The following is a 144179-nucleotide window of genomic DNA, read 5'->3' on the forward strand; positions in this document are numbered from 1 at the left end:
TTGCATTGTAGAACGAGTGTCTTAATGCAAAGTAGGATTTCACTGACTTGTAGTAGTTATTTAACAAACCTAATGGTGTGTCGTAGGAGTCGTAGGACTGAGTGTCTGGTTTGACTGGAACGCATTAACTGAATAATATTTTGTGAACTTCCGCACTCATTGGAGATAGTAGTATAGATTTCTTCTGGATTTCGTTAATTAATCCGTTTGCAACAAAAAAATTTGCAAGTCTAGATTCGAATATTGTGTACATTTCCTTTTAGATCGTTTTATGGTTTTGTTATCTTGATTTTACGTGCTAACTCATTACTCATTGGACTAAACTGCTGGAATTAATTTGTAACGCCATCGGCCATTTTTTTGGCATTTCCTCGCCCCAATCACGTGTTTTTTATTCGATCGATTTTTGAATTTTTTACTTATGCTAAAGAAATGGGTTGTTTCGATTTTTCCAAAAATGTGTGTTTTGCTTTTTTATTATTAATATTTTAATTTTGTGCGATATAATTAGGTTAGTAGGTATTCAAGTCTATTATTTTTATTGAGAGGTATATTATATATATTGTCAATATCGAATAGTTATAATTTTTACTTGAGTATGGGCGCCCGCAGGAAGTTATTTGGAAGAAGCAAAATGAAATCAAATGACAAACACCAAAAAGTACATTAAAAAAAGTCTATTGCTTGCATACTACAAAATGTGTCAGAGTTTGTTATTTAGTCGTTATTAAATAAATGCTGAATTCTCCTATAAATAAAAATAAGGCAGTCTATGATAATAGAAAAGTATGTAAATTTCTGTTGTCAAGATAACGGAGGTAGTCTTGGGTGGGAGTCGCGTTAATAGCCGTAGTCTCGTATAACAGGGAAGAACCATTTTGGTAGTCTTAGATAGAAGGATTGTGATTTTGCTAAAAAACAAGGTAGTCCCGTATTACAGGAAAGTACCTTGAAATGTATAAATTATGTTTACTAAAGTCAAAATATTAATGAAATGCCCCGTCTGCCCCCTCCAGGCACCCATGCTAGCAGCTAATTATCACTCTCAAATGCCAACTCCAGTGTTTTTTTAAACAATTATAAAACATATTTTCTATGTTTTTAGAGCAATACCCATTTTAAAGAATTACTAGTAGCCACTAGGACTAGGTTTTCAGTATTTTCAGTAAGTGCACTTCTATAATTTTTTTTCTTAAAAATAAGTCATTATAAATTTTAGCAATAATATTTTATATGTAATTTGTATATTTCAGATATGTCTAGAGGTATTCATAAAAACGGAGTAACAAAAATTTTTAAAATAACTTATATTTAATAACATTTTTATATAAGTTATTCCACTACCAGAATGGACCCCTAGAAAAGAGAGCTATTATAGCGATGATATAATGAGTATGGTTATCCCTGCACCAATCTGTCAAGTAATTAATTTAAATACTTAACATGTTTTTAACTTTAAATTTTGAGTTACTTTTCTGTTAACTAGCTTGATCTTAACAATTCCATTATTTCAACTACCAGCCAATTGCCATTAATGTATGGTGTAAAAGAAATTTCTCATTAGTTTCCCAACAAATGTCTATAAATATTTCCCGTTATGATAATACTTTTCCCCCATTATATTTTCTTTTTAATGTATTCCCTTATATTACAATTTTTTTTTCATATAGTACCTCTAACTTAATCATGCTAATTTACTAATGTATCATATTTGATTCATAGACAATTGTTTTTCAAAAAATATAATTAACATCATTTCTGAGTCCAATCATTCATAAACCTTAACACGTTGAATGCCGGTGGTTATACAACTGTGTTAACGTATGAGCCACCCATCATTTTTATTATCATTCCGAAAATATGTTGTATGATATTTTTAGAAATATATATGGGAATTTAATAGTTTGTTTTACATATGAACAAATGTCATAATATAAAGGTAATAAATATGGTCTATTTATGTTATTTTAGGATGTCCAATGTAAAACTGGCGTATTCAAACAACTTAATATTAAAAAAAGCCATAACAGAAGCACAATATAAAAAATTGGCCGAGTCACAAGAATATAGGGCACCGTACTGTTTTGACTATACCGATCTTGAAAGGAAATATTGGAAAAATATTCTATATAAATGTCCAATATATGGTACAGATGTGTCAGGAAGCATTACAGATAAAAATGTAGAAAGAAGTGTTCAATACATAGGAATATTTCTAAATTTATATTTAATTAAAAATATTACATGTATTCTTAAATTAAGATATGGAATATTAATAGACTGGGTACAGTTTTGGATTACGTGAATCAGGATTATGGAATGTGGAAAACATCATTTTCTTTACACATAAGAAATGGATTTATACAGTATAAACTACATTCATGAAGGAAGCCCAAATTCATGGTAACTTTTGTATACTTTATCCTATATAATTTTATTGTATGCATTATATTTGTTAAGGTATGCAATACCACCGGAATATGGACGGCGCTTTAAAAGAGTAGCTAATGGATTATTTTCTGCGGATTTTTCAATATGTCTAGCATATCTTAGACAAAAAAATGTCTATTATATCTCCACAATTATTAGCTACTCATAATGTTCCATTTGACAAGGTAAATGATTGTAAGTACAAAATGTTGTTAAAATATTCTAATTGTTTCTATACAATTCAACAATTGTTTTAGATAACACAAAAGAAAGGAGAATTCATATTAACTTTTCCGTATGGATACCATGCTAGTCTTAACCATGGTTTCAATATGGCTGAATCAACCAATTTTGCATCGCCCTGTTGGGTAGAATACGGAAAAAAGGCTACACTATGTCATTGCTATAAAGACAGTATAAAAATGGATATGGAAACCTTTGTGAGATGTTTACAGCCTAAAAAGTACGAAAACTGGCTGAAGGGAAAAGATATTGATTGCCATCCAGAAGACCCTTCTCGTAGGTTCGCAGCACATGTGCGTTATTAACTGTTATTTATTTTATATGGTAGCTTAAGTTTCTCTAGAAAAATTAGTTTTGGACTTCAGTATTGAGATGTAAACAACTAAATAATTATTATTGAGAGCATTATGCTCAAAAAGCCTTATATATTTATGATAGTATAAATTATCAATATTAATAATATCGGTTTTTTTATTGTTACTAAATTCTATTTTTCATTAAATAAATTAGTATCATGTATATGTACATTTATTTAATTTATGGAGAATAATAATGTATAGGATTCATTGTTTCTTAATATGTCATTAATGTTTAAATTCAAAACAAAGCAACTAATTTTATTTTTTGCACTTGTAAAAAAATTTAAATATGTAAAATGGGCAAAAATGGTACATCGAAGATAATGATGTTTATTTTTAATTTATCAGTTATAAGTAAAAAACTATTTATAATCAAATTCATACAGTGGATTTCCGCTTAATGTGGACCTAACCTAACGTAGCCCACATTAAGCGGTGCCCATGTTAACCGGTACCCACATTAGGTGGAATCCACTGTACCATGATTATCCCTTTCTGCATGAATTTTTATTTTTTCCCGATAAAAATGTACTTGTAAAAACACCACGATGGGCACGATGATGGAAAACTTATTTAAAAAAATATTCAAGTTAAACTACCCCTAAAAATAGATTAAGGGTTAATTTGGGAACAAAATTAGTTTATGATATATTTCAATAAGTATTATTCTTAAAAATCTATACTTATTTTTAAAAAACTCCGGACAAAAAGTACTGCAAGATGGTATTTCTCCCCAGAGACAGTATCAATTCGCGTCGCTCGTAGTTCCATAATATACAGACGAAAAGTGTATGCTCTACATCATTCACCTCCGCCGGGCAGTGGAAACGGGCTGGGCTTTGCGCTCTCTCCTTCGACCACAGGTAATTTGGGAAACAACCGTGGCCAGTGAGAGATTGTGCCAAGTGAAAACTAACCTGCCTCGGGCCATTGTACCACCACCTGGACAAATCCGGGATTAGTCGTTTCGTAAATTCTGCCTTGGGAATTGTCTCGCACAGAGCTTGACATTGTTAAACAATCTCCGCCGTAATATCCCGCTTCGTTGGCGCAGCACCCGTTCTCTTTGCTACCGCAGTCGTCTTTCTGCAGACTGCCTGCAGAAAGACCGGAGGCATCCTTTATCTCAAGGTACGTCGTTATCACTAATATCTTTTCGAAATTAAGCATGATAAGCATTTTCAAGCAACTGTTTTTTGAGACTTTAACGGTAGTCTACAATATCTTTGTTGGTAATCCACAGCGCTGTTCTGGTCGGTGACTTTAACGTTGGTTTCTCTTTTTCGTTTTGTCCATCACTTACTGTGAAGAAATACGAAACACACTTAAACCTACTGTTCTTTCAAAAGCTACGTCTTCTCGTGGTTTGGATGAGAATCCTCCTCTTGTTTCTAATGTTATTTTAATGTTATTTTATTGACATTTTAATGATGTTTTAGTATTGTAAATACTAAATTCTTACCTGATAGTGAGATATTGGTTTCAAAACTCTTGAAACCATGAAAATGATATTTCTACCAAAAATCCCATACTTGGTAACTATAAAATTAACTTAGTTTTTTCTCGTTGAAATTATATTTATAACAATTTATTTTTTCAATAATTTCTTAGAGAAGATAAACAAAAAGCCTTAAAATTTTTCATATTACTGTTAACATCAAGGCTGAAAACTGAATATAGTGAAAAAACGACATTTTATAAATAAATAAATTATATAGATATCATATCGAATAGTATACAACACGACAAAAAACGTTAAATGCAGTTAACTTTAAAATTTCAATTAGGTATTAATTAAGTATAAATAGATTATAAAAAGTAAATTATTTTTAGTTAATTATTAAATTTCCGTAAAGTACCGCGTATTCACGTCGAACAATCAAGACGTGACTAACGCTTAATGTTTTACAAAATATAGTGGAACCTATAGTTTATATCCATAATCTTAACATAACATCCAAAGTCGTAATTTAAACTTTTATTATACTCAATAAGTAATAGGTGTCTGTTCTCTGTATTATTATTATTATCGTTGCGACTTCGCTCATCAAATCTATGTAGGTACATAGCCACCTAGGTATAAAATACGATTACATTTTTAACGATAAGATTTGGTTTATCGCAACCATGTGTATCATTATTCTTTGTATAGGTATACAAATATAACTTTAGGCTAATGACCTGTGATGTTGAATAAATGTAAAGTTTATTTTAACAAGCGTGCTTTTGAATTTCTATGTAATTTAAAAATAATTTTATTTATGACAACAATTATTTTAATAACTTATAACTAAAATTAACGTTTTTTCCGTGTCGCTTTTTTCCTTGTCGTTTTTTTACCGATTACCCTGAAACTCATTTTATATTCCTAGTGTGAGGTAATTAGCAAGTGTAGATACAGATAATTTAACTATAAAAGAATATTGGAAAGAATGCTTATTACTATTCAATAGACAATATTATATTTTATTATATTTTGAGTACCAGATTTACAGAAAAGTGACTACAAATTGCAACTACAGTTAATGAATGTTTTACTTAAATTTTGAACAGTTTTTTTTTCGGAACGAATATTATAAAATACTTACGTATTATTTATAAATGCAAATTTTCGAATTTTATTTGATATTTACTATTTTTGACTACCTATTTTGTGTTTATAAATAGGATATTATTGACATTAATTGTTCTAACTTAAAATACAAAATTAATATCATGATTAACATCTTTAAAGTAGTCAACTTTAATATATTAAAGTAGATTTACATATAGTACTTCCTAATTCATTTAAAATTATGCAAGTGGGAGTCACATATTTATGTGTGAGCTCAGCCAAACCTACGGTTATGCGAAAGGTCTTTTTCATCTATTAAAATTAACACATAATAAATCCGAGCCAACATGGCTTAGAAACAATTTAATTATTTTAACAATACTAAATATTGGAAAATATATTGCAGTAGACAATGCAATAATATTAGATACATTTGCTAGAAGTAACAGGAAATACAGCTTTAAAATTGGCCAATAACTTTTTCTATATATAATGTTCTGTATTAAGTTGAAAATAAATAAAATTTTTTTGTATTATTATTTTGTTGTTACATTTACTTAGATCTAATGACATACATGATGTAATTGTATAATGTATATTATAAAAACAATTTTGACATTACAATTAATAGTAGATGAAATAGTAAATAAAAAAAAAATGTGTATTAATCTTTATTGTAATTAGGGTATTTGTATGTATTCTATTCGAAATTGAGGAACCTAACCTGGAGGAAAAATTTTTAGGTGTCTATAGGTAATAAATAATAATAGACATAAGGACATCGTGATTTATGATTTACTATATAAATAGTTATGGAAGACAATGACCATAACTTTTCTCTTTTAAATCAAATGTCTCAATCAAATAATAAAAACAATATAATATCTATGTTTTCTTCTTTAGAAAAAGTCTTATTTTAAACCGATGAGTTATTTAATGAAAGTAAGTATAACAAGCAGTAAATTATTAGTATAGTTATTGTAGTAAGCAGAAATTTTAATAATTTTATTGTGTATACCCCTATTTTTGATTTAATAATGTAAAATATTCATGTTTTTAGAAAATATAGTGTCTTCTATTGGACACTCCACAAATAAAAGACCATCTGTATTGAATTCTCCTATTGGAAAAATAACTGTTGGAAATAATGACCAGAACATTTCTAATCTTCATTTAATGTTCCAATCAAATAATAAAAACAATTCACCCAATCATATGTTATTTTCTGTGAAAAATAATACAAATAAATTGTGATATTTTTATTTATACATTTTTTTATAGGTATTATTATTTTCATTAAAGTTAATTTATTCTCGTTAATTGTTGTAGATTTTCCAAACATTTGTAATAAATTCACTAACAAAAATGAAATATGACATCTGGCATTAATTCAAAAACAAATGATACAAAATATATTCTTTTAAATTCTTTTTTAACCGATTCTGGTAAGAATATGATCATACAATATTTTAGTATTCTTAAATGATCCTTAAGATGAACTGTTTCAATAAAAGAGAATTAACTGCGGTACCAGAACTTTGGTTTAGAAATGGCTCTTATGCTTTGGCATGAAATGGAGTGGCTGGAGGGGCAAAGGGGGCTATATCCACTATAGTCAATGATATTGAAATGTGATAATTATGTTATAATTTTTAAAATGTGATAAAATTTCTATCAGGTATGGGCCAAATGATTAAGATTTTCATGATAACATGACACCTAATGATATTGAAATGTGATAATATTATGTAATAACTTTTTTTTATATAATTTTTAAAATGTACATATTAAAAATATGTATTTTATTATTTTACTATTATAAATCAACTGTACTGATTATTTTATTAATGTACAAAATATTAGTTTCAAAGCATTGTATATATATTTTTTATGTACTTTTAAAATATGAAAGGGATATACATATGTATATGTATATGTTGTACACACTGTTATTTTGTTAGTATGCAGTTACTTTTGAGGTTATACACATACACATACAAGATAATGTGCTCATTCTTGTTATTAAAATGTATATGAATTGTGATGTCAAGTAAAAATTATTATTATTTTATTTAAGTATTAAACTATTGACTAATTGAACAAAATAAATAAATAAAATAATATTATTATAATCTAGTAGTGAATAATAAAAAAACTCTTGTAGTTATATTTAATCTGAGATCTAAACAACTAATTATTAGGTAAGTAGAAATAATTTACAATTACTAAATAGTTGTTATAAAAATTGTAAAGTGTATAAAACAAAAGTAACAAACTAATTAATAATTATGTTATTTAATGTAAAATATGATAAAGTAATCAAAATGATACATTTATTAATACATGAAAACCACACTATAAATATGAATACTTATTAAGTAAAATATATCATTTTCTCAGCATTTACTACCTATCTGTGACACTTAATATTTACAACCTTCAATAAAATCAATTACTTTGTTTTAGAAATCATCAATATGGCAGAAAATTGGGATAATATACCAGGAATAAATCAAGAATATGGACAATTAGACTTAAATGCAACTGATGGTCAAACAGATGAAAATAATTGGATTAATTTAGACCAAAATATCAGATATATACCATGTACAAATTATACAGATTGGGATCCTTTAAATAACAATGGTCAAACCGATGATGATAAACTAATTGAAGAATATTTTAAAAATAAAACTACAATTATTGAATCTGCTGATGATACAAATGAGGATCGGGACGACTCGAATCAAACAACATCTGGTATTGAACGTCAAGCTGATACAACTACATCTGATGTTGTTGAACAATCGGTACATGATTTATTTATTTTAAATATAACTTTAATACATTGTCCATGTTATTATTAATTCAATGTTTTCGTAATGATTTGTTTCATATTTAAATTTAATTTTAAGTATTAAATAAAATGTAATAAATTTCATTATAATGTTTAGCTTGCCCTTCATGAGGGAATACAGTGGTATACATTCCAAAATACATATATCATTAAACCACCTATGTTTAAGCAATAATTATCTCAGCTAAAAATGGATGTATAGAAGTCTAGATATATGATTTATTTCATTAGACATTCAAAATATAATGCAGTGTAATTCAAAACAGTTTATAGTTAGAGTGAATTCAATTGTTAACCAAATATTTTAGATTACATTTACTCAGTTTTTTTTATATAAACTCGTTTACACTGTCTTATGGTAAATTTAATATCAAATACCGATACAAAAAAAAGATTATTGATCAAACATTATATTTTTAAATATATTTTTCTACGCATAAGATTGCCAAAATGACAAATAATTGAAGTTCTAAAGTGAAAACATTTTGTACTGCAACAAGTATTATAATTATTATTTCCATATAAAAATGTCAATGTTTTAGTTTTTAAGTATTTGACTAACATAATGGTGATTAAACTCAATACCCTATATAATAATCTGAAATGAAATATAATTTTTATTTCATAATAGCATGTTTTATTTATTTTTAAGCTATACTTTATTGAATAAAACTAAATATATTATATTAAAAAAATGTTTATAAAATGATATGAAAATTAAATTAATGCATGTTTTGTATTCTAGAATGTTCCAGTAACGTCCGAGTATGTCCAAGAAGAGGAAGAATGGTAATCATAGATTTTTACAACAATACCGAATTCAAGCCAAATTAAACATCACTGAAAAAAATTGAATTGTTGCCTCTATTTATAATTTATTATTGTATAACATATATTTTTTTAGTTATACTTTATGAGTAAAGCCTGAAACTAACGACATAAAAAAATAATAGGTTTTGTTTTTATTTATTATTTATATATCATTGTACAAAATTGAATTTTTACATTTAATTATTATTGTATATATCATATTAAAAATATATTTTAAGTTAAAATTTATAAATAAAAAGCCTGAAACTTAACTTTTAAAAATAAGTAGATTTTATACAACTTTAACCTCAATCTGCAAGTTTGTTAATATATATAATTAATAATTATAGTTTGTATATCATAATCGGAATGAGTAGTGAGTACAAAAACAAAGTGGTATCTAAATAATAATCCCTTCAATATTATTCTATTCAACTATAATTTATTGATCAGTGACCTGTGGAGAATTATATTATTTATTTTAATTTATTAATTTCTCGCATAAAAGTTAACCTTTATTGTTTTTACTGACACAAAACTATATTGTCATATTAATTGTTAACAGTTTATTTATTGTAAACAATTTAAATATATTGTTACTTTTACAGTATATTATAAAAATTAAAAATATGGTAGTGTATCAGATGTCCAAGAAGAAAAAGAATGGTTATCATAGATTCTTAGAACAATACCGAATTCAAGCCAAAAAAAAAAAAAAAAAAATGAAGCAATCTTAGTTATTAATTTACTCAATTGTGAATTATTACTCTTATAATTATAAGCTCAAATCAATACAATTAAGTTGAAAACTATCCACACAGCATTTTTCAATCCATACAATTGTATAAATATTTGAAGTTCATTAAATTTCAAATAAAAGATTTATACAATATTGTGATATTTTGATATATGTACATTCCCACACAGCATTTGTCAATCATAACAATTGTATCATTGTTTATCTTAGATTGGAATTTAAATATTTAAAATTAAAACTTTATCCTACTAAAACTATATTTATTTGATGTCCGAATATTCGATACCCACCCTATAGCTTGGTGGTTTTACATATCAAACCTAAGGATTGGGTTTTTCGATTTTAACGAATGTCCGGGTGACTAATTATATTAAAATACTACAATTTTTTACTATAACTATAACTTTAAAACTAAGTCCAACGGCTAAAGTCTGACTTCACTATAGTTTTCAGCATGCTTTATAACAACATTACGTGTTAAAACAAAAGAAATGCAAAAAAAAGGGTGTCGTTATTATATATATATACAACTTGTACTATAATTTATGATTTAACAGTTTTATTAATTTTTAATAAAAACAAAAAAAAAATACAAAATATTAATTAATATAATATCCATTTTACAATTTTAGAACCTGCAATGGATACAAATTTTTTAGTTACTCATTTATTGATGACAATACAGTCAAAGCTGTGCCTTCATTTTGGTTTACAAAAAAAAAATTATGTGCTCGGCCAAAAAATAATGTGCTTGCTAGAAAATGTATTGTTTTAAAATATAAACCAAATGAAAAAGAGTTCAAATTTCTATGTGCTAGGATTCTTCATAAAAACATAAGTAAACTAAAATAGTGTTTACTATCTAATATTTCATTCAAAATTATGCTAATATAATAAGAATAACTTGTATTCCTGATACTTATTTTTCAGAAACATTAGAAAAAGCTAGAAAAATAGCAAATATAGCAAAGTCTAAATCTGATTTTTCATTAACTGAAGATGAAACTATTAAAGCAGTAGATACACCTAGTGATGCTATAAGAGAATATTCTCAAGAACGAGAATATTATTTTGCAAATTATTACCGGGTAATTATTGCTATAGTGGAACCTACTGTACTAGATAATATTTAGAATTTTACCGACAGTTGTACACCATAGTGATTATTGATGTCTGACCTTGATGTCTATCTTAGAGAATATTCTCTCAAAAGATAATTACCGTAATTTTACATCACTAGATACACCTAGTTCTCCTTCATCATCAACTGATTTTATGCCACTATTTTCTGATCCCGGTGGCCGGTATAAAAACATAAATACTATTTCTATTTGTAAATTAATTTAAACATTTAATATTGAAAATGATTAAGAACTCAACAACTTTAAAAAATAACAAAAGGTTTGGTTGTAAAAAAATAAATCCTGGATGGTCTCCTTCACCAAAAAAAATTAAAAGTAACTAGTTTTTATTAACATGGGTTTAATCTGTATTTTGTTTTTACACATTTTAATATAATTTTATTATTTTCCTTAATGTTAGATAAAAGTTAGCAACATGTCAATCTAATTTATAATAAAAGTTCAAGTGCCAATAAGCAGTTAGTATTTGATATACAACTAAATGATCAACTGTTGGATACTCCATTACAACAAACAACTTATTGTAAGATTTACATTTATTATGCTTATAATTTATAACTTATATAACAATTATATTATTATTGCATATCACCAAAATATATTTAGTTTTAGTAAGTCAAATGGAGAAAAGTATTAAAGAACACAATACGACGCCAAATTAAAACATTTGATAATATGTTTAAATACTATTTAATGCCTAAATCAAATCTTAAGAAATTTAACTTTTTTGAAGTATGAACTAAAACAAGTCTTAAGCAATCAAATAATAATGATGGGCAGATTAGAAACAACTGAAAATATTTTGGAGCAAAGTCCAGGTAGATTTGAAAGAAGAGTACAAGATGATGGTATGGATTTAACAGATTGTCCGCTTCCCATCAATAACAATATTGATCTTACTACATTGGAAGATAAATTATCTGGCGACCAAGATTTTAAAAATCAATTAGTAAGTTATTAATAATTAATTAATTTTCTATTATATTTTATAGTTTTTATTAATAAATATTTCAGTAAGAAAATCTCTAAAATGTTCTGTTATGTTGTAAATTATAATGTGATTGTCTTACTTCTTATACAAATATAATTTGCAATTTTCTATGAAAATAGCACTAATATATTTTTCACTTATACCTCGTATTAGCATCTAGATTAAAGGATCTTAATACTTGGTACTACAATATATTCAAATATATTTTGTTATTTTAAGGCTTTAATATTTTTCAGCACCCTAACATGTCTTATATTGTTTAAACTTATTTTATTTCTATTAAAACAATATTTTTTATAACTTAAATTGTATACTCTTGAGTATGCTACCTACTCAAAAACTGTACTTATGTAGAGTACTTGAAAAAATGGCATACCTATCTGTCATATTAACTATTATCTTCTTCTCTTCTCTACTAAAAGCCTTGCCTTGTTGTTGCAAATCTGGTTCACCATTCTTCTCTGATTAACTGTTATATATGTCATAATTGTATTATAATTGTATATATGTTATAATTGTGTTATAATTGTATTATTGTATTAGGAAAGTACCTGTGACTTGAGTTATTAATAATTAAGATAAACAACATATATTATGATGGTGATACTGATGCAATAGTATAATAGCCTATTAAAATTGTATGAAACATTGATGTTTAATGATATCCTAATTAGGATTTCAAAATGTTTAATATATATTATTAATTATAAATACACCTTTTTTAGGTTACTGTGTTTTCATATATTGTCGGAAAAAATGTTTAATTGGTTGTTAAAAGAATCATGTCCAAATTATTTTATGACGGTTTGCCATCTAATTACTCATACACCGGGAAAAAAGGAAAAGATAAATTTGCAAGTCTATCAGTTATATTTGGTAAGAATAATGTATTATAAATATCCTATTACATATTATATATATATAATATATGCAATTAGTAATATATAATATACTACTAATTTCTTTCTCCAACTATAGATTTATATTTTTTGTCAGACTATAATAATGATGGCTACCAAATTATTATATGCTAATAACTATATATTGTATGATAATATGTATAATTATACAATTATAATTATTATTTGATAACTGGTAATTATAATATAAATATAATTACCTTTTTAGGTGCTGTTAAAAAACAAACAAAATTTAAGAATACTCCATTAAATGAAATCGAAGAAGTTGTCAAATACATTTTGGCACAAGTGCCTTTTAATTTAAAAAAATTAGAAGCTAAACAAAATAAAAGCATTTAGCATATTATTATATATTTAAACATTAAAATTACTTTAAAAAAAATAATATATACATATATAATTTTTTAAGAATTTTAAACATGCAATAGTTTAATTTGTTGATGTTTATAATAATATGCGTCCATAACACCTGTATCATATCTAATAATTAATTAACATTATATATTCTCCATCATCATATAATTGATTATTGGTGTATGATAACAAATACCGAAGTGTTTATATTTTAAAATATATTTATACCTAATTAATTAATTAGGTATAAGACATTCAAATAGTGGTTTAATTCATTTTTTTATAGATAGAGTTTTAAGTATTGAACATAATTTATTTTTTTACAAGTCAATCCCATGCAATTTAAACTTGGATTTATAATAATAAATAATTTGTATTTAACAAAATACATAATAATAATATTGTATTATATTTTTTTTTTATGTTTATTTAATGCATATTAACTGTTAAATCAATATTGAATTAAATTATTAATATACATTAAATATCAATGATAAGTTAACGTTACAAATAATGAAATTTAAAATTATTACAACGTTGGGTCGATGTTGAAAAATATTTAATAAACTTTTGATAAATGTTAATTCTTAATATTAATAATTACTATTACTAAAATGATAAATTCTTGTCCACAACACATTTAAAAATGCACCATCAATGGATCTCAAATATTAATTAATGATTAAATATTAAACTTCAATGTTTGGTCAATATTTAATAAATATTGCAATGTTGTGTGGGTTTAAAATGCAATAATTATTCAATATATTTAGATATTTAGATAATTATTTATTTCACATGATTTACTCAATACTTTCATTCAATATTTTGTTTTCTGTTAATTTATAAAAGAAAAATATAATTTTCAACTCACAATAATAATAAATAGGTAATTTGCGATTCAAATTGTACAACACCAGCAACATTTTCCAACAAATCCAAGAATTCCCAATAATAATATTATTAATTCTTTTGAACTTTTTTTACTCAAATTTATATAAAAATATTATAGGCTATAACTAAGAATTCGAAAAACATTTTAATACAAAATTAAATTTAAGTAAAAAAAATATATTTTCTGAGTTAGACACAAACAACAAAGGCAAGTTATTTATATTAGATACCTACTTACATATTATATAATAGTTAAATATCTATTAGCAACTATTTAAAATAGTTTTAACTATGAAAAGTAGAATATTATGGTACATAAATATATTTCAAAAACTCATTATATTTAACTTGAATTAAAGGGAAAGAAAACATTTTCTAGAAAAAAACAATTTATATTTGATTCCTAGTTAACCTGATATTTTATTTTACAATAAATAAAATCATATAAGGTAAAACAATTAAAATGTAATTATTAAATCAAACTTATAGGTACGTATGTGTTATTCTGCAAAATTATTGAGTACTCAAGCACACTTTTCGATTCTATTGTATCTGATAAATTTCTTTGAATATGAAGTGTTGACATATTTGCAAACCTATCATTTGCCATGGTATTTCTAGTTCAATTCTTTATTCACCTCATTACAAAAAATGAGCATTCACGCGAGGCATATGTTGAATTATCATATAAATCACATAAATAATCAATGTAGTTTGTAAAAGTTTATAAACATTTGGAAAAATATTGTTTACAGTGAGTATAATGTCATATTGTCATGTATTAAAAGTAAGTGACCATTTATCATATTTTTTAGGACCATCATTTCAGCCTTTAAGTTTTTTTGACTAATGTTTAATATTATGTCTTACCAAGTATTTACATTTAAACCATTTAGTATAAGTTGACTATGTCCTGTTTCCAAGTAAATAATTATTGCATGTGTACTGTGTGTTCTATTTGTTGTTCGTTATCACTTTATCAGTGTTGTCATAATAATTCCAGGTTACATCAATCCGGCAATTCAGTGTATTATATTATTTTTATTAGTGATTAATAATATTATAGGTACTTATTCGAAAATTCTATATTGTCTCGTTATTTTTCTGTAAGTTGTATAATATAATTAGTGCTGTGTATCTACTTGATTGACCATCGATAGTTACAACTCGTATAGTTGAGGTTCTGCCGTTCCTAAACTATAAGTTTAGTAACTGCATTTTTCATTGTATTTTGGTAAGTAATTATTTAAATTTAAAATATTTGAATTTGAAACAATTCACTATACAATTTTTTTTCATACTATAGTTTTGAGCTTACTATTGTGTATACAGTAAATAGTGAACCTAACTATATTAGTTATTTTGGTGAGTAGGTTTATTATAATTATTTAAATTTTAAGTATTTGTATTTAATTATGTCATAACCTACTCTCAGTGAATATACTAAACGTAGAAGATTTTTAGAAGAAATAGAGACTGTAGATTTCCTGATGGATAATCAACTCGAGTTAAATCCTTACTTCAAACAATTTATTTTCATTTGAAACCCATCTTAATTATATTTCTTAAACTGTTAACTCTGGCTTATATTATCATTTTGGAATATCAAATGGTTTAATGTCAGTCTATGATCTAAGTATTTTTGAGAAAGTTATTAGACTAGTTGTGAGGATTGACGGCTTACCGCTTACAAAAAGTTCTTCTAGTACTTTCTGGCCAGTTTTAGCCTATGCTCATTATCCTCTAAAGTCTAAATAAACCCAATATATTTATTATTGGGGGAAAGAGAAATCTCAATGCAGTAATTTATTCTTAAGAAGTATGGTTGATTAAGTTTATCCCAAAATGGTTTTAAAACAGAATATGGAGTAAAATTTGTAATATTAGATACAATTTGTTGTTTTTTAAATCGTATTGATGATGATCATCACGTCACAAACGAAATTTCTGTACTAACAGAAATACCATATATTAATATGGTTAATAGTTTCAGTTTGGACTACATGCATATGGGATGCTTAGGCGTTATGAAAAAACTAATTTTATTATGTTTAGGTATGATTAAAAATGCTCCATTATCTGTTCATATACAAAGTCGAAATGTATCATTTATTTCTAAACATATTTTATCTATTGAACCATTTGTAACAAATGATTTTCTTATAAAACTCTGAGGATTAAATGAAGTGGCTCGATACAAGGCTACAGCATTTAAATTTATTTTAGTGTATGTAGGAGCAATTATTTTTAAAGGAGCTATAACTGAAGAATGTTACAATCATTTGATATGTTTACATGTATCTTTAGAATTCTATTATCACCTAATAGTAATAAAAAACTTGTCGATTTTGCTGAAAAACTTTTAGTATATTTTGTTGAAACGTTTGAAGGTATATATGGGGCTCAGTTTGTATCTCATAATATTTATATCTTAATACATTTAGCAGATGATTATAGAAATTACTGTTCCCTTGATAATTGCTTATGTTTTCCATTCGAAAACTTCATGAAATTTTTTAAGGTAATGGTCAGGATTCCTGACTCAGAAAACATAAGAAACCTTTAGAACAGGTCATTAATCGTTACAGGGAGTTTTTAACATTGAATGATCCAGCTGTTGACACAGATCAAAGTAAAATTATTTATAAAAAAAGAACACTGTAAAGGTCCTTTAGTTGAATATTATACTAGTCCTCAATACCAAATAATTTTTAAAAACAATATTAAAATTAATATTAATTAAATCTCTTTTAGATATTTATAAAGGTTTTAAAAAATAAAATAAACTTTGTATTTTTAAAGTATTTAACATTTGTTGTCATCCCAGCATAAATAACACTGTGTTTCTATGTAAAATATTTGATCAGGTTAGATCATTTTTTTGTTAACCTATTGATAGCTTAAAATTAGGTAATGCTATAGTTGATAATTTATCAAAAAAATTTTACTGCTATAAATATTGAACATACAAATTTTTGTAAATACATGATAATATTTGATAATCTTAATAACAGTATTGGATATCCAATTATACATTCATATGAATTTTAGAATTAGATGAACAAATTTAATATGTATTTAAATTGTTTGAATTTTAAATGTAAACTTTGTTAAATCGCATTATAGGTATTAAGTATTAAGTTTTTAATCAATACATACAATGGTACATCAATTTTTTAAATTAAATCTGGTAATATTGTATTATAAAAACATTTAAACCTATAATTTTTGAAAAAATGTGTTGTTTGATTTGTGTTAATAATTATCGTACTGTATAATATGTATATAATTTATTGCTTTATAAAATGTCTTAATTAATAACAGCTATTGTATTTACTTAGAATAGTTTCATATATTTTGATTGAAAAGAATAAAAGTCATAATAAATACATATTCAGTTGTAGAATTTATTGATGACTATACAATTGAGGCTGTACCAACCAGTTGGATTAAAAATGGTATGTGTGTGCATGACCTACTACAAAAAAAGATTCTACTCTTAGAAAGCTGATAGAAAGAAAAAGTCTTCCAAATGACATAGAGTATAATCAATACAAGATTAAAGTATTAAAAACAACTAGTAAGGTAAAAGTGGTATTTCTCAATTTATTCATTTAAAATAAAATTAATACTTTGACTTTTTATATTAAATTTATTTGCTACTCAATGTATTGACATACCTAATTATATTACACATTTATTGACATATTTTTATATGATTAGATTCATTAATAAAAGCAAGAGAAATTACTAAAGAAGGACTTACAAAAACCGATATATCATCTACTGAAGATTATGATTTAAAACATAAACGTAAATGCAAACAAAAGACAATACTTCCAATCACTATGGAATCATTATTATGTCCTACTTATTCAGGTATTGCATAGCTGAATAGTAAATACTAAATATATATTTTTATTTAAGTTAAATAATAGGTAGGTAGTAAATGTTTAATGTGATCTGTAATGCTTAGCATCTGAAGATAAATCCAATGGCAATTGTAATATTGATATTGTTGCTACATTTCAAGTCACTGAGCCACGAGTAAATGGTTGGTTACCTTCTCCGAACAAATTAAAAAGTAAGTTTAATAAAAACAAATTTAATGATCTTAAATTAAATATGAAACATTATATTTTTACAATAACAATTACTTTTTAGGTTCTCAAACTACAAACTCTAGTAAAAATAAATATTTATGTTCAAAACCCTCAGTTTCCAGACAACTTTCATATACTAGTTTGACAAGAAAAAAAGTATGCATTACATATTATTATTGTAAAATACTTGGTTAATTTAAATTGTATATTGTTTCATACTTTAGAAATTATGTCAAAACCTTTAACAAATGATAAAATAGATATTGATGATAATATATTTGGAAGTGATGATTCAATAACAGCTCTACCATCTGAATCACAGTCATCCAGTCATGTAAATCTAGTCAATTTGTTTTTATATACTAGAAGAAATTCAGAAAAATGTAACCAGCAAGATGAATATAATATCATCAATAGAAAAACAAAAACTGCCGCAAGCTTCACACGTGATCGATACACCAACCGCATTAACTACTGGCTAAACAAATTGTCTTAATAATAGGCATATATCAAATAAATTACTAACTAAAATAAGAATAACTTGGGAATAAATAATTACAATTAGTTTTAATGGTTGAATTAGTTTATATTAAGTTGAATTCATTTTTTCTATTGGTGTCATTCAATCAAATAGTGTTATTACAAAATAAAGTCCCTATATTAACTTCTTTAATATCATATCAATGATAACAAGCTGGGTTGTTCCGTAGCTCCTTGAATTTGTATGTTTTATTATTGTGGTTTTAGATTATTTTAAGAAAGACATAATTGTGTTTTGTAAGATGGAAATAATTAAATACACAAAATTTGACTTAGAAGAAAAATAAAAGATATTTTAAGAAAATACCATATATTTGCACACTTCTTAGCATTTTTGTTGCGTATTAGTATGTTTATAATTGTAATATTATTGGTCTATGTTTTGTTTAGATAACTTTTTGGGTATTTATTAATATTCTCATACTATTATGATTAACAAAATAAAACTACAAAACTATATCTATTAACTATTGAGTGTTAATTTCTTCATAAACATATTTCAAATATCTTTATAATAAAGTCTAGTTTCTTACTATACTGATTGGATTGTGATTTTCAATAAGAGGTGCTGTATAGATTGGCTTATGTAAAACATGAACTTAAAAGACTTGTCAATAATCAAATGGACATTGTACAAAGAATTGAATCAATTGAAACACGTCTTGAAGTTAAAACCATTTCAAGTACAAGTAGCAACTGTAATAATACATCATCATTAAATGAAATAAGTGATTGCATTTTACCATTGGATAACACAACAGACCTTGATACATTTAATGACAAAATATCTGTAGATAGATCCTTTCAAATTAATTTGGTAAGAAAACAATACCTACACCATATTTTCAATTATCAATATTGTTGATTAGCCTATAGATACATATTATACTTAGATAATAGAGTAAAAAGTAGATATTGTTATTTTTTGTTTTGTGTAGGACTAATCAACAGTTATATTCGTGGAAAACATTTCAAATTGATTATCAAAAGAATTATGAACAAGCTATTTCCGGATGAGTTATTACAACACTTTTCATATTCTTGAAAATCTGGAAAGAAGTTAAAATTTTCAAATTTAGCTGTTTGTTCTGTAATTTTAAGTAAGATAATTTAAAAAATGTCCTTACATTTAATGACTAGATATATTTATAATTTCAATAAGTATTTCTTTTGTAATAAATAGGTATAATAATTTAGAAAATATTATGTTTTAGATGCTGTTAAACAACAATCCAAGTATAAAAATCAAGCTTCTGAAAGTGAAATGAAAGAAGTGATTAAAAATGTCCTAGTTCAAGCATCTTTTAACATAAAAAGGAAAATACTACAATAAATATAACCTACCATTTGTAACAATTGCAGTATTAAAATTATTATGTTTAATATTTGATATTTTTAATATTTTATTATGTAATCTGCAAATATCATATTAAGTTTATTATATATCAACAACAGCAACAGTGTAAAAATGTTAAATATTACATTTTGTAATAATTATAATAACAATAACTTTTCAAATTTTATATATTTCAATATTTGTTATTTATTGTTAGTCAAATTTATAAATTTTAAATCTAAAAATAAAAACATATTGGTATTATAGTTATAATACCTATAATAATTATATTATAAGTAATAATCGATTTTATACGATTGTCAGTGTATCATAAAGATATTTTATTAAATTAAAGTCTAGATAGATTAGTGCATAGACAAGTTTTTTTATAGAGAAAAATGAGACAAATTCTAAAGACAAATGAGTGTAATTCAATTTAAAGCATAAATAAATCAACAGTATACGAATATGATATATAATACCATTCTTGTTGTTTGAAATAAATTATTACAGTTGTCTTAACTAGCCTAATACAATTTTATTAGGTTAGTTCAGCCAAAACATTAATGCTCTTGAGAACTTATAAAAAATATCTAAAGCCTAAATTATAGAGTATAATATAACCTAAAGTATTATATCTTTATCACTGTAAATAATTTTAGTATTTAAAAAATTTTCATTATTCAAATCTTAAAAAGTGCATTAAAGGACAATAAATATAATAACGGTGGGGATTCATGTATATCAAATTGAATATTTGAGCACAAATTTTATAAAAGATTTAATTTAAATAAACCTAAAAAAAAACTTGCTTTCCAATATTTATTAAAATCAGTGAAAATTATTATTAAATGTTTAATAAATAAACATTGGTGGTTATAGAACATTCATTCAACGTTAGAAAATATAAATACAACATTTGTTTACTAATATTTATGTAATCTTGAATGTTTATCTCAAAATGCAAAAGGGTTCAAAAAATGATTAATAATTGTTAACTAATCATTTTACAATTAACCATTGATCAAAATAAAATATTTAATAAAAATGTTTATTTTTTTTTTCAAATGTTTAATACATTTTAAATAATTATTTTCTTTCCATATGGGTAAATAAAATTTATTCTGTAATATTATTTTATTGTTAAATTTACTTAACTCTAATACCATACATGATGTATTTGTATAATGTATATTATAAATATAATTTTGACATTACAATTAAAAGTAGATGAAATAGAAAATGAGAAAAAATGTGTAGTAAGCTTTATTGTAATTAGGGTATTCATATGTATTCTATTAGAAATTGAGGAACCTAATCTGGAGGAAAATTTTTTAGGTGTTTTGTTTTTACTTTTATAGTTGCTTCATTGAGTAATAATTAGGGCTTCAGCTCCCCCAACCACCACCACCAAATCTCAAACCTTATTTTGTGCTTATGGGTATGTAATATTTTTAAAATGTTTTGATAATATTTTGGTATAAATATTTGGTGATCAAACACTTTTAAACACCGAATAGAACACTAATTTATAATATTTAATTTGTAATACTTTCAAAATGCTTTGATTTTATTTGGGTATAAATATTTGTACAATATTTTAAAATATTAGTAGTAAAACCTTTTTCAAAGATTGATAAAATGTATATATTTTCAAATTGCTATGTGGGAATAATATATAAGCTACAGAAAAACTGTAAAGATATAATCAAATCAGATAATTTGTGAAAAAGAAAACAATAGTTAATAATGTGAGTAATTTTTTTTTAAATTAAGGAAAAATTTTGTTATTATTATTTTTTTATATATATTAAGTTTACAATAATATAATCAAATATTAACACATAAAATAATAAAACTCAATAACAATAATAGTCATTATTATTTATGTTATAACAATACTATTATTTAACACAAAAGACAAAATAGTGGTTCTTTGATCTAATTGTAACGTAAAGTTACCATTGCCAATATAATTGAAATTGAAATGACCATAGCATATGTTATTTAATTTTTGAATATAATCTAAAGTAAATACACGGTTAAAAAATAATACAACATAATATATGTATTGCAAAAAAAATCACATTTATAGTTGTACAAAGAAATGTTATAACAACTGAATCTAATAATTATGTCCAAAACACAATAAAAATCAATAAATCATATAAGTAAATTTATAAATGTATAATGTATGGCACTATTTCATTATAACTTACAATCAAAACAAAATAATTAACAATGATTTAATTTTAAGTTAAGTAATTTAACTTTTGCTAAAAATTATACATTTCTATTAGTATTTGACCTTAAATATGTATCTAATAAGTAATAAGTAAGGCCTAAAGTGTTAGCAGTAAAATTAGTTATTAAAATATACAATACCATATTTTTAATTTTTATAATATGCTGTAAAAGTACCAATATATTTAAATTGTTTACAATAAATAATTTGTTAACAATTAAAACCACGATATAGTCTTATGTTAGTAAAAACAATAAAGATTAACTATTAGGTAGGAAATTAATAAATTAAAATAAATAATATAATTCTCCACAGATCACTGATCAATAAATTATAGCTGAATGGAATAATTTAAAAGAGATTATTATTTAGATACCATTTTGTTTTGGTACTCACTTCTCGATTCCGATTATGATACACAAACTATAATTGTATATGTTAACAAACTTGCAGATTGAGATTAAAGTTGCATAAAATCTACTTATTTTTAAAGTTAAGTTTCAGGCTTTTTGTTTATAAATTTAAACTTAAAATTTATTTTTAATATGATATATACAATAATAATTAAATGTAAAAATTCAATTTTGTACAATAATATATAAATAATAAATAAAAACAAAACCTATTATTTTTTTAAGTCTTTAGTTTCAGGCCTTACTCATAAAGTATAACTAAAAAAATATATGTTATACAATAATAAATTATAGTTATAGGTAAAAATTCAATTTTTTTCAGTGATGTTTAAAAAAAACAATTGAAAAAAAAACTTAGTTTGATTAAATGGTAGCAAAAGTTAAATTGTATCGATTTGAGCTTATAGAGTAATAATTCACAATTAAGTAAATTCATAACTGAAATTGCTTCACTTTTTTTTTTTGGCTTGAATTCGGTGTAGTTGTAGGAATCTATGATTACCATTCTTCCTCTTCTTGGACATACTCGGACGTTACTGGAACATTCTAGAATACAAAACATGCATTAATTTAATTTTCATATCATTTTATAAACATTTTTTTAATATAATATATTTAGTTTTATTCAATAAAGTATAGCTTAAAAATAAATAAAACATGCTATTATGAAATAAAAATTATATTTCATTTCAGATTATTATATAGGGTATTGAGTTTAATCACCATTATGTTAGCCAAATACTTAAAAACTAAAACATTGACATTTTTATATGGAAATAATAATTATAATACTTGTTGCAGTACAAAATGTTGTCACTTTAGAACTTCAATTATTTGTCATTTTGGCAATCTTATGCGTAGAAAAATATATTTAAAAATATAATGTTTGATCAATAATCTTTTTTTTGTATCGGTATTTGATGTTAAATTTACCATAAAACAGTGTAAACGAGTTTATATAAAAAAAACTGAGTAAATGTAATCTAAAATATTTGGTTAACAATTGAATTCACTCTAACTATAAACTGTTTTGAATTACATTGCATTATATTTTGAATGTCTAATGAAATAAATCATATATCTAGACTTCTATACATCCATTTTTAGCTGAGATAATTATTGCTTAAACATAGGTGGTTTAATGATATATGTATTTTGGAATGTATACCTCTGTATTCCCTCATGAAGGGCAAGCTAAACATTATAATGAAATTTATTACATTTTATTTAATACTTAAAATTAAATTTAAATATGAAACAAATCGTTACGAAAACATTGAATTAATAATAACATGGATAATGTATTAAAGTTATATTTAAAATAAATAAATCATGTACCGATCTTATGTCATTGAACTGACTTAAAGGTTTCTGAACTTCGCCACCATGCTGAGATAAAAATTCTGGAACTTTTTGATCGGCCTGCAATAAGAAATATTATTATTGCAAGTTGTTAAATAAAATTAAAACAAAACGTTTAAAAAAATGTAATTTACGAGTTTAAGAGTATTGATTAAATACGGAGCCATGGCATGATCGTTTGCTGGATCGAAAAATGAAACAGCACGGCCTGAATTTCCCAATCTACCAGTACGTCCAATTCTATGCACATACTCTTCAATCGTTTTTGGTAAATCAAAATTCACTACCGTTGTAACACCCATTATATCTGTCAAAGTTAAAACATAATTTTATATTAATCAAAATTGTACATCCATCGTTATTATAGACATGATAGAGTTCTGATAATTGGAGAATTATAAATTACAAATATTTAAATCCTAACTCTTTTTTTTTAATTTGTAACAATAATGATTATTAACTGTACAGAATACACACAAATATTAAAATAAATATTTAAAAATGTCAAGGTATTAAGTATAAATTAGATGATAAATGTAGTTTGAGTTTGAGTATTTCAACATAATATTTTAACAATGTGTAAGTGTATTCTACTCTCAGGAAGTTGTTTCTAAATATTGTAAATCAATTATATAAAATTATATACAATAATAAAATATGAGGTAATATTTAAAATGCATTATATTACAAAAGATTTAATAATACATCGTAAAAAAAATTAATATATTGATATAATTTATTTATTAATGATAATATATGATGATATTATTAATTTATTTTCTGATTCTAATTTGTAGCAAACCTAATAATGTCTTAAAATATTACATAGAAAATATAAATATTTACATTTTCATTAACTTATTGTTATTTATGTATATGGTTATAGATAATTTCATAATTTTATATGAGCACGGTTTAATGAGATGTCTAGAAAAGCTAGTTTTTGTTAACAATAATAATTATTCTAGTTGTAAATGTAAATATTTTTATGTATGAAAGCAACATAAACATACAAAATTAAAATAAATATTTAGTTATTATGTCAACGATAATGATGTATACAATAGATAGAATAGAAACAAAATTGTAGATTATTGAAAACCTATAGTGTGTAAAATAATATAAATTGAATATACCTAGTCCTCTAGCAGCCACAGCAGTGGCTACTAAGACCTTCATTTTTTTGGTTTTAAAATCTCTCAAAGCTTTTTCTCTTTCTGGCTGTTCACGATCTCCATGTATACTTGTAGTCGGATAATTTAGTTCACTTAGAAAGGCTGCTATGAAATCGGCTTGTCTTTTTTGCTCAACAAATACAATTGTTCCCTGACAATCATCTATATCAAACATTTAAATAAAGTATTATATTGACAAATTATTAATCGAAAATTAAATATATAATATAGTATGGCCTGATTAAAAAAGTGTATTTACTTGTTTCATTTAGCATAGCAACTAATGCATTTTTTTTGCTAAACTTATTCACTTCTATAAATGTTTGTGTAACATCTTTACAGGCACCTCCAACCACTCCAACAGCTACTGATATATAATCTGGTTTTAAATAAGACTTTGCTATATGTTGAACGTCCATGGGCAAGGTTGCTGAAAACATAACTGTTGATCTCTCTGCCTAAAATGTAATAATTTTTTTTTTTTAATATATATTTAACATACAAATATGAATACATAAATAATAGTTATATTATTGTTAGACATACTTAAAATAAAAATTTAACTATTTACCGATGACACCATAGTTTTATCATTTAATATATGTTCAATATCAAGTGAAAAACCCATGTCTAACATCCGGTCGGCTTCATCAAGTACAAAGAATCGCAAAGATGAAAAAGTAATTAAACCTCGATTCACAAAATCAATTAAACGCCCTGGAGTAGCTACAATGATATGAACACCACCTCTCTGAAACAACAAATTATATTAATTATATATTATCAATTGATAAAATTACTATTCATTTTACCAAAATTCTTTCTTTTTGGTGATAAGTGGCTGTTCCGCCATAAAGTAGTTCACATTTTATTGAAGTGTTTCTGCTCAATCTCTTTGTAACTTCACATATTTGTATAGCAAGTTCTCTAGTGGGTGACAGGATTAAAGCTTGTGGCTCGCAATGATTGTAATCAACAATTAATTCAGCTGGTTCACTGATTAAATTGTTTAAAATTGGTAAAACAAAAGCTGCCTGAAAATCAAAAATAAATTACGATTTCACATAAAATAATAAAATCATTAAAATAACTCTTTTTACTAACAGTTTTTCCAGAACCAGTTTGAGCACTAGCTATCATATCTTTTCCATTCATAATTATTGGTAGAGCATACTTCTGTATTGGAGTTGGAATAGTATAATGACATTTGGTTAAATTGTTTATTAATACTTGACGCAGACCAGAATCTTGAAATGATGTTATGTTTTTGGGTACTTCCATTCCACTCACTGTAACTTCAATTTTATCGTATTTTTCAAAATTTAATCCTGCTTCTAGTGTTAGGTCATCATTTTCTTCAAATTCTGGAGGAATATAAGTTGATTTTTGTTTGATGGGCTTTTCAAATTTACCATTGCTTTTATCATTATTAGATTTTTTGGGAAACCGTGTGCTTTGCTGGTGGCTGCGAACATTTTCATGGTAACCGTTTTTTTCATATTTTTGATAGTTATTTGTTTCAATATCATTACTCCAAGAATTCCCAGGACGGTATTCATTACAATTGTTTTTCTTGGTACTACCATTGAATTTTGAAAAATTTCCAGTGTCATTATTATATTGATCACTAGAAATTGGATTTCCCCAAGAATCATTTAAGGAATTTGAATCAATACATTTAGTATTGATTTGTTCATTAGTTTCATAATAATTAGCAGTATCAACTTGATGTTCAACAACATCAGATGTTGTTTGATTCGAGTCGTCACGACCAGCATTTGTATCATCAGAAGATTCAATAATTGTAGTTTTATTTTCAACAAATTCTTCAATTAGTTTATCATCATCAGTATGACCATTGTTATTTATAGGATCCCAATCTGTATAATTTGTGCATGCTTTATACTTACGATTGAAATTTTGGGCTAAATTATTCCAATCATTTTCATCTGTTAGACCATCAGTTGCATTTTGGTCTAACTGTCCATATTCTTGATTTATTCCTGGTATAGTATCCCAATTTTCTGCCATATTGACGATTTCTAAATCAAATTATATCATATTATTTTTAAATAACATAATTATTAATTAGTTTGTTATTTTGTTTTTATAAACTTAACAATTAAGGTAATTTTTATAACAATGATTTAGTAATTGTAAATTATTACTTCTTACCTACTAATTAGTTTTTTAGGCCTCAGATTAAATATAACTACAAGTTCATTTGTTATTTGCTACTATATTATAATATTATTTTTATTAATTTATTTTTATATTGAATTATTGAATACAACCAATAAAACTATAGGTATACTTACATAATATATGTACATGAATTTTATTTGCCGACTATTTAGTCTGCCAATTATGATGTATGGTTTTATATTATCTAAGTAATAAACTAAGTTGTATAAACAATTTTATACATAAAATGTACCCATTTTTTTCATAGTAGCAATTTATTTATTTCATGGTTAGTTGCTTTATTTTTCTTGTACTTTGTACTTTATAGAATTATTTAGAATTCAAAAATAATAAATTCTTGGCAAAATATTGAAATATTGAAGAAAAAATAAAAAAATAAAAAAGGAAACAGTTGACAGAAGTTTATAAATTAAAATTTGATTTCATAAGTTTCAATTTATTAGATCAATTTGTATGATGGACAATAAGTAGGTATATAATATTTTTTCAGAAAAAATGACATTCTTACATAGCATAGGATAGTGGCATGTGAGTGTTTAAATTCCATTTTATATGATTGATATTCAATGTTCAGTCAGTTCATTGTTCTCTCATGCACAGTGGCGTACTATGCCGTTTTTTTTAAATTTAATATTATGAATATTTTATTTTTGATTGTGCAAAAGATGAGTTTTTTTATTTAGTATTTAATAATTTGGAAGCCAAATGTTCTATAAAACTTAAAATTTAAATGTATTCGTTTATATCTTAAAATCGTTAAATATATCTAGTAAGAAATAAACTTGGAGTCCGGTAAAATAATTTTTCGGGCCAATTTTTTTACATAGGCTGCCACTGGTTAACACCGATTATAATTTATTTACTGCGCATACTACCGAACAACTAGTACACAAGTACACTTTATATTGCCTATATCGAACTCCTTAAAACGGGCATATACAATCTCACGTGAAATAAAATTTAAAATTAAAATACATTAGTATACGTAACTATCTAGCATCAAGGCAAGCGCAGCAAGACGTGACCACTAGCCGGTTCGTATACCGTTTTATTATAAATACATCAAACATATAAAAAATATTTCTATTCAGATACAGTACAACAAAAAATGGTTATAGTTTGATTAGGTGTACCTACTTGTAAGCTATAGGATAAAAAAGTATTATAATCATAATTATCAATGGTACTAGTGCCGGCGGCGCCACGTAAAAACGTGGTCAGAGATTGCAAGTGCTGGCGATACAAAAAAAAAAAAAAAAGCGTTACAATATAATATAATAATAATTAAAAATTAAATCAAAATAGCCGAAAATGATTATTATTTTTTTGTATAATTATGTAGGCAGTGGGTACCGACCACGGGTGTAGAGTGAAAAATCGAAAAAAAAACTTCGCAAAATAATAATCACGACGTGAGATTAGTATTTATACAGACGCACAACGTTATTGTTGCTATAATAGTCGCTTACCTAAATCGTGTAGTGGTCTTCTGCGACGATAATGATGTAGCTTACTACCGTTTTTTCGTTGTCGTCAATAATAACAACAATTTACTATTTTATTATTATTGTTATGTGCCGCCGACGCAGAATAGATTGCTGCAACACGCTCTCCGGGACGAAATCGATACAGAACTGGCGGAACGGCAGCGTCTCGTCTGACCGGGAAATCGTGAAACACTAAACGACTCCAACGCCGGTCGTCGTCGTGGTTAGGACGCGCTACGGCACGCATACACCGGTTGGTGTGTGTAACTAAAGAGAGAGAGAGAGAGTGAGTGAGAGAGAGCGAATGGGTGTACACGGTGAGCGAGCGAGACGATAAACGACGAGGGAGAACGAACGTGAGAGAGACAGAACGAGTGAGACCGATCGTTCTGGACAGGAGGAGGGAGCGGGACGTGACGGCGCTAGAGAGGGACGACGACGACGACGGTACTCTACCGGTGGTATATACGACTGCAGCGGCGGCGGCGGCGCGCGACGCGAACATACCGAAGCAATAACGTGGTGCAATCGCCGCGTGGTGGTTGGTCGAGGAGGGGGTGTGATGGTCGGCGGGCGAGAGAGAAGAGATTTTCGGGAAGACGAAATCCACGGGATATCGTGCAAGAATAATACACTGTAGTTGTCGTCGAGGGTCGTGTAAAATAAAACGGTTTTCACAATGTGATGTCCACTCGGCACCGCGAAGGGTGAAGAGACGGGGGAGGAAAGGTTCTCGGCTTCTCGCCGCACGTTAACAACAGCCGTAAAAACGGACGGAGAGAAAACGACAATAATACACTAAAGAATAATACCTACGATAAAACACGTGTGCTTCACACGCACAAACTCGCACGCACACACACACGATAACCGGTTGAAAAAAACCTGGGACGGTGCAATAAAAATGTCGTATAGCTTTTCGTGTGTAATATTATTTACTCGGTTTCAGCTGCTACGGATTCTTTATTTTTTTTTTTCGGCAGTACGCAGTCTCGCGCTGTAGAAATAATAATAATAATAATAATAATATAGTGCACTACGCACGCACACGGCGTATTAATGATGATAATAATATAATATAATATGTATTCTCGACACACACGTGCCGCGGTGCGTGTATGACACAATATTATGTTGTGTTCGCCTCTCCGCCCGTCGCCCACTCACTAATCTGACCGACGACACTCGGCCGCCAGAATTTCGGAAAATTCTGAACACTACGACAAGACAATAATATTATTATTAGATATTCGGTAATACTATTATTTACAACGTCGTATTAATCGTCGTGAACAGAATGCCTATACCGTGTTTATTGCCGTAGGCCTACCGCGGTCCGTTCGGTGGTAATAACAACAACAATAATATTATTATCGAGTTAATTAAAATATCGTCGGTTCGTGATTTTTATCGTCGCTCTTATTGCCGGTCAGTAGTTATCGATCGTTATTACTCATCATCATCATTACGACTTTTTGCTAATCAGTAGCTCGCGAGATTGCGGGCTCGCTCGTCGTTATTATGTAATAACAATTGATAAATAAAAAATAAGCGATTAAGTCGTCACTCGTCGAGGCGTCGCGCGTCGAAACTGTTATTACAAAAAGACGAACAACAGTAATTATTGTAATGAACGAGTGGAAAACCTAATATACGCACAACCGCTCAGCTATAGGATTTAGTTACGAGGGGGCTATAGTCGTAGAAAATCAAAGTTCGAAACAAACCACAGAGTCAAAAAGTCCCCCTTCGACATTAAACGTTTTAATTTAAAAAAATTAAAATCGATTAACGATAATATACAAATAAGACGTAACGTTAATCCTGAACTACTGTATGCGTGTGCACCGTGTTTGTATATTATCCAACAACACTTACGTCCTTGCATCGGGTAACGGTGCTAAGCGGTTTTAATTCGTAAACAAAATTATTGAAAACGTGGATTTGTATAGTTTAAAATTAAAAAAAAACTAACGATTTGAATATTATAATAGTGCGAGTATGTAACAGATAATAATAATAGTACATTATACGCTAAGCATAGACTTGTACAATAAACTAGTTAAAGTACGTTGATTATTATGTTACGAGCTCGATTGATCAACAATAGATCGTAAAATTATGACCATTGAGAGGAAGTGAGGTTTAAGTAATAGTAAACTATAAAATACAAGACTTCTATTGTAAAGTTAAAAATAACACATAGTATAACGTACCTACCTATAAGTTTTTGAGTAAAATTGTAATGTTTTAATTAGTATGGTATGCAAGTGATCAGACTCGGTGAATTTATAGTGATTGTGGTATATTGGTACATATTTTGAACTCGATGATTCGATGAATCACTGAAAAATATTTTGGAAATGATCTGCAGTCTGCACACGCTTATTGTAATGCGTATATTAACTACTAGATACTTTTTATTCTTGCCGTGTCATTGCAATCTGTCTATATTTTTTTAGTGACAGAATCAAACTATAGAACTTAACGACGAATCAACAACTAATGAAAAACTATTGCTTTAGTTTTGTCAACAGTATCACAACGGGAAAATTAATATAAACAAATTGTTTTTAAAGGAATAAATTATTATTGTTTAAAAAAGATCCATATTAAAAATATTTGTATTTATTTGAATTTGTAATTATTAAAAGAAATACATAATTATTAAAAAAAAAAATAGTTTTAATAATATTTTAATAATAACTATTAGATTTTGCGCTAAGTGATAATGTTTTGATTTTAGGACAGTATAATATGTACAATGTACATGTTTTTGTTTGTATTTTATATTTTTTGTTGTGTTTGACGTCAACTTTTTAAAGGTATTTAGTCGATTAAATATGTACACTATAAACTATTTTCTTATAATATAATAGGTAATAGTGTATATTTCAAAAATGTCTAAAAAACAAAAAAAAAACATCGAAATATGCACTAAAAGATGAAATATGCAATACAAATTGTAAAATAAGTCTTCAAAATAGAAAAATGTCAAAATATGCAAAAATAGAAGCACTAAAGAAGTTTCATTTTTTAAATCGTTTAACATGAAATAAATGTTATGCTTATTTAGCATATCATACGATCAACCAGAATAAATATTCAAATACATACACGCTCCAATTATTATAATACTTTACTGTCTTAAATATATTTAGTTTTTTGTCCGTCAAATAAATAATTAATAAATATCAAGAACAGGGCTTGAAATCGATATTGGATACCGATTTGAATTAAAACCGTTTAAAACTGCAATCGTTATCAAAACCGAAAAAAATCAATAATGGTAATCAAAACCGAAACCGAAATTTGAAAAAAATGAAAACCGATATTCGAAATTGAAAAACATTAATATCGATATCCGAAACTGAAATCAAAATCGGAAAAAATAAATACCGAAATCCTAAATCGATGTCAAAAAAATGAAAAATGAAATACATTTTTATCTAACATTAAAATTTTAAATAGCTGAGCTGTTATAAATAAAACTATTTCAAATATTTCAAAATCTCTTATCAAATAATGGTCAACTGTAAATGTTGGGTCGTTCGACTTTTCAGAAGTCCGATGGAAATACGGTATAATAATGGTACTATAATGTAAAAATATAAGAGATATGAATAATTCGATTGAAACATTATTCTATACTTCATAACGACTAATAAGTAATAAGTTATTACTAATAACTAATAAGTAATAACTAGTAAAATCTAATAGGAAACTAATAAAACGTAATTACGTAATTGACAATGGTAGGTATATAAATTGTATTAGGCTCGGGCCACACGATGCGTTTTTTCCGCACGAAAAATATATGATGCGAAAATTCCGCAATAGACGTGTTCGACCAAACGATGCGGAATTACCGGATGCGACATTTATTTATAAAAAAATGTTTTTCTCGATATACCTACTAACGACACTTTAAATACTTACATTATACATTTATACCTAATCATTGTCTAGTACATAACATTGCACAGTTAAAGTTCTGTTTGCAACCAGTACAGTCGATTTTTTTTCTATCATGAGTGATATTTTAAGTATTATTTGTGCCGCCGAAGCAGCCGGTGAACTAGACGGTTCTACTCCACAAACTCCTACAACATCAAGGAAATATTGGGTACATCCACTTAACCAAAAAAGAGATGAAGAGGATTTGTTTGGAAACTTTTATAATTCAATTCGGAAATATCCCAAGAAATTTTTTGAATATTACCGAATGTCGATAGCTTCTTTTGATGAGTTATTGGAAACTATGCGTCCTCACTTAACAAAACAGCATACTAACATGAGGAATCCTATATGCGTTGAGCAAAGACTTACAATTACTATAAGGTAAGAAATATTTAAAAAAGATTATCATATTGAGTATAATATTATGCGCGTATATAAATTGTATTAGGGTATAACATTGATGTACTTTGGTATTTCATTTTAAATAAGCGAAATGTATATAAACTATAAATATTATACGCCGTATGTGGTATGTATAATATTGTTGTAGGCATATCAAATATCAATCAAATATATAAATCAATAATAACTTGTAATTTTTGGCGAATATTGTAGTCCTTTTACGTTTTGTAATAAATTCTAGTAATTCTTATAACTAAGGTATTACGTAGAAAAAAACACGTTACGCTGCGCAGAAATACTTATAATAAGTAATTTCCTTACAGTAATAATAATTATCGTATAATTAATATTATCGTCATTGGGATTAAAATATAATAATTAGCTGGCGATCGTATCATTTGAGTTATTATTTCGTAGTTCGTTTGCATTCAGTCCATTCAGATCTCCGTAGTTTGTTTTTAAAATTTAAACATTCTGTATTAATGAACTATAAATATAAAATATTATATAATATAATATGTATAATAGGTAATAGGTAATACAATAACATATAATATAATATCTAAGATTTAGTACTGTTAGTTACATAGAATAGAAACTTATAATTATGTATACCTATACTTATTTTAAAAGTAAAAATGATTTTCTGAATTAATATTTCAGCTTTATCTAAGATAAAATAGGTTATCTCTCTTTTTATTATTTAACATCACCATTTAAAATTGTTGGTTAGAAATTATTATTATTTTTTTTAATTTTATTTTTATGTATACTATATATACTCAGGGCCGTAGCCATGGTGAGGCGACTGAGGCATTTGCCTCGGACGCCAATGAAATGGGGGCGCTAAACTTTGATACATTTTTTAAATTAAAATATTATTCTACCAATATATAGTATTTAAGGAGCATTTAAAAATGTTTTACGTAAAAAAAAATATTTAACTATTCAATTACATTACTTGTAACTGTCACCGGGAGCGTTAAGCCGCTAACTACCCGATGAGTGCTCAAATAACATACTAAAGTTTGTATGGCACATAATGCATTTTAGCATTTATTCTTACTTTAAGCACACGTCTTCTGCAGCTTTATTCCCTGCTCTTTATTTATTTTATTTTGTTTGGATAACCCAGAGTTACATCCAGGCACAAAACACTTAAGAGCAGTCTTATAAAGTATTCAAATACAGGTATTTGGATACTAGTATTTAAATACATTTTGAAGTATTTTTATGGTATTCCAAATACAATTTTTTAAAGATTTTTCAAGTATTCTAAATACATTTTAGAAATATTTTTATACTTAATACTTGTATTTAAATATTATAAAGAAATCAGTTTATCAATTTCTTATAAAAATAAATAGTAAAATGTTAAATATTAAAAAAAAAGTTCAGATTAAAAATTTCGAAAAAAATTGACTTTATAAAAGAACATGTTTTAACTATTTTGGGCCAACATGCTATTATATTTAAAAGTCTTCAGAGTATTAATTGTAAAATGTTTAAAATGTATAGTATTAGGTATGAACGGTTTAGATATGTAGATTTGTAAAAATTAAAAAAAATACTTTGTGAGTATTCGTAAAATACATTATTTTATAAGTATTTTAAAAGTATTTTTAATACTTTTTCATGCGAATACACTAGTATTACAGCAGTATTTTAATACTTTTTTACAAGACTGCTGAAGAGGCATACTAGATAAGTAAAAAAATAAATTTCAAACGACGTTTGCACACAAAGAGTATAAATTATTTTGAGATTTATTTTTTATGTGTCAACTAATATTAATTTTAAAATAAATACTTCCATATTAAACAAATATATAATAGTTTAACACTTTCAAAATTAGATTTTTTGACGGAAGGGGGGCGCATATACTCAAACTTGCCTCAGGCATCAAATGAGTTTGTTACGGCTCTGTATATACTGATATAAATCTTAGACTTATAAAAGTATAAACAGAGTTTAAATTTTAATCTAGACTACTAGTGCGATAGTTTAGGATAGTAGATACTAGATAGTTTACAGCATCACACTATAATGTCTAATACACTATAATATATTATATACCTACTAAGTACTATTATATGCTGATAATGTATTGAAGTTTGGGAAAATTATTTTATAATTCATGGTCCATAGATAACATTGTGCTGTTGGGTTTTGATTTTTTTACACGTTCAACATAAAATATGTTATTGAAATATTTCGCATTAAAATTTTAAAGCAGTGCTTCTAAGTTCTAGATTTATTCACTGTAATCTTAGAATAATACCAAATTTAAATGTATTAACTATTAATATAATTTAGTGTTGAAGTTTTAGTGGCCCATTTATAAAATTAAGAAGTCTCTTTGAGTATGCAAAAGTGCGATGCACTCCCGGTACTGCCACTTAACCGTACGGTAAAATAGTTGAATATTTTCGATCAATACTGAGAATCGAAAGTGAACCTGAAATTGAAAAAATAAATACCGATTTCCGAAACCGAAATCGGAAAAAATAAATACCGATATCCGAAACGAAATTAAAATAGGAAAAAATATTTTGTTTCAAGCCCTGATCAAGAATAAATGATTTATTTTTGAAAAATTGTTTTAAAAATGTACATTTGAGGCTGATAAAATTCAACTATAATTTGACAATTTGGAACATCGCATCATCGATGTTTTTTACAAATTTAAAAATAGTCATCCATTTTTATAAAGATATTAATGAAATATGAATTTATTTAGATGTATACATGTATAAATAAAAAAAGAAGAAGGTATAAGAGCTACTCCATAATGTAACTTAAGTTATTACAAGCACTATGACTTTATTGTAAATTAATATAAGCTTTTAAAGATTCCTTTATTGGTGGCTATCATACCGCATACGTCAATTTCAGACATTGATTGCCATGTCGATATAATTTAACTTTTAAGTTATTAAGCAATTTATACTATGTACGAATAGTAAATTAATATAAGTTTTAAAAATGTCTATATTCGTGACTACCATGGGTCATTTCCAAACAATTGATTGACATTTGCTACCTGAACTTTGTTCTATATGTGTCGATAACGTTGATTTATTTAATAATATTATCATGATTTATCGCAATACGAAGATAAGATATAGATTATGTCGATTTATTTACACATCCATAAAACGGAATACGAGTATAATTTAAGTTATTAAACATTTAATACTTATTAAATAGTTAATAATTAAAATAAGTTCTAAATTAATATTCTTCTTCTAACGGTCTTAAGTAATTGCTTATAATCTAAAAAACTAATATTATAAGTAATAATTATACTTATTGCTTATGACCTAAACAACAATATAACAATACTATACAATAAAATAATTAATAAACACGATACCTAGGTCCTAGATTATATTACGTTGATAATTATTGTCACATGTTTTAAATATAAATATGATGTAGGAGGATAGTATTAAGTTCGGCAGAAAGAGATATTTATAACAAATACATTTATTGGTTACATAAATAATCACACGACCATACCCGGATACTCGTATAACGTAATATATATATATATATATATTATAAATTATAATATACAATGTGTGAACGCCGCACAAGTATACGATCGTTTGTATGGCAAATGTATATCGAAGTGCAAACTGCAGTCGGTGATCATGTGTCATAAGATTTTTATTAAGATACTGGCTGCTGTATAGATTTCATTTGATCCTTATACATTGGATAATTTTAGTGCATCTCTCCTACAACTAATGAGTATTATTAGTAATAGGAATATAGGATCATGGTGCGCTTGTAAGTGTATGTATAATGTATTATATAGAATTTCGGATTACGTTCAGGGCGTGTGGTTGCATCCCTCACCTTTAACAATTTTAAATAGTTCCAATTGGCCAGATTTCATTTTTTTTATGAACATTTATCATGACAAATACGATTTTGATTTTGAAGAAACCGATAAAAGAAAGAAAATTTAAAATAAGTATAAATTTACATCGAATGCTAATCAAACATCTTGTCCATCTTGATGATCTTATATCGCGTAAATTTCGTTGTTCACCTTTTTATAACACGGTTTAAAGTAGGCTAACCGGGAAAATCAATTTATCCCTCTAATAGAAACAATAAACATTTTAAAATGTAAGATGGAAATACGTATAATATTATAATATAGCTGACTATGATAATGTTTACGGTGCGTCCGTTAGAAGAACGAATCGTCGAGACATTGCCGTTACTGCGATTCTACTATATATAATGCGCAATATATCCGACTGCGTGCACCGATGACAAAACGCCTAAAACACCCCTTTGAATATACAAACACAAACCTGTATAACATGATACATATAAATTACCATTGTTCACTGCATTGCCCGCAGTAGCATTACATCGTAACGAGTATTTTAGCTTATATTATTATAATATTATATGGTGCGTATATATTATTATGTGTTGTACCTATACGTACCTATCTACCTACGGCTCGTCGTGGTCCACGTGTGTGCGTGTTTGTTTTAGTGTTTGTATATTCATATTATGCATATTTTATGTGCATATATATATATATAATATATAATGTATACCTATATAATAAACGTGTGCGTATGGGCATATGCCGCGACATGTAGTCGTACGTGCCGTGTAATTGTGTATATAGGTAAACGACGACGTGCACGTATATCTATTATACACATATGTGATATTATATATGTACTATTACCTATCTACATATACGGCACGTATAGCACGGGTCACAAGTTCCCAAGTTCGCCGTGTGTATACTGTTTTTGTATAATATAGTCTACAGTGTTCGGAGTTGTGTCAGTTACTTTTGGGGTTTTTTTTTTAAATTTATAATACTGCAAAGGCGCCTTGATAACTATGAACGTCGTATCTTTAGTATTTTTATAATATATATATATATATATATATATATGGCTGTATATATGTATATGACAGCTGTTATATATAACAAAAAAAAATATTTTGATATTTTTAGTACGAGTAATATATGTAGATTATTAAAAGAAAAATAGTAAATGTGTTTCATATTTTATTCGACAATACTTTATGTGATAAATAATACTAATATATAAGTTACTTATTTGTAAATTGGTCCAATTGTCGCCCGATGAGGCTCAAAGTAACCTTTTCACCTATTCCGATTGCGGCCCGTGCATAGTAAGTAAGAAATACTGTTTAAGTGATTAACAAAACTAAATAAATATCCCGATTGCGTCCGATACGTATTTTGACACAAATATAACTATCGATTATACATTTATACACGATTTACGAGCCCCAATGTTCGGCGTGGTAATTCGGTGCTGTCATAGATTTAACTTCTATACAACCTTCAACGGCTAAAATACAAACATTTTGTGATTATTTAGTAGGCACTTATATAGTTATATTAATAAATAATAATGATTCTGATTTTCCACTTGAAATATGGGCTACTCGTAGTACCAGTATGAGTATGTATTTGACGACGAATGCGTGTGAAAGTTTCCATTCGGAATTCAATATACTGTTTTATACTTCACGCGCGTTCAAGTATATTTCAATTTTTGGAAATTTTGAAACAATGCCAAGCTCATGGTAAAATAAAAATTCAATCTATAGTTTGTACTCCTCGGGCTCGGGAAACAGCCAAACAAATAAATAAAAACAAATGTATACAAGTATACAACCCCAAATTACAAAATTAAACAACTTGGAAATATCTAATTTTAATTTTGTAAAAATAATAAGTTTTAAAAATCTACCTCTAACACTATAACTATTTTACTATTTATTGGCATATTAATTATATTTCATCTTTTTTCATTGTAAACAATTTATTATTCGACTATTTATTTATTGATACATTAATTGTATTTCATATATATTTTTAATACAAATACGTCCAATACAGTATTTAAAATATTTACTTTATTTTATTAATTATAAGCTATTTTGTGAACCAATTATGTGTGTTTGGACAGAATCGAGAGACTTATATCTGGGATAAAATACGTCTACATGAATTAGGGCCGCATTCGAGCAACTCCGGGTCCATTTCTTATAAAAATCCGATTGAACACAGCAAACATTTTCTCATTTCATACAACGTTGTCAATTTTTTTGCTGTCTGTTCATGACCAGGTAAGGCCATATATTATGAAATACTCCCGGAATATAATCCCCGGTATTATTTGCTAATTGTTATCTGCACATATATGATATATTTACTATTCTCATGATTATTAAGTAAATAATAATAGTACGTTCATTATCCAATGTCGAATGGAATTTATTTTTTTATTTTTTTTGGCCTTAAAAGTAATTTAGTTGTGTTTACTAGCAGTCGTTGCACCTTACTAATTATATATATTCAACCATTCTGATACTGTTATAAAATATACCAAGATGCATTTTTTCATGAATATTCTTTTATAATACAAAATTTATTAGTAGTGAACATCAGCTGTTATTGGATCTACAAAATTGTATATGTGTGGCTAACTGACAACTGTTTGGTGATTGAAACCAGCCTTTTTTAATTGTTGTGTTTTATAACCACACTAACAATCAACATATATGGTTGTGCCTATCTTAATATTATTTTTGATTAAATCTAATAGTGTAGATGCAGTCTTATCGTTGACGTCGACTTAAAAGCATTCTCTTGTTTCTCTAGATAGTAGATAGGCCTTCAAAAGTCCATTGTTGAGGTAAAATTCGCTCAGCATTGTTTTTACGCTTGGTAAAAACTCTTTTCGTAAATTTCAACAATTTTTCCGGACCACCGATTTTTTCATTTCTATTTTTAAGCTTAACACACACAATTCACGCATATAATTATTCCAGTCTACTGTAGTATTGCCAAATATATTAAGTTGTTGTTGACACCATTTACAGAAATCAGTTTCCTCTGCTCAACAATACATAAAGCGCAATGCACACACAAAAGAAATACGACTGCCAACAAATCAATTCCCAACATGAATGTTAACCTTTTTTGACAGGATTTAATGTAACATTTCCAAAAAATTTGATTTCTAAAATACAATTTTGCTTCGTGGCCGGACCTACATAATCGTTTTCTTAAAAGAACGTCTGAACATCCCGTCATCTTTCTCGTTTATTGACAAATTCCAGATTCGTATTTTTATAATAAAATATATTAAAATACAACGATCAATACAAATAAAATAACAGTGTAAATTCAATCTTATTTTTGACACTCACTAGTACTGTCCACAGTCCACACTTACACATTTGGCAGTGAAGTGAATTGTGATAATGGTATATTCTGTCGAATATATTTTTATTACGTGGTCTTTCTGTAGAAATGGTATGTAACAAAAATGGAAATTTCATTTCTACGAAAAGACCTATATAATAACGTATACATATATATGTATAGGTCGCGATAACTGAATCGCGATACCCGAAAATCGTCGGTAGTCGCGATAACCAAAAAGCACCAAAATTGGCAAAATTAATAGTATAGTCAAGCCATATACATCTTAAAACGTAATTTAAAATTATATAAGTAAGGCTGAACATATAATAATTATGTTACATCACTATTATAGTGATATTTACAAATTAATTAATATTATATAATACATTTCATAATAAAATCATAACATTTTTTGTCTATTATTTTAGGTAAGATTTTAACCAAATAATAAAAAAAAAAAAACAATTTTTGAATAACAGTGAAGGTTGTTTTCCCGCGGTGTCCTCTGGGTATTGCTGTAAATGGAATAATATTACTTAAAAAAAAACGTCAACCATAGCTTACCTACTTGGTAGAAATTCATACATTAATATTATTATGTTTTGGGCGCAAATTACAATTTTCCCGCTTCGTTGGGCGTAATATACATTCACATTATATAAAGGGATGCAATGTGTGATGTGTATTAAATATTTGTTATGCAGGTGTTTACGGTTCGCTTGTTATTTAGTACGTATTTTACGAATCGACGCAATTTCAAGACAGCGGGTATATCACGTGTACTATTACTACCCCTGCAGCGCAGAAACATAATATAACTCTGTGGTATATAGTATTACGCAACAACTTACTAAAATGTAAGATTTACAAAATCCAAATTCTACGAATCTGTCGTATACTTATATAAATTAATACCTATACTATCGTCTGTATTTTACACGCCTTTGTGCACATACTTAATGTTATAATGATTACTCGATAACATATTACACGCCTACCTATTTGTTTTGATGTACTCGGGTGCGTGTAAACGGCAATCCAAATAATTGATAAACACGGATGACTGACGAGTAATATAAAAAGACTTCACTTCGAGCGTAATGAATCTTTGCAGCTGGTTTTGTATGTGCCTGCCCGTGTGATTAAAGAAAATAGAGTTTTACAAAATAAAATTAATAACCCGCTAATACCTAAATAATTGAAAATTCAAAAATCATTTTTTTCCTAAAAAAATTTAACGCTTCTTAATCAACATCAACAGTGAAATTTTTAGGTACCTAGATTACCTAATCGAATATAGTATGGTGTGTGTATTGAATATAAAAATCAGCAGTTCAACCATATCGGAAACAGCGGCAAATTATTTAACGAATGGACAGATAAGTACCGGTTTATCTGTGTTTTGAGTTTAGAAACTTAAACTTCACACAAGGTATAATATAAAGCGAAATATGTTTTTATATTATATAATATTGTGTATTAACATGAACTGCTTTTGTGACCTGTCCATTATCTACCGACTCTACGTATCATGAACCCATAGGTCGTAGTCGGTAGGTATCAGTAAACTGGGCTTATTGTGTTCCTGATTTGACAACGAGTCAGCGGTGTGCAACACTAAAAAAATATTGTAATTTAAAAAAAAACACGGAGGTTACTGTTTATTTGTATTTGTTGTACATTAAATTTGGCGTGCACGTCGTACGAATACTGCGAATGCACAGATAATTTTTTATCGTTTATCGCAATTTCGTGTAATACCTACAAACAGTACAAAGAGTGATTTTTGTAGTTTTGTTATGTTACTTTATGTTTAATTTTTTTAGTTGCTTCATAATAATCTTTTTTATATTTAGCTATTCCATTTTTGTAAGGTATTGTATTATTACTATATATATTATATATATGTTTATAAAAGTTAAAAGTATAAAAAGTCTTGTATTCTTGTTACCTAGCAATAATATTCGAATTAAAATGAAATTTCATGTTTACAACAAGTATTAATATACTTAAATTAATAAGGTAATATATTAATCTATATGATTTACAATAATGTTAATACATTCTTGTTTTAATTTTATATCATATATATAGTTATTAACATTAATATTGTACACGGTCATAAGAAAAAAATTGATGTGTAGCACAAAGTTAATGAACAAAGATGTAATGTAATAGGTGATGATATACGCACGTATCATATTTCAAAAACTAGAGAAAAACATTCAAGTGCTCTTTCTCTTGAAAAAAAATTCAGGCTACGGCTTTGACACAATTTATCACATTTATTAACGAGAATTTTTCCCTCGTTTCTGTGTATACACTATTATGCAGTTGACAGAAAATTAATTGCGAAATAGAATTAGTCGGGGACATGTCGATACATACATTAATATTGTATGTATAGTGACTTATAGTCGTATTACGCAGGTGCCTGCAATAAGTCACCGTAATTATTTTTAATCTGTCGGGATTACAAGAGTCTGTGTGGTGATGTTGATGGTGGTGTGTGTGTGTACGGTGACACGGTGTACCTCTATATGCGCCTGGCGGGAGGTGGTAAATACGAAGATCGTTCGAAAGGTCCTATATTATATATATATTATTGGCTATATATTATTATTATTATTTTAATCTCTGAATTACCTTTGAGTATTTCTCGTTCTCGGATGATGGAATATAATATCTTTACCGGCATTCACCGGTTCTCGAATATAATGTTAAATGAAATATTCCATATTTCTATAATTATGTTTGGATGAGATATTATATATGTATATAGTTCGTGTAATGCGATTGCTGATTTTCGTTTTCTGTTTAATCAAAATACGATGGATTATATTATATTGCGGGGAACACAATACCCGAAATTGGACAATGTTGCGATTAGTGATTATCATATTCCAGTGTACATAAGGCGGGGGCGGTTATCGTTTGCGCATTGTCTGTCGAACTATAGGTAAACGGACGATGCGCAAACGATGCATAAGCCAAAAGTCGAACAACGCGCAACTATATTACAAAAAAAAGTCGAAATTTACGCAAACGATATACGGCCTAAGGCGGTATACCTAGGAATACAAAAATGCACATATAAATATATAATTATAATTTGTAGGCAAATCAAAATAATTTTTTATATATTTTAGATTTTGGCCAGAGCAATGAATGTAAATAATATTTTTTTTTTATAAAAAATTGTTTGTGTCGGAAGACACTTCTTCTAGTAAACGATCATACCAAAATAAATAACTTTAATAGTTGGTATAAAAAAACACATCGTGAAAAAATATATTAATACTTTGATTAATATTGACACACCGGCCCTATGTGTGACCTACTTATCGCGTTTTTCAACAGTTAAATGCTATAGTGAATATAGCTTAATAATAATTTTGTTTTCTTATAACAAAGTTCAAAAACCTGAATAGTGAATACTCGTTTTCAATAATGTTTTGCATTTGCACTCTATAATAAAAAAAATCTTCACGTTCATTATCACTTTTCTGATTCGGTCTATAATCGGTCTATAATTCGGTCTGATTTAAATTAACATATTTTTTCTACTTAATGTATTTTAACTATTATAGCTAGGAAACGGATTTAAATGCACTAAAAACAAGAAAAATGCCTTTAAAAAATACTATTTAATGCACTCATAACAAAATTTTTTTTAAATGCACTAAAAAAATTTTCTTAAAATAATTATTTTTAACATAAAAATTTTTTTTGATTATTTAAATTTTTATTCTTAGGTATTAATTACTTGTATCATTTTCACCATCTTCTATATTCTTTTTACTCAGAAAATTATTTTCAAAAAATGAATATACAATTTAGATAGATACATTCGTTATACTTTTACCTTGTGTTTCATAATAGCACTGTATAATCAGATGCTGCTTAATTTTTATCGAATTTTATTAATTCTTTCATAAAAATGACTTAAAAACATACAAAATGCACTAAAAATGTCAAAAATGCAAAAACATGAAAAATAAAAGTTACATTTTTTAATTCCTTGATGTATAAAATGTTTTCAGAAAAAAATGCAATTTGCATTTAAATCCGTTCTCTAATTATAACATATTTCAATTCGGTTACCTGAAATTGTTACTAAACTGTTATAATACGTATCGTATTAAAACATTTATTTAAAATTCAATTAATGTCCACACAAAATGTTTCGGTCTGAAAATCATCGACTGTAAAGTAACTTTTTTGAACAAAGTACGTAAGTAGCCATAAGCCCATAATATGTGCATAAATAGATAAGAAAAAAATATTACTTATTAGTTATTAGTGTAACAAGTGTTAAGGCTTACAAATATTACAATAAGAGTCGTATTCAAATTACATTATTATTTATTTTAATATAAGATCAACATAACATTTTACAAAATAGCAATAGTAAGTATTTAGTAATAGAGTATAATATATATAGGTACACAATATAAAGCATTAAAGTTATAAATGAGTTCTATACAGCCATACAGGTAACTCGACAGGTCGATCTTGTATAAAGTATAGAGAAAATTTCAAGATCTAAGCACTTTTAAGGCTTTACGACAATCTATTATTTATCAATTTGAATTAAAAATATTTTCATTAGGATTAACTTTATAAATCATAACATATTATTTGTAAAATAAGAATGATAATAATGTTAATAATTGAAAGTTAAATGCTTAATCAACGTTAAAAAAGTAGAAATAAAATCGTATCAATGACATTGCTATATCCACATTTCTTATTATTGTGCAAAACAATGAAAAAATAGACATTATAAAAGCACCTATAGCTATAAATATATACGACACCAATTATATGCCGTAGTTTTGTGAGAATTTTATCGGAGTAATATTTACCTGTTATTAATTATTTAAATGTTAAATTATAATTTGTAAACAGCAGCGCCTTGAATAATGTACAGTAAAATACGTACCCACCGATCATCGATTTATAGTACGAAAGATTAAAAATATAATAGGCGTTTCAAGGTCAAATTTATAATATTTTTTACTATTCAATTTTGTTACACACTTACACAACCAGTTATTTGAAATTTTAAATATTTGACTATAAGATTTAGTGTTCTAGATGGTTATATCCACTTATTTATTCGTTATTATTAGATAAAAAATATAATCAAATTCTCAATATACTCTATATTTTCTGTATATTATGTTGTGAAGTCATTTGTTTGATACAACTATTACTTAATAATATAAAATATTTCTTTTTGTATTAATCTTAATGGTACTTACTGATGGTGGCCTCGAGATCCAAGAAAGTGCTTGGTATATAGGCTTTATTTTTTATGAATTTTATAACTTTCTTGTAATAGTCTATAAAAATGACCCATAATTTATTATTTGGTAAAAGAAAATTTATTTTCTAATATGTTTTTAATTTTCTGAATACTATTTTTCACACTATAGTCATTTGTTTTTCTTCTAAGTCTGGGAAAGAATCATTTTTCGGAGTTCAACGGTTCGCGAGTGAATCGATTCGCTTAGTGTGTACTGGTGTGGCATTTGTGAAATTTTCATGTGTGACCTTTTTAACATTTTACAAATATTTTAAAAAGTACATATTTTACACGCCTGTTTTTTACGTGCTATGTTAAAAATTAAACAATTAATAAGTAATTATTTATTGTAAAAATAACAAAATAACGTCATAATATAATGTAAAAAATAATTATTCATAATATTTGTTATTAATAATTAAATAGGTAGCCGGAATGTTATAGATCTGTTCTAGCTATTGTAGCAAATTTAATATTTTATGAGTCTCCAATCTCCACTTATTATACTTATGACTAGAGTTCGTACATTGATGCTTAGAAAATATGTAAGCATAAAAAAATGAATTTATGTCCTAACTAAGAAAGATATATTGTGTGTAGTTTTTGTTTATAAAATCGACCGACTTCAGACTTGTTGTCGAAGTCAAATAAAAAATTATCTAGAAATAATCGAGACTACAGGAAATCATCATTGTCTGTGACATTTCAAGAATAAACAAAAAAATCATTAACGCCCTGCAGGCCCTATTGTATTACATAAAAACCAAATGTAAAACAAACAACAAACTACCTATATAGACATATTATTATATGACATTTGACATATATATGTAATTAAAAAATATTTACCAACCTGCAAAATGCATAATATTATAATAAGTAAATAGGTATATTAAATAAATTATTTGATTCAATGAATAAGTTTGAACTTTTTGTTTTGAAAAAAATTAGATTACTTAAAAGTTTTATATGATAACAATACGACTGACAGTTAATTTGAATATTGAATATTTTCTTCCAATTACGAGCCTGGCGCCAATGCGTCATCGATGGTTGGATAAACATAATAACAGATGTTCGGATAAACGGTTTGTCAAATAGGCACTCTATGTTACTGGCCACTTTAATTTTGCATATAATATCTTTTGTTTACACCTTAAACATTTATTGTACAGTATTGACTATTAAAATTTTTCATTTAACACATCACTCATAAATACAAATACAATTTATTAAAAATTTAATAGTTATAAAACCATAAATAACCATGCGTGAAATTTGTCATTTACAAGCCGGTCAATGCGGAAACCAAATCGGTGCAAAAGTAATAGACTTCTATATTATACCTGACTATTAATAATTAGTATATTCATAAAGCATAATTTTAATAGTTATTACATAAACGCATATTATATTTTTTAATTTCTATTTAAGTATTACATTACAATAACGTATTTTGATAATTTTTCAGTTCTGGGAAGTCATATCCGATGAGCACGGTATCGACCCAACCGGGTCATATCACGGCGATTCTGATTTACAATTAGAACGTATCAACGTCTATTACACTGAAGCGCTTGGTAAAAAATTTTATAAGTCACATAATATTATTTCTAAATAATAAATATTTTTTGATTAAAATATTATCATAGAATTTTAATATATCAATTCTTGTGCTGATAAAATCATAACAATTTTTAATGTTTTTATTTTATGGTTATAAGTTATAACTTAAAAAATAACTGCAGGGGTCTAGCAATTCAATTTTTTTATCTTGCATGTATTTCGGAACGTCTATAATCTTAGTAATCTGACGACGGATTCAATAAAATGTTATTTATAACTTTTTAGGAGATTTTCGTATTTTGTAATATGAAGTAAAATAATTAACTTTTTATAAATTACGACCATATTATTATTTTTTATACAAAATGAATTGAATATTTCAATTTATTCAAATAGCAAACACGGAGAGGTTTAAATTGAAAATATAAATATACAATTTATATTTTATTATAATCAACTATACAATTTACTTTATTCGTTTTAAATCTATTAATTATTGTTTGCTTAACGCTCAGTTTCATTAATACCGTTTACCAATTGCAATTTATTAAACACATTTATAGTTGTTTTTTAGTTTAATGTAAAATTTCATACGATTATATGTAAATATATTTTTTTAAAGTCATAATTAATGCATTTAAAAAAGGATATTTTTGTAGGTTATTTTGAGATGAATATCCTCGTTCAATAATTAGGTACAATCGGTTTATAAAATGCCCCAAATGCTATTTTATTTACTATAAAATTTCCGCTGGCGTTAATAAATAAATAAATATTTAAATATTAGTTATTCAGTTGAAGTTCCTTCGGTGTTAACATTCTAAATCTTATCCTTTTGTTCTTTATAGGTACCTATAACATTTACTTATTACCTATTAATTTAATTATATTGTAAAAGATTCTGAAATTATAAATTAAGTTTAAAAATATATATTTATTAGTTTTGTTTTTTTTGAGGAGGGACTTCAGTAGGTATATAAATATAATATGTTTAAATTATTTGTTTAAAAAATACATTAATATTTTCATTTAAGTATTAAAAAGTATATTTTACAAAATATAAAATAGTTAATATCTATATAAATAATATAGTATGAATATGGTGAGGCATTTCTAACTTCTATACATTACACTCCAGTTATTGTTATATGGACTAGTGTATAATATAGTATATTGTATAATGTTTATTATTATTTTTATTGATTATTTACCTAAAGCAGTTTATTTCAAATTATTGTCACTATTAACTTAGTATAATGCAGTAATGCCTACAATAGATATGACATATTGACATTTAACATAATATTTATTTTTATTAACTTATATATTGGTATACTATAATAAAATCAAACAATTTATTTAGCGTAGCACTGATATAATATTTACACAATTTATATTACATTTTTAGTTTTTTTAATTAGTCTTGATTTTTTAGGTAGATACAAATCATTTAAATATAAAATGTGTAAAATTTAAATAATTTTAATTGAATATTTTTATGTATTTAAATATAATTCAAATGTATAAAACAGTTATTATATTTATTACTTATTAGGTACGAATTTAGTATTATAATAATTATTTAGATAATAATGAATTTAAATAGATTTGTTTTAATTATTTTAAATAACGGTAAATATATGTATACTTTGTATTTAAATTATTGTAGGTTACGGGTTTTAATTTGTTTTAAATACGAGTCATATTGCGTGTAAGCAATTAAAAATGTATATATTAATAAAATATATATTATTAAATGTTAAATTGTTTTATATATAAATTATATTACCTTTAATATTTCTTGAACCTGCTACAAAACGTATATTGCAAAATTAAAAACAATTTTATAACAATTTGTTATATTATTATATTATATTAGGTGGTAAATATGTTCCTCGAGCAGTTCTTGTGGATTTGGAACCCGGCACCATGGACTCCGTGAGGTCGGGCCCATTTGGTCAATTATTTCGGCCTGATAACTTTGTTTTCGGACAATCCGGTGCAGGCAATAATTGGGCCAAAGGACATTATACAGAAGGCGCTGAGCTAGTGGATTCAGTGCTCGATGTAGTAAGGTATATAGTTCTGTCGAAAAAACATGTCATTTAATTTAATTAATTGTATTTTAACTTAAATTAAAGTAATAAAAAATATTTTTCTTATTAAAATGAAGTAATTGATTTTTAAAAAAAAATTCTCATTCAGGAAAGAAGCTGAGAGTTGCGACTGCCTACAAGGATTCCAACTGACCCATTCATTGGGCGGCGGAACTGGTTCCGGGATGGGTACACTTTTAATATCGAAAATTCGTGAAGAATACCCAGATCGCATCATGACCACATACAGTATCGTTCCTTCACCAAAGGTACGAAAGAGACTTAATTCACGATCATAATTCATAATATTTATCCTTTTGTATACTGAGTGTTACGTTAGACAAAGAACTCGGGCACTTGTACTTAATCTTTAGTGTAGTAGTATTTACCATTATTACCAATGTCTGTAGTACTTGAGTAACTGTGTCGTTATATAAATGGTACTTTTTATATCTTCATAATAATAATTATATAACTATCAATAGTAAAACTTTTCTTATAATTTCTTATTTTGTATACAGGCAGTTCAAATATTATTATTGATAGAAAAAATCGTTATTACAAAAACAATAACTATTGTATATAATTAATCGAATGCCGCACGATAACACAATCGATTTTTACAATATTTAAACTATATAGTTAGGTTAGAAACTATACTGATATTAATTTATTATCAATTATATTTATACGTAATTTAAAAAACGTTTTTATCAAAAATGCTTATATTTAGTCGATTAAACCACTAACCTACATAATGCAAATCGTGAAAAGTTTAAATACTTTGATTGGGGACAGCAGGTTTAACGTTAATATCCTCTTTATATAAAGAGGGATGTAAGAATCTTATAAATAACTATAAATATAATGTAATTTATGTGGAACGTATTTTTTTTAACGTGGCAACATATTTGCCCGCGTATAAGCCCCCTACACTTAGTTCGCTCGCAACTGATAAAAATCCTATGGGAACAGGTTAAGTCAGGTTAAGTCTTTTGCTCTATCCGCCTCATCGGTCCACACTATATCTTTCTTTTTTTTTTGTTATTGCCCGTATAGGTATCCGACACGGTCGTCGAACCGTACAATTCTACGCTGTCGGTGCACCAGCTAGTGGAGAACACGGACGAGACTTTTTGCATCGACAACGAGGCGCTGTACGACATATGCTTCCGGACGCTAAAGCTTACGACGCCCACGTACGGAGACCTCAATCACCTGGTGTCGGCGGCCATGTGCGGCGTGACCACGTGCTTCCGGTTCCCCGGGCAGCTCAACTCTGACCTCCGGAAGCTGGCCGTCAACATGGTTCCGTTCCCGCGGCTGCACTTCTTCATCACCGGCTTCTCGCCGCTGACTTCCCGCGGCAGCCAACAGTACCGCGCGCTCACCGTGCCCGAACTCGTCCAGCAGATGTTCGACGCGAAGAACATGATGGCCGCGTGCGACCCCCGTCACGGCCGGTACCTGACCGCGGCCAGTATATTCCGCGGCCGGATGTCCATGAAGGAGGTGGACGAGCAGATGCTCAACGTGCAGACGAAGAACTCCAGCTACTTCGTCGAGTGGATACCGAACAACACCAAGACGGCCGTGTGCGACATACCGCCCAGGGGGCTCAAGATGTCGGCCACGTTTATTGGCAACACGACCGCCATCCAGGAGATGTTCAAGCGCGTGTCCGAACAGTTCACGTCTATGTTCCGGCGCAAGGCGTTCTTGCACTGGTACACCGGCGAGGGCATGGACGAGATGGAGTTCACCGAGGCCGAGTCCAACATGAACGACCTGGTGTCCGAGTACCAACAGTACCAGGAGGCGACCGTCGACGAAGACGGCGAGGGTGACGAGGACGAAGACGCCGACGCGTAGACCACGTCGAAGAATTAACATTTACTTAATAATATATAAACACTTTACAAGAGATTAACGCGCGCGCGTCCTATATGTATTTTTATTTTTTATTGCCAAATTCAAAATATATGACTGATTTAACGCGAAAAGGACTATTTTAACTGTTTTAATAGTTTAAGGTACCCAATATACGGCAACGGCAGTATATCAATTGCGATTTAAGCATTTTAGAGATGCAAACACTGCGTTTGAATACCGCGATCACGTGCATTTGCACGTTTATAGACGTTTATAGTGGTAATATAAATTATAATATGCTATACATTTATAATTTTTATATTTTAAAACACAATTTAAATAGACGTAATATATATATATATATATATATTTAGGAATTAAAATATGAAAATGTGGTATGATTGTGTTTTCAGATTTATAATGGTATAGTGTAATAGTGTATATAGGTAATATGATTCTAATCTTGCATTCTCGCAATGATGTTTTATTTTTTTAAATCTAGTTTCTGGTCGAAATTAGATTTAGTTGGTAATAAATATACCCATTGAAAATTATGCTTCTTTTATTTAGGCTCACAAAATAACTGATTAGAAACACAAAGATAATCACAAAAAACGAAATACAAATTTATATACATATATTTCAGTGGAAATGGTTTAAATCTTTAATGTCGCTCGGTTAAATGTTAAAATCTTTGTTCTAGTGGACGTAAAAAAAGTAGCTGTTATTGTGAAGGTACACAATGTTTGTTATAGAAATATAGAAAGAGTACTGCATCTTTAAGCAATTTATTATCAGAGCGCAAATTTGTATATATTTGCATATTTTATTAGTTGATTGTAATAAGTAATGTATGCTAAATAAGTACAAGACATATTTCACGCGAAGTTGTGATTTAAAATACGATTCCTTTTAGACCATATTTGTGCATATTTTAACATTTTACAATTTTAAGTCATACGAGTATTTGATATTTGTTGTGGAATATTGCTGTATCGCATTTTTGCACTATTTTTTTTAAACTTACATAATACTTCGAGAAAATAAAAGAAAGATTTTAATGTACAGTGGCAATTCTAGTAAAATGAAAAAATAAATAAATTCAGTCTACCTATATTAACTAAATTTACACAATTATATTATTTTATAATATTATTTATTTTTTTTTGAATTTTTACTTAAATCTTTATACTATTTTTTTGGAAATAATAATATAACAACAATAAATGGATAAATAAATATTGTTGTAATTTGTTTTTTTTTTAATTTAAACCAAATCACACTGTTTAAAATATACTTTTTACAAACATATATTTTGTTATGTTGGACACACATATTAACATATTTTGTAATTTGTTAATGCATATAAATCCGATTCTTAGTTATAATATTATACTATGTGGATAAAACGTTTGAGAACCACTTATTTATACTGTATTACTGTTCAATTCACGAGTCCGTAAAAATGATTAAGTACCTAATTAGTTTTCGTACTTCAAACACACGGTATTTTTATAAACGAAAAAATTAAATACGCGTATACCTTCATTGTATACATATTCACAATGAAACAACATAAATAGAAACTAAAATATAAAAAACGTGATTATCATATTATTCTGGATTTTAATTTTAGTACCTACTTTACAATGATATCTACAGGAAAACAATTTGATAAACATAAACAGGCAATAAACATAATATAGATTATTAATTATTCCACCTAATATTAAACGCAATGCCCAATAGCTATACGGTATTACTATCATCATTATTTTCTGTGATTATAATAATGTAAATGATTTAACATGGCATTCCATTTAGCAAAAAAAAATAAAGCTATCTTGCACTACTTAATGAATAAAAACCTAAAAAAAAAATGAATCATTTAACAACAATTTTAAAAATCATAACTAGGGCCAAAGATCAATTGAATTGTTGAGTACTATTATGATAGTACAGTAGTTGTCTATAAAAATACTGTATATGCGTCTGCGTGGTATATAATATAGGTACATTGATAATTTGCTCGCCCGGGCCACAGTCCACAGAACAGATGAAATTCATTTCATTTCTATACCTACCGACTTTCTTCTGCGCTCATACCCATTAACTATTTACAATTATTTTTCGAGCGACCGACGACCAACCTTATTGTGTTAGTTATGTGTAGTCGTGTTGTAGTGGTATAACAGCTCGTTGTAACAGTTAAACCAGAAGTGGTTGGGAATGCTACGCAAAAACTGGTGATCTACGCAAAAAGTTTTAAGTGTGCACATAGATAAGTATGTGTAATTATGTAAATGTGTGTATTATACTATTATGACTATGAACCTAGGAACAATGGGTGATATTGTAATAATTGTATAAATAAATAAATAAATAAATAAATATGAACATATAATTCGTAATAAGTATATAAATATATCTACTATAGCCTGGTTCAATAAATATACATTGAAAAATAGCCCTTCTGGATCAACAACCATTAAAGAACGACCCTTATGATCAAACCAATAAATATAGGTACCTATATAATTAAAATAATAAATGAAACAATTGTATCACAACAGTCCAAATACTAATGATGTTTCAAATAGTTGGGATAAAATATTTTTAATGATTTATTAAAGCTTGTAAATAAACATAAATAAAAATTCCTAATAGCACAGAACTATTTTAGTTGCATCTCGTATAATAATAAATACAATAAATTCACAATAACTGTGTGACAAACATAGTTTAATGACAATAAATAAAACGAAGAGCATTAGAGCTAACGTAAAACGTGCAATATAATGTATAACATTATTAGAATTTGTAACAAATGTAAACGATTAACTAAATTATGACCTGTAGAATGATATGGCTATTTTAGCCGATAACAGTAAAACATAAAAATATCTAGTAATATAAAAAAAATAAATAATTAGTTTACCGTATGTAAATATAGGCGGTCGATATTAGAACTATGCACATTACATACAAATAAAACAATATATGATTCAGCATTTCAGCTATTCGAGCCGTTTGAGCACAACAAATATATAACAATACATCAGAATTTAAACCCTTTTTGGTCAAAGATAAAACAACAGTACAATGTAATAATGCAGGGTTGTTTAGAGCTGTTATAAATTAATAATTAAAATGGTTGTTCGACCCACTAATTAAAATAATTAAAATAAAACAAAATAAATATTCGAGGCTCTCCTCTTACCTTGCCGATCTAGATGTGAAAACCTGTATGGAGTTTATATCACCGCGCTTTAAGCATTGGGAACCCATAGCCAAACGGAAAAATGCATATTTCAATCATTTATTATGACCGTGATTCCAATTTCAAATTAATTTTGAAGCATTCATCATTGTAAAAATTCAGGTTTGGTTTATTTAACACCATTATATAATATATATACGTAGTGTACAAATAATAGCTGGTAGGTAAGTATGATCCATGGATACAATAATGTAAACGAATATTTTCAAAACTTAAAATTTAAGAACCAAATTTTGACTTTCGAAACTCAAAGTTTCTTTAGTTTGTCTGCATTTTTGTTGAAGAAAAAACATTATTTAATTTATAAATAAAAATTAAATTACTGATATGTTAGAATATAAAAAAATAATAATAATATAATATAATATAATATTTAGAAGATCATGGATTAAAAAAAACTTAAAAACTACTATTTTATTAATAATTAATAATTAATTTAATTAGGTATGTTAAATTTTTTTTATATAATAAGGAATATAATTTTCCATTTTATAAGTGCAATCGTAAAAAATTATGTAAAAGTCACTGTTGATTATATTTTTTTTACAAATTATTTTAAGCAAATAACATTCAATTAAAAACAAAATAATTGTATTGTAATATATATAAAAAAAACAGTTAATTTTGTTTAAAGCTTGCATGGGGTGTTTGGGCCCCGTTGAAAATTAATGGGCCCAATCGTGAGTCATACAGACACTGGCGTTAACACAATATAATAATATATTATATGATAATTAATTTAAGTGTGACTAGCATGCACTTTAAAAAATATAATAATAATAAATTAAAGCGGCTATAAGGTAGTAAATCATCGATCACGACGCGTATTTTTTTTACTTATATACGTACCTACGTATATAACAGCACACGAACGGATAACACTGAATAATAACAATAGCGCCTTACTGTACTTCTCGAATATATAATTTACAATGATAATTTAAATAATAATAGTAATAATTCATTGTCTAAGTGTGAGTGTGACTGTGTTGGCTGGTCAGTGGTCGGTGACAAATAATATATATATAATACAGGCTGCTGAACCATATTATCTGTTCCGCCGCGGTTACGGTATGGTGCGGGGTAAATTAAACATATTATATCGATAGTATATAAATTTATGTAGAACTTATCTTGAGCAGTTTGATTGTCTGGTTTTCTACATTATACGTATGAGCAAATCTGCAACTTTTTATACTAAAACCTACTGGCTACAGCCTACAATGATAACTTTTATGAACCATCATAAAAATTAAACAAAATTAAAACCATATGATTTGAAAAATTAAGTAAAACATTTAAACTTTTTTTACGATGTAATAAGTATGACGTACCTTCATTAATTTTAGTAATAAAACTAATAATAGACATATAATATAATACAACATAATATAATATATGTTGTTATGATAAATATTTTAATTTTAGAAGTTGACATCTTGTTTTTTAATTTTTAATATATAATATATAAATTTATAATATATTATCTTCTTATGATAGTGAAACACAAAGACTTGACTCAATCGTAAGAATTGCCATACTGTTCCATCTGCAGTGACTGCGATTAAATTTGTATTCGTTTTAAACACGAAAATGAAAGAACAATTTACGGCGGATATATACACACAAAAATACGAATTGCAATAGGTATATATATATATATTTGGACACATTTCGTAAAACTCATATTCTTTAATAAGCTAATTACACAATAATTGAACAGTGGTCATGTTATATTTTTTTAGCTTGAAGATGAATTAATAGGTATTATATTATTCATAATAATTATTTATAACCATATATATTATGAAAATTATCTTCTAAATCTACTATATAAAAAATTTGTAATTTTTTTGCAAATTCCATTTTTTTTTATCCGTATTGCACCGTGTTAATTTGCCAATGAAAGAAAAATGTGAATTTAAATGATACTGTTCGTGATCACGCGTTATACGGGGTGATTCTTTTATCATGAACCACTCATTATTTCAAAAAGTATTCATGTTTTTGAAAATATTTTTTTTATGTTGTTTCAAGTTGTTAAAAAATCAACGTTTTTATTAAAAAATTATATTATATTATATTATATTTTCTGAGTATTTTGATACGTAAAAATCGAATTTAGGGCGAGAGTTTATGAATTATACGTAATTAAAATTTTTGTCAAGCGGAGTAGTGGACAAACATTTTGCGGGGTACCCCGTAGTCCGTACCACTCCACTCCATGCATCAAACTTTAAATAGTTATAATAAGTTAAAACTCATAAACTACTCGCCCTAAATTACATTTTTATGTATCAAAATACTCAGTAAAATATTTTTAATAAAAACGTTGATTTTTTAACAACTTGAAACTATGTAAAAAAATGTTTTCAAAAACATGAATACTTTTTGAAATAATGAGTGGTTCGTGATAAAAGAATCACCCCGTAGGTATATATAATAAATATAACTTATTTATTTCTTAAACAACTTGGAAATATTTTTTCGAATTATTATTATAAATTATATGAAATTATGAATACAAAATAGGTATATTGTACGCAATATGCCAATATACCTATATAGGAACCAAATTTACAAGATTGAAAAAATATTAAATACAATTATTTTCCGTTATTATAAAATAAAGAATTTTCTTAATATTTTAAGAAAATCATTTCAGAATTTTCTTTCCTAGGCTACTTACTACTCTGCCTATATTGAGAAATACATAATATGTAGTGATAATAACTCTTCAGTAAATATATTTTTTAAAAAGGACGTGCTTAATCTACTTATATATTTATATATGAGTACAATATTTTTTATTTATTTTATAATATTGTGATTCATCATAATTATTTGATTAGCAATAAAATAATCAATCTATTGACCAACGAGAGCAGTTTCATACTTTCATCTATCGATTATCGCAACTTCTGCTTGTTACACATAAGACATAAGACATATGTATGACCTTAATCACCGTATTTAAAAATTCAAATAAAAAAAAAAAATTTGTTTATTATCCGTCTAATCAGAGATGTTATTGGCCGGATGTAGTATAATTTATTAGTCAATTATGAATATTACAAATATTAAAGATAAGCCGATCCGAATCCGTACCACGCACAATAACAGTCGGTAAACACAAACGTTTATTTATCGATACGATAACAACAACAATCTGGTCAACCGGAGTAAATAGGTACGCGAAAATTTTTGTTCGTCTATATATTCTATTATACGAATACAATTAATACAACGGAGACCATTGTCCTCTAACTTCTAAGTGACCTTAGGAAACGTTGATGTTAAATAAATTATCGTTTTAACTTTTAACCGCGGTCGGTCGTTGTATTTATAATTCCATATTTGAATACGATTGAGTAAAACAAATAAACATTTCGATTTTACACGATCTTAATTTATAGGTAAAAAAAGTTATAATTATAAACTATTGTAAATATTAAATTCAATGTAAATATAAAACGAAATTGTCGGCGAGAATCTATATTATATTTTATTGGTAAACACATTTTGAACAAACTTTTTTATTTACAATGGATAAATAAATAATTGTTTGTACTTTGTTTAATGCCCTCTGGCGTGCTACTGTGCGGTTATTAGAAACAAATATTATATGTTTGTTTAATTCGGAAATAAGGCTCAGAAGCTATAAAGTAGCTAAAAATTACCTTTTGCACGAAGGAAATTGTAAAATATATAAAATTATATCATTCGAAATTATTCCGAAAAAAAATATACAAGTATAATGTGCATAAAAACACACGTATAAAATATAGGAAAATTAATTTATAGGTAGGCACAATATTTGAAATATATGGCGGGAAACTGATTGGCATTTTGACATCTTATTAAATTGAAGCACTATTTAAAAGCAATTGTATCGAATGTGTCACTCTTACTCAACAATCTTATTAATAAACGATTAAAAGAATTACAATAAGTTAATAAGTCGACAACATATCGACGATAACATAGAATTTCAGCATATTATATTAGAGCGCGATAGAGATTAAATAAATGCACACCGCACCGCTGTCGTAGTGTCGTCAAATTAATATTCCACTACTTACTACGTTAAACGTTAAACTACACATTAAATAATATATAAAGTTTTATAGTCTAAATTATTTAAAATACATAGGAAGATTAAATAAGAAAAGAATCAATTTTTTTTTAGAAACAAAAATTATCGAAATGTGCACTTTTCCCCAAAAATTGACAAAATATGTAAAATTTCGATTTTTAAACTTACTATTGTACAGCTCAGATTTCTGGCTTGGTGTTCTGCAAATCGAGAGCATATCTGCAGCTTCAACTACTTCCGATCCCTAGTTTTTTTTTATTATTAATAACTTTAAACTTTTACGTTTAGTACACTTCAAGACTTGATCACGGTAGATTTTTGTCTAGGATTTTTGTTAAAACCTATTTCATCCAGTTATTTTGTCAGTACCTATTATAATAATATACTGCCACTATAATAGAGAATAGTACAGTCATTTTGTCAGTATTAGTGGAGTATTTTACCGCAAAGTTTAGTAGTTTAGTTCGTATATATACCTAACGGCTAATACTATATAGTCATCACTATATGATCTTGCAGTGCGTTGCACGTGACAAATGAAATGCCCACGAGTTTACCACGTCTTAAACTCAGTTAAATGTAAATTGCACAGATTTTTAACACAGTCATTTTGGTGGTTTTTACCAAACATAAAACACTGCTCAAAATTATATCCAATTATAATAACTAATAAAGTAATAACTATCTTATTTTTTGTAATCAATGAAAACTTTACATCTCTTTCCGGCACGGTGGAATACCGTATGTCTCACTTAGTAAATTACATTTCCGTCACGGTGGTACGAAAAATAACTCACCTTTTATAACGATTTTTATCAATATTGACATATTGTTATTATTTTTCACTTATATTTTACTCGAATTTTTTAAAAAAAAATTATTGAAAAAAAAAAACAATTTTTTTTTTATTATTATTGGTGTTTTTGTCATACAAGGTATAATACCTACAGATTTTTTTTTACAACATATTGACATTTATTATTGAAAATGAGTAAAAACTTAAATGAAAATAATATTTATCAAATTCGAAGAAATTCCGGTCGAAGACAATAGTTAAATTTTATGGTAACGAATCTGATAATATTAATAATAATAAGGATTACTGTTTGCTTTCATGGGAAGTCATAAAATTATAATAATTGGTGGTATATATATATGTATATATTGGTATATGGTGTATAAAGAAATAGGATTTTTAGTTATATAAAAATGTGTTAAATAATATTATAATTAAAAAACAAAATTTAAAAGAAAAATTTGTTTTTATTGTATTATAACATTTATATAGCCTTATAGGTAGTTCTTTTTTTTATAATTTTGACTACCTACTATTTAATTTTTTTTTTAAATATTATGTATAAAACATAACCTTTAATAATAATAGGTATATTATTATAGATCTAATCAATTAATAAAAGTTTTTAATTATAATATGTAATATAATTTTTATTTTATTGATACTCAATAAAATCTATTGCACATATTTGAGTAGTGGAACGTGCATTATCTCACCTATAAAATTTTTGTTTTTTAATTATTTTTTTTTTTTGTACAATAAGGTTAAAGTATTTACCAAAATAATATTTGATTTTTATATTTGAATCAATTAATTTCTACAAAAAAAAGTGTCTGTGCAATACAGGTATAAAAAAATGCCTACCTCTATATCGGAAAGAGATATATAACCATACAAATATTCTATTTTCGCAATCCAACATAATATCCCCGTATGCGTATTTTTTTTAAAACGCGAAAATCCTCAAGAAAATCTTTTTTTAGTGCATCCATACACAGTGATAGGCAGGTCCTATAAAAATTTCAAGTTTCTAGTTATCCAGGACTTTATCTTTTATTATATCTACACATTACAATAATATATTAGTTTATTAAAAGGTAGGTATTTAACGTATATTATTTATCATAATATCATGAAATATTATAATTATAAATATTAATACAATTTAGACAATAACAGAAATAATTATAATCAACAAATAGAAAAATTTACTTAATGGTCATTAATTGTTGTTTACTGTGGAAAATTTCGAAATTTCATAGAAGACTGAAGTTTATTTTATACATACATAATATTCTTACAATATATTCATTAATAGACACACTAATTAATATTTTACAAAGCCACACATCATGATTTAATTGTTGTGAGCATGGACGTGTTCAGACCTTCTTCGTAAATAGTCCTACCCTATTTAGGGATATAAATTATTATAAATTAATAAATTATCAGATCTTATTCTGTTAATACTTTTAAGTTTTAATATATTTGTTCGGATTAAATCAATGGATATTGGGCTTAATTTATTTAATTAATACCATTTATTAATTTGCAACTTATTAGACACATTTGTAGTTATGTATCAGCTTATTGATGTTAATAGTTCCATACATAAATGTTTTTTAATGTAATTTCATTTGATATATATATTTTTAAATTATATTTTCATTGGTTATTTTGAATTTGACCTTCTTTCAGGTGAGATTATGTTAATTATATTAAATTATAAAAACAAACGGATTAAAGATTATTTTTATAAGAAAACAATTGAGTTAGAAAGTGTAGGAATGTGATATCTATAACCTATAGGCAAATACAATTAGTTAAAAACTAGCTAGTTAACAAGATAGATAGACCAATCTATATAAAAGAATATCAACAGTCAACACTATTTATTTCTGAAAACGATGAATTCTTTTGCGAAATATGTCTTTTTCTCTTTATAGTTATAAGTTTATAACTTAATATTCGCACATTCGATTTATTATTTATTATATTATATTGTAATTTGTATTTAAATATTAAAAAAACACAACGCATATTGCATAAAATTAGTTAATACCTGGATAAATAATACAGACTTGAATACAGTACTAACACAGAATAAGACAATATAGTAAAAGGTTTTTGTAATGCTGAAATCCTAACTACCAAGAATTACAGTACAATATTATATATAAATAATAATAGACTGTTACCTAGTAAATAGATACATATATTATATTATATTTATTAGTTATTTTCCTATAATGACATTTTAATTAATTTAATATTTCTATTTTCCATACAACAATGTCTATAATTCCACTTGGGTCTCTATTATAAGAAATTAATGACTAAGAAGAATTATATGTTCGGAATATTATTTATTAAGAGTAATAATAATACGCTTCTTTTTTCGAAACACTGATACTTTGTCGTTGGATTATCAATATCATTATAGAATTTTATTATAAGTAATTTTAATAATCGTTCGTTAAAAATCAATTGATGTAGTTATGGGATTTTAATGCTCTGTATTCATTTTTTACTATCAGAAGTTGCGAGAGTCGAATTATAAATTCCATCTATAAAGAGTGCTTAATCTTGTTTATTAAATTTTCAAGCATTTTGATAAAGCGTACGTAATATTTTCTTAACAACATTTATAAAAAAAAAAGTTATAACTTTTTAAGTGCTAACAAATAGCCAAAAATTAGTCAAAATATTTGATAATTACGTTGTGCATAGACAGTGACGATCAGTGGCGGATCCAGGATTTAATTTGTTAGTACAAAACATAAATCTTAAATTTTTCAGTAATTAACAAATACATACAAATATGTGTATTTAACTTATGCCAATGGGGAGGGGGCGAGGCCCTTTGGGCCCCCCTTAAATTCACCACTGGTGACGATTTAAGCAACAGTGGAATGACTGTAATGTGTTTATGTTTCTACGATTAATATTTTTTGAATAATAAAAAAGCATTTGAGAATATGCATTGTTATAATACGCGTGAATTAACCAATGTCGTCAAAATTTGTACTCTACTCGAAAAATATAAGTAACTTTACACTATCCCAATTTTAGTAAAGAAAACTTATGATGGCACATAATATAATATAGTATTTAATATAAATTATCATTTTATTTCATATAATTTTAATACATTTAATCTCTATTAATGTTATGTATGTAGATACTCGTACTTATATGAAATTTTAAATTTATTTTTCGATTTGTGTACGATGAAAATTTAAAACATTATCCCTGATATTGAGTATATTTTAATGAAATGAAAAAATATGTATATTGGCAAACAATTTTTTATAAGCATTTAAGGTTTTGACAAAATTCTTTAGAAACACGAAATGCCCCTAATTATTTTGTACCAAGGTAGTTGATAACATGTTAAGTTTTTAATTGGAGTAGTTGAGCCTTGAAAATGAATAGACTGTTCTTAGATTAAATAAAAGGTTTTGACGTATAAACATAAGTTTTTTATCGTAAATAAATCGAATAAAAACTAAACAATGTCGAACATTTCAATTTTTTATAAATAGCAGTTGCAGTTGATAATACTTGATATACGTACATTATAGAACGTGTGTGATACCAATAGATCTGCAAAAACAATATATTTATTAAGTAATGACTGCAATAATTAATAAGTAATAAATATATTGACTATAGTACAATGGTCAATGACTAATAACAGTAAATAACTGTATCTCTTTCAACGGATTATATATTAGAAATATTATATATCATATGATAATGTTCACTACGAATTAACGCTTGGATCTTTAAGCTGTCTTTTTAGATAAGTGTAATGATTTTCTATCGAGTACGGTCTTTCCGATTATGACATTATAAGTACAATTAATCGTAGCTTTAGTATTATCGAGGGCAACGGTTATCGTCTGTCAACACTAATAATCAATGGTTGTCGAATTATTTATTTAATTACATATCACAATAGTTATAACGGATATAAATGTTCAACACTCGAGATAAAAAAAATAAAAGCAAATTATAATTTATTAATATCACGTTTTATCATTTTATTGATCAAACAAACAAACAAAAAAAAAAATAATAAAATAAAATAAACAATAATAAATTAACAAAACAAACACATCAACACATATCTGCAGAATTATAACACTACATTAGAAAATATTTAAATTATTATTTTAGTTTTGTTCATTATAATATGTACACTAAAAGTTTAACAATATAATACGCACTCTAATATTAAATATAAAAGCAGAAATATAATAAATATTATATATTTTGCATATGATATTCGTTAAAAATACGTATAGGTAGAATAGTATTATTATTTATAATAATATGTATAAAGGTACTTAACATTTTAATACACACAAATAATGAAAATTAAAAAACAACAAATTATCGTTTTTAAGTTACATGTTCATAATATTAAGAAAATAGCCAATACAATTATAAGTAGATAGTTAAACAAAAGCTAAGGTAACATACATTATTAACGAATGGGTTGACCAACTCATTCGTTTGTTATTGCCTATTGGTAAGATTAAATCTATAAAAATAAAAATATGGGTTGGTAGGTAGTCGCTGCACCGAGGTACACTCGACTAAATTGTCGATTTACATTATAATAATAATTATAGACATAGGTAAATAATAAATAATAATAATAATATATATATATATATATATATAATATATAAAAAAAGCTATAGATTTATGATATGGACGCGAGTCATAGTAGAAAAAAACGTTGACAGAAGACTGAAGAAGACATTTTGGAATTAATACAAGACAAAAGAAAGAAAGTATAATAGTAGTTATTTACATCAAGGGTGTACCGGAATAACATTTTTCGGGGAGGTTTGACATTTTTTATTTGATACCTATAAATTTCAAAGTTATTATTAGAATGAAAAGAAAACAAATTACGTTTTTCGTTGAAATATTTTTGTTAATATTATTATCAATAAACTGTTTGTACATTATCCGATTATCGTTTATATTTGCTTCTTAGAGATCATATAATATAATGGATAGAGTCATATGAATAATTTGTGAGCCAACGCAATGATATGCACATGCGCGTGATCTCTGGTTATCAATTTTTGACACCAATAAAACAGATGAATAAAATAAAATATAAAGATTTCTTAAGTTTCTATAAATTCTTATTTCTTATATGTATTATAAAATATAAATGTATAATATTGTAAAATATTAACATTAAAGTCATAAATTTAAAATAATAATAACAGAAGTGTACTTGACACCAGCGACCAGTATAATTGTAACTATAAAAAGGTATTATAAAGAATAATAGAATAGCCAATAGGGCAATAGGTGTACTACATAGAAATTACTGATTTTTAAATAAAATAATTTTTATGCATTTAATGTGTTGCACAATTTTTACCCGCCAGTGAAAATTAATGTATTTCGGCTACCTACTTGATTTTGTTCAATGTTAAATCGTGTTAATTTACTTCGAATTTCGATGGTTATTAAAAGGATGTTTATTTAGTATTATACCTACGTAGTTTCATTTCGTAACTGTTGAATATTGTATTAAACGTGCATTGCACTAAAGATAACTTTTAAATGATCCTGATTCAATTCATAAAAAAGCAAATAATATTATAGTACTTATTTAAATTATAATCAATGGTAATACCTAAACTCAATTTTAAGCGGATAAACAGATTGATATTTGCAGGCGCAGATGTCACGGGTCTTACAATTATGTTGGTTTCAACCCAATCTATAGGTGTGATATGCGATGACTCCATCCATTATATGATACAAGATTGACTTTTTTGCTTATTAACGAAGAAATTATTTAAAAAGAAACACCCGAAGCCGTCCAGGGTCCAATATACACCCTTGACTTATACGTCTATATTTTATCATATTGTATTATATACTATACGTTATTATAAAAATCAGGAATGGTTACAACTACATATATAGTTATGTACAGGTCTACAAAAATATACTATACTATACGGGAATAGGTGAGTAAATATACATTTTATCACACCTATGTTTTTGTGATTGATATTAATCATTAGTTATTACTTATTGATTGGACTTCGTACTATGCGCCTATAATATAACTTATACAATATTATCATGAACGTAAGCCGCCAAAGTATATACGAAGATAAGAGATAGATTATATTGATTACACATTGCCTAAATTTACGCGTGAATAAAACGGATTAACGCCGTTTATTTTGGTCAATTCGATTATCACAAAATTGTTAACAATAACGATGAGGTACATAATATTATATATTTTGTTAAGTAAATTTTAGTGTTTTATAAATTTTGGTAAGTAGATATTATTATTTTTTTTTGATTTGTATAAAATTATGAATTCACACATTTCGCAACTATATTGATTATTGACAATGTTTTAGAATATTTAATATTTACGTTTTGGTTTCGAATTTGCGACGAACTAAAGACGATAATGATTAATTATGAAACTAGAGGATAATGTATCGCGTGTTTCTATTGTTAACTGTTAACTGCTTACACTATAATTACTTCCATCCAATAAAATTATATTAATAACTATTTTGATCTTTTAAATAGTTTGTTATAGGTACTTTTTAGTTTTTTTTTTTAAATAATAAATCACATAAAATAATTACCTATGTAATATTGCCAAAAAATAGACTTTTGAAGTCAAAAAGGAACAAAAAACCACTTATTATAGCGATCAGCATGTGTCAAAACGATAATGATAGTCGTAAATCATTCAATTTGAAATTTGGAATATAACACATTAAAACGCTTAAAATTTAATGTTGACATTATAAACAATAATATTCTATATCGATCTAAAACGAAAATAATAAATTTTTTTATAAAAAAAAAACGTTGCGCACAATTGTACATAATTTCACAGTTGGTATTATAATTTGAGCCAAAGTTACATGGTAGGTATAATAAAACACAGTATTATCTGAGATTCTAATTGTATGAACAGTATATCGAACAAATTCTATGCATTACCTTATTAGTTATTAATTATTATAGACAGTACGTTTTTTTACAGCCTGGTATAATAAGTATGAAATCGAGTTATTAAATTTAATAAGTAAAGATCAATTTTTAGTTAATAGCTGTGTCTAAAAATACTAATATTTCGCCAATTGTATCTTAATCTAGTTATCTAATAACATTTATAAGAACATATATTTAAATTTATTATTAAAGTTACTAAAAAGTAATTTTCTTACATCAATAATATAACATTCAAAAATTTAATATTGAAGGGTTTAGAAAGGATTTTTAAGTTTTTAAAATTGAATTTGTGTAGTTAATTAAATCATGTAATTTTCGAGCTAAATATTATTGTACTGAAAGCTAATAATAAAAAAAAGTGTTTAAAATGTGGAAAAGTCGTTTACAATAAAACTTCATGATGAATTCAAGTATTTTTTTTATATGTCTTAATCGATATCTAGGATTGTCAATACAATCGGCATAATATAGGTCTATTTTGTTAGAAAACAAAGCCGGGATCGAATCTATTTAAATGAAAACTTTAGTTTATAAAGTATGATGTGGAACGTGACCCCCGATAAGCAGTAACTAATTTTTAGTTGATTTATTTAAGATGCTAGAACATTGAAGTTAAAAACCAAAATTAAATATTCACTTTTGTAAGTAGTTTCACACTTTTTGTAAGTAGTGGATTGTGGAAAAATGATTGCCTAAAATTGATTTGTTTAACATTTTATCAAGTGTTTCAAAATTATAATTTGTAATTTCATTTAATTATACTGATTTATTTACATTAACATAATAATATAATAGTGTATACGAATCATTATGAAGAGATCAAATAATATAGTGTAATATTATGATAATAATAGTAATATAATATAATATATTATAAGCATTCAGAAATCATTCAGTTCATTTATCAATTTTATCATGGAAATTGGAAAGACTTAGTTAACAAATGATACAATAACCAAACATTAAACAAATAATAAATATATAAAAGGATAAAAAAATAATCGTAGAGTTGATGGAGGGTTGACGAAAGCTATCAAAAAGTTTAAATAAACTATTACTAAATAATATCAATTGACAAAATTATACTTAAAAATAAATTAGTGGAATATCAATTAAATAATTTAATAGGCTTCATTACCCAAGAATATCTACTTTAATACGGTATGTACTATTTATTGCACACGTCGGAGGGGAATTATTACCTAAGTAAAGGTGCTAAAATTACGTAAATGCGTTCGTCGGTTACCAGTGAAATTGCGATCGGTCGCGTATACGAGTATGTACCTAGTACCTACACACGACTCGCGTACTAGCCACCCCTATTAGATTCACAGTGATTGCGGTAGTGAAACGTTTATATATGTCGGAGGATTATGTCACGACGAATTATTATTGCCGTCGTATACGATAAAATATTATGGTTGTCGGCTGTCGCGACCACAATCTCATAATATTATAATATACCTTACAAACGATATTAATTATTATACGACGTGTAGAGAGAACGGTTAACCGCGGCGGTCACTGGGGCGCGTTTCTCCTTTGCCTAGGACCGGCGGCGTTGTTGTGATGATGGTGGTGGTGATGGTGGTGGTGCCGATGGGCGTTGGAAGCGTAACCACCCCTCGGGTTGAGCATGTTCAACACTAACGTGGAACCGAGCGCCAGCCTCGTGCCAGCCGACTGATGTCCGCGATCCGGGAGTTTGATCAGCAGCGTAGTGACCGCCGCGTTCGCGTCGCTGGTCGGTTCGATCGCCAACGGTCTGATGTCGCCGAACCGAGCCACCTGGCTACTGTTTGTTTCTGTCTGTTGTTGGGGCGTGCAGCAATTCAGCACGATTGCCACGAACGCGAACGGTCTCTTGGCCATGTGCAACATCTCCACGACCTGTTGGCGACGGGCGCGTCGCATGTCGGCTGCCTGCAAAAGGCGGGAAACAAAAATGACGTTTTAAGAAAAATTCAAAAAAATCGCGTAAATTCATCGTAATTCATTATATTTTACGCATACTATTATCAAAAAGTAAATCAGAACGGATGTTGAAAAATCTTCTTCCCGTACAAAGGATAGGTACGTTCACCGAATTAATAGAAATATACAAACAAGTTTCCTGATGCCAAGGGGTTACTAGCAATATCTGACACAAGTACATTAGAAATAAGATTTTGAAATAGATGAAATATGAAATTTATATATTTTTTTAGTAGGTACAGCAAAGCAATACAAACAATTTAAAATACCCAATTATCAAAAGTAATTGTTTAGGTAAATATCAATACTGATTGATATTTGTGGGCACCACAGAAAGAAAGTAAGGCAAGTCTATTTTTTCATACAAGTTCGGTATATCGGTATATTGTTTTTGCAATTTTTTTCAAAAGTATTAAATCATTATTTTATAATTTATAAGCTGATGTACAACAAATTCATAGATAACATGAGATATATGGTATGTTAACATACATAAAACATAATCTAACCTTCTGGGTCAGTAATCATAATATAATCATACAAAATAATATTAATGAAGTATACAACTGTGAGTTGATGTATGATAGTTTACCACTAGCAAAGATGTAAGAGTTACACTTTTAACAGTAAGTATTTTTCTATATGATAATGGGTGTATGGTGAACCACTATAATTATTATAATCACTCATCAAATTAATATGTTTATCATGTTATTCTTTAGTTGATAATAAATTATAAATTCCTATAAAAAGTTTTTTAGACAACTTACACAATTTTAAACATTAAGTTCTTAGTCCCACTCTACTAATTTACTAGTTATATAAGTAATTATATATTTTTAATAAAAGAGTTTTAAAACTAATATACAGGCTATAATTTGAACAAAAATGTATGCAATAATATTTATTCCATCTCTTTTGTAAAATTTGATTTGTATGACCCGCATTACTTTACTTTTGTGGAACAGACTTTTATTTAATTAATCTAATGACTACAATACCCACAGGCCACTATTATAAGTAACAATAATAACTTTAGCGATCATAATTTATATGCATTTTGTTTAATACGAACCCAGACAAAATACAAAGTAAGTGTTTTTTCAGTTTTTAAACCAAATGGCAACCCTATATTACTATGTAGTAAAAATATGTAAATACATTATTTACTTGTTTTGCTTTCCATCCAACGACACACACAGCAAGAAACAAAAAGAAACATGAGAAAAATACAGAGAAGAACACGAAGAGATCAATATGAAGTTGGTCTTGTCTAAAGAACACTGTTCCGTATGTTGGGACGGGTACTAAATGAGTGGCTTGAGCAGGTAATGATGAGATTGCTAACAATGCCATATAATATCTTGTTGCTGATAGATCATGTTTGTCATGTGGAAGTGTAATGATCAATCTAAAAAACAAATGATATAATAATAGTATAATAATTTGTTATAGATATTTCAACTATTTTTATACCTATTGTTGACATTTTTTACCATCAACAGCGACATACTCTTTTTCAATGTCACATACGTAGACAAACCTTTGGTTTTGTGCTCTTGATATGTAAATAAATGTCTACCTTTGGAAGAATTTGAATTACTACTCACACGTTCAATCATTTCCATTTCGCTTAACCACTCAAACCTAAAAAATAAGCCCAGGTCATATTATTTAAATTGTTCACCGCCCAAATTGATTAATAAATTTTATTACCTTGGATCAAAATCAAAAACATTTCTATTAAGTGACTTATTTTTAGTAACTATGAAAATATCCTCATGTGATGTTAAGAAGAAGTCGACAGCGCCTTGTGTTATGTCAACAGTGATTCTGATATCAACATTCATAAAACGTGGTTGAACAACAAAAAACGACTAAAACAAAATGAGCACTATTAAGAAGCTATAAAGTGAAACATAATACTCTACAATCAAGATTATTAAGAATATTTTTAAAACATTATTATAATATTGTAATTTGTAAGAAAACAGAACAGATTACGAACTAGTTATTTATAATATATTATAATCCATTGTTAATTTGTAGCATTATTTATAAAGAAAATGATAATGTATCTAAGATAGGAACTTTGTACCATATTTAAAAAATATTATCCCAGTACTAAGAAAATAGAAATACCTATTTTTACTCAATTAATCGATAATAATTTCTATTCAAAGCAAGAAATTTTATTGAGAAACAACTAATGTTTTGAAAAACAACTAACTAGTAGTCAACCTATCAACCTACTCTGGTTAGTGATTTGAAAATTTAATTTAAAGCTAGATGTAAAGAAATATACTAAATATGAAAATATTTTAATGTTTAATTGGGAACTTTATCATTTTGGTTAGTTTTCACTTTGTGAAATAATGCGTTGCTGGGTAACCTATCATTGCTATTTTCCAACTATTTTCCAATTAATTTTTTTCATTACACAAATTTTTTTTTGACTCCAGACATATTAATGTCATAATATAGATGAAATTGGAAAAAATATTTTTAAAAAAATAGTGGAAGGTGCAGTTATAACTAAGTTTTACTAAGAATTATATTTTGACCGATGTGATTTATTATGGTTTAAATAGGTACCATCCTCTGGTATATCAGAAGTATATCATAACGTAATAAAATTAAACAATGTAAGCCGCAAGGTCTGAATTAATTGCTTTGATCTAATTTCCACGACCGATCATTTTTTAAGATTTCAAATGAATATGTTTCTATAAAAGCAACTAAATTAATAGAACTACTATAACTGCATGAAAAATGTTGAAAAACATACTTCATATTATAAAAGTATATATATTTAATGAAATATAATACTTTATATTGTACTGCATACCGTTTGTCCTGGATAAAGTGGAGTAGGTTTTGTTTTACACTCATCAAGCAGTTTGGCATCTAGACAAAATCTTAAGTCTACACTCATTTGTTTGTAACACTGGTGACCATCAGTTGGTGTTCCCATGTATGATTCTTTGCATTTTGAACACTGTTGCATCCAACAAAGCTGAACGGTATTCTTTAATGATCGATGATGAGGTACACCCCCTGATTGACAGTTTGTGTCACTTTCAGTATTATTTTGACAATCACATTTTTCTCCAGTAACTGGATCACATGTACTCCCATGACCGTGACATTCACAAGGTCTACAAATAAAGATAGAAAGTACATGTTAAATTTTATTATTAAGAATAGAATTAATTAATAATACATATTATCCATGTTTATAATGTGACACTTGCCTACAAGGATCTCGATTATCATTTGAACCTCGAAAATGACCAGATAAACAACCCGAACACGTAGGACCAGTTGTGTTGTCCATACAATTAATGCAATATGCATCAGAAAGAGGGCCATCATCTTGCATAAGATTCGTATTAGGATCATTTAAAATACTTAGAGCATCAAATGGTTCAGTATCGTATTTATCAACACATACTTGAGCATGCCCATTACAGTAATCTGAGCATGGTACACATTGACCATGGTCTACTGGGTTACCGACATAAAATAGTTTACACCGTTGACATTGTGGCCCTTGAGTGTTGTTTTTGCAACTCAAACATTCTGTTAAGCGATCAGGTCCAGCACAATCAGAATGTCCATTACATTCACATTGTATAGTGCAATTGGAACCAACATAACCAAAACCACAGCGGCAGACATCTGGTTTTATGCATTCACCTCTAACACAGCCTGAAGATAAATTAAATTCAAAAATATATTTATTATTTACATTTTAATTTTGATTTATAGTATTGTGTATCTCTCTAAATGCAGTTTAACAATGAATTGTAATCTATTGTAATAATCATTAAAGTATAGTATGTGGTCTATGGTCTATAAATGTTATTAAATTTAGTGATTTTACATTAAATAATTATAAAAATGAAATAATCTAAATAAAATAAAGTAAAAATATTAAGTATTATAATTTTATCGATTAAAAAAAAATTAAAAAATTAATAATTAATATAATTATTATTCATAACTACAATTGTGTAATTTAACTATGGATTTTTCAGTTAAAAAATTCTTCAATAAAAATAAATTCCTGCAATAATATAATAAATAATTATATGTCATAAACAACACATAACCAACAAAACTGTTGTTATCTACACTACAACGCTATTGATTTTATGACATAAACACAATAACACTAGTAGATATAAAAATATCATCTATTAGGTGATTTGATATAATAAATAATACAATTATTATAAATCATAATGATATGTTATAGTAGAACAACATAAATTGGTGGTAGACATATTTGGGAGACAACCATAATATTTTAATGTATTTTTAAATGATTTATTTATTTTTTTATTAATATATTTTAATTTATTACCTTGTGTGCAAATTGGAATACATTGGGAATTATCATCAGGTTGATAACCATTGCCACACACACAATGGAATCCATCAGCAAGATCAACACATTCTTCACTTTCTGGATTGCAACTATGATGACCATTCACACATTCATTTTCTGGCGGGCAAGTTATGTAATACCAAGCTACAGAATCATTTAAAATTAATTCTTTATTTAATAAAGCTACATCTGTAGATAATGAAAGTGCTTCATCTATTCCATAAATGAAATCGTGAGATTCTAATTTATGATAAGCTGCCATTTTTGGTTCAGTATTTAAGTGTTGAAGTAATTCTTGACATGAATGGTTAGGGCCAGAAGCGGGACTCGACATATAACCTTCTGTACATATTCCCTAGAAAAAATAAAATATAGTTAAAAATAATAGTTCTGTATTTTTCAATAGAAATATTTTTAAGCAAATTGTAATTACTTGTCCAGTTTTGTTCAATACATCTAAAGCACACCATCCACAATGGGTGTGACGGAGACACGTGGAACATTGAGTATAACTAGAACAAGGTTGAGGGCAACGATCTATATTACCACCACTAAGAACAAGTCCACAAACACCTCCAGCACAGTACAGTGGTTGATAACTAGGTGAAATGCACTCATTTAATGTAATTGACCAGCGACATTCATGCCATCCTCCTTCACCACCCTATAAGTTAAAATAATTTTAACACAATAATAATTTATTTACATTAAGAATATTTTACTTGAGATGATAAACATGTTTCACAAGATTTGTGCGCAGAACAACGCTCTGGACAAATAGAAGAATTTTTTATTTTGATATTTGATCGTTGATTGAGATCTAGACTAGAGCAACTCCAGTCATACAACGACCCACTAGTTGAAATAGTTCCAAATTCAGATGTATGCATTTGCCTGAATATGAAAAAAAATAAATTATGACTGATGTAAGATTACTTACAATTTCTATTAAGAAATTTTAATAAACACAAACCTAGTCCATAAACAATTTCCTTGCTGATGACATTTTTCACAATTAGTAGCCATACATTGAACACTTGGACACATTTCTACTTTTGTCACTGTTTTACATTGATTATCACAGCTTGAAGGGTCTTTAACACATTGTCCTTTAGTACCACAATTTGCACACCACGAACAAACCTAAAAATAATATATTAATATTGATAATAAATCTAAAGTCTTTCTAAAATAAAAAAATGTATTTAAAATTGTATTGCTCAACCATACATTTGAGTTTTCATAATGATTATTAGGCCATGTAGCCAAACAATCGGTACATGTTGTGTACTGTTCACAAGATCGACTTGATATCCAGTTTGAATTGCAAGATACTCCATTATTTGTTCGTGATGTACCATTAGTTGAAACACAGGGATTAAAGCCTGGACCAAGATGAGTAAAACAATAACTGACATTTGTTCCTATCACTTGACAAAATGAACATCCAACCAGTGACCTAATTTAACAAATACATAGATAGTTAAAATCTTCATAGTACGAGATTCACATTTTATTCTCTTCATAATAGTCAATATACATATAAATTAGTTGTATAACAGGGTGTTGCTAATTAATTTAATTATAGAATTATTTAAGTAATAGAAACATAAAAAAAATGTATACATTTTTTAATATGATTAAATTAATTTAAAATATTTATTTATCTATCAAATATAAATTATATTAAATTAATTTCTGACCTGCATTTATCTCGTTTACCAGACCACAGATTACAAAGGTCATGTGGTAATTGAATCCGTGTAACACGAGATTGTATATCGCCGGCAAAACCACCCAGAATATACATTGATTTTGTTTCTAAGTCTAATGTCATTGCATGAGCATGAGTAGGTGGCGGTGGCAAACCAATAATAAATATATCTGACGAATACAAATATATTATTTTCATTTTTATTTGAATTGTACATTGTTTATTGAATTAATTTTACCTGGAGTTAATAAACGTATCCACTGGTTACATGCATATGAGTAAGCTATAAGAGTATCATTTGTACTAGGTGGATCAGTCCTTCCGCCAAAAACAAACATATATTCATCTGTTGTAATAGCTGAATGTAAAAATCGTCCCCTTGGCTAAAAAATTGAATAAAAACTTTTTAGATAGATATTGAGAAAAATTAATAATGTATGTTTAATAAAAATAATATTAGTTTGAATTATGTTGCATATGTGTAAAAAAGTATTATGTTGAACAATCACTTTTTATATTATAATTTATACAATTGCAATTTACAATATTTAAACAAACAAATTACTTACTAGACTATTTTTAGGTGGATTATAATCTTTGAAAATAGGTAAAATAGTCCATATTTGAAATTCATAGTTAAGTGCGAATAATTTATCTGTCATTATTGTTTGATTAACAGAATAAATATATCCACCAAATACATACAAACTATCAGTAGGTCCATGATAAACTGTACTATGACCATAAATACCTAATAATCAAAGTTTTAATTTAGACACAATATACATAGGTATACTTAACAACAAATTAAAATGCATAAATCAGTAATTAATTGGAAAAAAATTATACTATAAAATAATTAAATAATTTAAATGTTTTTTTGTGAAGCTCTTACCAGCTGGTCCATAGCCACTTGTTTTAAGCTTTTTCCAAACCTCTGTTTGCATATCAAACTCCCACACATCTTCAAGGAAGCCCAAATCTGGACTAAAACCTCCAATTAATAAAAGACTTTCTTTATCACCAACTGATCTTAATGTTAGAGTATGGCCAGCCAATGGCGGTGGATCTAATTCTGTCTGAAATATTTAAAGACCGTACAATACATTAATAAAATATAATTGGAAAATCATGTAAATTATAGTTAGTCAAGTTTTGTACATATGTGAAGAGGATGTTATACCCGCATTTGTTGCCTCTGTCTTACTAATGTCCATCATTTTAAAGTGAGTTATAGCTATATAAAATATTATAACTTTAAAATATTCATAACTCTCTTTAAAATGATAGCATATAACAGTGGCGGATTTTCAAAATTTTTCTGAGGAGGGTCCTAAAAAATAATATGTATTTCAAATGTATTATTTTTATTTTTATAAAAATAAATGTGTTATATTATATTATGTTTATGCAGTAAATATACTATATTCAAAAAAAATTATAAAAATAAATATTAAAAACTGTTTTGTTGCAGAATAAACTGATATCATAATTATTATAAGTTAAGGATGAAGACAAAGTTGCTAAATCATACATAGATTTTTTTGTACTAATATCAGCAACATCATTAGGTGAAAGTGGTCTTTTAGTTGATACATTTTCTTTTGAGGTACTAGTTTGATTAACATTTGAAATTTGAATAGGTAAAAAAAATTTATAATGGTTTGGTTTTTATAAACTCACTATTGCAATACTAAAGAATATCGAGAATTAACGTTACGACGGACGATTTTATCTAAACTATTAAAATACGATTGTAAAATATTTTATTATTTCAGTAGATTCTTGATAATCAACCTAGGTACTTATATTTGAAATATATATATATATTATCATGTTATACGGTATACCTACTGCAGGGTCAGACTCTGTGTATGCATTATTTAATTATATATGTATATATCAGTGTCTGGGGGGTCCAGATCCCATGGACCCCCCCCCCCCCCCCCCGTAAATACGCCACTGGCATATAATATTTCCTAGGTAATAATCTTATTTTTAAATTTGATGTGGGTATAATGTCATCTTAATTAAAAGTATTCCATCTGTTTTTACTTCTTTAGAAATTGCCAAATCATAACAATTAAAATACTGTTTGATTTAAATATTTTTAATGTCAAATTAACTATGAAAATACTCCTAATACTCTCAAACAAAAATCAAGAAATTCACTCTAAGTTTACTACACAAATTGTGTACGTTTATAAAATAGAAATTAAATATGTAAATTCCATTTATATATATAATAAATAATTACTTGTATGCCTATCCATCTTTGATCTTTTAAACTAAATTTCCAAAAGTCAGATAAAATCTTCATTGAATATTTGGTAGAGCGACCATAAGCAGTTTGAATTTGTGTTAGACCACCATAGACATATATTTCTCTTCGAGAATGTACTATTTCAGCTGCATGGAAATACCGCCCGTTTGGCATATGAGCATCATTTGTACCATCTACTGTGACCTTTAAATAATAATTATCATATTATAAATAAGTTAAATGTATTTCAAATTTTTTATTTATTTCAGATTTGAATCAGTGAAGCTTACTTGCATCCAAGAATTGTTTTTAGAGTCAAACAAACGAATATCATTTAAAGGACCATGTGATAATGAATAACCACCAAACAACCATAGTTGACCGCGCCTTGTAGCAACCACTGAATGCCCAAATCGAGGCAATGTTTGACGCAAGTGATCTAAATTTTCTGATACGTGAGCTGAGTTAAAAAGATCTGTAAATATAAGTGGTTGTCGCAAATGACTAGATATAGGAACTAAAATTGAACAATCTTCTCCTTCATAAATACTTTCACAAATACAACGACCATATTCCTGATAAATAAATAAAACAATTATAAATTATACTAATTCTTAGAATTTAACAAAAATCTATTTACATGATCACATTTTCCATGGCCTTTGGCTTGATTACAATCATTTGGACATATTAAGTCTTGACAATTTACTCCAGTACTTCCTTTTTGGCATACACAGCGGTTATGATGACATACTCGGGTTGAGGGGCAGGAGTCCGGGCAGCTAAGCACTTGGTATGTAGCATTAAACCCTTCAGTGGGTTCAGACTGCTTGTAATATACAGTCATCACACCTGAATAGTTAATTATTTGTTTAATACAAAATTTAAACTTATCAACATCCTATATAATATGTAAGCTTACCAGTAACTCCTTCTATGGTTAAAGGATACTGAGAATCTCTAGTGCAAAATACACCAAGAGAATGAGCTGGGTGTGTTCTAGACATAGATACAAAATTTGGAAGACCATCATACACATAAACACTGTTCATACCACATGGGACATTTATATCATTATCGATTGTTAACTGTATCACATAAGATCCACTAAAAACATTAACAACAAAATTAAATACTTAGAATATTATTATAATTTTAGAAATTATTATTTTATGACAATTATTTCAAAGTATTATTTATTTATTTTTTTTTTTTAATAAATAGTAAAGGATTAGGGAACTTACATTGCAGTTGAATTATTTCGCATATTTTCTGGATCAATTATCCAGAGACATTCTTTTGATGGTGGACCTTCTAAGCGTGTTTCCCAAGCACTAATCTCTACAGATTTTGATCCAAAACCTTGAGGACCCATACCAGATAAAATACCCCTGGCCATACATTGATGATAACAAACATTTCCGCTTCTATAAAATCAAATCACTATAAAATAACTTTTAAATTTTAAATTAATATATAAATAGTGTTTTTAAATTATCTTGAACCATAAATATTGTTAAATGATTGATTTAAATCTTTAAACAGATTTAATAATAATAATTACTTTGGATCTCCAAAAAATCCTTTCTTGCAAAATTGACAATTATCTCCTTCAGTATAATGTTTACAATAACATTTACCCGAATTAGAATCACAAATACCTAATTGTTCATCGCCATGACCATTACAATCACATTTGTGGCATCCTTCTAGCGATGTTGCATTGCCATAACTTCCAGCCCTAAAAAATAATTATTTAATAAAAATGTGTTTGATATTTTTTTTAAAAATTTATTGGACTTACTTGCAATATTCACAAAACTGTCCAGTGGTCCAATCTTGACACTGGTCACATGTACCAGGCCGTTCATTGCATGTTGAATGATTATTACACCCACAGTTAATTGCACAATCAGCTCCAGTCCATCCGAGATCACATTTGCATGTATAATCAGGTGCTCCAATACAATAGCCATTAAGACATTTATGATAACACCTATAAATTGAATTACTTTTAAGTAAAATGTTTATGTAATGTTTTATTTTTTTCTTTATAAAATATAATGTAGCCAGTATTATACAGGTTCGAAATCAGTAAAAAAAAGTTACAAAACATCAAAGGAAAGTATTTATCAATCTACTGATGATTCAGTATAATACCTGCTTGTGAAACTTACGTTCTTGTACATGAATGTTTTCCATCGCCAATAAAACCTCGTTTACACTGACAGCTATATGAACCTTGTGTATTGGTACATTTGGCTTCTTTATGGCAGTCGTGTAGTCCTAGACCACATTCATCAACATCTGGACATTGTGCATATGCCCAACTTGAGTCTTCTTCATAGGTATTGTTATTCATTATATAGGAACAAGTCCCTGTAAGGTAATACATATACGTAATTAAATATCCATAACATATAAACTGATTGTTAATACACTAATTATAATAGCTTGGATAATTAAATATGGACATACCTATAAATGGTTTACTAAAATCACCTCCAGTACAAATTCCTTGAATTGGGTTACCACTGTCATAACACCATCCACAACCAAGAGTTTTTAGACAACTAGAACAATTCATACTTTTTTCACATGAGGTACATGCTAAGTTAGGTTTATCTATTTGCATCTGTCCTGATCCATAGTAATGAACACTTCTGTCAATCCATTCTCGACATCGTCCAAATTGATATTCCGATGTATATTCGGAAAAATGGAAACATTCCTAAAAATTATAGGATGTAATTAAAAATTGAACTAAAGATAAATAAAAGTACTTTACATTTGTTGCTCGGCACCAAACACATCTACCATTGTCCAAGCAATCAGAACATGAGTGTCTATTTGAACATGGGATAGGACATAAATCAACAGATACTACTCCTTCAGGTAATCTAAATAAAATTAGATAGTGATATAAATAATTAAAACAATAAATTAGTCAGTGTAAATTACTTGTTAATCATGATATAAATCTTCAATAATTTTAATCAAATCATTATTAATACAAAAAATTCTGTGTTAACAAACCTTCCACGTCGTTCACATTTGGCTTCTTGACTCCACCATTCACAATATCCACTTTGAATACAATCAACACAATCTACATGATTAGAACAATTTGGACATAGCTGAGGTGATATAACAAGATACTTCCATTCATTAATATCATTATTATTATGACAAAAAATTGAATCTGTTTGATTTCTTGTGGTACAAACTGATTTTAATTCACACCATGCACAATTAGCATCACTAACACATATGAGACAACTTTGATAACCAGCACATATCGAGCTGTCTCTACTATGATATGGTTCAAGATACTCCATTGTAAAAGGCTATTTATATTAAAAATACAGAATTACATTAACTAATTAAAAACAATTAATAATTAATAATTATTATAAATACCTTTGAATTATTATGTCCTTTATTGTGCTGTAATTCTACAATAGCAGTACCAGTGTTCTGAGAATATGTTATATTTTTATGAGTAGTTAAATCTAATAAGTATCGTTCAGGAGCATGAAATGGTTGATCTTCAGTAGACCACGATGAAAGTTGCAAACATTGCCAACCATCAGCTTTCAATGTTATATTGATTTCCTAATAATTTATTTTAGTCAATAAGAAAAGATAATTAATTTTAGTAATACAAATTTACTTACTGGTTGGTACATATATGGAGATGTCATTATAAGTCTTGTATTTGTATACCGAGAGCATAATTGTAGTTGGTCTTTATGATTGTCCCACATCTGAGGAAATCGCAAAAATCCAGAAAGCCTTACAATCATTGTACCACCAATTGAGAGATCAGCCCGTGACATTGGTAAATGGGTTGAAACATCAATGATACTAGTATTAACTACTGATACCTATAACAATTATTAATTATTTTAAAATTTTAAGTAATAATCAAAATGATTAATGTATAGAAAAATTGAATTTACTAAATCTGGCTGGGAAAAATTTGCAGGATGTAAATATTTGAAAAAAGTCAATCCTGATCTTCTATCTAAAGCTCTGCAATTGTCTGGATAAGCAACTTCTATTCCTCCGCCATTAAAAATATTGTTATGTAGACCACATACCTCATAATTATCTGTACAAATAATAACATTTTTTTATGTTATATAATAGTAAATTTCAAGTAAAGAATGGAATTTACCATTTTTATGATGACATCGACCATCTTGTATACACCAAACACATCGACCTAATTGCATAATATGAGCAACTGAAGTGGTTGATTGATTATTGTTGAAAGGAGTACTTTCTCCATGAATTAGGCATGAATGACAATCAGTTAATGCAGAACAGATACCCGGGCATCTGGTTGTTTGTAAATTGGTTGTACAATTTATACCCCCATTGCGTCCATAGCAAGTATCGTCAGAAGAACACCACCCGCATTCAGGATTTGCCGTACATTCTTGAAGACCTTTATGTCTAAATATTAATTTTATTATTAATATTATTTTAGAGTAAATATTTATATTTTTTTAATATTTATTACCTCAAGCACATAAGTTCTAAGTGATAGGAATCATTTCCAGTAGGAACTAACGTTGGTGGTAAAACAAACGCTAATAAATCTGAGTTTATGTTTCCGCGATAACCACCAACAATAAGTAATGTGTTTCCGTTTCGAACATCAGAACCATGTCCAAATACACCAAACGTTTTCTTACGAGTGAACTCTGTAATATATGTATTAACAATTGAAATTGTAGAAAAAATAAAGAAACATTTCTTCATTAACCTTTTGAAGATAAACCAAGAACATCTCGACTAAGCCATGTGTTACAACCAAGATGATAGAGGTATATTTCATTGTCATAACAAATTTCTTCTTTGGCATGTCTATGTGTATATCCTCCAAAGACAACAATGTAATTTCCTAAAATTAAAAGATTTGATAAAATCTGAGATATTGTTTTAATTTATTTATTCATTATAGGTTTAGTAACTCACACAAAGACTTACAAATATTAAAAATACATTCAATAAACATTTAAATAGTTAAGCTTTAAATAAGACTAAACACATTAATAACAAAGAACATGATAGTGACCAAGCGAATTGAACATCTATTTTGCTTTGATAACTCAAGGGTAGTTGAGTAATGGGTTATAAATAAAAATTATTTTCATCAGTTTACTTATTGAAAGTAATTAAATCGATAAATTTTAATATCTAAAGCTACAAGTAAAAAATCTTAGTAAAAAAACGTTGTTGAATAATTTTAAAAGCATTATTATTGTATGACAAATGTTGACTTACGATTCCTGAGATTTTTTATAAATAATGTGGTTATTATTGAGTACTAGGTGTCTAGGTATATTAGTCAGCAAAATGTTATATCAAAAAAATTATAATTATAATTGTAAATATTTATTTATTTTAAAACTTAAAGTTCCATGTTTATTTTAAACTGGTAAATCATGTTCCATGTTAAAGTAAGAATTAAGTTAGGTTTGGTATAAAAATGTGGTAGATATAAATATAGGGATGATCAAAAGTTAGAACACTGAATTTTAAAAGAGTATTGAGAAAGTTAAAATTAAGATTGTCTGTTATTAGGGTTTTAAAATTTCATGAAATATTTCATTTCAATTATATCTTTAAGTTTATAATTACGTCAACTTGCAAATGAACAATTTTTAAAAGTTGGTTTATTGTGTGAAATAAAGAAAATATGTATAATAATAATAATAACCAATAAGGATCCAATTAATAATATAAGTATGAAGTGATAAATTCTAGGGCTCGGAAGTTGTTGTATTTACGTTTGGACTATTTGATTAGCGAGCTAAAAATCTTTTTCCAGACACTACAAAAAAAATATCAAAAATGTATAGTGCATATTTACTATCAATATTTTCTGTGTATAATCAATATATTATTTATAATCAACAATAACAAAACACGTTTAAAACAGAAAAAATATTTTTCAATATTTCAAAAAGAGTGAAATTTTCAATTTTAAATATTTCAATATATATTTCAGTATATTTAAATTTAAAAAAACCCTAACAGATATTTAAACATATATAATATACATCTATTATTCTATATACTACCAAATATGTTACATAGTTCTAAAGAGTGCTTCAAATGGAATTATTAATATGAGTCAGTATACAAACCCATTATGTTTGCTGAGTGAAAAGCTCGTTCATTGGGTACATTTGATGCTGGATATTTAATTTCAGACCAATGCTGTGTTGGTATATTAAAAATAAACATACGATCACTAAGTTTTGAAAACCACGATGCACTTGTGACTATTCCACCATAAATAATGAGAGATTGAGAGCGAATATCATACACCGTCGAATGAGCTGCGACCCGAAAATTTAATTCTTTACCACCTCTTGGTTTAATTTCTTTCCATTGTTCGTTTTCATCATCTAAATGAAAAGAAAAAAAACATTTGATTTTAAAATTAGAGAATAATAAAATTATTATTTTTATTTTTACAGTATTGATAATTTATAAAGATATTTGACGTAAAAGTAAATTGACTAACTGTTTAAGTAAATAGCAAAAAAGGGGAAAAGTAGATAACTACCATGCTGGACTAGAGTGCACCTTGATGTATATGTTAAATTTTAATTTAACAATTTAATATATTATGCCTATATATTTTATGTTGTATTTATATTATTACTATTGTAATAATTCACTTTATTGTTAGTAATGATAAATTGAATTAATTGAGATAAGTGCTTATATATTTTTTAGATTTTAAGTTTAAAAATAAATTACTTATTAGGAATCTTGAATTAAAGTTTCAAGCCTTAACTTTAAAATTGAACGTTTTACATTTTTAACGACAAAATAATTTGCAAATCAAACTTTTTTCTTCAAATATTTATAAAAAAAGTTATATCTATATACTTAACTTAATTTTTAAATAGTTTTAATAAAAAAATTTAAGAAACTTTGTATTATATGTTAAAGACATTTTTTGAATGAGTTCTCTTTATTCATAATTATTAATAAAACTAAAAAAAATCAAAAATGTCAAATTATTATTTATTTATATACTTAAACAGCCAAACAGGTGATGCCCAAGAAAGAAAATAAAGCACAATGTCGTTCTAAAGTTTTAAATGAAAAATTAATATTATAATAAAAACAAAGAAATTAATAAATATCAATAAATAATTCAAAATGAATTAATAAATTATACTATATATATATAATGCTAATATAAACATTTGGTGAAAATTTTAAGTACCTACAGTGATTTATTTTTGAAATACAACATGTAAGAAAATTGATTTTGTAGAAAAATCTGTTTTATCTAATATTGTTTAGTTTTTGCCAATTATTAAAAAAAATACTAGAATATTTTACTTTTTGCTTTTGAAATGTATTTATTATAAATTATTTTGTTTTCTTATAAAATTAAATAATAGGAAACTTTTTTACTAAGCCATGAATAAATTGAAAATACTAAAAGTAATAGTAAAATTTAACAATTGAAAACACGTTTTTTTGAAGATAGAAAATATTTAAATACTTAATTTAATTATTTTATTGATTATAATTTGTTGTTAATATTTATTTAATATCATGCATTTTATATTAAATTCATAAATTATATAATGTTACCTGTATTAAGTTGAATAGAAAATATCTTAGAAGAAAAATATCCTTTGCTATTACTACCGCCAACTAAATAAACAGTATTTGTATGTTCCACATATGTTAGAGTATGTCTTGTAAGTGCAGGTGGAATTACTATTGAATGTTGGGCTCGTAAAAACCATTTTTTTGTAAATATATTATAAAACCATAATTCTCCTGATAAACCCTTTTTTAGTTTACCACCATACATAAGAAATCCTCCATTGTACCTAAAAAAATTAAATTAGAGTATTTATTTATATATTTTTATAAAATATATCTCACTTTGTTGCTGCATGACCAAAGCGTGGTGCCGGTAATCGTTTTTCTTTAATTTCATTTAATATATGTTCATTATTTTCATCATAAGGAAACTCAAATGGTGAATGACGAGTATTCTAAATTATGAAAAAAAGCACATTTAGTAACTAACAATTATAAACATTATATACAACTCAGTACATATAATTAAAGGCACAAGTAGTCAAAAATATTTAAATGTAATGGACAATTTAAATAAATTAGTTTTTCTCTTATTTGTTCAGATTGGGTTGTAAATGATACACTTATATATTATATTGATAAAACCAAATTACATCATTTTGATGTTCAAGGAACGTTGAATCGTCAGCTAATGATACAAAAATATCGTGTAATACAGCAGACCACGTTTTGTTCCGTCTATGTTCATTTACACGACTAGTATTATCAGAGGATGAGTATTTTGATCGATTTGTTCCAATAGTTGTGTCTCCTAATTTTGCAGTCATCAAAGCATTTATTGTGGCTGATCCAATAGAATTGACTGTTGTGTGTAAAGGATCTATAAGAGTACAGTAAACAAAAATAAATATTAAAATAACAAATACCAATTTATTAAAGAATAAAAATATTTTACCTATAACATTATCATTTCGATCATACCACATAGAAGTATTAAACCGAAATACAACAAGATCACCCAGAATATTATTTAAATCATATCCGCCAAAAATGTATAAAGAATCAACTTCAGAAATATACACAGCTGAATGAGCAGCTCTTGGATGTATGCCTCCCTGATACAAATCATGCCATCTGAAATTCAATAAGTAATGACATTTTATAAGTTGTAAGATAATACTTTAAAATTGAAAGAATAAAAAATATCAAACCTATTCCCTGTAGAATCGGAACTATTCAATGTGCAACCCATTCCTGAATAGTTTTGTAGACAATGGCATCGACCTTGTTTACACATGCCTCTGTTTGGTTCACCACATTTATCGGGGCATAGTTCAGTTCCGCAGTCAGGTCCACCCCATTCATTATCACATACACAAAAATTTCTAAGGCAAAATCCATGACTTGAACAATTTCTTGGACAATCAGATACATAATAGGAAGCTTCAAAACCTTCTAATGCATAATTTGTATCGCTGAATAACAATATCAACATCTAAACGTAAAAAAACAAAATCATCTTAAATAAATTAAATAGTAATAAAAATAATAAGAATAGTCATGAATTTTTCAAAAATATTTTTAGTAAAGAAAATGAATGTTTAATAATAATGAATAATTTTAATTGAATCATATATTAGATAACTGTAATTAAAATGTATCACATCAAAATTAAAACTGCTATTTTAAGTGATCCAGAATTATAATCTTTATATTTGAAATTTGATATCTTACTAAATAATAATTTTTGGATATTCATGTATAGTATATATATATTTAATAGAATATAAAAAAATAATAAATAAAAAATGTATTAGTTATAATGTTTTAAGTTAGAAGGACTATTTAATGATAGAACAGAGTTTGTGAAAATGAATAAAACAGTGACCTTTAATTATTTTTCATAACTAAATTTTTAATTATTATAGTTAGTTAAATTTGTAATAATTTATTTTACATTCATAGACATTTTTAAGAAAATTATTTCTATTAGGCGTAACAGTAAAAATACAAGTTAGTAAATAACAAAAATATAACCCACAGATCTATATAATTCCCATGTAAAATAATAAAACATTAAATGAGTAAAACGTTAGACGTAGTAAAAGAGGATGTATATCATACAGCAACATTTTTAACACAAAGACAGAAACGCAACAATTAATTATAATACTAAATAAAAATACTAACTACTATGTTGATATGAATATCTTAAGAGGATTTAATATTGGCAATGTTTTTCTATCACAATGAACTTATCTTATGTCAATTTTACCAAATAACCAAGTACATAAAAGAATAAAATGTTGAAGCATTTTTATATTTGTTATGTTTCTTGAGTACAATTTGTTCACAATTTTAAAATTGAATACTTCAAATACATTTTTAACTCTTCAAAATTAAATTTTTAAATATTTAATATTAATAATTTAATAACATTAAATTTTACTGGATAAATAATAAATTAGTAAATTTAATTGATAAAAGATTGATACTCTAAGTCTGAGACAACTACATTGGCATATTTAGGATTTTGTGTTAGAATATGCGTTGGCAAACATATATTTCCTTGACAGGGTACACTTATCACTACTATTTCACAAAAATGATAAACATTTATATACTTTTTATTAATAAGTACCTATACATAAATATATAAATCTGTTCTTTTGTTTTAAAGATTTATTATTCATAGGTAATTAATTTTTTATAAAATGAAGAAAACTATGAAAATACAATAGGTAGTACCTATTGATAAATATACAAATTTATATGTAGGATGAAATCAGTAAAAAATAATTTACCAGCCAGTGCTCCGAACTTAAGGGTCTCAGAGCCTCCTCAATGCAGCTACTAAAGAAGGGCCCTTTTTTGGTACTTAGCCCGGAGCCTAGGCTTGAAAAAGGTAAAGGCCGCTGGGCAGCTACCTCAAAAAAAAAAAAAAGTTTGCCTAGGTGGAAGTTTGGTACTGGCACTAGCGCGAGTGTTCAACTATAATGAGTAATAAATTATTATGTTGGATTAAAAATAAAATATTGCAATAATAAAATATAAAACTCGTATTTTATTGTTTAAGTTTTATTATTATTTGTATTTCATTTAATTATTGAAAGTGATTGTTTAGATTGTCTATTTATATATACATGCCTTCGCCCTGCAATATGTTTTGAAATAGCAGCCAAACAGTTAACACTTATTATTAAAATAATGATAATAGCCAGATCGCTATTGACAATAATGATGATTGACAGCATTTTACAATTTACGATACAAATTGTTTTCAATCATTTACATATTTAGCAGTAATTTGTGTATAGACTAGGAGCATCAACCATAATATTTCCAAATTCTTAATATATCAATATTCAATATTATAATAAAGTGTAGCGTTTTCAATAATTTTATTCTGTATTTCTATAATATACGTATGAAATTATTAAATTTACTAGTAAAAAAAAGACCAAAGGGGATCTATCCCCCCCACCATAATTACACCGCTGAAAACAAAATAGTTAACCTCTTATTGACGTGTGTATGCACTGTGGGAGTATTCCACTTCTTCTTTTATATTTCATTTACACATACACTAATTAACACCAATCAAATTATATACCAAGCAAAATACCCAATTTACCTCAGGTAGATTATATAAAAAACCATTGATTTTCACTATCAGTGACTAGACTCTTAAACACAGTACACAGCTTTTAGCTTAATGATAAGACAAAAAAGCTTAGATAAACTATCTAAGTTATTTTTAATTTTAAAACATCAATAAAACATCAAATAAAAAAAAATTAACTCTGTATAATAAAGTATTTGAAAGTAATTAACAATGCGTTTGAGTATAAGTATTTTAATACATTTGTAATGTGTCATTAGGTATTTAAATGTTTTAAATCATAAAAAATAAATACTTTAAAGATATTATACAGATTTAAAATAGAGTAAATAGGCGCTTTAAAATAATTATGGTAATATTTTATAATAATGTTTTTATCTTATTTGGTCATCATTGCCTGTCTACTGTTGTTGAAAATTACCATAAGAAATTGTCATTGATGTTTCCATCCTATATTATTTCTATATTTAATTTTATTCCTCCGATTGTCAATAATTTCAGTAATAAATATATATCTTGAAATACGAATTGTTCATAGTTTGTCATTTTGAAAAGGACATTTTTTTAAATTGGTACCAAATTAATTTGTTTATATAAAAATAGCCACCAAAAATATTGATTTCATATACTTTTTAAAATTTTAAATATTGTAAATATTATAATATGTATAAAATATTTAAACTGATATTTTGTAAACCACATAATTATTATTTTTAAATTGTTATCATGATATATTGAGGCAAAAATACTTACAAAACCTGATGATGCTAATATTGACTGAGGTTGATTCTTTCCACTATAACTTCCAAGGAGGGGTGAATTAAATGAATCTCCATCATAAACAAATACATAGTCATAAGAGCATTCTGTATTTAGAGTCTTGAACTCCAAAGTAATAAACTGATTTGTACTATTTGCTAAGATAAAACAAAAAAAAAATTACAGCTAAAACATTAATTTTTGTAAGTCTGTAAATATATTAACAAGTAAATTAAGAACTTTTTAGAAGTTTATATATTTAACATGTTTAATCAAAGTATAATATTATAGATAAAATTAATTTTGTATGATTAATTTTTGAACAAAAAAGTTTTAACAATCAGGCATTTATTAAACTATAAATATTAGCAAATTTTTACTTGAACCATTAATTATTATAATATATTATATATAATCATATATTAACAATTAAATATTATCATATAATAAATATACCATAATATAAAAAAAAACTTTAAAAAGGTGCAATAAAGTTTGACGATAAGATTAAAAGATAAAATGAAAAAAAGTTTTAGTGTTATTATTATTATTGTACCATTGTGTTGAGTATTAAATAAATTTATTATCTTATTATTTACTTATTTATAGTATAATTTATGTTACCTTGTAAATGTAATTTAATTTATTTTAAATTATGTGAAGAACAATGAATATACTGGTATTACAATGTGTGTTCTTATTTTTATGTCTGTTAAACAATAACGATTTTAGTTACTTTGTTGTAATTCAAAAATAATATTAATGGAGGGCTTGAAATTGTAGGGTAAATTATTACATTTTATAAACATAATGCAATTTTCAAAACATTTAGGTTCATTTTAATCTAATGCTTATTTATACAATAAACCTATTCACACCATTTTCATCAATCAATACCAAATATAAACCGAGTGAAAAACATAATAAATGCGATAAATTATCTGAACGTACAAGCAAGTTAGATAAATTATTACAAAAATTATCAGTCATTATTTGTTTATATTTGGAACTTTAAGTGTTCGAATAATTTATAGTTTTTAATTTGAGTAATCGAGATTTTTGCAAGGGAATGGCATTTATTTTGTCTTATCAAGGTTTTTGATTTATCAAAGTTCGACAGTATATATATATTTTAAATAAATACAGTGAGTTCCGCTTAATCTTAATGTGATCACTGGTTTATAGAATCAACCGTTTGTTGGAATCAAAATTGAAAATCCCAAACCAGTTCTTATGTTACTAATGTTAAATTAACCTTTTATTAGAATCACCAAGTACCGGATAATTGAATCATTTTTAAGAACATTCAAATTGTTTTAATGGTATTTCAAACTTTCACTAAAAAGAAACAAAAATTGTTTTGAAAAAGTTAAAAAGAGCTTTTCTTAAATATGTCGAAAACGATACTTTTCAGTTGTTCAAAAAGTTATAGGCACAAATGTGCAATATGTACATACATTATTATTTATTTATTTTTAAATAATTAAAAATCATGTATATATTATATTAACTGAGTATGGATTTTAATTTCAGGTTAATATGAAAATGAAATTAGTAGATTCTCAAGTACAATCAAAAATAGATAGTTTCTATACTTTATTTTAATTTTAATTTAATTTTAAAAATACACATAAATATAAACTCATTAATAAAAAAATATGTTTTATGGAATCAAAACGATCTGAACCAATGTGATCACATTAAGCAGAACTTACTGTATATAATTAAATATTAATAATATATTAAATGCAATTTTTTTGTTAAAAATTTATTGAACTTTTCTTATTAGTAATACTCAAATAAATTACTACGTTATAATAGTCATAGACATAAATATGTTATAAAATATTCATAGTAATATAGACTGATAGATAGCCTTCACCTAATCCTAACCTGGCTACTTTACAGCAGAGCAGTTATCTACTTTCTCCCTTTCTAAAATTGTAAACCATTTAATACTTGGATTTTGAAAATAAATAATGTTAAAAATGTTTATATAAAAATTTAATTTAAAAAGAATATTTTCACCATGAAATCAATTCAGTATCAAGTATCAATACATTTTTGTACAGTTTTAACAGTAAATTTATTTATCAAGGCTTAACTAGACAGAATAAGAAATAAATAATGATTTTTTTTTAACACTAAAATATATGGTCTAAAATCCAAAAATTACATTTTTATTAGCCTAATTACAAAGAACTATAAGATAAAACAAAATAGAAAAAAAATATTGTATCTACTTAAGATTTAAAGTTCAATAATTTTACCACAAAATATAAATTGTTATTATGAATTATGTAATAAAATATGATGTTTTCCTATTAATTGAGACTAGACAACCAACTAATTGTACAGTGTATTACAATCTGGCTATTCAGATTAACTAAATGTACCACTTTTTCTGTTATCATAGACTCAGTATTTTGCACATGATCAAGGAATCAAGATATAGTTTCTATATAGTTATTAGGATTATTATTAAAACATAAATTAGAATATATTAATTAATTAATCCATTAGCTAAATACCATATTCTTGAAGCAATTTAAAACTACTTCTTATACAAAGTTAAGTAGAGTACAAATAAATATTGAATTAATAAATATTTATAATAACCAGAGCCGTAGCAATGTTCATTTGTGCTCCTGGCCATTTAACATATTTTCGCCCTTGTAAAAATTATTTATCCCCCTTTCTCGCTCACGTACTTACACATTTAAAAGATTTATACATTCGTTATTTTATTTTATTTTTATTAGCTATTATAATAATTATTATATTTAATAAGAAAAAAAACACTGCCAAACTTATTATAACCTTATATAATAATTTAAAAGATAATTATACTTTTATACATTTCAAAATTTCACTTTTCGTGTTTTTTTAGTAGAAAATTTATCTATAATGTTAAAATACATTTTTGAAGCCAATTCGTGTTCAATCGATATAATACTCATATTTGTCAATTTTTCCTGTGACATTGTAGACCTTAGATAGTTCTTAATAATTTTCAGTTTTAAAACTTCTTTCTCAAGTTTTTCCTTTCATGGACTGATATAAAAAGACTAAATACTAAAATAGGAGTAGTTATCTACCACCTATAAATATGAATAAATTGATGAAGGTCTTTAAATTATAAAAATAAAACATTTAGAATCCTAATTTTAAATTAAACATGCAACTATGAGTTAATAATAATAATCGATTTTGAAAATCATTATATTAACAATTACACAAAACATAACACATTATCGGCAACTAACAGTTCTTAAAATATCATTCGGGCACTGGTGTCTCGGTGTTATATTATAATGATGTGTATTATTTTGTGAACACTTGTAAATTGTAATATTTTTGTACACAATACGCCATAATAAAGTACTATAGCGTAGCTATTCTAGTATAATTATTTTGCCCATATTCTAAATAAAATTTATGTTATTAATAATTAGTATAATATATGGTATATTTTATTTTGAATTTTATGCCCCTTTTTTCGTTGCGCCCCTGGCCTGGGCCAGTATTCCCAAGCCCTAGCTACGGGTCTGATAATAACTTAATAAATTGAATTAAACTAAAAATGGATTTTTGTTCAATCAATAACCATTTGAGTGGCTGAGGATTAATATTTTGGAAACTTTAAAAATCATTAAAAATTATGCAAAGGTATAAGTGTTTAAATAAATGTAAGTATATAAAAAAATAATAACTTAAGTTATTGAGTTAATGTTAAGAAAATTAGTTTATAATATAATAGTTAACTTACAATTTATATACTTCTAAAAGCTTTAAGTTAATAGGGAGAAAAATATTACTTAACTCTATTGAAAAAAGTTAAATAATTTTTCACCAAAAACTGGCAACTTTTAAATTTTTTAAATAATAACCAATAATTTTGTTGAAAATACATTCTATACTAAACAGTAGAGCATCTAATAAGGTACCATAAAATTGAAAAACAAAATAAAAACTAAGATTTAAGTAACAATAAGTCTGGTTTAGTTACGAGTGTTATGACTTATTACTTTACCAGTGATTAATAAATAATGATTTAAGCCTTGAACTGAATTAATTTAGAATTTATGGTGATAACTAATATAGCTATAGCTATTATCAAATAAATTAATACCAATGAACAATGCTATATTTATTTCATTATATGATACCAATTTCACATATTAAGTATTAATGTATTTTAGTAAGTAATTTAAAATGAGTACTATTTAATTTTAATAAAGACAGTAAGGTAACTAAAAACAAGTTATTCTATTCTTTATTTGCATATGTTAACTATTATTATTGTCTATTGATACAGAAATTGGGACATAACAATAATTGAAAAATAAATTATTCCAAAAATTAAGACTTGCGATTAGTTCCAATAATTACAAACCCATGTTATACCTCTAACCAAAGTAACTTACCTTTAATCAACCATTCACAGTGAGTGTTCTGTGAGTAATTTGTTCCTGGTGGACCATGAGTGATGATTCCATTAGCCTGGGATAAGATGGTCCGGGTCTTGTCGCAAGGCACGTCGTTTGAACGGACAGCATTCAACAACAAGGCGATTGCCAACAATTCCCTCGGAAACATGACAGACATTTCTCCCATTACCGTTTAACATGTTGAATACACATGAACTGCAATCCTCATCGTGTCATTTCAGAGCGCAACAGAGTCTGTCGATGAAGTATCCAATGACCTATTAAGATGCATCGAAAATTCGTAATCAATAACGTGAAATGAGCTATAAATTCCGGATATGGCGTACCTACATAGCTCCTCACACTGCCGGGCACTTTAAAGACGGATATACGAGACATTCCCGAACGGTATTCATAGTTAAACGTTGGTTAAATAAAAAAATTATCCACTAATTCAGTATCCAGTTCATTAATTTATTTTCTTATCACACTGTTTGTGTTTTGATTTCTGTGCCGTTATCGCGTAAGGCGTATCGTTACTCCTTATCACTGAATACTATAAACAAATGAAAATGGATACATTTTTAGGAGGTATTGATGTTTTTTTTATCCCGACGACAAAAGGACACAATGATATTGATAATGACTTCGGCTTATCTATGTATTAGTATTACCGCTATGCAACATACAATATGTTGTAATATATAATGTTATGTAAGTGTATAACAAAAGTTCTGTTCTAAATATTTTTATTATACAGGAAAACATTTTATTTGAGCGTACAATGCTTTCGTGCAAAACTATTGACAGGTACTAACACAAAAACTATCTATTTTTGATTTTTCAAATTTAATCGACACGCGTATTTATTCAGAATTGTTGATCCAAATCAAATTTATTGGCTCTGTCGAGAGATATTAGTTAATTGTTTCCACTGCCACTATACTTATAAAAGTCAATTTTTACAAGACGAATTAATTGTATACCGTATTTATTGGTAGGTACACGCCGTGTTTATACATCTGGATAATTAACTATAAAAAATTAATTCAATTCGTAATAAAAATATTGGTATTACTTAGGTCTTAGATGATAAAATTCTTAGGTATAATTCTTGAATAAATTTGCAACTACATAAATATCATATTACCAATTGTAAAAATAGGTTTTTACGAGTTAAATTAATAATAGGTAGGTACACGGTTAAAATTATTATTTAAATTTTATCTGAACTTAATTAATACGAGCGAATAAATTAAAGATTTATACACAAGTATTACAGTAATAATTATCGATTCTTTATTGTCATTTAATCTACTCGTGTTATTATATGCATAAATTATTATAGGTAATTCTTAACAGTCTAACGCTTTCGTGGAAGTAATGTGTAAGCGGTTATCACGACGTCGTCGATTCAAACAGAAAAAAAAAGGTAACTCTAACGCTAACCTGCCAGCTGTAGTGCTAACAGTGCTGTACTTACTCTGCAATACCTATATATAGATACCTATATAGCCTATAATGCTGTTTAGCATGGTAAACTTGCAGTATTGATTATGTATGTGAATATAATAAATAACCAGAGTACTTAGGTTTAGATGCCTTCCTAAATATGACGTGTACCTAACCATAATATAATAATATTGTCATACTAGCGTTCATTACAAAATTTGATATAAGAAATGGTCAATAAGTATATTTTTATAATTCAATCACTATTATTGTTAGTCTAGCATATTGTAAATTTATAAATTTTAGAATTTTAAAAATATCAAAAATTAAAAGTCACAATATTTTATTGTAAACGTTTAAATCTAGTACAACGATAAATATTCATTTTATATCAAAAATTTGAAAAAATAATACAAGGTTCTTTAAAAACCTAATAAAAAGAAAAAAATGTCTACAGAAAAATCATATTCATCTGAAAAATAATTATGTTATATCAAACGATTTTTGATATTTTAATATAATTAAAAACGAATTACTGTAAATACTTACATAATATATTCACTTAATGTTTAAACTTTAAATGATTATTCTTTTATTAGATAAAATTATTTTTATAATATGTTGGCTCTTTTAGAGTTATTTTTAGATATTTTAAATTTTAGATTTAAGATTTTAGATTTTGAGTGGAACGATGAATTGATTTTTCAATGTCGTATGTTTTTTTGTAAATGGGTAGGTATGATAGATACATACTCGGTAAATAAATATCTATTCGATATGATATTCTTCGATTTTCAACGTTGACGGTGGTTTTGGATAGCAAATGGGATCTAGTACCTATTTAAAGTTAGGATTTTGATAAAATTCGTCAAAATCCCGAAAATTACAAACTATATTGTAGGTAGAAGTTCATAAAAATATTTTGTTTGTATCTCTAATTTTACAATTTATTGTTAGGTTCTTCATAATCATTAGTTTTGCAATTTATATTAAAAAAAACTACGAGATGGTCAATTTATCTTTTTTAACCGTTTGAAATTCAAATGTTGATAATATTGCAGGTTTTTCACTCATATAAATATATAATTAGTATTTTGTTTCAAACAACTTACCTATGTTTTTTTGTTGTAATTAAAAAAAAAAATAGTTGTTATTTTTACCTAATACTTATATTATCATTTTCTATACGTCATGATATAATTTTCAAAATAATTTGATTCTTTTTGAGCTATTTATTGGTATGAGCAATTTTATATTTTTTTCTTTGAATTTTGATAAAGTTATTCGGTGGGTCAAAATTCTTAAAAGTTTAATGCTAAATTCCAAAACAATTGTTCTTTTATCCGTATAAAAATATTAAAAATATATAAGCAGATCTTTTTTATAACCATTTGAAGTTCAAATTTCATAAGAAACTAGAAAATTTATAAATTGTTTTGCCGCTGAAAATGTATTAAATATGTAATTTTTATAGTCAAGACTTTAACCATTAATACAAAGTTTTCTAAGTAACAAATTATTTTAATTTATTATTCTATAGAACATTAAAAATAAATTATTTAATAACACTTTTTTTTAATGAATAATAATTCACAAAATAAAATCTTATTTCTTACGTTTTTTTTTTGTTAACCCATCAATTATTTCTTCGGAATCGAAAGTATAATGTTTTTATGAACAGTTAACATATCTGATCGATTTTATCGGTTCTGTATTATAATAAATAATAATATATATTATGACAGCTTGGGACGATCGGTTAATTTATGAAAAATTCTTTAAGGTATAAAAATATGTTACTTATTTATAACTATAAGGACTATTGTTTGACAGCAAACCACCGTAGATTATTAATCCATAAAGGAAAAATGTAATGGGTATATTGTGTTTTTTTACAAAAAACGAAATGTAATAGCTTAACATTTTCATTTTATATCCTTGGGTGTGTCACCAATGCATTAACTGTCTAGACAAATATAATGGATATATAAACATCGTTTATACAAAAAACAGTCGTTTACGATCTAATTGAAATTTAATTTCTATAAAGGAATACCGAGCATATTTTAGAAAATTCGACATCAAGTTTGTCATCCTTCATTATGATGTTCGTATAGGAATGCACATATATTGTGTTTTTTTTTTATACAAAACTCAATTTAATCGTTTAAAATGTTTAAATTATTATTTTATAATTTGCAGGGATGTGAATTTAATGCATTTAAATGTTTTTTTGCTAGGTACACCGTACAAAAAAATCGATTTTGAAAAATTTTGTGGAGTCTTATTTATTGTTCAATAACGAAATAATAATATTTTACATATTTTTGAGTTTGGGCATATAAATGTATGTTTTCAATGTTTTCATGATTTCTTAAAATTAATATTTTTTCTGTCATCCGATGAAACTATTATACTTTGTAGTGAGGTATTTAACTTAAATTGTTACCCGATTATAAAATCATTATTGTTTTGAATGTTTTGAAATCTACAAATTCGTAATCCGTATATAATTTCGAATCTTAGATAAATTTATTAATTTTGATTATTATTATTCTTTTTATTTATAAGCCATTTTTAATTATTGATTTCAACATTCTTTTTTTTAATACAAACATTTGGAATTTTTCAATACATATTTTGACTGTTTTAGTGCATATACTCGTATGCATATTTAACACTTTTTTTTAATTCCCAACCCTGCTTATAATTAACATCACGTTTCCAACAGGCGTGTCGCCTATATACATTATCGTCTAGACGGATAAACAATTTTAAATACGATGGCCCATTCAAAGAGTATTAGAGAACCAAAATTTCGAGGTTCGTGTATCATAAATCAGCTTAACATTTTATTAAGAGTGGATCTTAGTAGCTTTTTAGGTGAATAATATTACGTTTTAATTGTAAGGACCAACTAAAGGAAAAAAATATAACACCCACCAGCTATCACCTATATTCTACGTGTATGAAAATCAGGTCTACGACACCTTGTGATTTGGTATGAATTCGTAGTTCGGATAAAATAACAAACAACTTCATATTGCACGTGATGCACGTTTTTATGTTTATCGAAAGTTTAGACTACAATCTTTTCAAAGAAAAAAATTATGATAATAATAATAAGTATTAATTATTGTCATATTGAACACTAGAGAAGTTTAGATTCAAGGCCATGGTAAATAAATAAAATATAACTTTTTTAAGGTAGCCAGAGGCGAATTTCCCATTAGGAACTGTAGCTAGGCAACTGTCTAGGGCGGCAAATTTTATAGTGTTTTATTAAAAAACATCAAATGTATACAAAAAATTGAAAAATTAATTTTAGTATATTTACGAAAAATAATTAATAATGTGCGTATTTTTTATATTTTACATATTTATACATAGTATAATATGGTATATCCATCTATTTTGGTCCATTATAATTTATAGTCATTATAAATATAGTGAAAAACTGTGTAGAAAACAGTTTTTGATAATACTATATTTAAGTATTTTAATTTAAGAGGACGTCAGCGCACTGTTTCTCTCCCTAGCCCATGCGCAACATAGACAAAACGCATTTACGCAGTCTGAGTAAACTAAATTTTAATAATATTTCTGAGTACAAGACGATAAATTTTTTCTATAATTTTCAATACAAAGTTAGTTATATCGTTAGCTATAAATTACAATATTTTTAAATAACCTTTAACTTTTCAACATTTTAATTTTTTTTTTTAAAAACTCATCGTCTTGTACTCAGAAATATTATCAACCTTTAATTTTATAATAGGTATATTTACTCTAGAACCAAAATTGAGCGAGTTTTACTCAGACTACGTAAATGCGTTTTGTCTATGTCGCACGTGGGCTAGAGAGAGAAAGCAAACGGTGCGCTGACATCCTCTTAACACGTTGATAAAGGTATATAGTCCACCCAGAGCCCGCGTCGCCGTGTTTTTAATACGTATACGGTCGACTATGGGTGATATTATATTAACGAACAATGGTTATTAATATTATTCTTGTCGGGGAATCGACGTCGTCGTAATTTCAGGGAAAAATAAATTTGCAAATCAAAAAGCAAGACGTCAATTTTTAAAATTAAAATAGTTAAGTTAAGTTTAGATGTAGATATGTTGATGTTATATAGATTCTTTAAGATGTTTAATTTAAACATGCCTTTTAATTTGTATTATAAAAAATATTGTAAATTGTAGTTTTTTACTTAATGTTCCTAACAATAGTTATAGTTTTGTTTTATTATTGATGGTTTATATTTTTATAATGAATAAAAATTATCACTATAGGTTTTTATTAAAATTCAGTGGAAATCCATTGATATTTTTAAAAGTAGGCTAAATAAAATAATAAAAATAAAAAAATAGTCTAAAAATTCAAATGGATGTCCACTATTATTGTCTATAAATTTAATATTTAGAGTAGGTGTTTTAGAGGGGATATTGTAACTTGTTCACCTATTGTAGGGGCGGAAATTGTTTGGTGCCTATAGCTGTAAAAAAAATAAATCCGCCTCTGAAGATAGCCAATATAGTCATCAGACAAAACAAAAAAAACCCCTATTTCTCAAACATAATATTATAATACGTCAAATAAGTTATCAATAAATTATTCCTCATCATCACGCCTATGGGTGAATGTATACTTTTCCAGAATATATCGGTTAGATAAAAAGGTATCTAATTAAAAGGTTTAATGTAAACTAATTTAGTATTATTTTCTTACCTGTAATGGGTATATTCTAGTGTTGATAATTTTCGTTTTTAATAATATTATTAATACGATGTAATGATTCCATGTGCCGAATATGTAGATATAGATATAGGGTCCTATATTAATTTTTTTTCATTAGCTTTGGCTATACGAGTCAGAAATCAATTATAATTGATGAATCACGATAATATGTACCTACAGTGTCACATATACCTGAATGCCAAGTTTGGTAACATTACACACATTTATGTAAAGTTTTTAATCTGACGGAAATTAGTAATCTTTTGTACGGAGAAAAATGCAACAAGATATATTTTTATATGATGGCTGTGTTTAATTAAAAATTATATAATACCCGTCTATAATTTATAAACATATACTGTTTTGTGGTGAGTGGTAATAAAAAATATTATTTAAAAATTCTAGAGTAAAATAATACGATAAAGATGTCCAGCATGTCGATGCACACTTTATTGACAATTGTTAAAGGTATTTTTATAATGTTCAATGTCATAAGACATAAATATTCGTTTTAATAAGTGTAGTCAGCGTAGGGCCCAACTTAGTAGGAATGTATTAATGTTTATAAAAAATTGTTTGAATCATTCGTCGAATTGTAACACTATAGGTAACAATATATCAATAATAATTGTTGTTACTTGTTACTTCATTTTTTTTTTTTTTACTACACGCGGAGAGTTATGTATTAATATATTACGAAGTCATTGATGTAACTTGTAACTTATAGCTTGTAAGTATATAAACATAATACGTTATTATGAGATACAAATATTATTGATCTTATCTATCATGAACTAAGAACTACCTAAGATACAATTGACATATATCGAAACGTTTTCAGCGGACTACAAAAAAGGTACATGAAAGGTACAAGAAACGGGGATTTTTTTATGGAAATATTCAAGTATCTAATATAAGCCTATTATGATATCCTTTTCCTCGTACTTAGTATTAATTAAATAAAAATAATAATAAAATACGCTAATGACTATAGTAGGTACCACCTATAAGATTAAGGAATCTACTACAAAAAATAATTGAGATTTTATCAATATATCGTAGGTAAAAAATAACTTTTTTATATTATTTTATAATGTTCTCTACAGTCTACACTTGCCACGCGCGTAAGGCGTAACGGTGGCGTTCATTTTTTGACGTATAGCGTCCCTCATTCGTGTACAGGTAGGTCATGCTTTCGACGCACAGCCGGTGTTTGATCCACCCAACTACCACTGCCGCCGATACTTTTAAGATGGAATGCAGACCGTGGTTCGACATCATTTAGCTAGATAACCGTACTATTCATTTTATACTTCACTCTTCGCTTTGTGCACTACTACGTTATTTTCGCCTGTCACAGACTAGGCCACGATTTTTTTTGACTTTATTCCATCCGATTAAATTCACTATTTTTTTTTTACTTACTGTTTGTATCAGTTCGTTTTCTGCAGAATAACTCCGCAATACGATGGAATCGATAATACGAATTTCCATTTTACTTATCATCACATCCTCCTGGACAGCAGCAACTAAGAACAATCGTTTGGAAATACGGGGCCCGACAAAGTCAGTATATAAAATACTATTTATTAAATAGTATTTGATTTATGTTTTCATTTATAATTACTGACATCGATATCGTTAGTAATTATTTATTTAGTATTTCATAATTTTAGTTCGTTTAATATATTATGATAATAATAATGTTATAGTATAATAATATAATATACAGAGAGTATAAGCTGGACTAGGTAATTACTTTTTAAATATAATATTATATATATAATTTTTAAATACGGTTTTTTGTATCTAAATAATTCTTAATGTGTGCTGTATATCATTTATTGTTGTACATAATATCATCTAATAATGAGTAAAGACAAATATGAGAAAACGTTTTGATGTAATATAATATGAGTAAAATGTATACATCATTAATAATGATTGTCGATTGTAATAATGATTCATTATTATTGAGTAGGGGTGTTAAATTTGAATTTAATGGTTAATCATTGTATTCGAGGAAAAACGATTCTTAGTGGAGACGGCTAAGTATATATAAATTAATATTTTTACTAGTCATTTATTTATCTGTTACTGCATTAAGATAAAAATCGTACGAAATATTTTATTTATAATATAACTTATGTATAACCAGGAAGGTGGGGGGGGAGTAATGGTGTAATACTAATTACTAAAAATGAGGCTTGCTTCGCTCCCATCCATCTCGATAATAATAATAAATAATTATCTAAACTATTATTGTACGCTTTTATGGAAATGTTACGGTTTCTGTATATGAGAAAAGACGTGCGCGAGAGAGAGTGATTGGTTTGTGATCGTGGTAATTCGTCAAAAAAGACCGTAGGGAGTTTTAACGTCGGAGAAAGGGGCTAGGATTATGTGGTGGGCATGAAGTCTCAAGGTCAAAAATAATCTATTGCCTATTTATATTAATAATAGGTTTTTATTTTATATACACACGCACGTGTGTAATCGTAAGTCGTAAGTTTGTGTGTGTGTGTGTGTGTGTGTGTGTGTGTGTGTATTAGGGTGGTCAGATTAAATTGTATGATTTCGGTACAATAAGTTATTATGTATAATTATATAGCTTATAATATATGTTACCTATATCAGCGTTTCCCAACTTATAGAACATACATAGGTTGAAAAATATTTTTATAGGTCAATGTTCGTAAAATAATAATGAACGAAAAATAAGTAATAAATTTAAATTTAAAAATTATCTTTATTATTTAACCAAACAATATTGATTATTCAATACATATTGTACTATATCTAAAATTAAATGATAAAATTGCATAGAATACATATGATTAATAATATTATATTATATTATGACGTATTTCTTTTTTTTTTTTTTGGTTGCGGATTACCTATTTAATCAAGTATCAATAGAAAGTAAATCTGTGCGTTTCCTTAACAAAATATAAAAGGTTGAGAAGATTTGTACTGTGATACATTAAAACCTTCTAGGTAGTTTTTTAGTCGCTAGACATCCCCCTACACGACGAAGGTCGTTACTCGCATTCTTTCGTGTCAGATTTTTCGAACCAAAGTAGGTCATACATTTATAATCATCACTGTTATCCAACAGGTAGCAACGTCGAACGAGTCTCAACAATTATTTTTATATGGTTCAACATAAAAAAAACACGCAGGACTGAATTTACTTCAATGTATGTGGGCGTTGTTACTATATATTATGTATATTACAAAGCAATCATCGATAATCGGTGGTACAGGATTGGGGAGTAAACATGTTTTGTTAGAGCGTTGCGTATGTAATTTATAGATGGTAATTGAAAAAGAAAATAACGTATACGACGATTACTCCCAACGTCGTATGCTGATAAATATACACACAAATTAAAAATGAATGTTGACTAAAAAAGTAATTAAGTCTATCTACCTAACAATATTATATTACCTATTTATCTATCCATATTTTATAGTTCAAATGTCTACGATAAATAGTCGTTCAGTAAAATAATTGACGAGCGATGAATTATTTATTATAATTTAACATTTATAAGAAATTGTATTTTTAATTGATAAAGTAGTAACTTGTGGCGGGGTTTGACAGTCATGAATCATGATGGTGGGCGATAACGCAAGGAAGTCACTCGAAAATTGTTTACTACAGATAGAAATACGTGCACCCAAATACTAGCAGTGATCATGATTGGCGTGCAAGTGTGTGTTAAATAAATATAATAAAAATTGCCTGCACTAAATGACATTGTGACATACGTATTTAATAAACTGTAGGTACAGAATTATTGACATTATGTCCGATAACCCTAATCACAGTTTTGATAAATATGAAAAGAATTATTAAAAATTAAAAAAAAATCTATAGTATACTATGCATAAAATCAAATATAAAATATAGACAAATAAATGTATAGATAATATTCGAAATATGGTGGAAAACTGGTTGTCATTTTGACATCGTATTAAAACTAAATTTATTAAAAATATGACTAAAAAGTTACATTGAATAATATTGAATTCTTTATTTAATATTATTTAAAACACATCATAGGTTAAAATAAAACAATTTTTTAGAAACTGTTAAAGACGCATAATATTTCACCGAAATATGAATTTACCCTTAAAATTGACGAAATATACAAAATACGCATTTTCAATTTCCGATTATAGACCACTGTGTATAAGATGGATTTTTAATTTGGTCCGCTATAAAGCGATAACTATATATGTAGCTACTAACGCTAAAAACTATATGTAACTATATAACTATCCTATAATTTTCGAAACCTATAGCTATTAAGCTATATAATCATTATAATCAGATTATATAGATTATTCATCTACTCCTTAAGCTTAGTGACGGTATATTGGATATAATAAATTATAGATTATGACATTGTTTCACCTAGACAACTTAGGCAACAAATAGGTATATATGACAATAAGTATATGCACACCGTAAAATAAACAATAACAACAGTGTACAAACAGTATAATAAGTTTATATGGAAATGTATATTTGACTTTTCGTGTGTTGCAGCCAAGCAGAGACGCAGTGGCCGATATTGTCCTCCAATGGGATACAGAGAAAAATACGAGGTAGCTTTTGTAGATAATGGACCGCCGATGTACGGATGCGCCTACTTAGATCACGACTGGCAATTGAGCGTTGTGCCATTGCTTCATCTATGGCTTGAACGTCGCGAGGAAGCAAGTATCGAACCCGCATATTGCAAAAACATGAGTAGTACGTATAACGAATCATTATTACTATATAGTATAGCGATGAGGGGAGATAGTGTTAAATGCACTGCGCCCTTGGATCCTAAAAGCTGTTCGTGGTCCTAGGAAAGTTCTCTCTAAAAATTTGCAAATTTAATTGTATTTTTTGTATATACTGTAATGCACTACATGCTCACAATTCTAGTAACTTTAAATGTCACCACAAGTTATTATTTTAGTAATTGACACACATACGACATACACAGAATACAAATTTTACATTTATTTATTTATGTGAATAACCGTGATTCTGTTTCAAGTGTTCGTCCGATTTGGTCAGTTATCAAGATCAGTTATGTTATAACATCTCTATGTAATAAAATATAATTAAAATGTATCGGTTTGAAAATAACCTGTCGTGTATGGGTTGGTTGTCCTCTTAATTTCCTCCCTCGTATGTAGAGTTAGGTATATGTATTTAAATATTATATAATAATTTAATGTTCTACTTGTCACGGTAACGGCAGTAGCAATAAGTCTGCTCACTGTTTCCTTATAATACATTACAATAAAAATAACGTAAATAATAATTCAAAATACATTCAACAAGTTTTATTTTAAAGGTTTATTAATAGGTTTTTTTTTGTATAAGCATGCTTACCAATTTTTATTCAAATACACAGTTTCATTATACTTGGTAGATAAAATACAAATTATATAGAAATTTAAAATATATCTTCCGAGAATATAATTAGTGTTTATAAAATATAAATTTTACTGTGAAGTCCGCGATTGGTGAATGTTGACGTATTAATTAAACTTGAATTCTTTTTAAACATTCACTAAGAAATATGGACATTTACTTAATGACATTGATGAATATTGGTAACGTTCATTTAATTTAATTTAAATATAAGTAATATAACATTGGGATAACAGAATGTCAATACAATAATATGCAGTAATAACATTATATTATAGGAAACCACCTTTAATATATTAGATATTTTGAAAGTTAATTTAAAAAAGTTAACATTTTATAATATTTTATCATATATAAGGACTGCTATTGTCATTAATTGCAATTATACATTGTGTACGATTGCTTTACATTTACACAATAACTTAACATTTTTTTATACACCAAAAATTAATTTTCAGTGTTTAATAATTGCTGATTTAATGATTTACAACATTTTGTAAAATAAAATAAAAGTAATTTAAATAAATAATGCATATAATTGTATTTAATAATAATAATTCATTGATTAAATTAAATATATTGTATATTATGTTAACATTAACCAAACCTGTATTGTCTATGTCAAAATTAACTAAAATCATGATGTAAATGTCCATATTTTTTAATTTTCCAACATTCACCAACTCTGTAGTACATATGTTTTAAACTAAAATATAAATATTATACACATATACCCTAGCATCGCGATAATCCGAAGGGAATTGGGGAAGGGGTAGCGACCGGTCGTTTGGATCATCTATGACTTTGTTACAAAAATGTCTTGTAATTAAACTTAAAAATTTTTTATGAATTTTCTTATAAACTATTTGTGTGCAATAAATATAATAATTGATTAGGCACATTTAAAAATTTATTATTTTAAATTATAAACATACTTATACTCAGTTATTGGTCTACATAAGTATAATACGATGGCGATATACACTCAAAGACGTTCGGATTACTGCGACGCTACTGTATAATATATTTTAATCTATCACTGTATAATTTCTTATATAGGTGACTAACTTTTTTTTTTAATTAACGTTAACGTGCGCAGATCTTGTTGAATAGGGGTTAATATTTTCGTTTACATAGGTCATAAGCCGATTATTATATTATATTATATTTTTATTCTTAAAGATAATTTAATAATAGCAATCATGGTTCAAGATATAAGAACTCCTGAAATTTGTATAGCAATGTTTATACATATAGATAGGTATCTACTAAATTTATAAAAAAAAAACGTAGCCCTCAGGAGAGTTACAGGCCCCGTATTCAAGTCTAAGTCGATTAAGGTTTTATGAACAATATCATTATTAATTTCTACATCTTTGTATACTAATGCTGTAAAAGACAAAAGTTATACGTTATTATAGTATTGTTGCTCCCTTATAAATTGCCTTGTATAATATAATTATCCCCAAGTATAAAATCACTCTGATAATAAGTAATACTTATTACTTACATGTGATTTACATGCACGCAAACGTGTTCATCACAATATAGCACTAAACATTACTTGTGTCAATAAAAATGGCTTCTACGCAACAATAATCTTTATACTCTTGTATTTGTTCTGCAGATATGAATCACTACATTTTCGAGTGCTTATCAAGAGAGGAACCTAACAATATTGAAGAGATTGAGAAAGGCTTTCAGTATATGTCGTTATATCAATACACACCAAACGCATACGGCGAACACCTCGAAATAGCTAATACGTTATTCTACAGATGTGCCGTGAGTATATACTGTGTACCTTGTACTTATATTGTTTATAAATGATATTATTAGTTACGGTTCATTAATTGTCTTCCTCTATTTCTACCTTTTTCTGTGCGGCCCATAGGTGTACGTCGCTGATGAATACGAAAACTATGGGGTTGTGGTAATTCGGATGGCACTTGGCAGGGGAAGAGCAGAGCATTTTAATCCAAGACAGTGCGAAGGTCTATCGAATCTTCTGGCAGATAGAAATCTAATATACAACCCTCCAATGCAACAAGATTGGCCCGAAGGAGCTATGTATGTATTTATAATGGGAGATATCCAGCCCAAAAGACGTATAACTACAACTACAACTACAACAACTACTACAACAACTACAGAAAAACCATCCTTATCATATTATCAATTTTTATTTATGATAACGGGTGAACTTCCCTAGATAAAAAAAATATTATTAACTAATACAACTGCTGATGAAAGTAGTTTTTAAAGTATAATGATAATATAAACATTATTGTATATTATCATAAAATATTTAATATTATATAATAATATAATAAATAAAACTTTTAGATTTAAGACGATTAATTAAATAAAACGATTAATATATTAAATATATATATTTAAGTATAATTATTATTATTTTTTCAATACTAATGTTAAATTAATAATATTCTCTTTATAAAATGAATTGTGTATGGTTTCGTTATGTCGCCATCAGCGTTATGGCGGCTGGATCAGATATTTACCAAATCATGGATTTTAAAATAGTTATAGCTGCTGGGTCCACATTACGGGTCGTGATTAACGGCGTCCTTTTAGAAAGCGTAAGTTGGGCATGAGTTGTTCCTGTCTGATTATAAAAACTACTCAATGGGGCGGTGCCCGGTAGTTGCTGTTTAAGCATTATTGGTAGAAAAAGAAATGCCTATTTTTAAAATATTATATTGTTTACTAGGAATTGAAAATTATTGTCACATCGATAAATTAGTTATTATACTTATTACTAATATTAATAGTTTAACTAATGGAATGTATGTATTGTATTGTATTTTTTTATATCGAACAACATTTATTATTTCAAAATAAATTGTTGTAAAAGATATTTTTTTATAAAATTTCCAGTCGAAATAAATCAACAATATTTAATATTTTTTATCGTTATATTTTTTTTATGTATTTACTTTTTTGTATTACAACATATATTTGTAATTTCATATTCTGAAGCAGAATATTTTTTGTAGTATTTCGATAACATCAAAATTCAAATGAATAGATAATGAGTTATAAGTGTTTAAAGTTTTGATGATATGAATTGAGGAATACGGAGATATCTTGCAAAATGTTTATCTATTACACCGTTTCTAAAGCTTACTATTTTTTAGAATTATTTTATATATTTATAATTTATTATTTGTCAATTATACAAACGTCTTAGAAATCAAACAAAAATAATCATTTTACGAATACCAATTATAAATAATTTATCATGGATTTACTTTGTAGTATATTAATGATACAATTTTATAGAGATTTCTGTAAACTACACTACAACAATATGGCATTAAAAAAAAAAAAAAAAAAATCGGAGGAGCGGAGGTTCGCTGGCTATGACATTTATTTAAATTGTATTTTAAAAGCCGGCCATCAATTAGTGTAAGGCTGTTAGTGCAATAAATTTGTTTTAATGTTTAATATATTTAAAAAAAATATTCTGAATCATATTATATTGCTCGTCGAATTGTAACGCTATACGAGATAATATTAATAATAATTTTTGACACTATGTTTTTTTTACTGTATGTGAAGTGTTATGTATTGTAATGCCAAGTATATAAACATAATACATTATTATGCGATAAAAAGATATATGACGGTATTTATCACGAACTAAGATACATAATTGACGGCTATCGAAACGTTTTTAATTGATTACAAACAGTGTATGAGATACAATAGTACGTGGATTCATGATGGAAATATTAAATTATCTAATGCAAGTTATTATAATATTTTGTACACATAAATAAAATAAAATAATTCATATGGAAAAATAATAAAATATGTTATTGACTAGGTATACCGCTGAAATCTAAATCTATTACTAAAAATAATTTTATAAATATATATATATTGTAAAAAACGACCTTTTTATGTTATTTTATTATTATGTTCTCTACACCTGCCGTACTCGTATCGGTGTGGTAAATTGTTCGACGTATAGGGTCCCTCGTTCGTGTACAGTACTGCCACAGGTATTTAGGTATTATTAATGTATATATAATACACTAATACGATAATGTCATTGATGCACAGCCTGTATTTAGGACTCACCACCAGGAGTACCTCTGCCCGGCTTATGAAAACGACACGCAGAGTGTGGCGCGCCATCAGTTAGCTACCAGAGTAGCATTCGTTTAATACTTCACCATTTATTTTGTTTTGTATCCTGCTGCGTTCTTCTCACACGTCACAGACGTTAGTCACGATCGTTTTAACTGTATTTCGTTCGTTTAAATCAATTTTATTTTTTGCTCATTGGTTACATTATCGCACAAGAAGATGGAATCTATAATAAGAATAATACTTCTACTTGTCATCACGTCCTACTGGGCGAGAGCCTTTAGTAGTTACGACACTTTGAATAAATACCTTCAAAGAGGTCAGTATAGATATTATTTAACTTACGTCTTTGTTCATAATTACGATTTATTATTTTATTTTGCTATATAGTAATTTTATTATTTTTTATTGTTTTTATTTATTAACATTACCTTGTTTACTTTATTTTGATTAATTTTCTTTTAAATAATATATAATTATTAGCACAGATATCGTTATCATTTGTAATTATTTATTTAGTATTTCATAACTTTAGTTCGTTCAATATAATATAATGATAATAATAATAATAAAGTTAGTATAATAATGTAACATACTGCCATACACAGGGTATTCGCTGGAAGAGATAATTATTTTTAAGTGAAGGTCGACAACATTTTCTGTTTAAAATTTTTAAATATCGTTTTTATTATCTAAATAATTATTAAGTGTGTTGTGTATAAATTATCATTGTAAAGTCTATGTCACTGTGACAGCACTTAGAGTAAAATAAAATAGGAGAAAACGCTTTTGGGTGTCACCTGAGTATGTTCCAAAAAAGGGTCATACTTTTGACATAGGACACTGTACTATTATATATACATAAAGTATGTACATATATATGTATATACTTTATATATATTAAAAATAATTTAATTAAAATTGTTATTAAGTTTAAATATTAATTGGTAAATCTAAGTATCTTATACATTTTCCGAGTTTTTGGACAGTTTTGTGGGCAATACAATTGGACATATGTGTCAATAGGCTACATTAAAAGCAAAAATCTTATTCTGGTGAAAATAATAAGCTATTAACTTTATGTAACCAGCACCAAAACAAAGAAATAATTTTGAATTTTTAAATTCAATATATGTATTATATATGTTGGTTTTAATAACATTATTTCTCTTTTTTGACATATGTTTATATTGTACACGTTTTTAATTGATTTAAACTGATTATGTTGACTAATAGTAGGTATAATATACTATATTTTTAATTAATTTACTTTTTTATATTTAATTTTTACATTTTAATAATTTACATTATATACACATAACACTTTGGTATATTACTATATACATTAATATGTACTTTTTATATATAATAGTATAAAGTGTCTGCGTTCTGCGATCTAAAATTTTACCTGATCGTACAAAGTGTCCCCGTTATGAAATTTAAACAATGGACCGTATAAAGTGATCGCTTACCAGCCCAAATGCATCCCATTTCATTTAGAGTTACCCAAGGTGCGCCATTGGGAATTGAACTGACTTACACACAAAATTATTTTTGATTTTAATTTATTAATTTATGTTATTACTTTTTTTTTATTTTGACTTACACCTTTAAGTTTGGGTTAGGTACCGTACTAATTTTTTTAAATGTTTTTATTTTAAATTTTAAATACCTATCTTTAAAGGCTGGTATTTAAATGCCATTCTTTTGACAAAATCTAGTCTTGATATAATATTTTCAAAAATCTATATATATGGGCGGTGTCTATGAAATAGGTACCTATTTCATATTTGTATGCTGTGGACCAAGAACGGACTCGGTTATTTAATATAATTTATTGATAAAGCGTGGACGCAGCCGAGCTAAGAAAATGGTAAAAAATAAAAACGGGACGCAATCAGGATATTTTCATGCTTTGATGTAAAATATGAGTCATTTGTATATCATTATTATTGAGTATGGTTATTAAATTTGAATTTAATGGTAATAAATCATTGTATACGAGGAAAAACAATTTTGAATGAAGACATGTGACTGCAGTCTCTTTATCAGCTTATACCTATTTCTAAGGATATAATATTATTATAATATTGTACTAATATTTTGACTAGATAATTATTTATCTGTTACTGCATTGACAAAAATCGTACGTAATATATTTTTATGATATGAATTATGTATAACCTAACCAGGAAGGTGGGGAGATAATACTTACTACTAACAATAGGTTTGCTTCGCTCCCATCCAATACGATAATAATAATAAATAATTATCAAATTATTGTTGAAAGGAGAATTAACATCGGAGAATGCTAGGGTAATAGAAAATAAGGTACCTATACGACGATTAATTCCAACGTATGCTGATTAATACACACAAATTATAAACGAGTTATGACACTAAAATTACATAAAAAATTACGTATAAAATAGTAATAATTAAAACAATTAAGCTTACCCAATTTACAATATTATATTACTTATTTACCTACCTATATTTTAACTCCAAATGTCTGCAATAAGTAGTTGTTCTAATGTGATATTGTAATGTAATATTTGTCTTCCCGTATGTTGCAGAAAGGGATAGACAGGCTGGCCGACTTTGTCCTCCAATGGTATACATGGAAAACTACGAGGTAGCTTTTGTAGATAATGGACCGCCTATGTACGGATGCGCCTACATAGCACACGACCGGTCATTGACCAATTCACCATTGTTTCATTTGTGGCTCGAACGTCAACCAAGTTTCGAGCCCACCTATTGCAAGAACATGAGTAGTACGTAAAACGCATATCATCATTGCTATATAGACGCTATAATATAGCGACGAGGGAAGATAGACTTATTAGCTTTATTACATTTTTTCTAAATAACCATGATTCTGTTTTAAGTGTTCGTCAGACTTTGCCAGTACAATGACATATTTATATAATAAAATATAATTAAAAACTAACAGTTTGAAAATAACCTGTCGTATATGGGTTCCTCCCTCGTATGTAGAGTGATATGTATTTAAATACTTTGTATAATATAATGTTATATTTGTCGCAGTATCGGCAGTAGCAACAAGTCTGCCCATTCTTTCCTCGTAATACATTGTAATAAAAATAACGTAAAATAGCTTGCGAATACTAAAAATCCAAAATGTTATTCAATAAGCATTATTTTAAAGCTAAAATTGCATTTTTATTAATAGTTTTTTTTTAATATGCATATCAATTTTTTACTCAAATACACAGTTCTGTACACACATCATTCTTGGTATTTAAAATACAAATTATATAGAAATTAAAAATATATTTTTGGAAAATATGATTAGTGTTTATAAAATATATATTTTACTATGAAGTCTGCGATCGGGTTATATTAACGTATTGATTAAACTTGTATTCTTTATAAACATTCACTAAGAAATATCGACATTTACTTAATGATTTTGGTGAATATTGGTAATCGAACCCGCCTATTGCAAGAACGCAAGTAGTACGCATAACGAATCATTATTGCTATAGGTAGTACAATAGCGACGAGGGGAGATAGTGTTTGATGCATTTTGCCCGCGGATCCATAAAGCTGTTCGTTAAAATTTGTAAATCTTATTATATTTCTTGTATATTATACTGTAATGTACAATTACATGCTCACAATTATATAAACATTTAATGTCACTACAAGTTGCATCCATGTAATCCGTTAATCGTAGCAGTTTTCGAATATTATATATAATAATTGACAAATACAAAGAACACTCATTTTATATTTATATAAATTGAATGTAAATGGTCGTGATTCTGTTTCAAGTGTTTGTGTCCGACTTACGTATTAAGATGTTTCTATGTAATAAAATATAATTAAAAACTAATGATTTGAAAATTACCTGTCATGTATGGGTCAGTTGTCCTCTTAACATAATCCTATTAGTCTATAATGTTATAATATCTGTCACGGCAACGGTGGTAAAATTACTTGTGTCAACAAAAAGTGTTATCAAGCAAAAATATATCTTTTACTCATATTTTGTTCTGTTGCTCTATCAGATATGGACCATTATATTTTTGAGTGCTTGACAAAAGATGATTCACACGATAAGGATGAATTTGAAAAAGGCTTTCAGTATATGTCGCTATACGAATATACAGCAAATGCATCTGACAATGTAAGACAATTCGACAGGCAATCCTACAGGTGTGCCGTGAGTATTCTGTGTTTACGTTTATTATTTAATCATAAAAAAAGAATACCAGTATCACTCGCATCCAAATCTAAAATTTTGTAACGCTAAGACTTTGTTGATTGTGGATGGCGGTGGGTTTCAGTGTACCTATTTAAATTTATATTTTATATTGTTAGTTAAGGTTAATTTATTTCTCTTTCTCTATTTCTGTACGGTCCATAGGTGTTCGTGGCTGATGATTACGTCAACTATGGGGTTGTGGTAATCCGGATGGCACTTAGCAAGGGTATAGCACACTATTATCACGAATCACTGTGCAATGGTCTATCGAATTTGCTGTCAGATAGAGATCTGAAGTACGACCCTCCGTCGCAACAAAATTGGCCTAAAGGATCTAAGTATGTATTTGTAATGGGAGACCTTCAGCCCAAAAGACGTATAATAACAACTACTACAACAACTACACCAAAACCTCAATTAGATTATTTTGATTATTTATCCATGGTATTGGCTCATCGTCCTAAATATTAGAAAAAATATATAATATATATACTTTCAATACTCTATAGTACATTGTCATATATAATTATAATTTTGTATGTACCTTTAAGAATTTTTTTTGTAATAGAAATAACTATTCAATATTTTATTATAATTTCATTACCTGATTAAACATATTTTTACTAATCATTTTTTTTTTTTGTAACGTTCTATATAAATTTGTAATATAATTGGTCACAATGATATTTATAATTTAACGACAATCTGTAATACTTACATAATATTCATCTACGTTGTAAAATATATTATTTAAATAAATAAATCGTATTTTAACTTTATAGCATAAAATGTTCAAAAACATTAGTCTTCTTAAGTATTATGCAGTCAACCAAAATGGAAAAGAACGTATAGTTTTAGTAAACTTGCCTATTAGATTACAATACCAATATATTTTTTCAATTATCTTTCTCTATTGAAAAGTAATGGTAAATGGAGACTACGATGTTTCAGTATTATTAATAACTTTACACTCAATATAATATTATTCATATAAAAACAAAGCATAAAAAATAAAAATTACACAAGATTAATAGAGGTTAATTATCTTCTGAAAACTTTAATTATATTCTACGATTTAAGGTTATACGGATAGGTAACTAAAACTATAGCAAAAACAAATAAGGTTGTATTTTCACTAATAATTGGTACAAAAAGTTTAAACAAACTATAAAGAAAAGGATACGATAAGCTATTAAAAAATGACTTGCTACAAGTTTATAGTTGCTTATTTTTTCTACAAAGGTACATATAAGGAATGATACAATTTATTGTAACAATTATTAATGATTATAATTAAAGAATTATAAAGATTTATACAATAACTTAATTTCTTCAATTTTTTTAACCCTAATAGTATTTTTGTATTGTTTTTCTACTAACTTAAATAAAAATCCATACACTATCATTGCCAGCAAAATTTGTCTATCACCAATTGTGATGTGTTAGGATAGTACAATTTTATGTTATTACTATTTTATGATTAATAATAATTCAATACAGCAACGTTGCATAAAATTGAACAGGTAAAAATAGTCGAAATCATATCTTTTTGTAAAGAGTTGGCCAAAATATTAATTTCATTTATAATATTGGTTCAAGAAGAAGGACCACTAATATGGGCGATTGCTCACTCGTAGTACAGCGACAACTCATGAGAAAATAAAAATACATATATTATCTATATATATTTTACATACAAAGTCCGGTATTGTACATTTCGCAATTATTACAGTGATTTTTATACACATTGCGAATGTTATAATGTTGCTGTACAAAGAAGCTAGATTTTAGTTACTTTATATAATTCACGATGTGTACAATAATTACTATACAAATGGCGAAATGTACAATTCCAGACTTTGTGTGTAACATATACATAACTACCAACTTACCTGTAGATCTATATGTTTATTTCAGTCTCCTAATGTCAATACACATTATACTAAATAGAAATAAGTATTATACTAATCTGAGTACTTTATCATACTTTAAGGTGATACATTGAAAAATACTTAAACATTTAAAATGGACTAAATTAAAAAAAAATAATATTAAATAAATGTAATAATATAATAGGTAGTCAAGTTGATACTAGTCTACTATACAGTAGGATTTTAATTCGACAAAAATAATTCAAAGCAAAAACGGTTAGTCAGCCTATAATTTTTATGATTTTTAAATTAATAATTACAATTTATATTGTTACATCCGTGATTTGCTTTAAGTGAAACAGCATTAAAACTAGTTTTAATTCAAAAAAAAATTGTCTTAATTATTTTTTGATAGTTACAGGTAAAATTAAATTAAGTTTAATGTTTTACAGGTAATAATTAAGACTATTTCATACCTGAAAATTTTGGTGGGTTATATTTTTATTTCAATTTCACTAAATTGGTAAAAAATAATAAAAATTCAATGAATGACATCAATATTCACAAAAATGATATAAAATCGAAAAAAATTTCAAAATAAATGTTAAATAAAATTAGTTGTTTGTATTCGTACTTTATTGAAACACATTTCAAGCTAGAAAAGCATAGTCTATGATGATTCAAAAATAATATAAGTGCTAAAGTCATCAACATCTGGGTTCTAATATTAATATAAATATATAAGATCCCATAAATATCAATTATAATATATAAAACTGTAGATCTGTGTACAAATAAAAACAATTTTATATTTTTAAATAAACGGATGTAATGTAATACCTATACATATAATAATAGGTATAATAATTTTATTATAATAAATAATAAATGTCGTAAGACACGAAACGTAATAACTGTGTTTCGTGGGAATCTATTTTGTCGTCTCATAATATTATAATATGAATTATGATTAAATATTTTCCTAGTGCGCAGGTACTACTACTTATTACTTAAATAATTAATCTGTACCACCTCGCTGTCCAATGCATCTTCACTTGGGGATTATAGATATTATTATTATTATTATTTCCATTGTCGTTACACAATAGTGATCTCTGCGTCTTATTTTTGAGTTTTTTCCCCTCCGTATAATTTTTTTGTCATTCTGGTAATCCTTGTGTTCGCTGCACGTATACTATAAATTACTTAAAACGGGCCCGGTACTGTAAAACCGGTTGTATATTCCCGATTCCGACAATAACTGAAATGTCGTCTTCTCTTTACAATGCACCCTTCGACAAAAAATACGGAGAAAAAACTGGTGGCCGCCTCGATCGGACCCAAGGTCAAATTCCAATTTTACACAGCATAGAACGAACAAATGACACGATATATTCACAGGCCAACGCACAGTGGTCCGAAACGTATAATTTTAGGCGGCCAAAACTAATATATTTAAAAATTTTATTTTTATGTTTTTTTTTTTTTTAATAAAATCATTATCTACACACCCTAGGGAATAGTTATACAGAGTTACAGCTTTTTAGGTGAAATTTCACGAAAACAGTAGCATTGTTCGCAAAATATTTTCTTATTTCTATCCCTATCACGTCGTATTTCGTTGTCTTACTTGTTTTTGTATTACGGTCATAGTATAAATATTTTTACGACCATAAATACTGTTAATATAAGCCATGAGTATCCTTGAATAATATAAAAGACTAAGAATAGATTTTGATTTTTTTTTCTAATTTATATCGTACCAACTACAAATATTAAAAAAATTGATTTTGAGCGTTTTTTTACTTGTTAAAGAGTGCCACTTAAAATTAAGCAATTTTTTCATTTGTAGAACAATTTAGAAAAAGTTCTTAACTACTTAAAAACCAATATTTGTTTTTGCGCTAGGGAACGATCTCGGTGTACAAACATTATTTTTATAATACAAAATTGGATTACCACGAAAACCTGTATTTTAACAATTTGTCGACATTATCTGCAATATGGATAATTTGTCAGCCAATCTATACCAAATCTGGTACATAAAAGTATAAAGTGATAAGATATGAAGATATAAATGTAGCCATGTAGGTAACTAGGTAAGTACTTATTTGTATTAGACAAAATGTGCACTATACTATTTACTTTACTTCTAACATCTCATAAACGTTTCGTTACTCACACGCTTATTTATATACACACTTGTTGTTGTAATACAATAATATTTCAAATTTATAATAGTATTTATTAGTTTAATTGACATAATAATGGGTGCATCGTGCATGTAAGCTCCGCCTAGAAAAAAAAGGTAAAATTGAATTCTTGTAAAATTTGTCAGAAAAGAAAATCAGGTAACAGTATAAAAAGAACAAATGAATATATTATTATTAAAAACAAATTATAATTTTTATAATAATATTTATCCACATTAAATTAGGTATGTTAGGTATGCTTAAAAATTATACAAAACTTAAAAATAAAAATAATAATTGTCTGAAAAAATCAATTGCACAAATTTTGTAATGTATATGACATTAAATAATCATAATTCATAATAAATAGTCGTAAATTATTAAATACGTAAGTTATTTTATAATATTTTGAACTGTGAACTAAAATTATGTAATACATTAATACAATTTTTAGATATTCTAAGTCAGTTTATATCTATTTACTATTATTATAACTATTTATAGTCTTCTCTAACACTGACATTTTTTTTTTTAATTTTTGAGTTTATTAAATACTAGCTGCGGGTGTGCCTCGGTGTGAGTGTGCCTCGCTGTGAGTGAAACTCGCTTTGAGTGAAACTCGCTGTAAGTGAATACCCTAGGACGGATGGAAGAGCTTGAAAGTGGAAAGTTTTCAAAAAAGGAAGACCTATCGCTGATTGGTAGTACTGCGAGTCTTCTATCGGGATGAATGATGATAAGGCGGTTGTTGTCGGGAATTGATAAGACGTTCGTGGCGTCGATAATAATATTGTTTATTAAATTATTATTATTTATTATATATATATGCCTCGATTCCCGGCTTGTGGAAGCCGCCTCCGGCGCCTTCGAGGGAGTCGAGTGAAAATCGTTCCAAGGGAAATTCGGTTGGAAATGGTAGTCGGGTGTCTAGAAATCGGTCACATATATAGTTCAACTCGAGGCTTGCCCGGTTCTTTTTTGAATGTATAAAAATATATAAGTACGAAAAATGGTAATAGAGTGTCTAGCTAACAGTCCTCATTCGATGCAAATCGATATCTGTGCTGGGCAATCCGCCTACGGCGGATTGTTATACCTCCTGACGTCGAAAGTCTGATGTCGTATAGTAGGGGAAAAAGTTTAAGTCGAACAAAGTGTTAACTTCCTTTCTATGTCCTATTTACTGCGTCGAATTGCAGACTATGTGGGCGCAAATTATGAAATCTGAATTTTTTATTTGCTAAAAATTGAATATACTTTAAGTGTTACCAATCGGGTGTCTAGAAATCTATCACATTATATATAGTTTGTCTCGAGGCTTGCCCGGTTCTTTTTTGAATGTATAAAAAATAAATAAGTACGAAAAATGGTAATAGAGTGTCTAGCTATCATTCCTCAGTCGATGCAAATCGATACCTGTGCTGGGCAATCCGCCTACGGCGGATTGTTATACCTCCTGACGTCGAAAGTCTGATGTGGTATAGTAGGGGACAAAATTTATGTCGAACGTCATATCTTTTGGGAAAATTGATTTATACACAACTAAATAAGTTTGAAAAATGGTAACTAAGTGTCTAGCTATCAGTCGTTAACCGGTGTAATACCGTGTCTTTTCGCATGCCCGGTTCTTTTTTGAATATATATAAAAAATAAATAAGTACGAAAAATGGTAATCGAGTGTCTAGCTATCAGTCCTCATTCGATGCAAATCGATATCTGTGCTGGGCAATCCGCCTACGGCGGATTGTTATACCTCCTGACGTCGAAAGTCTGATGTCGTTTAGTAGGGGAAAAAGTTTAAGTCGAACGAAGTGTTATAACGTCCCATCTACGTCCTATTTACTGCGTCGAATGGCAGACTATGTGGGCGCAAATTATGAAATCTGAATTTTTTATTTGCTAAAAATTGAATATACTTTAAGTGTTACCAAACCCCTCAGGTAGGCAATCCGACTCCGTCGGATCGCGGACGATGTGAGCATTATGAGTTATTATAAGTGAAATAATCCACAATACATTTATCACATCAGGTTGTAATTAAATATTAGTGTGCATACCCGATCTATATGACTTTAATAAATATTCCATACGTAAACACTACACATATTGTGTTTACATATTATATAATATATACTATAAATAATATAATATAACATACTCGGTGGTAGTCGATAAGTACTATTACAAAAAACATAATAACAAAGCTGATACCAAAACACGTATATTTAACACTCGCAATATTCAAAAAAAAAAAAAAATAGTACATAAATGTTGAAATACTGCTTTTTATTAGTCGAGTAATAAAAAAAATATACCGACGTCGCCGGCAAAATCATATAAAAATAAAAAAAAACATTGGAAAAAAAATGCAAAAAATGACTCGCAGTGTTAATCAAAGCGCCGCCGGGATCGTCGCCGGAGCGGGAGATTCGAACTCGTTACACCTGCCTAAATCCTATCCTATCCTAACGCCTAATCCTATCGACTACAGTTTGAGTTGTTAACCGATGTCAAATCCCGAGCACTTAAACCGTTTCCGAACCGTCACCGAATTCGCGTCGTACTCGTTTAATTCGTATTTCATTACACACACAGACATTCTCGTTGATTTTCTTTAAAATATATTTGTAAATATCTGAAATATCCGTTCGATGTGTATTTTATTCATTATTTATATTTATTATATTATTATATATACGTATTAAACGACTTTTTTCTCACGCCCAACCGCTAATATATCGCCAATATAAAATATCGTAAATCACGCGAACACGGGAAAACTCGGAAAACGCTATAAAATCCGTATAAAAGTGAAATATATAATAATAATAATAATAGTAATAGTATAGTTGTCCAACACATTTTTGATAACCTACCGGACGCGATAACGGCGACCGGAGCGCATTCTTTTTTCCGTTTTAGGAACTGCGGCGAGTACAGCAAGCGCACTCAAGTGTTTTTCGGGCGAAACGTCACGCGTTTTATAATATAAGATTAAGTTGAGATATACTGTAAGTTATACATATTAACTGTATTAAAAATTTCGACTTATGTCATCGTAACGGATGTCAACGTATTTAATGTAGGAATAGGTTTTAGGTACACTGGTGGAGTTTCCATATACTTATTACAGGTAAGAAAATAAAACTGGTTACGTTTACATTAGACCTTTTAATTACCAGTACGCACAACTCATAAGTAGTCTGACGGAGTTTACAATGTTGAGTTCCCGAATTTATTTTTCGAGTAGTTTAATATAACTTAAAAGTTACAAATTATATACTAATTAATTATATTAATATATTATGTATATATGTACAATTTTATATACCATAATTAGGTACATTTATAGTCATAAATAAAAAAATCATAATTGCATAATAAATATAATCATTTAAAATAAAAAAAAGTAATTTAAACTAAATAAAATTATTTGTTGTGTTAATTTAAATAACTTACATTGTCAAAATAATCAATCCATTTCATTTGAGGATGATTAGGATAGCAAATTATTTGTTCGAGCATAATGCATTTATTGTAAACTCTTTTAACTTGTTTTCCGTGTTGAAGATGTTTCAAGTTATCTTCAATTTTCAGAATTCCGATAGTATAGCATTAAGATTGTTTCAAATCATAAATATTTCACTTTACAAATCACAAATTCATAATCACGTTTTAGTAGAAAAATAATTTGAGAATTATGCGGGGAAATGGGTTGACACAAAAATGGAATTTATTTGGCGGCAAAACAGGTTACGACCGTTTACAATCGCCCTTCAATGCGTTGGATCATCTTTGTTCTCGTATGTAACGAACCGTTTCGGAATTTAGCATTTCTCTTTATTCCGTGAATCAGTCAAATAAGTGCCTACCTATAGGCTATAACTACACGTAGAATCTCAACGATAATATATTGTTATTTGTTTTTTTATATCATACACGTTCTGAGTACTGACTAAATTCTTAAGTAATAGGTATTCCTCCTACTCTATCAGTATTCTTACTTAAACCCAAAAATCTAAAAAAATAATTATAATTTGCTTAATTTATATTAAGTCAGATAATATTGTGTCTCTTAAGAAATTATTGATATTCATATTACACAGTATTTATAATATTATGCATGTCTGGTTATAGTTCATACTTTTTAGGTTATCTGTTGTGGTACGTGGTGTAGGCATGACGCGTAGCTATTGGGCTATTTGTAATTAAAGAAAAAAAATACGAAAATTCACAAAATATTTTACCACTATAACAATAAACATTTTAATTTAATTGATATATTTCTCAAATACAATAACACCACTAGGACCAGTGGCGTACGCAGGATTTTTTTAAGGGGGGTGTCATAAATCATAATTACCTATATGCATGAATTGACCCCTTTTTTTTAATCATCGTATCATGATTTGAACAGATACTTATTTTTAAAGGGGGTGTCATAACTCACTGACACACCCCCCTGCGTACGCCACTAACTAGGACACAAGCTTATTTAACGCCATTTCTTAATGTAATAACGAATTAAAATAATATATTATGTATAAATGAATTCCGGTTTTATCCAAATTATTTTGATGAGTTCTATGAATTTTTATTTTTGATATCTCCAAGAGTCAATAAAACCGATTACATCTAATTGTTATTAAATATAGCCACTCTCAAAATGTTCAGTTGTATTAGGCTTTTGTCGAAATCATTTAAACACAACTCCGGTATGGTCTAGTGGCTAGGATACCTGGCTTTCACCCAGGAGGCTCGGGTTCGATTCCCGGTACCGGAATAAATTTTTGCAAATTTTTTTGGATTTACTTCGAAAATTCTAATTTTCAAACTGTATTTATAGTAGCTACTTAAAAATTGACGAATATTCCGGAATTACAACAATAAATGCAACACTTTTATACCTTGTACAGTTATGTGGTCCAAATTACGCCACTAAATTGCCTACCTATATAGCAAACATTATCTTTATAATATATTTATCACATATTTGTTTTCATATTGAATATTTGAGGCTTCATTGTACAACATTTTTTAATATCTTAATGTTATTATATGATAGATGTCTTATGAACCAAAAAGTTATATCTCCTGAATATATTTAATAAAATATTTGTCAAATATATGATTCTCAATATACAATAGATATTTTACGAAAACATCTCAGAAATATGGTTGAAATGTTGAGAAATATGATTAAGATTTCAAATAGATATACAAATTGGAATATCCAGTGCATATATACATGTTTTATAATTTCCTATAAATATCTTCCAATATCTATGGGATTTTTCATATATATATTTCAACAACTATATTTATTTAGATATCTTAAAAATATCCAGTGAATATTATTATTGCTTTAATCTATTGAATATATTATAATATATTATGTTATGCTTTTAATTTATATATACTTTAAATGAGCATAACATTTATATATAACATAATATTTGATGTACTTATATAGTTATATATTATACATAAAATATTTAATAAAATCTGAAATGGATATATCAGGTTTGTATCATATTTCGGTATGGCAAGGAATTAAATTATCAAATGTTAAAAACATAAATTTACTCAAATACAATTACAACCTTTATTGCAAAAAATAATACAAATTAAATTTGTAATAAATTATTTTTATTTAAACGGCTTTTTACACTTCATAATTATTGTTGTTATAATTTTATCATCAGGTAAATTTTTGAATTTTGATCTCTTAATTGCATCCAGGGGAGTATACAGGGGGGGGGGGGTGGAGATTCAGAATTTGAAAATCTAATTTTAATGGTACAAAACTTAAAAGTCTAACTCTTAGTAAAGTGGTTTATTATTAAATTTTACGAAGTACTAACATTTTTCAAAATATTCTTTTTTTAATAAAAAATGTAAATAAATCTTAAATTATTTAATATCCATAGTAATATTATGTTCATAATTTTTGTTGTACGTTAATCTAGTATCAATTTTTAATTTTTATTTTTATTAATATTCAGAATTTATGAAACTATTTTGTTTATGCACAATAATTAATGATTCCTAGTTATTATTACCAAACATTGCTCTGTTGATGGCTAATAATGAAAAATTCTCTTTATTTCTTAATCCATAATATGTGTATCGTATTAATATGCTATCTACAAATACCTGTTTCATTATTTTGTAGATCATATTTTGAAGTGATTGGCCACCAATTCTGGATAGTTCACATACTTGCAACAAAATGTAATAATATAAGTAAACATTAATTTTTCCTTGTAAAGAGTAATGCATACAACTTGTTTTCTGAAGTTTTGATCAGTTTTATCTTTTGTTCCATACTTAACAAATCATCCATGTCAGATAAAGGTCAAAATATACTTCCAGAGCTTTCCACCCCTACAACTAATTTAATTACTTAATCAGAAAAGTCTTTATCTAAATACCTTTTAATATTACATTTAACACCAAAATGGTAATAAATGTGGAACTGATTCAACATTTACGAGTTTATCATAAGTCACTCCAATGTGAGTTTTATAAAAAATTCTTCTAGTAACCGGATTCTCATCGAAACATTTATAACTTTTCAATATCTTTAATAAATCATCAAATATGTTATTTGGCACATTATGCTTTTGTTATGTATTTAAATTTTAAACACCCACCTGTGACTTATTGTACTTCATAAATTAATTTAAATAATTATGTACAATATTTTCAACAACAGCAGTAACAACCGTAAATTATTATTACCTCATACCATGATCATACTTTATGAGTTTTATTATAGTAATAAAAAATTTGCAAAAATTTATTCCGGTACCGGGAATCGAACCCGAGCCTCCTGGGTGAAAGCCAGGTATCCTAGCCACTAGACCATACCGGAGTTGTGTTTAAATGATATCGACAAAAGCCTAATACAACTGAACATTTTGAGAGTGGTTATTTGTAATAAAAATTAGATATAGTTGGATTTATTGATTCTTGGAGAAATCCATTAGAGAAATATGTCATTCAATTTAAGCATATGACAATTTTTTTTTTTTAGATTTTTGGGTTTCAGTAAGAATTACTTAAAATTTATAAGGTTAGGAACTACCTAACTACTATAATCCTTTAGGATATATCAATTTATTTCAATATTAAAAAATACGGCGATTTGCACCCACGATAAATATTAAGATGTTATACGGAAATTAACCCCTTTAGAATACAACAATAAAAAAATTATATAAAAATATGAAGATTCTCGCACGTTAAATATTAATAAAAACATGGTAATTTGCACTCACGCAATATATAAATATAATAATATATGCAATACAAAAAAAAATATAAATACATGATGATTAGGGCCCGTGACAATATTACAATACCTAATGAAAAACGGCGATTTGTGCCTTTAAAACTAAAACTAATTTGGAAATGGTAAATTATCTTCCTCTTATAGTAACATTTCTGAACTCTGGTTTTTGTTTTTATTAATATGTATAAAAACAACAGTCAAAGATGGTAAACAACACCTATAAGTAATAAAAAATATATAGATATTTCATGTTTAACCTAATCTAATTATAATATTATATACGACTATCCAAGTCCTGCAATTTTACCTTAAAAATATTTTATACAAACCCAAATGAAAAAAATCAAAAGTTGATGTCCTAACACTTAAAATAACAAGGAAGAAGAGAGGTTTTTGAAAATTATGCTCAAATGTACATTTTATATTTCATATTAATCTCCAAAAATCAAAATTCAACAATGTTCACTGGGGAAGAAGCAAAAATACAGTTTACAATATTTTAAACTACCTTGTATAAATCTTGATTGTGTTCCACTCATCCAAAAACATACCAAATTGAAGAGGAATATAAATCTTATCACCCTATTCTTATTTATTTTGTTCATTTCTTTTTTTTATAGAAACTGTGAAATAACATACAACTGTAGGCAATTGTATTTCTTCTTATTGTTATGTCTATATTATTATAGGAAACATAATAAACATTACTTTTTTAAGTACTTACTCCTTATTGGCATGTCTTTTAATATACCACACCCGGACGGCCGGATGGCCGTACGACAAAACTACACGTTTATTATTTAATATCAGTAGATACATCTCCATCATTCTATGCTATAAAACGAAGTACAATAGTAAGATAAATCAATTTTGGAATTTAGTGTATATATTTATACAGTAAACGTACCTTATGTCGCCACTGACAATAGGATTATGGAATATCTATCATGAAACTGAAATATTGATTGTCTGGCGCCAATGGGCAATGTCACGTACGATATAAACCGTCGTATTTGGATCAGAGAATCGAATAAAACCTCTCGAAAAATAAAATATATTTCATGTTTATTTTAAAAACATGTGTAGTACTATATAGTCATTATAGTCACACAGACAGATAAGAATTTTAGACTAATTCGACGAGAAATATCTAGAACATAATAATAAATATAAAAAATACTTATATGAAATGATAATTATTATAAAAACAAAAAATAAACGTGTTCTGGATAATATGTAAAAGTTGCATTAATTTTAAAAAAGATTAAAATTTTTTTTAATTAGAATTAGTACTCGTATTGACTAAGTATGTCCAATGAATATTATTGATATTATTTTTAAAAACTCATAATAATTGACTTTATGATTTAAAAAAATGTGTATTATTAATGTTAAAATAAAAAATAAAAATTTATTATAGTTTGATGTAAAATTCGTATCTTCAAAATACATAAATTAAGCCAAGTCGTTAATCTAAAATGTTTACACAGGTAAATTTGGCGCAAATAAATACAACAATATGCCTTTATAATATGATATACCTAAATAAATATAAGTACATATAGGATATAGATACAATAATGTATATAAATGAGTATGTATAAAATATAAATAATATTTACGCAGACATAATATACTGATAAACCAGAAACTAAACTTATTTAACATGGAAAAACTACTATAGCGATAGTTTTTGCTAAAACCATTGCATTTGAAAATAACCTTATATGTATAAAAAACAAAACAATATAAATAAAAATGTCTCCTCAAATAATATTTTTGAATTATAAAAAAGTAAAAAGTGTTGAGTAAATATATAATATCATCCAAGTTAGTATACTAATTAAAATGTTTAAAAAAAAAATTGTATTAATTTATATTTTTTCGTTTCAGTATGAACTATTTCAAACTATAAAAATTGTACATTTCATATATTGTATATAATAGGTATAAAAAGTGATTTAAAACTTAATAAAAATCTTGTATTACAATTTTAAATAAAAAAATAGTGAAAAATAAGTATTTTTTTATTAATTCCTAAATAATTTAAAAATGTACGTATTTTAGCAAAATTGTAAATTTAAACGTAAATAAAAAATTATTGTGACTATAAATTGACAATATTTTTTAACTGGTGAATTAAAAACTTGTTAGAAATCTTGTACAGAATTCCTATGTATATCAAATTTCAGAACTACGAGTGTGATAGACTTGACTGTGGATCACACAAACACACAAACAGACATTGTCTTTTATTAATATAGATCTATTATATAGTAATAACTAATAATAAAATATATTAGCAAAGATACCTTTTTGGAGTAATAATGACAATTACAGATATACTCATCATGGCTTTATTATAGCATATTACGTATACGAGTAATACTAATCAGTTATCAATATTTTAATATTTTAGGTGATGGATTTTGGTGCAGCACGTTTGGGCATTTTTACCTGTTTAGTATTCAAAATCCACACAACGTTTGGGCACTCTATATCCCTAAAAAGATACCACGTTTGGGCACTAAAATGTAAAATGTATATAGGTATAAAAATATGTATAATAAAGGTATATAAAATATGTACATACATGCATAATATATGTATACAAATATACATATATATCAAAATCATACAGGTAACATATTATATAGGTAAGTATATACTGTATACATGTATATACCTTTAATCCAGCGCGACGGTAGTGGCGCGAAGCTAAGTAAAAAAAATAGCGGAGCGGTCACTACCGTAGTACTTTACATGAGCACGATAATAACAACCGCATTCGGGACTTCCTATGATAATAAATATTATAGTAGAAAGCAATAAAATGTGTAATCACAGACGTTATCAAAAATTTCGAATATCTATTTATTTGTAATTTCCAAAGTTGTATTAATAGTGTAACAAAATGCAATAGGTATCCATATTTATTTCACCATAAGTCCATATCAGACAATTAGTCCTTCGTAGTCGCTTGTCGAGTGTGTAGTGCCATAGTCGCGTATGTAAATATTTTTACCATGAACTCCATAGATGATATATTTGTAACAAAACGAGGAAGACAATGTGTCTGATACAGGGATATAAGCTAAGTGAAAATAAACAATTGAAGGACCGAATTTTTCACTTCAGATGTACAAATCGTAAATGTAACGTAACAGCAATCATTGGTGAGAATCTTGATTTAATAATTTCACAAAAAAAATTATCACAATCATCCGGCCACTTCTGAAAATATTTTAAATCGACAAAAAGTAATGTCTACACTTAAACGAAAGGCCATTGATGATGTGTTTACTAAACCAAAAAAAATAATCAGAAAAGTACTTGTTGTATTTCGTGTTTATTTAACACAGGTTTAAATAACTTACGTATTTTATAACACTTTGTAGCTACATTATTTTATATTTTTAATTACTTATATTACTTTATTATTTACATTACATTATATTACTTATATTATTTTGATTATATGTAAATTTGTATATATATATTATTCATGTATGTACATATTTTATATACTTTTTAAACAATACACATATACAATATACATTTTACATTTCAGTGCACAAACAATGTATCTTTTTAGGGATATAGAGTGCCCAAACGTGTTGTGATTTTGTGCTCAAACGTGTCGCAATTTGGGATAAAATGACCAAACGTGTTGTAAACTTGTAACCGTGGATTTAATCCCAATAACGGGAACGCATAGGACTGCGTAATACAATAAAAAACAGTTTCGCGTACGTATGATTAATATTTGGCAATAAAAAGAAAAATAGAAAAAACGTGGTATTAAACAAATTAATTGCAAACAAAAGAACTAACAATGCCCTTGATGAAGATAGAATAAGTAAAAAAAGTTGTGCATGTAATGTATAGATTTTTTTAATCATTAAGTGTCGCTAAGAACAATCAATACATCACTGAGTTTCTGAAAAATTAATAACGACATCGGAGAGCGGGGACAGGATTGACAGGAACATGACTTTTTATAGCTTACAATTTACAAAACTTAATCAAAAAAAATTTAACACCAAATACCTATATAATAATGAATACTTTGGTATTAATGTGATAACGTAATTTTCACATAAAAATATAATAAAAAACCAATAACAAATTTTCGTATTAAAACTAAATATGAAACATTTAAATAAGGGTTGGAAATTTAAACGAAAATATATAAGTCGTTAGATACCTGCGACTAGTTGCTCTTTTTATAAATCAGTGTAAAACTGATTGAATCCGAAATTGATTATTGCGCTAATTGCTTACAAATTTACAATGCCTTTCTTTTAAAGAGACTATAATTATGTAACTTCTCATTTACACATACACACATATACGTATAAATATATATAAATGTATGAACTAATTTGCAGTCATTATATAACATTTATCTGTAATATTAATTTATATATCATAGTATAATATAAAAAGTATAGTCTATGTTTACATTTATTATACATATATAATATATCTTTATTAATACTAAAATAGATCTCAGCTAGCTTCAGCGGAATGAGAATTACGTAGGTATTTATATATATTATAGAAAAATAGGCAATAAAATAAGTAAACGGTCAAAAATACGCCCACGATAAAAATTATGAAATATATAAATAAAAAAATGAAGATATAATAATTAAAAAATTGAAAAATACTTATGGTTCACAGCAATTACGATATAATTATATATGATCGTATATATCAACTGTATCATTATACAAGGATTATGTTATGTTATTATATTTCATATGGGAAATATATTATACTCATATTATAATATAAAAAAAAATTTAGTTAAACAACGTGAATTAAGGAATTAACATATTGACTACTAATTAATCATAAAACGATATTTCTGATCAAAAGAGCTGTATGCAATACTTAGTAGGAAATAATAATAATACATATTGTTTTTAGGAAATATAAATAATATAATATCAAATGTTAAGCAATATTCCTTAGGAAATGATAATAATTTTAACTTTTTCAGCCATAGACCATAGTTGATAAAAATGTTTATTAGTTTATTGCATTTACAATTTACTTATTTAATTAGAACTAGATCTGCGTTGTAACTTGTAAAATTTAATTAATTAATTAGTAAATATCTACTAATAGATAATATAGTAATATACTTTTGGACTCTGTAATAAATAATAATATATCGATGATCATATAGTAAGATAAGTAAAAAATAACCGCCCAAATCACGAAAGCTGAAAATGTATTTTTCAAATATACATATTATTTATACATCATATTACATTATATATTTAATATTTATACATACTTTTGTTTTTTTCAACACTGACTATAATATTGCCTGTTATGTCTAAGAATTGACGTATTTTTTTGTTATTAGCTTAATATTATTAGATCACTTTATACATATTATACATACTTTATATAATATAAAATGTATAAATTGATGAAAATACATATTCGTTCAAATACAATACAATACGTTTATTTTTCAATTGCAAATATGTATATTATATAAATATAAATGTACGTATTTTATTTATACATTTTGGGCTGCATACTATAGTTGGGGTTATAAATGATTTTTGAGATAAGTACCCTATAACAGTTGCAAAGACTGGGCTTTTACTTTTAATAACTAAATTTAGAGTTGAAATTATATATTAGTAGTAATTAGTATGATATTAAGTACCTAAAAAATTTAATTTTAAATTTGAAGCCCACGGTTTTTAACTTTTTAAATAGTCCAATCTGGAAATTGTTTTAGTATGTACAAGTTCTATGCTTTCATATTGGAGTTGACCTTGACTTTAGAGCTATTAAATACAATTTGATAAAAGTTTATACTATACAATATACTGTATAGTAATCTTAAATGATTATCAACCGTCATCACCGTGGTTTGTTACGATATAAAACGATATGATATTTATAATACAAAACTTCAACTTGAGTCGATCACTGTTGTTTTTGAAATATAAAAATATAAAAAATACTATATAATATATTTAAGAAATATTTATTTATTTTTGTGCTTTTATCCCACTATTGAGTTATAAAAACGCAAACAGTGACCGCAATTAGTATAGGTAACCTTTTAAATGGTTGACCGCAACCAGTAAACACCGAAATGTTCAACACATTTTATAGAAAAATATAATATGGTATTTTTTAGTATGATTAAATCTGTTCCATAAAGAATTTAAAAATTAAGTTGAGATTAGATTAAATATAACAAAATATATTCTGCAAAATATACTTATGAGTTAAAAAAAAAATACTTTATGTTTATTTTGCTATAAATTTTAGGATCTCGACGAAGCGATGGATGTATTAATTTTATCATGATGTATATTTATGTTTTTCTTATTTATTTATTTTTCTATCATGTGGCTATGTGGGTAGTCACTGGCAGTCAATGCAGATTGATACAATAGATTTTTGGAATACAATGATATTGAAATCGATATACCGTAAACTTACCTTTCATAAAGACTGACGCCAGTCTCCCGCAAAGTATCGAAAATCGTAATGTTTCTTTTTATTGTATATTTCAGATAAAGGTATAAAACCAGAAAAATGTGGGCATGTATTTTAGTCCGCTGTCATCACTGATTTATGGTTATTTGGACAACGATTTAATAAAAGATGAGAAAAAAAATACAGAAAGAGCTGCTTTATTGGGATATCTAATATTTAAAAATCCCGTGTCACAATGGAAATGTTTGTTACTAAACTCCTCCGAAACGGATGGACCGATTTTCATGAAATTTTGTGTGTATATTAAGTAGGTCTCAGATAATTATGTAAACTATTTTTCATACCCCTAGGTGTAAAGGGTGGCTCAACACAAATATTTTTTAATAATAATAATAATCACGCGTTGCCATGGCTACTAGAATATTTTTTTTTATGTGTGTATTTTATCGGCGTGTTGATATGAATTATTCTGAGGCGTAAGACACCGATTAGCTCAATTATATTACTCAACTCAGTTTATTCAACTAAAAATATGCGGTTTGAAAATGTTTATAATATACACTCAACAATTAATTAAACAAAATCATACAAAATATAAATAATTCATAAAAGTCCTATTTAAAATAATATATTGGTACCTATAGATATTGATAATATTATATAAGTAGATACTTAGTAATCTACAGTCAAAAAGTTTTAAATAAAATTACATATAATATAATTAGTACATTTTAAAGTAATCTATTGGCTTTGTATACAAATTCTCATAATAATATACATTTAACAATTAATTATTTAAATTTTCGATAAAAGTGATTAATAATGATTAGCAATAATATTATTATTAGTATCTGTCATCAGGTTTTTACCTCGCAATTCGCATATAGGTAAAAATAATTCCACTCGCCCAAACGGCTAGGTATATTGTTTCTTTGCTCAAAATTATTATCTTCGCCCAAACGACCACCGCCCTTTTGTACGGGCGACGAAGTGCACGGGGACAGCTAGTATACTATATTTTCATAGCATAGGTAATACATTTAATATATGCCTAGAGAGTAGGATCACTCGATAACAGTTAATTGAGTTAACTTCCAAAGTAGATACAGAATGTAATTCATTTAATTTTATCACCGTGTAAGAAAGTACATATGTTGGTGACTTCGTGAAGTTAGCCCTTACACTTAATTAAAACAAGTTTTGCATAGTGCCAAAATTTTGCAAGTAATTAGCAAGAATTTGCAAGTCCAGTCCCAGAATTTGCAAGTTTATAACAAAGAAGTTATTAGGGGTGGAACCAAAGAAGGGCTAACTTCACGCAGCCCTTACTTGTTGTCCGAAACCTTCGAAACCGGTATCAAAACACTCGTTATAATTAGCAAGAATTTGCAAGTCCGCTCCCGGAATTTGCAAGTCAAAAACCTCACCCCTACGAATTTTCAAAGTTTTCACCTCAGCCCTTACTTGTTGTCCGAAACAGAATCACTTTTAATATCCAAATTTGTATAACTTTCAAGCACATCTTCTTCAATTTCAGAGGGACTTTGATGAATTGTTATACCGAGAATATTTAATAGTTTAGTTTTCCAAGAATGGCGATCTTGTAAAACGTTGATTCAGCTGACATTTTTTGTTTTAGTTCATCACTAATTTTATTTCGAATTGTACTTGAGTATGGTGAATGAACTCCATTAGAATCCAAGATATGCTTTGCTTTTTTACTAAGGATTTCAAACACTGAATCATAATTAACGTTAGGTTTTTTTCCACGTCGGGATTGCTATACAAAATTTATAATTATTTAATTATTTTAATATTTAAAATGCCCCTAACTAATTTATGAACGACAATATACATTTTTAGAAGTAGAATATTGTTATGCATAATAAAAAATTTTAAATTTTAAATAATAAATCGCAAATCCTAAATATTATTACAAAAAAACAAAATACATACCTAACATAATATACTCGTAACATTTCAGAATAAATGTTGTATTAAATATTTCGTAAACATTATTATTTTTTTGTATAAAATATGTCCCAAAAGTCCCATATCATCCTTAGTAATTCAGTAGAAATTTAAATAGATATTTAAATCCATTTTTTTACATTTATAAGTATGGACATATTAATTGAATGGCATAACATTCAACTTTTTTTTCAAAAATTATAAAATTATAAAAAAAAATGTATGTAATTAAGTTTTTTAAATTTTTTACGTAACTATTTTGTTATTTATAAATTTTAAAATAGTTCAAAATAAAAAAAAATAAATTAAAATTGAATTAAAATTATTAAGAGCAAATTATTTTTTGAACTTCTAACAATAATAGTTATGTTACCTGAAAAAATACGAATATTGCATGATTTAATCAATCTGGATTAAAAAAGCCATATTAAAGTAAGCTTTTAGGAAAGATTCATTACATTTTTTTTATAACTGACTTTAATTATTATTTGTTATTATGTAATTTCAATTAATAAAATCAGAAAATAAATTAAATAACTTAATTTTGTAAAATTTACTTATTGGGAAAAAATTTCAGAAATAAAATCACAGGCTCCAGCATTCAATAAAATGTAATTAATTATTCATTATTCGATGAACTATGCAAAAAGAAGACAAAAAGTGTTTCAACATTTTTATAAATTGAGGATAACGCAATTTTACCTGTTTTCAAAAATCGAGACATTAATCTGTTGATAACATTAAACGATGGTTGTATACGATCGGGATACACAATTATTACGGAAGTTAACCAATTGCGTTTATAATTACTTTTTTTTATATACACCAATTAACTAAACTCTAAACATTTAATAATAAATAAGTTTTTAGCTTACAAGCATTTTAGTATGTAAATTGTTTATGATGTTGATGTTGATGGAATTGTATCGGACAAAAATATTTTCATATTTGATAAGTGATAGTAGGCAAATGTGAATACAATCATTGCAGATTTTAATCTTAACTGAAAGCTTTACTAATAATTAGATATTTACAGATTATCATAAAAATAAAATCAGCATTCCAATCGAGATTGATTAAATTATGCAATTATTTTGCTATGTAAACATAATAATAAAACTATTATTCTCAGAATAATTGTCTAATTAGTAAAAAGTCGATTTTTATTCAATATTTTTTTTTCATTTTGAAATGTTTTAAAAAATACGATCAACAAAATAGCTAATTTGATAATTTATATATACACCTAATTATAGGTACATAAATAATATTTTAATAATTTTTAAATTTTTGAAAAAAAAAATTGAATGCTATTCAATCAGAGTTTCCATATTTATTATTGTAAAAATCGAATTTGAATATATTTATCTTCCACGGAGATAATATTGGTAAATAATAATGATGGAAACTCTGATTGAATACCGAACCGAACCGAACCGAATTCTTGATGTTCGGTTCGGTTCAAAATTCGAACTCGACATGAAAAAAATTCGAACCGAACTATCAAACATCTTTTATTGTTCAAAAATCGAACTTGAATATATTTGTCAAACCAGACTTACTGGCCACGATAGTTCAAAAACAAATATCTGTACAATTTTTCAAAAGTTATAAAAAAAAAAATAAAAATTGATAATCATTATTTAGAAATAATTAGACTATTGGCGATAGAAAGTTATAAGCTTTAATGGGCACTTTATGTACCATTTATAATAATAATGATAAAAAGTATTGAGTTCGACTTAAAATGATTCTAGGTTCAGTTCGGCTTGGTTCGGTAGAAAATATGAAGGTTCGGTTCGGTTCGAGCTCGAAAAAATAATTTAAAATTCGGTTCGATTTAAAAAATTCAATTAAAATTACTTAACATTGGGCAATGGTAAAAACTTTTAAAATTCGTAGGGGTGAGGTTTTTGACTTGCAAATTCCGGGAGTGGACTTGCAAATTCTTGCTAATTATAACGAGTGTTTTGATACCGGTTTCGAAGGTTTTGGACAACAAGTAAGGGCTGCGTGAAGTTAGCCCTTCTTTGGTTCCACCCCTAATAACTTCTTTGTTATAGACTTGCAAATTCTGGGACTGGACTTGCAAATTCTTGCTAATTACTTGCAAAATTTTGGCACTATGCAATACTTGTTTTAATTAAGTGTAAGGGCCAACTTCACGGCGGTATGTTGGTGAAGTTTTATTCGTGTAGCAATTTACATGTAATTTATATATACCTAACCACTTATTTGCTATGTTTCGTGTGGAAACTCAACAAACCCGGTATCGAGTTTAGATAGATTATTAAGTAAACCATTGTAATACACTAATATCATTCAATCATTGTCAAAGTTTGGTACACGAAAAAGCTATTATTGTTATTTGTTTACCTAGTTGTAAGTAGTAATCACTGATCTAAATTACGTAGTCTTTCTTCATATTGTAGTTTTTACTTTTTACTCATGACTCATGAGTTATCATGATAATTTACAAGGAATGGAATGTTATTCACGTAATCATAATATTTTTTAATTGTATTGTTTTCTACACCCAAATATGGTCATATTGGAAATATTCGTCTTGTATTTTATTTATTAAATTATAAAAAATATAATTAGTATAAAATTATTATTTTAGTTTTCAAATAATTCTTATGATGATATTTAATACTGTTCCTACTCGCATCATTCAATTGAAAATTGGTTTTGACTTATTAACAGCTACTGTCAAGCTAGTTATATTATATGAATTAATATTATGATAACTATTACTATCAATAAAAATCAATGACGATGTACTGTTGAGCGGAATAGTATGAATGGATTCATGGTTGTAACGATTGCCGTCTATCGGTATCGTACATTATTCAGGGCACACGCTGCCTAATATGCTCAGTGTGAGGAATTGCGAGCGCAGCTGACTGCTGACCAAGGGTTTTAGGCACACGGCGGCGGTGTATATAATTATGACCGAGGCGGTGTTTGACAGGAGTGTGCGACACGGAGAAGAAGACAACAGTAACAACGACTCCGCAATGATCCGTACGGCCACCTCAACTATCCACACTCACGGCACGTTAACACCCATCCGGATCGGTAAACCATTTAACACATTTATATATATATATGCCAGTATAATAATTATTATACTTTTACATAATAATTCTAATAATTCTACCATAATAATAATACACGTAATTTATACATTATACTTAAGTGCTTTACTTCAATAAGGTAACTCTGATCTAAGTATTAATATTACACACCGAGGTCGAGTCCCTAAGACCTCGTTAATATAAACAAAACTTGAACCAGTAGGTTGAAAGACGTAGACCCGGTGAAGAGGGGACGTTACATGGTATAAATATCATAAAATTATTCTATGAATATTTCATTATATGATCTGTATGGTAAACGTATAACATAATATATAATGGAGTAATTAGGAAATTTTCTGAAGAGATTAAATTTTTTTGGTAAAAAATGTATGCTTTATCACTTGCAAAAAAAGAACCTTTAACTCTTTTAAAAACACAGTTATTTAAATTATTATATTTGAATTACTATTAAATTATAAATATTGAAAAAAGTTAGTAAAATAAGGTTCCGGGGATCTATCCCGCACCGCCTATGCGCCTGTACGTATCCGAACGTAGCTACTATAACATAATACACTCACTATACAGATCAATCAAAAAATAGCTACGCGAAAACAGACACAAAATAAATACATCCACCGGCTGGTTATCTTCTTTAGGTACCTATATAGATAATAATATATCCGGAATGCCGTACAGCTTCAAATTATTTTAAATATATTTTTTGTATTTCAATAAAATAACTAAAAATGGTATAATAATTCTTTATTATTACAGTTTTAAAAAAAAATTTGATTGATTTATGTTATCAATATTTTAAAATTTTAAATCTGTCAACGTCTGTGTATAATAGGTAAGAATGAAGTATGAACATTCATATTCATTACTTCATTAGTAATGACTAATATAAAATTACTCAACATGGTTAGCGCGATTAATGTGTAATTTAAATAGGATTAGGTTTTGAATTCTTCCATCAGTGTGTTCCAGACCAAAAATCTTCGTTGGAATTATTCGCAATAGGTAAGCCTCCGTGCACTACATACATAATAGCTATTTTAACTATTATTATGTAAAGGTATATACTATATACGTATTACATACTATACCTAATTTAATCCTTAGATCTTAGTAGATATTGTCTACGAATGTATTAAGTATTATTCATCATATTGGTCATACTATTATACCACAAGTACAAGCACTATTACAGGAGTCAGGAATATTCATAATCATTTTGTTTTTGAATTTGACTTCTCGTTTTATTGAAACTATAAATAAATTGTAAATTATATTGGTTTTGAACATTGAAATTATAATTTTATTTACAAACAGGTCTGAATGGTGGGTAGTAAAGTCTTGTTGTGCTATTTATATTTTATACTATATATTATTAAAATTGCCGAACAAAAGTCCGATGATGGAATAAAAGTCCCAAATTTAATAGTTACCTAATAATATTTGCTTAGGTCTAAGGACTAACCATATTGTATTGTTATAGATTATCACTAATTTATTACATACATTATCTTTACACATTATATCTTTATTTATCTCCCTTCAATTTTAAAAGTGAATTTCTCTGGATAATAATTTGGTTATTTTGGCAAACGCTCAGTCTGTATCATAAAGGTTATCTGTGTGACTGTGTCTGTGAAATCCTTATAGTGTTTTTAAATCCAACAATTTTTTTTTTAGTGAAAATGTCATTATAAGTAAACGAAATACAAGTTCCAATTTCATATTAAAAATAAGTGTAAAACTGTAAAACATATTTATTATCTATATATTTTATTATTATTATTATTATTATACTTTTGGGATATTTAAAAGAATTCATAAATCAACAAAAACCGTATTTTGTAATAATTTTACTGTTTTATGAATATTTTGTTTTATTTAGGTATGTAAAAATGTAAATAACTTTAAAAAAATGTATAACCGTAAATACAATAATACAATAATATTATAATTTAGATAAGCAAATATTTGTAAATGGTTATTCTATTTCATTAATTATTAATATAAATCGAATAAGTGTTCATTAAAATTAAATATATATATATATATATTAGGTAATATAATTTTTTTAAATACATTTTTACCGGACTTTTTTTCGCCGTACTTTTAAATATAATACCATATTATTAGTAAGTATGTACCTATTGTTACCTATCTCTTTGTAATTCTATCTCTGTTATATCTTTTGTCTAAGTGATGATGAAAATCGGCTTCCGTAGTTAAATTCAATTATTTTAAAGTCTTACAAGCATGAAGCAGTGCGGCTGAATTTGATCCGTTTTGTTTCCTTTTGTTATAATATAATTATACACAATCTTAAAAATAATGTTCGCGTTTTACGTTCAATATCAGCGTAGACCGATTAATGATAGGTACTTACTGTTGTACGGCGCTCGAACCAAAAGTAATATAAAACATGTCAGGTTTATCTATATTTATAACTATAAAATAGTCTTGTTCACTCGTTGGCTGTATTTAAACACAGGTTCTGGTTCCTAAGTCTAGCACCACGAAAGTTTGCAAAATGTACTATTTCCAGTTGTTTTAAAATGCATAAAACGTTTTTTGAGTTTTTTGTATAGACTTTTAATAATTATTTAATTTATACAAATTTACTTTGCAAACTAAGGGCCATTCTTACAATCGGTTACCGAGTCGGTTAACGCTTAAAAGGACATTGTAAGAACGGCCCTAAATTATTTATTTATTCTACATCTTCCTGAAAGTGTCATCACTGGGTGGCTTCTTTCCCCAAATTATGTACTTCATACTCTATTATTTTTTTTCTCTTTCTATCTTATAGCTAAAAAAAAATTAAAAAAAAATTTCTACATCTGAAAACATTATCGTCATACACCAAGTGTTGTGATTATTGATAATAAATTGCGCCAAAAGTGTCGATGGTCAGTTGTATCATATTATCATTTGTCATATTGATTATTCATCTCAAAAACCTTACTTTGTATTTGTACAATACAAAGTATGTAAAAAGAAGAATTAATGTAAAAAAAATGTATAAATTCAGAACCAGACCTCTTGTATGTCAAGCAAAATAGTAAGTATGATAAATAAGAAGGTAGGTACTAAAGACTTATATAGTTATGTTATACATAAGTACCATATTGTTTATTAATGTTTTATATTTTGTTATTTATTTTATTTTTAAACGGAATAGAATAGTAAGACTGTGCAGTTATAATATAGAACAAATGTAAAATCAAAAATTAAAATTATTGATGGGAAAAGTATTTTAAAAATATATAGCCATATAATTATAATAAAATATAAATACTGTAATAGTGCCATTCTTTTAGCTTTTACAAACTATTTAAAAGAGTACTAAGTCAACCTCAAAGTTGAAGATTGAAGAATATTATCTATTCAAAAACTTAATGATTGACATACCTACGATATATTGTAATAGGGTTGGGAGACCTAAAATAACAGTTATCTGTTAATTAAGTAATGATTTATTTTCTTTATGAATACATTTGGTGTTATTGGGAGTTTGAGCACTATTATTAAAGGTTTGATATGGTCAATTTTATAGAATGTAATTTACTAATTTATATAAAGGGTGTAACATATATTAAGTTACATTATTCTTTCCTTTATACAATTTTCATTTGTTTTTAAAAGTATCAGTAACTAACATAAAAAAAATAAAAAAAAATAAATTTTGAAATCGGTAAGTAGCTGTTAAAATGTACAAAAAAATTATGTATTTACATAATATGTGCTAAAAAAATGCATATATAATTAATTAATTTTTCATTAAATCTACGTGTTGATCTTTTAACCAATTGAATTTCTAATGGATTAAAAGTTTCTTTGTAAATTTATTGAACATAATTTATTGTGCTCTCTTCAGAAACCAATTTATTAGTATATTTTTATATAAATGATTTTAAACTAGAAATTTCTAGCAGAATATCAGCTTTAGTAAAAGTTCAAACACCAATCATTATAGAATATATTAGAAACCAAGGAAAACGTTTAAAAAAAAACTGTTTGAATTTCTGTCTTTATTATCTTTATTTTCTTTGTGATTATAATATTAGCTTGTAGAAATTGTGTTACCTTCCTTAAATAATTGTTTTATGGCTTTGGATTTTAATATAAATAGTTGATTAATATGGTTTATGAAAATAAATAAATTTTATAATATTTTAAAAACAACATTTTAGTCAATATTAGCTTAACTATAAGTATTACAATTATTATTATAATACATCATAGTTTATAAAAATGACTTTTTATAATAAAAGTTATTAATTATATATTTTTTTGTCCGGGTGAATTTTAACCTTCTATCACCTAAGATAATAATATATTTATAAAAACTAAATGACCTTTCTATATTCACCAAGGTCAGCAGTGCATATTATGGCATACTTCATATTGATCAAAAGGAGAAGATTTTTGGAACTTTATTTCATTGTTGCTGAACAAAATCAGTTCAATTTGATCTAATAATTAAAATCCTTTATTTTTATTATACAATTGAGATATTTTAGCTTTTAAAACAGCACTTTTGTCACCAGTTAATTATGTTATAATTATATATTCTGTTGTGATGTGTTCTGTTCTGTGTTCCTTATTGTGATTTACACTTATATTTCAAATGTCTCTCAGTTACAGTTTTAAGATTCTACTATTCTCAATTGTTAAATTATTATTTGTGGTGGTTTTAAAGTTATAACAGGTATAGATATTCATTATTCTGGATAACTGATTGCTTTTAAGTGTGTTAAATAACCCTTGATAGTTCCTTATTGTGTAACTTGTGCCTTAAAAAACTATTTATAGTACCTACCTATACTTTATTTTGCTGGTTTGTCAAAGAACTAAAACTAGTCTAAAAAAAAATATAGCTCGTTCAACTGACATGTAAAATATAATTAAAACAATTTACGATAACTTTTCAAACTTGAGAGCTTAATATCAACATAAAAATCTAAAATAGTTTTTCTTGAGTTTAAACATGTGTCCAAAGATGAAATCATAAAAAAATTAAAACTATTTAAAAATTTTATAAATGGATCTCGTACAACACTGGATATCACACTGGACTCTTAGTATGTATTAAGCTCTGTATATTTTTTAGTAAAAAGGCAGACATGTATAAGATATTACAGATAAATTATATATATAATAATTTTATTCTTTTTATTATTATTATCAATAATTAAAAATTTATATTTAAATTATTTTATATAAATCTATGAAAAATATCATAATAAAAAAAAAAAATAATTAATAAAAATATATTTGTATAATGAAATTATTAAGTATTTCATTTATACGAGTACAATAATTTAAAGTTTTTACTTGTTACTTATTACTTATTAGTTATTATACATATGAGATGCTGAAATAAAATTTATGACCATTCCGTGTTCTTTTTTGCTTTATTGCAGTTGTAATTGTTATTATTGTTGTTATTGTTGTATTTGTTGACATTTTTGTTGTTGTATTTTTTGACATTGTAGGAGTTGTACTGGTTGGCATTGTAGGAGTTGTACTGGTTGACATTGTAGGAGTTTCACTTGTTGACATTGTAGAATTTGGACTTGTTACAATTTTTGTATTCTTCTTCCCTCTACTGTAAAATACATTGTATTATCATATAATTAATTTTTGGACAATCAAAATTCCCAGTAATCATAGTAGGTAATTGTTTAATTAAATAATTATCATAACAAACTAGAGCAGCGGTTCCCAACCTGAGGGTAAAAACACATTTTTTGAGGGGTAAGGACTTTTAATTTTAATTTTAAATACGTATTATCTATTTAGTCATATTGTGAATTATGACTGTAAATGTAATTGTAATAACTCTTGTTTTTTTTGTTAGAAGAATTAAAATAAATTATTACTATAATCTAATATATATTTTATTTTCGTTATTTTTTTACTCAAATTTTTTTGTGGAGGGGGGGTTATTTGTTAATATCTAACCTGACTTATGGATAATACATAATCTCAAAAAGGTTGGGAACTGCTAAACTAGAGAATCCTTCTACTATGTATAAAGTGTTGCATCTCGTCATTAAGTATTTTATTGCAATGGATGTGTTATATGTTTGGAATAATTACCCGAAAAACATATATTTTTATTCTTTATTGTGAAAACTAGGGTTAGGGACTCAAAGGAGTTTGTATGTTTTTCAATAATCATTTAAAACATATCTAAGTTATATAGGAATTTATTTCATAGTACTAGAAATTAAGTTGAAAGCATTCATTTTTAATTTACATATTTTGCATATTTAGTTCGTTTTTCTCTATAAGTGCATAATATTTTAAGTGTAGTTATTTTCATTTTAAGTACATACTTCACATATCTAAATATCTTAATAAAAAAAATTAAAATAATGTGTAGCATAGAGAATAATATTTTTTACATAGTATATTATATTTAATATAAATTTTCAAAAAATTGAAAAAAAAATAGATTAAAATTCCGCTCAGAATCGTTTGTTGTGTAAAATAATTTATTTATCATTGGATTCAAATACATAATAAGTTATTATTCACCCAAAAGGCCATAAACAGATAATTTCTTGATGCTTACCTATTGTACAGCAGAGTGGTACCTGGTGTCTTAGTAGGTACCTACTTACCAAAATTAAAAGAAAATAAGTGTATAATATGTGGTTGTAATGTAATTACTTTTAATAAATTATTTAGATTTAAAAATTAATATATAGGTAGGTACATAATGTATACAGTTACAAATTTATTATCTTCATTAAAATAGGTCAAATGGCTTTCTACTAACTTGTAGCGTAATGTGTTTATCAATAATGAAATAAATAATTATACCTATCATAAAATACTAATCATATATCTAACTTGTAATTTTTTAATATTTTAAAATATATGATAGGCACTACTTAGCAGTAAAAAAGTTTAAAATTGAACAAAATTATATTCAATTATACTATTTTCAAAATGATTTATAAATAAAAATGTGTTATACTTTTTACGTGTTCCCGGACAATTCGCTTTTATGAAGTTTAAGTTGCATAATTCATTGTCGCAGCATTTTTTTTTAAGAAATTTGATTTTTTTGCTTTTAATTAAGGCATTTCCAACAGTATCTAAAACAGATAATAATATACACATTTATATTAAAATCATTAATGTATTATAGGTAAAAATATTGTTCCTATTGTTGGTTTCAGTTATACCTAACACGTTCGTTTACCTCTTGGACGAATTTTTTGAATCTCATTGCATACAATATCTATGGCTCTGACAAGCAATTCACCGCAATATTTTTGATTTTTTTCCCAAGCGTTTATATTATTGCGGAATACGGTAGCGTTCTCCGTTACAGCAAAACTTATTTTCCAGATACATATTATCAATACTACTTTCAAATAATTCCTGAAACATACAGGTGTATGCGTAAATAATAAGTATTGTGTTTTGTGTATATGCATTAATAAATAATAATATTTTAAGAGTCACTTACAAATAAGATGGAATATCTTTTCATTATCAAAAATATTTTAATGGACCTTATACAGTTATCCATTTGATAAGCAACTTTATCGTCTGGTGGTGATGATGCGTCGACGCAATGACTTTTTATGGGCCAAGTGGTAGTTAATTATCATTAATATTCTTTGTGTAAACCTAAGAATTCTATGGTTTCCGTGTAAGTTTTTGCCTCTACTATTAACCTATGGTGTCAAGGT

At 26.8% G+C, this 144179-nt stretch overlaps 8 protein-coding genes, 1 long non-coding RNA gene, 2 other non-coding genes and 1 pseudogene across 13 annotated transcripts; 9 read left to right on the top strand and 3 right to left on the bottom strand.

Moving 5' to 3' along the window:
- Positions 1-1972: 1972 nt before the first annotated feature.
- LOC132925746 (probable lysine-specific demethylase 4A) lies at positions 1973-2978 on the top strand. The gene is given in 6 exon segments (XM_060990114.1): positions 1973-2182; positions 2263-2348; positions 2350-2403; positions 2461-2557; positions 2559-2615; positions 2688-2978. Coding segments are annotated over 6 exon segments (795 nt in total).
- Positions 2979-8058: 5080 nt separating this feature from the next.
- LOC132927514 (uncharacterized) lies at positions 8059-9427 on the top strand. Its single transcript, XM_060992053.1, has 2 exons — positions 8059-8396; positions 9189-9427. Exons 1-2 carry the CDS (start codon positions 8064-8066, stop codon positions 9234-9236), a joined length of 381 nt encoding a protein of 126 aa, XP_060848036.1. The 5' UTR covers positions 8059-8063; the 3' UTR covers positions 9237-9427.
- Positions 9428-9622: 195 nt separating this feature from the next.
- LOC132925748 (uncharacterized) lies at positions 9623-13384 on the top strand (annotated as a pseudogene).
- Positions 13385-15402: 2018 nt separating this feature from the next.
- On the top strand, positions 15403-20398 carry LOC132926721 (uncharacterized). Its single transcript, XR_009661507.1, has 8 exons — positions 15403-15545; positions 17710-17896; positions 18035-18190; positions 18288-18395; positions 18476-18570; positions 18639-19771; positions 19893-20054; positions 20169-20398. It is a non-coding gene; the product is annotated as an uncharacterized LOC132926721 (long non-coding RNA).
- A 1685-nt stretch (positions 20399-22083) lies between these two features.
- On the bottom strand, positions 22084-29646 carry LOC132926613 (ATP-dependent RNA helicase vasa-like). Of its 2 annotated transcripts, XM_060990987.1 has the most exons (10): positions 29160-29646; positions 26590-27527; positions 26298-26519; positions 26057-26236; positions 25745-25943; positions 25447-25647; positions 24445-24617; positions 24287-24370; positions 24117-24142; positions 22084-23494 (listed from the first exon to the last, which is right to left on the bottom strand). In XM_060990987.1, exons 2-10 carry the CDS (start codon positions 27514-27516, stop codon positions 23482-23484), a joined length of 2025 nt encoding a protein of 674 aa, XP_060846970.1. In that variant the 5' UTR covers positions 27517-27527; positions 29160-29646; the 3' UTR covers positions 22084-23481. The 2 variants fall into 2 exon arrangements, with proteins under 2 accessions (XP_060846970.1, XP_060846968.1); XM_060990985.1 differs by lacking the exon at positions 24117-24142 and having other exon boundaries at positions 29160-29644.
- Positions 29647-33207: 3561 nt separating this feature from the next.
- On the top strand, positions 33208-33522 carry LOC132924316 (uncharacterized). Its single transcript, XM_060988546.1, has one exon. The coding sequence runs from the start codon at positions 33208-33210 to the stop codon at positions 33520-33522; it is 315 nt and encodes a 104-aa protein (XP_060844529.1).
- A 13685-nt stretch (positions 33523-47207) lies between these two features.
- Positions 47208-51879, top strand: LOC132927270 (tubulin beta chain-like). The gene is made up of 5 exons (XM_060991772.1): positions 47208-47408; positions 47556-47664; positions 49530-49725; positions 49856-50015; positions 50806-51879. Exons 1-5 carry the CDS (start codon positions 47352-47354, stop codon positions 51616-51618), a joined length of 1335 nt encoding a protein of 444 aa, XP_060847755.1. The 5' UTR covers positions 47208-47351; the 3' UTR covers positions 51619-51879.
- A 13274-nt stretch (positions 51880-65153) lies between these two features.
- LOC132923917 (multiple epidermal growth factor-like domains protein 8) lies at positions 65154-94055 on the bottom strand. 2 transcript variants are annotated; one of them, XM_060987923.1, is made up of 41 exons: positions 93918-94055; positions 93568-93848; positions 89135-89298; positions 85971-86254; positions 85715-85893; positions 85413-85639; positions 85102-85214; positions 84802-85046; positions 83328-83591; positions 81941-82078; positions 81695-81878; positions 81347-81627; positions 81129-81280; positions 80844-81053; positions 80587-80781; positions 80203-80513; positions 79955-80066; positions 79645-79897; positions 79344-79545; positions 78971-79162; positions 78731-78907; positions 78411-78593; positions 78089-78273; positions 77807-78018; positions 77457-77741; positions 77161-77370; positions 75799-75982; positions 75473-75654; positions 75142-75286; positions 74893-75073; positions 74420-74648; positions 74163-74332; positions 73912-74083; positions 73623-73853; positions 73166-73544; positions 72051-72507; positions 71645-71954; positions 70513-70673; positions 70273-70443; positions 69967-70207; positions 65154-68745 (listed from the first exon to the last, which is right to left on the bottom strand). In XM_060987923.1, exons 2-41 carry the CDS (start codon positions 93755-93757, stop codon positions 68344-68346), a joined length of 8763 nt encoding a protein of 2920 aa, XP_060843906.1. In that variant the 5' UTR covers positions 93758-93848; positions 93918-94055; the 3' UTR covers positions 65154-68343. The 2 variants fall into 2 exon arrangements, with proteins under 2 accessions (XP_060843906.1, XP_060843905.1); XM_060987922.1 differs by having other exon boundaries at positions 93922-94047.
- Positions 94056-94269: 214 nt separating this feature from the next.
- On the top strand, positions 94270-107432 carry LOC132927181 (uncharacterized). The gene is made up of 5 exons (XM_060991661.1): positions 94270-94380; positions 94919-95002; positions 104321-104527; positions 106833-106990; positions 107100-107432. Exons 2-5 carry the CDS (start codon positions 94954-94956, stop codon positions 107415-107417), a joined length of 732 nt encoding a protein of 243 aa, XP_060847644.1. The 5' UTR covers positions 94270-94380; positions 94919-94953; the 3' UTR covers positions 107418-107432.
- A 4397-nt stretch (positions 107433-111829) lies between these two features.
- On the top strand, positions 111830-114026 carry LOC132925749 (uncharacterized). The gene is made up of 4 exons (XM_060990115.1): positions 111830-111842; positions 111898-112098; positions 113359-113513; positions 113718-114026. Exons 1-4 carry the CDS (start codon positions 111830-111832, stop codon positions 114024-114026), a joined length of 678 nt encoding a protein of 225 aa, XP_060846098.1.
- Positions 114027-122329: 8303 nt separating this feature from the next.
- On the top strand, positions 122330-122401 carry Trnae-uuc (transfer RNA glutamic acid (anticodon UUC)). Its single transcript has one exon. It is a non-coding gene; the product is annotated as a tRNA-Glu (tRNA).
- A 2022-nt stretch (positions 122402-124423) lies between these two features.
- On the bottom strand, positions 124424-124495 carry Trnae-uuc (transfer RNA glutamic acid (anticodon UUC)). The gene has a single exon. It is a non-coding gene; the product is annotated as a tRNA-Glu (tRNA).
- Between the last annotated feature and the right edge of the window lie 19684 nt (positions 124496-144179).

This window comes from Rhopalosiphum padi, chromosome 3, assembly GCF_020882245.1.
Source record: "Rhopalosiphum padi isolate XX-2018 chromosome 3, ASM2088224v1, whole genome shotgun sequence".
Taxonomy (NCBI): domain Eukaryota; kingdom Metazoa; phylum Arthropoda; class Insecta; order Hemiptera; family Aphididae; genus Rhopalosiphum; species Rhopalosiphum padi.

Excerpts from the sequence above, each read along its gene's own strand:
- LOC132926613 (XM_060990985.1), bottom strand. The coding sequence starts at position 27,516 with ATGGCAGAAAATTGGGATACTATACCAGGAATAAATCAAGAATATGGA. Across the intron at positions 26,520-26,589 it reads AAACTGGTTCTGGAAAAACT|GCAGCTTTTGTTTTACCAAT; the intron begins GTTAGTAAAAAG and ends TTTGATTTTCAG. Across the intron at positions 23,495-24,286 it reads AGTTCAATGACATAAGATCG|AATGTTCCAGTAACGTCCGA; the intron begins GTACATGATTTA and ends TTTGTATTCTAG.
- LOC132923917 (XM_060987923.1), bottom strand. The coding sequence starts at position 93,757 with ATGGGAGAAATGTCTGTCATGTTTCCGAGGGAATTGTTGGCAATCGCC. Across the intron at positions 77,742-77,806 it reads GCCATGGAAAATGTGATCAT|GAATATGGTCGTTGTATTTG; the intron begins GTAAATAGATTT and ends TTTATTTATCAG. Across the intron at positions 75,655-75,798 it reads AAGTGGCTATGGACCAGCTG|GTATTTATGGTCATAGTACA; the intron begins GTAAGAGCTTCA and ends TTTGATTATTAG.
- LOC132927181 (XM_060991661.1), top strand. The coding sequence starts at position 94,954 with ATGTGTAAGCGGTTATCACGACGTCGTCGATTCAAACAGAAAAAAAAA. Across the intron at positions 95,003-104,320 it reads ATTCAAACAGAAAAAAAAAG|CCAAGCAGAGACGCAGTGGC; the intron begins GTAACTCTAACG and ends CGTGTGTTGCAG. Across the intron at positions 106,991-107,099 it reads CGTTATTCTACAGATGTGCC|GTGTACGTCGCTGATGAATA; the intron begins GTGAGTATATAC and ends TGCGGCCCATAG.
- LOC132927270 (XM_060991772.1), top strand. The coding sequence starts at position 47,352 with ATGCGTGAAATTTGTCATTTACAAGCCGGTCAATGCGGAAACCAAATC. Across the intron at positions 47,665-49,529 it reads CTATTACACTGAAGCGCTTG|GTGGTAAATATGTTCCTCGA; the intron begins GTAAAAAATTTT and ends ATATTATATTAG. Across the intron at positions 50,016-50,805 it reads GTATCGTTCCTTCACCAAAG|GTATCCGACACGGTCGTCGA; the intron begins GTACGAAAGAGA and ends TTGCCCGTATAG.
- LOC132925749 (XM_060990115.1), top strand. Across the intron at positions 112,099-113,358 it reads CTATTGCAAGAACATGAGTA|ATATGGACCATTATATTTTT; the intron begins GTACGTAAAACG and ends TTGCTCTATCAG. Across the intron at positions 113,514-113,717 it reads GGCAATCCTACAGGTGTGCC|GTGTTCGTGGCTGATGATTA; the intron begins GTGAGTATTCTG and ends TACGGTCCATAG.
- LOC132924316 (XM_060988546.1), top strand. The coding sequence starts at position 33,208 with ATGAGTGATATTTTAAGTATTATTTGTGCCGCCGAAGCAGCCGGTGAA.
- LOC132927514 (XM_060992053.1), top strand. The coding sequence starts at position 8,064 with ATGGCAGAAAATTGGGATAATATACCAGGAATAAATCAAGAATATGGA. Across the intron at positions 8,397-9,188 it reads CTGATGTTGTTGAACAATCG|AATGTTCCAGTAACGTCCGA; the intron begins GTACATGATTTA and ends TTTGTATTCTAG.